General features: G+C 40.1%; 2 protein-coding genes and 2 pseudogenes across 7 annotated transcripts; 2 read left to right on the top strand and 2 right to left on the bottom strand.

Annotated features, from left to right (window-relative positions):
• The first annotated feature begins 8,097 nt into the window (after nucleotides 1-8,097).
• LOC148866175 (S-adenosyl-L-methionine-dependent methyltransferases superfamily protein) lies at nucleotides 8,098-98,236 on the top strand. 5 transcript variants are annotated; one of them, XR_016108942.1, is made up of 12 exons: nucleotides 8,098-8,791; nucleotides 9,013-9,128; nucleotides 9,468-9,612; nucleotides 17,778-17,868; nucleotides 30,053-30,253; nucleotides 30,412-30,650; nucleotides 34,474-34,605; nucleotides 54,110-54,177; nucleotides 54,275-54,336; nucleotides 67,643-67,831; nucleotides 95,968-96,106; nucleotides 97,710-98,236. XR_016108942.1 is itself a non-coding variant. In XM_088974398.1 (11 exons), exons 1-10 carry the CDS (start codon nucleotides 8,768-8,770, stop codon nucleotides 96,099-96,101), a joined length of 1,212 nt encoding a protein of 403 aa, XP_088830524.1. In that variant the 5' UTR covers nucleotides 8,098-8,767; the 3' UTR covers nucleotides 96,102-96,106; nucleotides 97,710-98,236. The 5 variants fall into 5 exon arrangements, 4 of the variants coding, with proteins under 4 accessions (XP_088830524.1, XP_088830525.1, XP_088830526.1 ...); XM_088974398.1 differs by lacking the exon at nucleotides 67,643-67,831; XM_088974399.1 differs by lacking the exon at nucleotides 67,643-67,831 and having other exon boundaries at nucleotides 8,099-8,533.
• Nucleotides 38,151-47,270, bottom strand: LOC148866176 (granule-bound starch synthase 2, chloroplastic/amyloplastic pseudogene; annotated as a pseudogene).
• A 12,503-nt stretch (nucleotides 98,237-110,739) lies between the features above and the next one.
• Nucleotides 110,740-115,002, top strand: LOC148866177 (dehydrogenase/reductase SDR family member FEY-like). 2 transcript variants are annotated; one of them, XM_088979682.1, is made up of 8 exons: nucleotides 110,962-111,316; nucleotides 111,775-111,892; nucleotides 112,004-112,121; nucleotides 112,699-112,835; nucleotides 113,898-113,999; nucleotides 114,305-114,406; nucleotides 114,490-114,538; nucleotides 114,671-115,002. In XM_088979682.1, exons 1-8 carry the CDS (start codon nucleotides 111,147-111,149, stop codon nucleotides 114,874-114,876), a joined length of 1,002 nt encoding a protein of 333 aa, XP_088835808.1. In that variant the 5' UTR covers nucleotides 110,962-111,146; the 3' UTR covers nucleotides 114,877-115,002. The 2 variants fall into 2 exon arrangements, with proteins under 2 accessions (XP_088835809.1, XP_088835808.1); XM_088979683.1 differs by lacking the exon at nucleotides 114,305-114,406 and having other exon boundaries at nucleotides 110,740-111,316.
• Nucleotides 115,003-115,810: 808 nt separating this feature from the next.
• On the bottom strand, nucleotides 115,811-119,130 carry LOC148866178 (glycerol-3-phosphate acyltransferase RAM2 pseudogene; annotated as a pseudogene).
• Nucleotides 119,131-144,179: the final 25,049 nt, after the last annotated feature.

A 144,179-nucleotide genomic window follows, 5' to 3' on the forward strand; every position in this document is an offset into this window, starting at 1 on the left:
ACCTTTGATGTCCCCGCCAAGAGGAGGGAAACTATGTACTCCGAGAGATCCACAAAGGCATCTACAGCAACCACCTCGGTGGTTGAGCCTTGGCCCATAAAGCACTAAGGCAAGGGTATTTTTGGCCAACCATTCAAAAGGATGCAGCCAAGCTAGTGCAGAAGTGGGACCAGTGCCAGACACACTCCAACATCTCCCATCAGCTAGTCACAACCCTCTCAGCCCTTAGCAGTCCATGGCCCTTCGCCAAATGGGGAATGGATTTCCTCGACCCCTTCCCTCAAGCCACTAGGAACTGGAAATACCTTGTAATTGCAATTGATTACTTTACTAAGTGGATCAAACTCGAGCCCTTGGCCACCATCACGACCAAGATGATTCATAATTTCTTTTCGAAGAACATCATTTGCCACTTCGACATTCCCACATGCTTGTCACTGACAACGACAAGCAATTCAACGATGTTGGGTTCAGAGAATGGTGCACCAGCCTCGACATCAAGCAGTAGTACACCTTGATGGGATACCCCCAAACCAATGGCCTAGCCAAGGTCACCAATAGGACAATCTTAGGTGTGCTGAAGACAAGACTTGACAGAGCCAAAGGCCTCTAGGTCGACGACCTATATAGTGTCCTGTGGGCCTATTAGATAACACCTCAGACCGCCATGGGTAAGACCATGTTCAACTTATCTTATGGCACCGAGGTTGTCCTCCCGGTAGAGATCGGCCAGCCAACACTTTGAACCGTGGCATACAATGAAGCCGAGAATGATGAAGAACTGAGAGTCAACTTGGATCTGTTGGAAGGTGTCCAAAAGCAGGCTCAACTCAGGGTTGCGGCCTATCAGCAGAGGGTAGCCCACTACTACAACTCTCGGGTGAAATAAATGCATTAAAACGAGGGAGACCTCATCCTTAGAAAAGTCATGGTGCCTGAACCCGATGTTGGAAAGCTTGGCCCCAACTGGGAAGGTCCCTACAAAATCAAGCAGGTCATCAACCCCAACACCTTTTAGCTTGAGTATTTGAATGAAAGACCGATACTTTGGACTTTGAACTCTAAAAATCTCTGGATGTATTACTAATGAGTTGTAAATTTTGAAGGCTTATCAATGAAAAAGTGCAAAGTTCCTCCCCTTCAACTTCAACTTTAGTGTATACATTTTAACTGCGTAAAACTGCCAAGACCCCTCGGTCGTGCGACTAGCCGAATCACACAACCTTCACCAAGGTTATACAGTCGAACTAGATGACGACCAAGGCATACAGTTCCTACTGAGCCATATGCCTACTTGACCTTCTCGCGAAGGTAAGAAGCTACAAGGACCTCAAACATGACATTGGACAAAGACTTCGGCCCACTGTGGACAAACACACTAAACTGACTAAGTACTTTTCTAAAATAGGAAGCATTCTGTGACCTCGGCTGCCGAAATGCTCACACCCTAAATCCCCAAGGAAAGCTAAGCCAAGCAGTATAAGGCATATGCCCCGCCCCGACCCCTCGGCAGGACAACGCGGCCTCGACCTAGCTACCTTGACAGGGATAGAGAATAGACTGAGAAAGCTAAGGCATTCGCCTCCCTTTCCTTCCTGCTAAGGAAAGGGGCCCCGAGCCCTCAACATCATAGTTTAGGCTTGTCATAGCAACCTTAATGGGGGTAGAGAACAAGCTAGGAGATGTAAGGCATTTGCCTCCCTTTCCTTCCCACTAAGGAAAGAGGCTCTGAGCCCTCGGCGGCATAGCTTGGCCTTGGTTGAACTCCCTTAACTTAGCTTCCTAAGCAAACGTCTAAGTAACAAGCTACTACCTTTTCTTCGCTACTTGTGACCTCTTGGAAGAGGGCATCAACCCTTAATAAAAAAAATAAACAAGTACAAACAAGCACATGAACAAAAAAGGCACAAGATATGCAAGAGGTCACAAGTAGCGAAGACATGGATGGAGAAGAGGTCATTTGTGTATGCTTTACAAAAAATGGCTTCGAATGGGGGAGGCCGAGCCCCTTACAAAAAATTTAACAAAAAGAAAAGGAGAAGAAAAAGCAACTCAAGACCCTCAGACATTCCCTTCAGTTGGCACAGGTTGCTCCCCAACAAACTGACCCTTGGGTAGATGCACCTCATCAGTTGGCACAGAGACCTCGACTTCTGACTTAGGAAAGAGCCCCAATTTGCTGACGTAAAAATCTGGAATTAGTGCAAGCACTTGGGCCTTGGTGTCCTCAATACCCTCTAAGTATGAAGTAATGCCATAGTTGGCTAGTGTCATATCATACTCGACTGACGCCTTCCAAGCTTCCACAACCTCTTCTACCCGCTTCTCAGCAGCTTTGCGCCTCTCTCTGACCTGGAGCCTCTGTTCCTTAGATGCCTTCATCCGATTCTCAATTGTCTTCAGCGCCTCCTTCAGATCCTGAGTCAACTCCTTCTCAGCCGAGATCTCGACCTCCAAGGCCTGCTTGAAGTCACGCTCCTCACGCATGGCCAAGACAATCGACTCTCGGTAGCTCTCTACCTCAACAACCTGAACCTCAAATTAAACCCTCTTTTCCTCAGAGGTCTTCAGTTGAGAAAGAAGAACCTCCACCTTGTCACATAGGCCAACATCATAACAAGCGGCATGCAGCAAAGTTGGTCATTAACAAAAGGAAAGCGAGAACAAGAAAAGTTTCCTAAGTGACTAAGAAAGCAACACTCACCTCAGCCATGTGGTCCACAAGGGTGTCCCGAACACCCTACATGCCCTTCCGGGCCATGGTGTGCCTATCGGTGGAAGGAATCATCCCAGTCAGCAGGGCTCGACCGACCCCTTGGGTGCTAATGGAGTCCCCATCCTTCACACTCCGCTAGGGGCAGAAAGTACGCTGCATTATCAGTTGTGCCTCATCCCACGACTCAGATGACGTACGAGGTCCCGAGTGGTGAGACCCCCCAATGACACCCTCTGCGTGTTTGCACCTTTGTCACCTTCCTCAGCTAGGTGGTCCTTAGTGGCCAGCCTCTTGCCCTTCGGGGGCTGAAGTGACTCGGCTGGCCTCTTTGGGGCATTCTCCCTCTGTTGGTCCACACCTCGACTGGTCCCTTCCCCCTCTCGGCACCAGCACCAGTCTGCATCGGCAGCTGAGGTGCTCTCTCGGCTGGCGCTCCTCCCCTCAACGCCTATTTCTTGGATTGCCCCTCGCCAGGGGCCTTCTTACCTTGGATGACAATGAAGTGGAGTACGCATTGAGATTTGACTTCTTGGACTCCAACAATGAAGCTGAGTAAGAGGCCATGCTTGTTGGATTGTAACTCGCCAAGGACCTTGGCGCCCTACACACAAGAAATTAAGTCGGTGTGTTAAGCCAATAGCATGAGCTCCCCTACCAAGCTGGGCAGGGCTGAGGCCAACCTACACCAAGGCTTCCTCCGATACCAAGGACTCAGCTCTGGTGGTTCCGTTCAATCGAACATGGGTTATCACCTCAACCTCCCCGTCCCTGTACCAAGGTGTTATTCTCTCGGCTACGAGGTCCAGCTTCCCCCAACCTAATCTGATGTGAAGAAGCACTTCTTCTTCCGGTTGTGGACGGACAATGGATTGTCAACCACTCTCCCATGGTGTGCCTGGAAGTAATAAATACCCGACCTCGGAGGGATGCTGCCTTGGGACGAATATGCATCAGAAGATCTTCGTTATCATCTCAACACCTCGGAGTCAAGCCATCACCATCATGGCGGTAATAGTTCTGACGGCGTTGGGGGTCAACTATCTCAAGGAGATGTTGTAACACCTCAACAACTTAGGGATGAGGGGAAGAAGGGGAAACCTAAGGCCAAACTCGAGGTAATGCTAGTGCATGCACACCTCGCCCTCGTCTGGCTGCCTTGACCGATCACCAATGTCAGGGATCCTAAGTCTATATCCCTTCAGGGTATGGTATTCCTTAGCAAGAGCCTTCACTTGCTCTATGCTAAGTGTGTTGTCTAGCTCGGAGCATGCAAGGTGCTCTATTATTATGCCATGGGCTACATGCTTGGCCACCAGCCTTGGGCTCGGCTCGAGGAATTCTTCACCCTCCACCACCTCGGGCGACCCCAAGGCACTATCGCCATCCCTTGGCCTTGTCGACCCGCCACTTTTACAGGGAGAATCATCACCCCTTGGCTACCCTCGGAGCCTATAGGAGCAGTCCTCTCCCTCAGCACCTGGATCTCTGCCCTTAGACAAGAGCCCTCAGATTCGTAGCCATAGCTCTCATTACTACTCATCGACGTGGTGGTACAAGGTGAGCTCGCTCCCAATAAGTTAAGGAGGTCAAAGCATTCGGGACCATAGTCGGAGTAAGACGTGGATATGGTTTAAGTTTTTACCTAACTGGAGGTCTTTATAAGGTTATGGGATTTGCAAGTTGAAGGTCGAGGTCTCTAAAGGTTCAAGCTCTTGAAGGAAATGGTGAAGACTATCTCAACTAAGTGCCCAATTTAAAGGAAAATGGATGACTCAGATCATCTCCGATCTAACGGCCAAGGAGCGACCGCCTTAATAGTCTGAACTGATGCCCAACACGTGTCGTTCACCTCGGGAAGACAAAACAGCCGCGAGTGAGCCAACCGATTCCCTCACTGATTCAGCAGTTTGCTCACCCCTTCTGAGCCAGAGTCAACTCAACCCGGTTGTGACCCGACGTCCGTCTCGTGTATGGTCCTAACCAATCGATACTGAGACCTGTCGTATGTATGGTCATTACCCGGCGCTGAGACCCGTCCTATACACGGCCACAACAAGATGATCCATTACTCGTACCACGCATGGCAGTGGCTGACACTGAGGCCTAACCTGCACATGAGATCACATCTATGAAGCACACGACTGGGGGGCACATGCATCTCGTACCCATACCATGCATGGTATCGAGCTCTTTGAAGCTGAAGCCAACGCCTTCATGTTTTTTGGCCCTCCACAACTCTCTCAAGAGGCAGAATCAGCAAAGTAGCTGCCACTAAGACAAGGGAAGCTTGTCGAAGCCGAGGCCGATGTCTCCATGCTTCTGAGCCAGGCTATCTCCAATGATGCCAAAGCCAAAGCCAAATCTGATGTCTCCGTGCCTCTACAGCAGGCTGTTTCCCTGCGAAGACGAAGCGGAAGCCGAGGTCCTTACCAAAGCAAGCCACTTAGTGCCTCCTAGCAATGATGATATACTCTCTTTGTCGAAGCAGAGGTCCTCGCCTAGACCTCCACCATGGTCTCGTAAGTGGGGGCAAATGATGTAGGAGCATATGGCAAGCCCAGGATGAGGACACATGACATAGAGCCTATTGCATCCTGGCCATCTGCTCATAACTAACATGAGGCAAGTTCAGCTATAAATAGGTGGCATCACTATAAGGTAATCCATCATGGCATTTATTGCTCTAAGCTTTCTAGCTCCCTGGTGACCTCGTCTGAGCTATTCTACTTATGCCTCGTCCAATCCCTTTGCTATGCCCTTGCTAACTTGACCATCAGAGTCTCCGCCCCTGGGAAAACACCCGGGGCCTCTGACATGCTTCTTCCTCTACAGGTTGGACTCACAGGCTCTTGGCTCTATTAGCTCTCAGACACATCAGCAAGCCCTCATCTCGGGAGTGTAATTACTTTGTTGCCCTTGGCCCATCCTTGGTAGAAACAATGGACTTCTACCTCTGGATTTTGTTTCATTGATTCTAAAAGTTTTTAAACAAATTTGAACCTTTTTCCTAAAACAAAGTTTGAGTTTTGTTTGAGATTCATAATTGCAATCTAAGAATTCACATTACTTCTCTATAATTTATATGAAGTTCATTAGCCCTTTCGAAATGATTTGCTTCTTTTAATCTCTAGTTGTTGAACTTGTAATGAATCATGATTCAGTTTTTTTGCCCCCTTTTTATTTTGATAGTTTATTAGTGTTTGAATTTTATTTCAAAAACGAAGAAGCTCTGATGGCCCACGTTGATGTTTGATCTGGTTTTTCATAATCAATTTCTACCCAACATACAACAAAAGCTGGATGACCTCTATGAGTAGCTTAATTCCATGAAAGAGAAAGAGCACATTGAAATTGGCTCTGACATGTTGTTCACAAACAACAAGGATTTCCTATTTAGTGAAGGTACATATTGATCTTGGCCACATTGGGTGTTCTGCTTGTGTTTGTCGGGTTTGCAATCAGCATCATGTTTCAGAAAATGCAAATGCTGATGGCTTGGTATATTTATTTATTTTTCTATCTTCAGTGATTGCGATTCTCTTCATGGTTGTCAATAAAAAAATATTTGTTCATTTTTATATTTCCATTGTTGATGTGAATGCTGGTTAGAGACTGGGTATTGGAGGTGGTTACTGGTTAGTAGGGGGTGCTCACGGTTCAGTTAATCGAATCATGGGGCTTTTTCTTTTAACTAAACCAATACTATTGGTTTTTGGAAAATTGGTAGCCAAAATTGAACTGAAGCAATCAGTTAACCGGTTGACCGGTTCGTTTAATCGTCGGTTCTGTTCGTTGGTTTTTTGGTTTTTTAAATTTTATAATATATATTATAAAAAAATATATAAATATTGAATAAAAACTATAAATATATATAAAATATTATATTTTAAATAATAAATAATATATCACATATTATAAATAAAATGTTATATATTATAAAATTATAAAATTATAAATGTTATATATTATAAATAAAATTATATATATATATATTATATAAAATGTTATTTTTAAATAATAAATAATATATCATATATTATAAATATATATTTATATATAATGCATATTTATTAATTTATAATATATATATATATAAATATATATATATGAAATATATAGAAATATATGTATATCGGTCGGTTTGGTTAACTATCGGTTTTCTATATTGGTTAATCGAAACCAGACAACCGGCTTGGTTAACCAATTTTTCGGTGCGGTTTCAGTCGGTTTGGTTTTCAATTTTTTTTGCTCTCTCCTACTAGTTGGAGATCAGATACCAATCATAAGGAAATTAGATGATAGGTGAATGGAATTTTTGTATATGATACTTAACGTCCATTAATGCTTTTGGACCAACTTGATACTTTTTGAAAATTTGGGTAGTGCAATGGCACGTTTTTGAAAGTTTGGATACTACCTTAATACTACCCCACAGTTCAAGGTACTAAACTGGAATTTTCTCAAAAAAAAGGGAGAATGACTGTTCAACCCACCTCAGAATTCTTAGCCTCACCTTAGAGCTGGGATGAATATCGATGTGGATCGATGCTAGACTATGGGGGCTAAGGGTGCTCACGGTTCAGGTGGGGCTTTTTTTTGAACCAAACTAGTACTATTGGTTTTTGGAAATTGGTAATTGAAACCAAACCGAAAGCAGTTGGTTAACCAGTTAACCGATTCATTTCATCAATTTTTTAATTTTTATAATATATTATAAAAAAATATATAAATATATAACAAAAAATTATAAATATATAAAAAATATTATATTTTAAATAATAAATAATAAATCATATATTATAAATATATATTTATATATAATGCACATTTATTAATTTATAATATATTAAATATATATATATATATTTATATATTTATATAATATACATAATTATATAAAATATATAGAAATATATGTATATCGGTCGGTTCGATTAACTACCGATTTTCTATATTGGTTAACCGAAACGAAATTGGTACCTTCGGTTTGTTTAAAACACCAAAGCGAGACCGAATTGATCGGTTCGATTGACCGATTTTTCGATTCATTTTGATTGGATTTTTTGATGGAGAAGTACGAAAAAATTCTGAATTCTACTAAACTCTATAAACATTCAAAAGTTTAAAAACCCACACCCTATGCACCCATATACGTCGTGAATTAGCATTAATTCCGAATTGGCACCTACCTGAATTGTACTTTAGGCCTATGAATTCTGACCCTAGTCATTCTCCTATTTTTTTGATTGGTTCAATTTTTCGATTTCTTTTGAAAGAATAATGGTTCATCCTACGGCCAAAATGTGTAGGCCTAAAGTAATCTTGGGATAAGTGCCAGGTCGGAATTGGTGAATTAGTTTTGCAGTAGAAATCAGAAATTTGCATTGGCCCTGTCCGTATTTTCCGTTTTTTTTTTCGATTTTTCTGCGGTGAAAAATCCTCACCCGTGGAATCTTGAGTTCTCAGCCCTTCTCTTAGTAAGCCAGAACCATCTCCGGACAAAGCAGGAGCCTCCCTTACAATTGAACCCACCTTTACCTGTAGAGTTTGAATGGCCTGTAAAGGAATTACCGAAGCCTTAATTTCGTTGAGCGGTTTCAGCTTCACTTCACCCTTAAGGAAATTCTGATACTACCTTCTGCCCTTTTCCAGTCCTCCGACTTTTAGTACAGAGGTAACCGGTATCGACGTCATTGATACTCCCTTCTCTTCGATGAACCTGTTGTAACATCTGAGACTTCAACTGCCGCCCTGATAGGCTCATTACTGCAGGGTCACATTATTTGTTTTGGGTTTGTAGTCTGGTGTTCAGTTAAGGTTATGAATCTTTCTTTCGTATTTGTTGATTTGTTCTCCTCTCTGCCACATACTATTTCCCATTGCAACTCTTAGCTTCCTCCATTTCGTATTTGTTTCTCGGCATTCCTCTACTTTGGTACTTAGCTTCGACCGTGAAGAATCCTCTCCACTTCCTCGCCGGCGAAAACTCTGTTGCTTCCATCCTTCAATTCTGTTTGCTTGTTTCCTTGTGTTCCATTTGTTTTACTGTAGATGGGACAGAAAGATTTTCAATTGGTAAAGTCTCAATTATATTTTTGGACCTTTTATGATCAAACTGTTGTTTTCTTCCCCTTTTACATAGATTGAAATTTTTACAAATTGAAAATACAACTGAGGTCTTTCAGATTGAAAAATTTTATGTCCCTCTTACATAGAAAGAAATGCTGCCAATGACAAGTTTTGTCTGCTTAAGTTTAAGTAGTTCTTAACTCCTAAAAGGTTCTTTTGTTCTTCAGGACATGGAAACAACTCCTAACTTGCCGTTGCCGGAAGCATTTCTTGATTTTCTAAAGGAGAATGATCTTGATCCTTCAATTTATGTTTTGGGTGATGTGACTCCACGCTATATAAGGTTGGTGGTCTGATATTGTTATTGGACTAATAAACACTAATTTTAGCTAACTAAATTTGTTTTGCTTTTTAACGAATTATAATTTGATGGACTTGAGTTAGTTCTGATGCATGTTGACATATGTGACTTTATCTGTAGTTGGAAAATCAGTGGCTAGACATCCTTCTGCACACTTTATTGTCCAAACATGGTAGCCTAGTAGAGACTGCAAACACAAAGTGGCAATATGAAATGCCACATCTACTGATGCATGTCTATGTTATAGTCTTTATATCGCCTTTTGTCCTGAATCCTGATGTTTATGGTTCTATGTGATGATGTGCTTTTTCCCTTTGTCAGGCTGAAGCCAGGTGGTGGAACTCAAGTTGAAGAGATTGAGGCTGACATAAAGTGTATGCTTGAGGAAGTGAGTTGGTTACCAGGGTTTTTTTCTATCCCTCCTCATATTCAGATTGCTAGCTCGAAGGCATACCAGGAAGGAAAGGTGAGGCTTAACACGTCTTGGCCTAAGATTTATTTGGCAATGATACTAATGTCACTTGTATTATTGCAGACCTTGCAAAATAAGTTTTCTTGTCTGAAAACATTGTTTTGAGCCTTGACTCCTTTGGTTTGAATCCTTTTAGGTTTTCATACAAGTCCACTAGAGGCTTTTCTATTTTCATTACCTGTTTGTTTGGTAATTTTGGATACAAGTGTTTCTTAGTTGTGCTAGTCATATGATGTTTTTGACATACTGTACAAGTGACAAAAATAATATGTTACAAGTTGTGGGGTCTAGAAGAACTAGTGGTAGCAAGTTCTCACTTTTGAAAAAAAAAAACAAATGAATAGGAAATGATAACAGGTGATTCAACTAAAGGAAACAAGTCCTCACAAAAAGAATGTGTGGCTCGACTACTAGAACGGAATAAGTGATGGTGCTAGGCAACTCTGATGAAGATGATGACGTGGTTGTGATGAAGGGTTGATGGTGGGATCTAGAAAACAGAGCTTTCCTCCTTTGCTGATAAAGCAAAACCACTTCATGGTCCACTGGTGATTAGGTGACTATGAGAGCTTGATCTTAGAGCATTTTCATTGTAGTTGAAGGAGAAGAAGGGCAGAATCACAAGGACTTCTTGAAGTCTTGCTTAGTCGGTACTATTGTTGCAGTTGCAAGGTAACTCCTAGTTGAGAAAATCCAACAATGGGCTATTTATAGTTGGATATTCCTTTCAGGGTATAGGTGAGGTGAATATCCACAAATAGGTTCTATTCATCTTCCTGTCCGAGGAAGAGGCCTTGAGAATTTGAAAGAGGCTTGTGGCATATGTAATTGTGTTGTGGTCTAGGTGCTGCCTGTGTGTGTGGTGGGCCTTGGACCTCAGCTGTACTTGATTTTTCTTTTGCATTTGAATAAAAATTTACCCTATCTTTAAAAAAAAAAGAATTTGGAAAAAGAGGTCGAGGAATCTGGAAGGGGAGCTGCTTCACCTCTAGCCTGTTACCAATCATGATCCACATCATCAGCATGGTTTGGAAAAATTTCCCTGAAATCTCCCCATTTTTTTTTTTTGAAAAAGGTAAGGTACATTTATTGAATGAAATCAGAACCATACAAAGAAGCCCCAAGGAAGGAGCAAAGGCTGAGAACAGACTCTCAGCTTACATTACAACTCAAACATACTAATAGACCTTAACTGAGTCCATAAAACCCTAGGATGGAAGCCTTTCACGCCTGCAGTCCAAGACACTAATTTTCCCACTGCACATGGCACAAGACAGTCCACCTCCTTTACTTTATTTTGAAAGATTCTTCTGTTTCTCTCCGCCCATATGGAGTTGATCACAGCTGCAGGGATAGCCCACCACACACTTCTAGCCAGCTTAGAAAGACCTATCATATCCTAACTCCTTAACAGATCTGATACCTGTTTTGGCATGACCCAAGAAATACCTTCAGAAGAGAGGAAATGATTCCATAATCCTGCCACGAAAGGGCAATGGATGAAGAGATGATTGTTGTCCTCCTCTGCTTGACCACACAGCTCACAAAGCATGTTCTGAATCAGAATTCCTCTTTTTGCCAAATTCTGTTTAGTTAGGTTTTTATCCAACACTATCACCCACAGCAGAGCATTCACTTTGAGAGGAGGGATCTGAGTCCAGATTATAGCAGCAGGAAAATAATCGTGTTTGTCTTCCTATTGTAAAACTTCTTTTGATGAGAAAGTGTTATTGATAAAAAAAAAAAATTCTAGCAGCAGGAAAAATTTCAATTCCTTCACCCGATAATCTTCTGGCGAAAGAATTCACAGTGAAAATTCCATCTGCATTTGACTTCCAGATCCATGAGTCTTCTTCCAAGGGGTTCAAAATCTGACTAGAAGGCAATTCCAACAGGTCCACCACTTGGTCCACTTCCCAATCTTGGAAAGGTCTTCTGAAAGTAGGACTCCAGGCAAGACTATTCCCAATCAGCTCACAACATTCTGCTACCATTACATCTTGATTCTCTACAAGTTGGAACAGGTGAGGGAACAACTCTTCAAAGGACCTATTGTAACACCACTTATCTTTCCAAAACTTCAAGCGAAGTCCTGAACCCAACTTAGGAGACAAGCCATTTTGGATCAGAGGGTAGATTTCCATAATTTTCTTCCAAAGAGAGCAACCCAAGGAAGGAAAGTTCAAGGTGGTTAACCAGTCCCCTCTATCTGTTTCATACTTGGCTGCAATTAAAGATCTCCACCAACTAGTTCTTTCTCTAGCAAATCTCTAGATCCATTTTCCCATTAAAGCTCTGTTAAAAGTTTTCAGACTTCTCACCCCCAATCCACCTCTTTCTTTTGGAGTACACTGTACACACCTGTTTGCAACTGGTTAAGTGTATTTTCTTTTTCTCCTCGCAACCCTTCCATAGGAAATCCCTTTGGAGCCTTTCTAATTTATGTGCCACTTAGTAGGTATTGGGAAGAGAGAGAGGAAGTAGGAGGGGAGGTTAGACAGAGAACTTTTCAGTAGAGTGATTCTAGCCCCCAAAGAGATATTTAGCTTTCCAGGACGCCAACTTCCTTTCCAATCTTTCCACCATTGGTTCCCAAATTAGAGAGTAAGAGCACTTAACCCCCAAGGGAAGCCCTAGATACATTGTTGGAAGATACCCGATCTGACAAGCAAGAGCTTCAAGATTCTCAACCTTCACCACTGGAATTACTCTACTCTTGGCCCAGTTAACCCTCAAACCTGTTACCACTTCAAACCAACTCAACACCCCAAGCATGACCTCCAGTTGATCTAGATCTGCATCAATAAAACACAATGTGCCATCTGCAAACTGAAGTAACTGAACCTTTTCTCCTCCTGGTGCTGATTCAAACCTCTTCCACAAGCCTTCTTCACTAACTCGGTGAACAAATAGGGACAATATCTCCATTATACAAATGAACAGCAGAGGGGAAAGGGGGTCCCCTTGTTTAAGGCCTCTAGAACTTTTAAAGAAGTCAGCCGATTCACCATTAACTAGCACTGCAAATTTGGGGGAAGAAACACAAACTTTGATCCAGTTCTTCCATTTTTGACCAAAATTAATCTTTTCCAAGACTAAATCCAAGCATTTCCAGTTAACATGGTCGTAGGCCTTTTCAATATCCAACTTACAAATCAGCCCTGTATTACCCTCCCTTCTCCTTGAGTCTATCAGTTCATTTGCCACCAGGGCACTGTCTAACATTCGTCTACTCGACACAAATGCAAATTGATTCTTTGACAGAACTCGGGACTGTTTTCAATCTTTTTGCTAGAGCCTTCGCCAGAATTTTATAGAAACCATTTAGCAGACTGATGGGCCTAAAATCTTTAATGCTTGTTGCCCCTTCCACTTTAGGAATTAAGGAGATGAAAGTGGAGTTTACTTCTTTCCAGAGCTGCATTTTGATGGAAATCTTGAAATACTTTCATTAAATCCTCTTTCACCACCTCCCAACACTTCTTATAGAAAAGACTTTTTAGACCATCTGGCCCTGGGGATTTATCAACTTCCATATTCTTGATCACATGCCATATTTCAGCCTCAGTAAAGGGGGCTTCCAACTCTCTTTGTTGAGAATCAGAAATCTTCCTAAACTCAAGATCTGTTGGAAAAGGTCTTCTTGCCCAAATTTCTTGGAACAATTCTGAGAAGTATTTGGTGGCAATTAATTTCATCTCAGCCCCATCCTCTCCCACTAGCTCCTCAAACTCCAACCTCTCGAGCTGATTGAATCTAATTCTTGCATTTGCCATTTTATGGAAAAAGCTGGAATTTCTGTCCCCCTCCTTAAGCCATTTGACCTTGGCCCTTTGCCTCCACTTAATTTCATCTCTAACAGCTAGCCTGTCAATGGACATCTTTGCTTCCATCCTTCTCTTTCTATCTTCCTCTGTTAGAGGACCAGATTCCTCAGCCACATCCAACTCTTTGATCACAAGGCACCTCTTTTTCTCTGATTCTGAGGTTCCACGGAGTTCCAATCTTCAAGACTTCAGGGTTTCCTTAACTACTTTGATATTTTTATTTTGCAAATTTGAATGAACTTGTGCCTTCTAGCTGGAGTTCAGTCAATTTAGAGCTCAACAAAGGAACCAACCCCTTCTCTTCAAACCACATATTTTCCATCTTGAAAGGGGTTTTTGAAATCTCCCCATTTTGTTAGGTGGCAATACTGAATTTTCCAAGGATCTTTTTCCTAATATCTTTGATATTTTGCTAATGTGTTGACTGTTGACTATATTTCAGATTTTTATTAAATGTGTGCATAATTGATGGATTGAAAAGGTCATTGAGTGGCTGAGGTTGATTCCTTATTCTTGAAGGAGAGTTTATGCAAATTTTCATACTCTATTATAATAAATTTTACCTTCACCTTTCAAAAATTGATAAGCTATATATTTAAGGTTTAAAATTTAAGAATATTGTTAGAAACATTCTAATACTTCATGATTCATCAGTGTTTTTGAAAAATATTTTCCTAAAAGGACAAATGGGGATTCGATGATTGGTTTACTATTTATTGATTAAAATGATTGGCTATAACCTTTTTCATGCCTGTTCAGAGATGTTTCAAGCATTGGCTAGAGAGTCAAATTTTTTTGTGGCATAGTCGGTTAGGTCATGTTTCTTTTGAAATGGTAAAGTCTTTGTTTTCGGTTTTATTTAAGTCATCTTCAGTGTCAGAGTTCTAGTGTCAAACATGTTAGCTGAGCAAATAATGTAAAACAACTTTTCATTCAAATAATAACAGTTCAAGTTTTCCTTTTCATGTTGTGTATTCTGGTGTATGGGGGTCTATTACTATAATCTCTGAGGGCGGGTGTAAGTACTTTATCACATTGATCGATGATTTCTCCCGCTATACTTCTGTATTCCCTATGCGTAATAGAGATGGAGTTCCAAAGATTGTGAAAGGCTTACAGAGGATAGTGTTTATGCAATTCCATGTTGAAATACAAATCTTTCAATCAGGTAATGCAAAAGAATATTTTCATGGTGAGTTCAATGAGTTCTTTGCCCCTCATGGATTTGTTCATAGGAGCTCATGCGCAAGAATACCATAACAAAATGGTGTTATAGAAAGAAAAAAATAGACACCTCCTTGGGGTAGCTCGAGGGATGATGTTACACATGAATGTTCCAAAAAGGTTTTGGATGGATGCTATACTTGCGGCTGCTTGTGTCATCAATCGCATGCCCTCCAGAATGCTGAACTACATGGCCCCTCATCAGTTGTTGTTCCCTCAGTCCCCTTTATTTTCCATTCCCATGAGTTTTTGGTTGTTGCGTCTTTGTCCATGATTTGTCTCCGTCTTGGGGTAAGTTAGACCCTCGGTTCATTCCTTGTATCTTTCTGGGGTATCCCTCCTCTCAAAAAGGGTACTGGTGCTTTGATCCCGTTAGTCATAAGTTTTTTGTGTCTATGGATGTGTCATTCTTTGAGTCTGAACTGTTCTTCCTTGCTTCTCCTCAGGGGGAGAGTAGTGTGGAAGAGGAGAAGTAGGTTCAGGTCCGCCAAGTCTGTCTTCCTTCTATTCCGGACCTTGCCCCCTTTCGTGTCTTCCAATGTACACGCCGTAGAGATCAACAATGTGACAGAGATGTAGAGTAGCCAAACATTGAGCAATCGACACCATCAAACTCCCAGGAGGTAAGTCCAAACCCTTTTGCACCTATTGGTACCTCGCTCCTACTATGGATGACCTTGACATTCCTATTGCTCAAAGAAAAGGAGTCAGGTCATGCACTACCAAACACCCCATTACCCAGTATGTCTCCTATAATCACATTTCCCCCTCATACCGAGTCTTCCTATCTGTAGTTGGTTGCATCCCTGTACTCAAAAATGTTGTAGAAGCCTTAATATACCCTGAATGGACAGATGCTATGAAGGAGGAGATTAATGCCCTCCATAAAGATCAAACTTGGGAATTGGTGGATCTTCCAAGGGGGAAAGACCCGATGGGGTGTAAGTGGGTGTTTACAGTTAAACACAAGGCGGACGGGACATTTGAAAGGTATAAAGCAAGATTAGTAGCCAAGGGGTACACTCAAGTATACGGGGTTGACTATGATGAGACTTTTGCTCCAGTAGCTAAGACGAACTCAATTAGAGTCCTCCTGTTAGTAGCTGCTAACCTTGATTGGGAATTGCATCAACTAGACATAAAATAATGTTTTTTTTAAATGGTGACCTAGAGGAGGAGGTCTACATGGTTCAACCCCTTGGATTCTATGCCAAGGGAAGTGAAAATAAGGTGTGCAAGTTGAGAAAGTCTCTTTATGGTTTAAAACAATCTCCTAGGGCTTGGTTCAATAAGTTTAATATGGTAGTTTAGCAGGTAGGGCTCAAGCAATGTCAGTCTGATCACACACTCTTTGTAAAGAGATGTCAGGAGCATGTTGCTGTATTGATAGTGTATGTGGATGATATCATCGTTACAAGAAATTGGAGTCCAAAAATACAAAAATGGAAACAATTCCTTGCATCTAAATTTGAAGTGAAAGATCTAGGTCCCTTAAAGCATTTTCTTGGAATTGAATCGCCCACTCAAAAAGGGGCATCTTCATTTCTCAAAGGAAGTATACCCTTGATCTGTTACAAGACACAAGCAAGTTAGGTGCAAGGCCAGCAGATACTCCCATGGATGTTGATCACAAATTGGGTGACTGTGATGGTGAACATTTGAAAGATGTGAAACAATTACAAATGTTAGTGGGAAAGTTGATTTATTTGTTCATAACCTGTCCAAACATTGCCTATTCAGTTGGGGTTCTGAGCAAATTCATTCACTCTCCTAAGAAACTACACATGGAGGCAGCAGAGAGAGTTCTTAGATACTTAAAAAAGTATCCAGGAACAGGTCTACTATTCAGTAGACATGATCATCTAAAGGTGGAAGTCTTTACAGATGCTGATTTGGGCAGGTGCTGTGGATGATAGAAAGTTCACAAGTGGGTATTGCACATTTGTGGGAGGAAACCTAGTGACTTGGAAAAGCAAGAAACAAAGTCTGGTAGCAAGGTCAAGTGCTGAAGCTGAATATAGAGCTATGGTACATGGGGTGGCTGAAGTTCTTTGGCTAAAAAATCTTCTAGGGCAGCTTGGAGTTGTTGTTCATAATCCTATGTTGCTTTATTGTGACAACAAGGCAGCCATAAACATCGCCAACAATTCTCTTACATGAGAGGACCAAGCACGTTGAAGTGGACAAACACTTCATAAGGGAAAAATTGGAAAAAAAGGGAAATTTGCATCCCTTAGTCAACTCCAAGGAACAACTTGCTGATGCCCTCACAAAAGGGCTTCCATACTCGCGGCACAATGAGTTATGTGACAAGCTGGGCATGATAGACATATTCAGCCCAACTTGAGGGGGGAGTGTTGTGAGGATTATTTAATTGTTATTTTACAGTTGCTATTTGTGTGTTGTCAGCCTAAGATGCCGTCAGCCAGTTAGTTTCTTTCTTTCTTTCTTGTTAGATTGTTACTAGGGAGTGCTGCCAGGGGCATACTTGTAATCTCTCAATCCTTTATATTAAGTTAATATAAATAACAAACTGGCTGCCGCCAGCTACCGTTTTTGGAGACCCTCAATCGTATCTTTCTCTTCTCCTCTCTCTCTCTCTCTCTCTCATCTCTCCCTCTCTCCATGAATGATTAAAACTCAATTTTGATGGAAGTTTTATAGGCAATTTGGGATTGCTTGGGATAGGGGTGTCTTCCAAGATCCAAAAGGAATAGTGGTGGCTTTGTATTCAGGACCCTTAGAGCACTGATGCACTGGCGACAGAACTGGCCAGCTTACTGCAGGGGTGAAAGTTTGCTTAACAATTTGGATTCCACAATCTAGAGGTGGAAGGGGACTCTCAGGTGGTCATTTCTAGGACAAGATGCAGCACCCAAATCCCTTGGTTTTTCAGAACAAACTTAGGGAGATTGAAAACCTAATAAGGGAGCAAAATGTTTCTTCTAATGGATGCAGCATGTACACTATTTGTTGAATTGTTTCTGTTTCTGTAGTTTGTATATGTTCACAGTTATTGATATGCTTGTTCTGATCTTTCTTTCTCTTTAAATATACTTTTCCTCCACATTAAGCCGTTTTTCTTAGTTACCTTTTACTTGGTCTCAGATTTATGGCATGGATGCAGCATCTGGAGCTGCTGTTTTAGCCTTGAATGTCTCAGCTGGAGATCATGTCCTTGATCTTTGTGCTGCTCCTGGTAATTAATTCTCACCTATATCTGTAGATGTTCTTTGTTTCAATTTGAGCAGTTCAAACAATTGTACAAAATTGGGAATGGTCCTTTGTAATGTAGTAGTTTGTTCTATACATTTAAATTGCCAAATCTTTCAACGGGCCTGCCATGGTAATGATTGCATTCAGAACGAAAATGATTTTTTTTGGCAGTCAAAAATAATTTATGGAGGTATCTGGATGAAAGATGTACTTATGTAGTAGTAGGCATTAGGCAGTGTTACCTTGGAACATGACTCGATTCCCAATCCCAAATATTCAAATCAACTTCATAATACAAATCATAGCACAAAGATGTAAGGGGTCACTTCTTGGTGCAATGATAAAATCTTGGGTTGACATGACAAACATGTGAATGCAGGTTAAAGTTTTAGAGTAGGCACTTTTTACAAGAAATACCAAAGGTGAGGTCTGTAGCTAGTCCACTCCTCCCAAGACCCTGGATAGCTAGGACCAACATTGAGGAATGACCCTAAATGGTGAGGTAGAGAACTTAACATCTGTTGAAGCTGATTTTGGGTTGGACTTTATTGAAAAACGATCTCTATTATGTAACGGTAGAGAAATGGAAGATGGAGCTTATAAAATCAAACTCCTTGGTCTCCCCTTTAACCTGTGGCAGTTGGAAACTCTTTATAAAATGGTTCATGCATTGGGTGTTCTTCTGGCAACTGATACAACTAATCTCCAAGTGGTGGTAGTTGAAGTGGCTGGAGTAAAACCAGAAGGTGTTCCTCACTCGATTGATGTATTCCATGGTGGGCTCTGGAGTAAGGTCTGGTTAGCGACAGAATGTGAAGTGTCACTTTGGATAGAGAGGTGTAAGGTTGAAGAAGGTGATGATGTGGCAGGCATGTGCTTATGTGGAAGGAGGGAGGATAAAGAAACAAAGATGTTTCAGAATATGAACAGTCAGAAGCTGGGGGTCAAAACGGGGAAAACATGGAGAAGGAAAAAATTTCAAATGAATTCAATTTGAAAAGGAGAGGTGTACGTGGCCCTTCCTATGTGGAGATTACAAGATTTGGAATGAATTCTGATCTGATACAGGGTTCAAAGCGAAGTAAAGCGTCGATGAACAAAACAGGATGCACTGAACCAACCCACTGGGATGTTGGTCGTGTTAGCAACTCGCTTGGTTATCATGATGAGTTGAGACCTACCGAGTCTTATGCAAGTAGCAAGATGTAGCAAGAAAAAGGTGTTATCGACTAGGGACAATATGTTAAGTCTATCAGCGTCCCCAGTCGATGTGCTTGTTAGAAAAGCAGCACATGTGTGCGTTCAGGTTCGTCCTTGCAATGGGTTTCAAGGCCAGTGGCAACTCAGATGAGTCAAAATGGAGCAGTTATGGACCGTCCAAATCCCAGGTATGCCAGAATCCATTAAGAAGACATTGACGAGGTGGATGATGGTCGGTGGACTTTGGTCAGTCTGATGATGAAGATTCAGGCTTTGGTTGGTAGCGCGGGGGATGAGGAACAAAACCATCTAAATACAAACTAGTTGTTTGCTGAAGTGAAGAAAAGGAAAACGTGAAGGTCTCGTCTTTGGGTCCGACGACAACCAGTTGAGATGTAAATACAGTGGAGTACAAAGAGGTGGATGGAGTGGAAAGTCTAAACCTGAGCAAAGGGACATCAGAACCAAAGTATGATGTGAGGCAGGGTGTCTGTAAGGATGTAGTGGAGGTTTACTAGAGGCTGAGCAGGGAGAATCTGGGAAGGGGTGAGCAACAGATCAGTGGATGTGGTCAGAGGATTTATGCATCTACAGAAGGCTCCCGAGTAGCACCTCCATGTGGGTTGACTGGTAAGATCCAAATCCTTGCACAAGAAGAGGCTCCAATGGTCCCTATTCTGGTTGTTCCCTTGCCCCTGACAGAGTCATGTATCTGTGTCAATTCACTAACGTCCTTTTTGTGCTTGAACCTTGTCCTCTTGGTCCACTTGAATTTTATTCATAAAACTTAGAGTTACAAGAAAGACAATTTTGTCTCTCATAGAAGATGGGACACATAACTTAAACTCAGATACAATAGACCTTTCACTTTCAAGAAGATACACCAGAATGACCAAAATACCCCTGACTCGAGCATTCTAACACTCCCCCTCAAGCTGGAGAGTATATATCATATAGTCCCAGCTTGTTACAAATGCAATCTATTCTTCCCCGAGACAATCCTTTTGTGAAGAGATCTGCCCACTGATTTCCTGAGCTCACATGAGATGTAGTTATTACCCCACTTATCGCTTCCTCTCTCACAAAGTGACAATCCACCTCAATATGTTTAGTTCTTTCATGGAAGACGGGATTGGATGAGATGTGAACAACAGCTTGGTTATCACAGTATAGTTTCATGGGTTTGTCAATTGAGAAACCCATCTCCTGTAGTAAGTTCTTCAGCCATACTAGTTCACATGTGGTATGGGCCATAGCCCTGTACTCTGCTTCTGCACTACTTCTTGCCACCACTGTTTGCTTCTTGCTCTTCCAAGTTACAAGATTGCCACCCAGGAAGGTACAATACCTTGTGGTTGACCTCCTGTCTGATATAGAGCCAGCCCAGTCAGCATCTGTGTATCCTACTATCTCAAGAGTTCCTCCCTTTTGGTATAACAAACCACGACCTGAAGCACCCTTTAGGTACCTAACAATTCTCAGAACAACTTCCCAGTGAGGAACCCGGGATGTTGCATAAACTGACTCACCACACACAACAAATGATATATCTGGTCGGGTAATGGTCAGGTAGTTCAACTTTCCCACCAACCTTCTGTATCTTCCAGGATCATCAAACTCTTCACCTGCATCTACACTTAACTTGGCATTGAGTTTCATAGGAGTCTCTGCTGGTTTAGCACCTAACAACCCTGTCTCTTCAAGTAGATCAAGAACATATTTTCTCTGACATAGGTTGATCCCCTGTTTTGACCTTGCAACCTCTATTCCTAGGAAATACTTTAGCTTCCCCAGATCTTTCGTATTGAAGTGGTCCTGTAAGAATTTTTTCAGCCCATTAATTCCATTGCTGTCACTTCCAGTTATGACAATATCATCCACATACATGACTAGCAAGATTTTCCCATCCTTTGAGTTATAGTTGAACACATAATGATCAACCTGACACTATTTCATCCCAAAGGCCTTCACCACTTTACTGAACCTGCCAAACCATGCACGTGGAGATTGTTTCAGTCCATAGATTGCCTTTTTGAGCCTGCACACCTTACCAGCCTCCCCCTGAGCAACAAACCCTGGTGGTTGCTCCATATACACCTTCTCAACATTTCAGCAATACCTAGAACATCATGGAATAATTCATCAAACTTCTTGTGCCTACACCCCGCAACAAAACGGTGTAGCTGAATGGAAAAATAGACACCTTCTTGAAATTGCTCGGTCCTTGATGATCAATATGCATGTCCCAAAGCATTTTTGGAGTGATGCTGTTCTTACATCCTGTTTTCTGATAAATCGGATGCCCATGTCAATCATTGGAAGTCAATTCCCTTTCTCCGTTTTGTTTCCCACTTTGTCTCCATTTCCTCTCACCCCAAGAGTCAGCGTTCTTCCTCTTCGGTGCTTGTTTGATTGGATGGGAAAATAGCTAATAGTTACCAATAACACTGTAATAGCTTTCCTCTTTGGTGCGACAGTGCGCTTAGTCTCCGACCTTCCGGCTGCTGGCCTACCGCTGTTCTACATTTTTGAGCAGTTGAAACTTTGTCCATTATGGGCCTGCGGCCTAGCGATTCTGCTATTCCATCACTGGTGGCATCACAGGAAACACACCATCCAAGTGCTGTCACTGCTGTGGAAACCAGCGCATCTGATATCTCCCTCTTTCGCTGCCTCTCTCACTCTCGCACTCAACCATTCAAACTCAGAAATGAGAGCCGGAAGGGTTGTTCGTTGCAACCAGTAGTTAACAATTGGATTGAATCGGATATCTGTTAAGATTAACTGATCAAATTTAAATCAGGTTTTGTAAAATCCTTCGGATTATTAATGGATTCAAATCAGTAATAAATATTATTGAATCGATCGGATATACCTCTTACTGAATTCGATTCGATCTGTTTGCAGCCCTAAATATGGATTGTGGGTCAAGAGTGGTCTAGCTTATTGGAGGACTCTAGGGATTGGGTCGAAAGATGGTTTGATTTAAGTGAAATTAAGGAGACAATGTTGGATGATTTCACTATGGCTTTTTATCAAGATTGTTGGGAAGTGTTGAAAGATGATTTGTGGAAGGTTTTGATGAGTTTTATGAAAGGACAATGATTAATCTGGGGATTAACTCAACATTTATTGTTTTGATTCCAAAATAAGTTGATGCTTTGTACGCAAAGGACTTCAGGCCAATTAGTTTGGTTAATAGTTATACAAAATCATTGTTAATGTTGTTCATTATTATCCTAGTAAAATATCTTCTTAAAAGGTAATTAAAATTATAAAATCATTTTTTTTGTGTAAAGATTAAGAATTTAAGGCCCTAACATGGACTTGTTTTGGCTTGCCTTTGAGAGGCAAAGGTGGCTTGTAGAGTCAAGAATGCAAGATATTTTAAGTCACATTAGCTATTTGAAGAAATTGAGGGTTTTGCATGCTTGAAAATGTTTAATATTATTTTTAAATTTTCATTTGAATATGCTTTACATGTTATGTTTATGTATTTTAATTTTAGATAAAAGGTTTTTTACAATATATTTTAAAATTTAAGTTTATATTTTATTAATATTATGCTTAATATATATATATATATATATTAATTCTTGATTTTTGGAATTTTTAGCATTTTTTTTTGTATTTTTGTGCCTTGCTTCGAAAAGGCATGCACCTTGCCTTGCATTTTAAAACACTGTACATATATATATATATATATATATAGTGTCCACAAAACAGTGTCCTTGCGCAATGTTCCTTCATGCCTCATTTCGGCATAGATGTCCCATAAACTGAACAGGATATCGAGATTACTGTATCTGCATGCCTACCCCTACCTTCTATAAACATCAATTTACATAAACAAACCAAAGGTATCGGCTCAAAGTAGGAACAACTCCTGCATATCCGAGCTTTTTTTTGCTGTCCTGCTATCGTGCAGTGTTCCTTCATGCCTCATTTCGGCTTAGCTGTCCACAAACTGAACAGGATATATCTATTTACATAAACAAACCAAAGGCGTCAGCTCAAAGTAGGAACCGCGCTTGCACATCCAAAGCGAGTGATTTTGCTAAACCCTTAGCTGCACCCCGTTGGTCTGTTAATTTTTAAAAGGAACAAATAGACCTTCTGAGTACCTGAAGCTCTAGTCATTGTGGATAGGATCTCAAATAGCAAAATTTCCATTAAAGAAGCAACAGAAATAGAACTAAACTCTGATCCCTAACCCTAAAATAGAATGAAGTGCGGCCAAAATAACAAAACCAACCCGCTTATATACAGACCAAAAATTGTGATTAGTGATGCTTCTGTCAAACTTCCACATGGGCTTGTTTGGGCCCATTGGTCCTCCACCTCCATGAAGGCCCCAACCTCTTAGGATCAGATTATAGATGCAAGACATCTAACACCACACTAGCTACTTGATGTAATGCAAGTAGGAGATAAACAAACATGAGCAAAGTTTTACATGCTTGAATTGTTGAGTACTTGAGTCACCTTGGTACGACACACATTTGGTTGCTTTCACTTTGATTTTGAATTTGTCTAATTTGTTTAGCTTATATTTTTTAATTTTAGCTAATGAAATGTTTTTGTTTATAATTTCTTTCAAAATTAAGGTTTTCCATTTTTTATGTACTAGTTTTATTTTTGGAACTTTTTAAAATTTGTGGTTTGCTTCTCGGGTGCTTGCCTTGCCTTCGCTAACAAATTATGTGAATATTTTAATTGAAGAAAACGTATCTGGTTACTTTCACTTTTCTTGTGCCTCTCGCATTCAAAACACTATTAAGATCATGTTAACAAACTATGTGAATATTTTAAGTGAAGAAAATTTATGCCAAAAAAACATATCTTAAAGGCTGTATGATAGAGGCCGATGGGATGTTAGAACTTTTCTTAGAGGTGTAAGACAGCAGGCATGAGCCTAAGGACAAAGAAGTAAATCCTCATCAATATGTATCATGAGGATGACGAAAAGATGAGACTGATCCAACCTTATAAAGAGGATATACCCTAATATCGTGAGTCACCTTGCAAAACGAAATCAGATGAGATTGATGAATTGCCTTGCGAGGCGATATCAAACAAGACTCATGAGTCGCCTCACCAAGCGACTAAACCTTGCCTCATGAGAAATCGTCTCATGAAACGTTGACCTCATTAGGTACCACTCATAAGTCGCCTTGCTAGGTTATAATAACCTACCTTGCGGTAGTCACCTCGCCAAGCGACTAAAGATTGCCTCACGAGAAATCGTCTCATGAAGCCTTGATCTCACGAGGTGCCTTGTAAGGTTATAATGAGTCCATCTTGTCTAAGTGAAATAGCTGGCTTCCAGGGCCATGCCCACCCTGTAGATTACAACGAAGGCCAGGCCAACAGTAGAGTACAACAAAGGCCACATTCGGAGTGTTAGACGTGCGATCGGTGTCCCAGAGAAATCACAACTGCTTGTACTTGAGCATTGCACCGACACGTGTTACTCTTTGAGGAGGCCCAAGATTGTGCTCTAATCATCTTGTGGTCCTGAGGGACATGTGTCTTGAGAGAGAAGTAAACGAGATTTGCCCCTTGTGGCCATGCCAACCAAAGAATATTCTGGAATTCTGGTTTCAGGTACATAACGTTGTTCCCTCACATTTATAAATAGAGAGACAAGGTTGACATTTATAAATGTCGCCATGCCAACATTTATAAATGTCGCCACGCCAACATATATAAAGGAGGGAATTTCCATTCCATTTTGAGACCAAGTCTTCTTTCCCACAACATCTTCCTTCTCACCATTCCTTCGGAGTTAGACCGCTCCACCACCTTACCGGAGCTGTCTGGCTTACAAGAGGCTGTTTGGTATGGAAGTACTTATAATGTTTATTAATTTGTTTTTTTAATGTAGTTTCTTTATTGAGTTATTATTATTATTAAATTATAATATTATACCTGAAATATTGAAATTGATTTATCTAAATGTCTATCTTCTCATGAGTGTAATGATTTTTTGTGTTTTGACATGAAATTTATAGTTATTTGATGAATAATGTTGCTAAATATTAGTATAGATGATTGTTGGTTACTATGCAAAATAAGAAATCAACTCAAGATTTAGGGGTTCTTTACTTGCAAAACTCTTTGCCTAGATGTTGCCTGGTTGCCTAGCTTTGCCTTGACTCATTGAAATAATCTTGGCACATCATTTGGATGGCTGAGATTAATTAATTGATTATAAGAGGTAATTTTGATGGTCCTTATGTTAAGTTTTATTTGATGTCACTTTACATGGCGTGGATTTGTAGAGAATTTTTATGCATGGTGGAGATTAATTTATTGATCTCAGGAAACAACTTGTTGACTATATTTGGGTTAATTGGTTATGCATTTAGATGTGCCAGTTTGGAATTAATTTCTGATGCTAGGATACCATTTGATGGCCCAGATTTTATTTGTTATTTGGTAAATCACTTTTGATGGCTGTGTTTTTCAGAATTTTTCTAAACTCACTTGAAGAATTGGGATTATTGGGTTAGTTGAAACCTTGGTCATTCATATGTACAAACAAGTGGGTAATTTTGTAATTGTTCACTTTTAACACTGTCAGGGCTTGGGGATGCAAAGCCTGTGGGAGGATCTGCCAAAAAAAAAAAAAAAGAATAGAGTTAGGTGCCAAACCCGCAAACTATTTGCGGGGGGGGGGGGGGGAGGCGGTCCCTAGAGTTTACCTTCAACTCCCTCTGCTCCCATGCCAAGTTTGTTCACTCACAATGTGTGGGTACTGTCACAATCCTATTATTTTTCAACCCACTTCCACCTTTGCTTCCCCTTCCACCATTTATGGTTCCTGATAAAGTTCAGATCTGTATACCTGTTGGTTTCAGATTTATCAGAGAAGAAAAGAGAGGGGAGAAAGAAGAAGAGTGAGGAGAGAAATCTGGTTCAAACAGGAGAGAAAAATCAGTCCTCTCTAGCCGGCCAGGATGTATTAATCTTTCTAATTTCCAATACAAAATGACTCTTGTGCCCCTACTTAAGTATGGGACACATCATCTAACTCAATATTACACCTCATATTAAACACAAACAAAATGACTAATCTACCCCTACATAATTGACACTAACACCCCCCTCAAGTTGGAGAGAATCCCGGCTTGTTACATATGTAGTCTACTCTCGCCCGACTCAACCCTTTGGTGAACAGATCTGCCCATTGGCTTCCTGTGTTAACATAAGTTGTACTTATTACTCCACTAAGAACCTTCTCTCTCACAAAGTGACAATCAACTTCTTTATGTTTTGTTCTCTCATGAAAGACTGGATTGGAGGAAATGTTTTGTTCTTCAACCACACCAGTTCACAAGTTGTATGGCCATGGCTCTGTATTTAGCTTCTGCACTACTTCTTGCCGCCATTGTCTGTTTCTTACTCTTCCATGTTACCAAGTTACCCCCAAGAAAGGTACAATAACCTGTAGTCGACCTCCTATCAGATACAGAACCAGCCCAATCAGCACCGGTGTACCCTTCTATTTCAAGTTTTCCTCCACTCTTGTATAGCAAACCACGGCCCAAAGCACCCTTCAAGTATCTTACAATCCTTAGAATTGCATCCCAATGAGGGACCCGAGGATTCTGCATAAACTGACTCACCACATCAACTGCAAATGAAATATCTGATCGAGTGATAGTTAGGTAGTTTAACTTACCCACTAACCTTTTGTACCTTCCCGGATCTTCAAACTCCTCACCCATATCACTACTCAACTTAATGTTCAATTCCATAGGTGTTTCAGCTGGTTTGGCACCCAACAATCATGTCTCCTTCAGTAGATCAAGGACATACTTCCTCTAGCACAAATTAATACCATGTTTGGACCTTACTACCTCTATCCCTAAGAAATATTTTAGTTTGCCAAGATCCTTTTTCTGGAAGTGATCATGCAAAAAGGTCTTCAGCCTATCAATCCCGAACCTGTCACTGCCAGTAATAACAATATCATCCACATATACCACCAACAAAATCTTCCCAGCATCAGAATCATAACCAAATTTTGAATGGTCGACTTAACAATGTTTCATGACAAACTTTTTCACTACTTCACTGAACCTTCCAAACCATGCACAAGGGGACTGTTTAAGTCCATAAATAGCTTTTTTGAGCTTACACACTTTACCATCCTCCCCCTGAGCAACAAACCCGGGTGGTTGCTCTATATATACCTCCTCAAGAAGATACCTTGCAAGAAAGCATTCTTGATATCAAGCATGAAACTTAATATTCTCGGCCATTATTTGAACGTAGGATCTTAATATGGACACCAAATTGAGTGCGGATTTCAGCATGAAACTTTTGGAAAATAGAAAATAATTCACTTCTTTCTTTCACAAGATAAAGCCATGCCATCCTTGAATAATCATCAACAAAAATAACAAAGTACCTGTATCCATTGTGTGACACTATTTTATTTGGACCCCAAATGTTCGAATGGACCAAAGAAAAAGGACTCGACAAACGATACTCGACTCTAGGAATAAAGGAAAGCCGATGATGTTTCCCATACTGACACGACTCATAATCCAAAGTAGAAAGACGACTCAATGCTGGAACAAGTTGCTTTAGAGCTTTAAGAGATGGATGGCCAAGTCTGCAATTCCACTAGAGAGGGAAGAGAGACGACTGAAGAGTTGTTGATGAACCACCACCACCACCACCATCAAGGTAATACAGTCCACCGGCTTCACGCCCTCCACCAATCTTCATCCTCGTTTTAAGATCTTGAAATACACAAGATGAAGGATAAAAGGTGATAGAGCAATTAAGAGACTTGGTTAATTTACTAATAAACATCAGATTAAAAGGAAATTTAGGAACATATAGAACTGAAGACAAAGATAGTGAACTAGTGTTAACATCACCAATACCACTTATGGGGAAAGTGGAACCATTAGCAAGGGTGATAGTGTGGGTAGTAGAGGATGAAGAAAGTGAAGATAACACACCTGGAGTCTCAGTCATATGATCGGAATCTTCAGAATCAATGATCCAATGGGAGGGTTTGGATGCCAGACAAGCCATACCTGAGTGGGCAAGCGTAGCTGTACTCGGTTGAGAAGTTGCCTAGATTAACCACTCATATTCAGTACGTGAAATACTCATCATCTCTTGTCCAGAGGCATTTGTAGGTGGAGGTGTCTGACTGGTCTGTTGACTCCCTTGTTCCATACCACCATTAGCCACTACATGATTTGCCCAAGATGAAGGTGAATCATGCAGATCATAGCAAAAATGAACAGTGTGTCCATCCATACCACAATGCGTACACCTCCTCGGACCATTATTATGTCTTCTACCACAAGCTCCCCTTGAATCTCGGCCTCCAACACGCCCACCACCACGACTGTACATGTGTCCACCTCTACTACCACGGCCTGGCTGACCCTGATGAACTACTCCTCTACCACCACGACCTCCCTCCTTGTCACTGCAAAAGCAGACCTATCTGGTATGGTAGGGTCCTCCAGATGTCCAATGGAAGTCCTCCGGAGACGGGCAAACACCTCTTCAAGAGAAGGGAGGGAAGATCCATCCAAAATTTGGTTACATCAAGCTGTTCTCTCTGCTGTTGCTGAATTTTGACATCTGATGTAAGAGGGTGATACACATTCAGCTCATTCCTTAGATTCCTCAGACTAGCATAGTACTCCTCAAGACTCCGATTACCCTGCTGCAGATTAAAATACTCTTGATAGTGTTGGTATTACCCTAGTGGTATTGTCCTGCCCTGAGTAAAGCTTTTTTGCATGATCCCAAATGTCCTTGGCTGTCTAAGAACATGAAGTTAACACTAATCTTGGGTTCCATGTTCCATAACCAAGTCATAATCTGTGCATCTTCTTGTTCCCAATCATTGTACTCTTTGGATTCAATTAGGGGTTTTTCTTCTCTCACATGTTTCACTTTCTTCTTAGCTCTGAGAAACACTTCAACAGATTTGGCCCAAGGTACGTAATTTTCTCCATTCAGTTTGATGGAGGTCATTTGCACATTCAAGTAGTCAGGAGGGATCATAACAGATTTGTGTTCACTACTGCCTCCCATGGCTGCCGAAAAAAAATATTTTTTTTTCTTATTCACACTAATATGTTACCCCAACTCACTAACAACCACCACACTACACTCCTATAGTTGAACAATCACCATTATCCCACACTTGCAGCTGACCATTGCTGAAACATCCACTATCACAGATTTCAGCAATGGTAGTTACCACTTTTCTCCTCTTTTGGCACCTCACAAGAAACCACCACACACAAGAATATCACACCAGCACTCCACATACCCTTTGACCAGCTGTCTGAACCACACGCCTGAACACAGATCACGAGTTTACTGTAGCAACCCTCGTCTGTCCATCAGAGGTTTCCCTACCAGCCACCTGAAACGACCACACCACACTCAATCAGAGGCATTAAAACCTCCAGAAGGAGAAAACGACCACTCCTTTTCAGCCTTTTTGTCAAACTCCAAAAACCCTAAGAGAAAGATAAAGTTATGATCTGTATACCTGTTGGTTTCAGATTAATCAGAGAAGAAAAGATAAAGAAGAAAGAAAGAAAAAAGAGAGGGAAGAAAGAAGAAGAGTGAGGAGAGAAATCTGGTTCGAACAGGAGAGAAAAATCAGTCTTCTCCAGTCGGCCAGGATGTATTAATCTTTCTATTTTCCTGTACAAAATGACTCTTGTGCCTCTACTTAAGTGTGGGACACATCATCTAACTCAATATTACACCTCATATTAAACATAAACAAAAGGACTAATCTACCCCTAAATAATCGACACTGACAGTTCCAAACCTCAGTGATCTACCCATCCTCAAGGGCTAAAATATATGGTGGATATTTGGTTAGAGCTTTTGGCTCTTTTTTCTTTTTAAATTAAAAACACATGGGGCATTTGATATGATTTTGCAATTCATTTTACTTTCAGGTGCTAAGCTGTGCATGCTCCTGGATCTTCTTGGGTCCTCTGGTTCTGTGACTGGTGTAGATGTTGCAAGACATCGTTTAGCAGCTTGTCGAACGATGTTACAGAAATATGGATTGGGTGACCGGTGCCGGCTGTTTGTTGCTGATGGAACAACATTTTCCCTCCGACCTCTGAGGGGTCATTTTGACTTGAAGTCATATGGTGATTAGATTACAGCACTTGTTCATAAAAAAAAAGATTAGATTACAGCACTTATAATTTCAATTGAGAAACTTGTGCACTTCTATGTCTCTGGGTAATTTGTTTTTTCATTCATCTCCCCGCTTTTTAAGTGTTACTGTTCCGTTAGAAATCTACAGGTACCTCTGCGTCTCAGGAGAACAATGGTTATTTTAAGGAGTGGACATCCAAGAGATCATGGAAAGAAAGAAAAATTGCGAGTAAGGCAAGAATTGGCACTGCTTCAGAGTTAGTTACAGGGACTCGAGAGCCAGAAATGATATTTTATGGGAAACATTCTGGTGTGGTTGGACTTACTAAAAGTGAACTATTTCAAACTGCTTGCGGCAGTGAAGCCTTGGATTCTGGCTATGACAAGGTAAAGCACTTTTTTTTTTGATTGGAAACAGTAACTTTCATTAAAATAACTGTTAGATACAAAAGTGTCAACCATTCATAGCATGATTGTTGAAGATTACTCCCACTTTGCCAAGTTATCAGCCACAGAATTGGCTGATCTCCTTACCCATTTGAAGATTACTCCCAGTAACTTTCATTAAAACAAGCTTTCCTTGAGAGTCTCCCGCTTTGCCAAGTTATCAGCCACGGAATTTGCTGATCTCCTTACCCATTTGAAGATTACTCCCACTTCTCTTGGTAGGCAAAGTATTTCCCTCATCTGTTGTCCAAGTGTCCATACTCCCAAGTTTTTTTGTCTGCAGCCATTCTATTAGAAGTTTAGAATTTCCCTCTACCTCAAGGTTTTGATATCTCCATTACTTTGCCAATCTCATACCTTGAAGTAGACATAACTTCAGCCCTTAAGGAGTCTCCCACACCTATTGGGCCAGAATAAAGTGCTTGCATTCTGCCCTCCCCATTCTGGAAACTCCCCCAACTCCAGAGGGCCCTGGGTTTCCCAATGAGCTTCCATTGAAATTCAATTTTGCTCTTTGTTGTTCTGCAGGTGTCCAAAGGGGCTGAACCACACTTTGTGCAGCTGAAAGGTTAGCCACTACTGACCATCCTCTTAGGATATCCTCAGCTGAGAAATTTTTGAACGGTTCAGTTGCTTTCAGCCAATGTATGATCCTAACAATTATGGAGTCAATGACTTGCTCCTTAGTTCTTTCCACTCCTTAGAATATCCTGTTATTCCTCTCTTCCCATAAGGACCAAGGATATCAGCTCTTGTTGCTCTCCACATTATTCTGCCCCTTTTCTTTGGTAATGTGAAAAAACTCAGATTAAAAAGTGGCCACATCCAGAGGAGTCCACTTGCAACCAAACAGAGAAGAAAACCAATTCCACACAAACGAAGCAAGAGGACAGGATAATAACAGATGTGTAATTGTCTCTCCACAGCCCAAGCAAAGGCAACAAACACGAGGGGAGAGGCAGCAATTTGGCCTTCTTCTTTGTAACTTATCCAAAGTGTTGATTTTCTGAAGTACCATTTCCCAACAAAAGGCTCTTATTTTCGGGGGTATCGGGTTACACCAAACTTCCTTTGTAGGGAAGGATGTTATTAGATGATAGGAATTGAGGAGAGCAGTGAAAAAGGAAGCACAAGTGAAATTTCCAGATGGGAATACTAGCAGTTGAAAAACAGTCCTAGAAGTAGGGACTGTGCTAGAAAACAAAGAAAAACTAACAAGAGAAGATTAGAGAAGAAGAGAGAGAGAGAGAGAACTGCGGCAAGAAGGGTTAGAGAGGATGAGGAGTTCGAACTTAACCTCCCTCTAACACTCTAATACTCTTTTATTAAGTTAATCTTTTAGTAATTACAAGAGAGGTCCTTAGTTGGACAAGAAATTACAAAAAAGGAACATAGAAGAGTATGGGCCCAGAATAAGGCCCATTACAGAGAAGGAACATAAAGATAATATACAGTAACAGCCTATGGGCCATTCGGCCCATCTTCTCTACACTAGCCAAATTCTACTATCTGAGATCACTGCTCTTTTCCTATCTTATTTTATGCGAGCCCTGATTTATGTAATCTTAACCAACTAAGATTGCTCATCAATTCTATTTAGGCTTTCTTTCAAGTGAGGTTTCACTTTGTTCTATCCCTTATTATATGATGTGTGTGAAGTTCTTTGTTGTGAACATAATTTGTCTCTGAAAGTCTTCTTTTGTACTCTCTACCCTTTTTTATCTTTAACAAATCAGGACAGCTGTTAATATTTCATGAGGAAAGAGTGATATGTGAAGTACAGTGGGAACATTACTTGCTAGCTTACCCATTAACATTTCAGTTGATTCAGTTGTCTGATTGCTCAATTTTCCTTTAATCATTAAATATGCTCTTAGCGGGGCCACTATGTAGTGTTCAACCCTACTCAGTTGAAGGGAAGCATCCACTATAGAGCTGATAGAAAAATAGGAAAAAACATCCACAAAAGAGCAAACATCTCATAGAGGATGCAAGGCCCATAACTCAGAAAAATAAAAAACTTGGGCTTCCAAGCATTAAACAGAACCAAGGGGCCAAAGGCTCCACCATATACAGACAAAATTGGTTGGGGCCTGTGTTGGCAAACCCAATAGCAGTATCTATGTTGCAAGACAAGTGTTTTATGAGCTGGAGAAGAGAGAGAGTGCGAGGAAATGGAGTTAGAAGGTATGCTTAGGACTATCAGAATTAGGTTGAGGGAGGTTAGGCATAGTTAGAAGGTATTCCTTGGTGTCCAGAAATGTAGAAAATCCATTTTAGCCATGTCCAGAAGCAATGTTGACCACAAAAATAGCATCTTAAAGTGGACCGAAGATTCTAGGATCTTTCTAAGTTAATCCCAGTGCTAATCCAATTCCATGTGGGCTCCATATCATTGTAGTGGTGCCAAATAAGCATAGGATCTGGTTCTGAAGAAGTTAGTTTTTCTTTTTTTAGTCTTCTTTTTAGCTGGCTGTTTTTGTTAGTGTAAGAAGTGTCTAAGTTAGTCTGCTCTTCTTTCAGGTGATTTATTATCACCTTCCTTCTGTATTCTCTTTTTTAATGGATTTTCTTATTTACTTTTCACAAAAAAAAAGCACAGGAATGGATTTAGTTCTCCCTAGATATGCCTTGAACTGATTCCCATCACTTCTATAGGGTTGGGAAGAATGAGAACCAACATTCAATCTCTACAGAGTCAACCAAAACCATTCCAAAGGCAATTGGTCTCTACAATGAACTATACTAACTCCAACCAAGCCCAACAGACCAATCACAGTTGGTCTAGCACTAGTTCACTACTACAGGGTTCATTTTGTGATCCTGAAATAAGGGGGATAAGGTGATCAATCTCTCCAGAAGTACCTAAATGGTAAACAATCCAGATTGATCTCAATAAAGATGCAAAGCTATCTCAGAAAGCCCTGAATGCCATACCCAGTCCATGTAATCACCCTACGTGCAGTGATTTATAGGTTTTCTGTGGTTTATTGTGACTCCTTGGCACTTCTCCAAGACTCCTGCTGGGGAACAACCTTTATCTCTTCAGGAAATCACCAAAACCAGGCCAAAAGAGTTGATTCTTCCAGCACTTTCCCGTATCTCATGCAGTCTCCTGGACTTAGACTGCATGAGAACTAATCTCTAGGTTGAAATAACTCAGCAGTAAAAAGTAATGAAGAGCTCTATAAGAAACCCAAAATAGCAATAGGTTGCAGCAGGAAGAAAGAAAAGGAGAGAAGAGAGGGAGAAAAGAGCAGAGAAGAATGTGAGAGAATCAGTCCAAGTCATGAGGTTTGAGGGAGTCCCCACAACCTTTTATATTAGTTACCAATTAAAAGGAAAATTAGATATATGCTCTTAATAGGGTGGCAGAAAATAACAAATAAGAAGATTAGTCCATGTGTCCCACTATTTTTTTTGATAGATAACAGAAAAATCTTATTAATGAATAAAACAAGTATATACAAAGATGCCAAGCATCCCATTAATCACATGCAAGAATAAAATAATATCAGGTCCACTAATAAGTAAAAAGGATATTTGTTGGCCTGTCAAAAACAAAGTTGAATACAGTTGCTTTACATTTTCAAGAAAAAGGTATTGTGTGCCCATAGCAGACTGCTTGCTGGTATTTAGGTATATGGTTGGCCTTTTTTTTGTGTTCGTTCATTGAGTTGGTTATTCAACTGTTTCAACTTTGTTCGAGTTTTATGTTATTTGCTCCTTTCATAATGGAGTGATTCTTTGAAATTTCAATCAGGTTCTTGTGGATGCAGAGTGTACACATGATGGGTCAATTAGACACATTCAAAAATTTGAACATTGGGGCTGGAAAACTCTTCAACGTCGAGTATTGGATGCACAGAGAACTGACAATTTGACCCACCTTCAGGTAACTGATTGCACACATATTCAACTTATATCTTATGCATTTGATAGTACTTAGAGGTCTAGGGAACCGAGAAAAAGAGCTACAATCAAGGATTTGATCAAGAAGGAAAGTCTGGATGTTATTTTTCTTCAAGAATCTAAGGCCATGTTTGGTTCAATTCTCATTCTTTTTCATTCTTACCCAAGATGAAATTCTAAAATGGACAAGAATGGTTAAAAATAGGCAGAATGAGAAAATATTACTATGAACCAGACACTTTTTTCCTAAGAATGAATTCTTTTCAGACTGGCAAGTGTCCCATGTTGCTTATTTTCATTCTTAAAAAAATTGTGTTGGTATTAATAAACCGCCAACCTAGGTCTCCAACAGTCAATGTTTACCAATTGGCATAGATGTATTGTAAAAGTACTTTCTTAAAAGTGCTTTTATAAAAGTATTTTTGTAAGTACTTTCATAAAAGTGCTTTCGTAAAAAGTGCTTTTATAAAAGTGCTTTAACGTAAAAGTACTTTTATAAAGGTGCTTTCGTAAAAGTACTTTTATAAAAGTGCTTTCGTAAAAGTACTTTAGTAAAAGTGCTTCCATAAAAGCATTTTACTTTTGCAAAAGTACTTTTCATAAATTTACTTTTATAAAAGTGCTTGTGTAAAGTAATTTTATAGAAGTGCTTTCGTAAAGTTCTTTCATGTAAAGTGCTTTTATAAAAGTTCTTTCGTAAAAGTGTTTTCGTAAAAGTAAACATCTATGGCAACAATTTTGTAGGCAGAGTTTCCTCAAAGAATGAAATGAGCAAGATGGAGCACAATTATTTTTCATGCTACATGCTATTCAATTTTTGGGCTATGGGGCTGGTTTTTCATTCTAAAAAGAATGTGGCCCATGGCAAGAATTTTGTAACCAAACACTTTAATGTTATTCATTCTTGCCCAAAATGAGCAAGAATTAAAAGAATGAGGCCCAGAGTAGTGAACCAAACATGGCCTAAATTGATGAATTTTGATAGGAAATGGGCTCGAAGTTTATGGATGGCCAAAGGTATTAGTTGGGCCTTTGCTCCCTCTTTGGGATATTCTAGGGGCATTGTTACCTTGTGGCAGAATGATTGCGTGGAAGGAGTGGAAGAATTTGTGGTAAATTCATAGTCTCCATGAAGTTTCTTCAGGTGAATGATGGGTTTGAATGAGTTCTAACAAATGTTTATGGTCCGAATGGTTATAGAGAAAGGAATGAATTGTGGGAGGAGTTGGGTGATATTAGAGGTTTGTGGGATGGACCTTGGTGCTCAGGGGGTGACTTCAATGTGATCAGATTTGGTGAAGAGTCCAATAATTTAAGACAGACAAGCAGCTCCAGTATGAAGAAGTTCAATCAATTTATTAATGATTTTCAGCTTAAGGAATTGCCTCTGTCATACCACAAGTTCACTTGTGGCGCAATCATTAAGCTAATCCATTATGTTCCTTGTTGGATAGATTTTTGTTTACCTTGGACTGGGAAGAATATTGGGGAAGTTTGGCTTTCAAAGCTTTACCTAGGGTGACTTCAGACCATTGGCCTATTTCCATTGCCAAGGAAGAGTTTAGAGGGAATGGCCCTACTCCGTTCGGATTTGTGAACATGTGGCTCTGTCATTGTGGCTTTTTGGAGAAAGTTAAGGAATGGTGGGAAGGAAGTCAGCTGAGAGTTAAATGGAAGGGTGCGTTATTCCATAAGGTGTGAGTGGAAAATTAGAAAAATTAGTGAGGGACTTTTTGTGGGAGCCTGGTGAGGAGAAGAAAGATCATAGGGTTAGATGGGAGGTGGTGAGTAAGTGCAAAAACTTTGGAGGTTTTGGTGTTGGAAATATTCAGAAAAGGAACATTGCTCTTATAGGGAAATGGTTATGAAGACTGTCAGTTGAAAAGGACAAATTATAAGCAAAGGTGATTATTAGCATTCATGAGCTTGCAACTAATGGATGGGATGCTGGACTGTTGAACAGGGATACAAGAGCTTTTCCATGGAAATCAATCTATGATATTCAGCTGGTTTTCCTTCCCTTTGTTACATACAACCTTTGCTCGGGTAATCTTGTCAAATTCTGGGAACATGTGTGGTTGGGTGACCTCCCATTGAAAGAACAATTTCCCTCCCTTTTTAGACTTTTTTTTTTTAATAATGAACTTGTGTCTTCCTTTTTGTTACCTTCTAGCTCAGTTTCAGGCTTTGCATGGAACCTGGGGTTTAGAAGGAGTCTCAGGGAGGCTGAATTGAGTAGTGTTTCTGTTTTACTTTCACTACTTGGATGGGGTATTCTTGAACCCTTCAGAGTCGGATGGTAGGATTTGGTGTATTGATCCTTCTGGTTTCTTTTCTCATGTTTCCTTCTTTTCGGCTTTGTTCCAACCTTCTTCTAATGATTCTATGGTGACCTTTCCGGTGAAGGAGGTCTGGAATAAGCCCATTCTTCCTAGGATAAGTGGTTTCTATTGGGAAGTTTTCTTGGGTAGAATTAATACTTGTGATCTTCTCCAAAGAAAGAGACAAAATTGGTACCTCTCCCCAAATTGGTGCATCCTTTGCAAGGCTAATGGTGAGACTAGTTACCACTTATTAATTTCCTGTCCTTTTGCTCCTTATAGTTGGGAATGGTTTCTTTCTTTGTTTGGGTGCAGGTGGAACCCCCCGCCAAATGTTCAAGGCTTGTTTGCTTCTTCCCTTGTTAACTTGAGAAAGAGGAGGAAGAACCCTTTGGAGGTGTACAAGAGTGGCAATATGTTGGGCACTATGGGAAGAAAGAAATCAAAGAATATTTTTTGACAAGGAACAAAGAAGAAATCATAGAAGCCATCACTGTCAGAATTGGGTTAAATCCTTGAGAAGCTTTGATGACATTCCCACAAATGACTTTCTTAGAAAGTGGAAGGAGGTGGGTGATTTTTCTCTTCCAAGAGCTGTTATTAGGTCGGTTTGGGTCCCACCTCCTAGTGGGTTTTTTAAACTGAATTTTGATGGTAGCAGTGTGTTATGGGCCCGGAAATAGGATCGCGTCACGGGTCGGTCCACAGGGAAAAGCTCCTGTTTTCCCTTGTTCCTCCCCTTCCTAGCTGAACCTATCTTGGCGTCCTAGAGGGTGATTTGTCCAAGAGATCACCGAACTCTCTTTTTACTCTCTTTCTTGACTAGAAATTTGATATCCTCATTCAATAATGGGGTCTCCTTAAATAGGAAATTACAAGAGTCCTAATCAAAGGGAGTCTCCTTGCTGAATAGGGAGACTTCCAGTTCTATCTTGCTAAGGATAAGATAAGCTAATCCTAATCTGATAAGCTACTAACAAGATAAGAGCAATAGAATAAGATAAGAACAATAAGATAAGATAAGAACAATAAGATAAGAACAAGCAAGATCTAATCTAATCTAGATAAGGCTGTTGTTGCCGAACTGGGTAGGATGAGAATCATTGAATCACTACTGGTGGTGGTGGTGGGTCAGGTGCCTGTTGCTGCCGGTGGCAATGGTACGTCTTCCCGAGGAATGCGTCCATAACATTACTCCCCTCCTGGACTACGAGCTTGTCCTCAAGCTCGAACTCTGGATTTGTGGTGTGGACTCTGCCAATGGATCAAACGGCTGCACACTCTCTCTTAGTCCACCAATAGCATGAACAACAGGGACTGTCCTGTAGCTCATTGCATAAAGCGGTTCAGTCCACATGGCTCAAATCTAGAAGGCATGAGTAGGATGTCTGCACCGGCAATTATTCAATGAGCCATTTTCATAGAGAAACCAACCCAACCCCTGACTTTGTCATGGTGTTGACTCTCAAAATGTCTGAGAAGCTGTTCCAGGTCAGGTCTCCTAGTGCCCAACATGACTAGTTGCACATCCTGGTCCACCATCCAAGGAATGGACTCAGCAATGAGATCAACACTTTTCTGATGGTCAAGCCTGCCAATGAACCCAATCAGAGGAACATTCTCTCGAAGAGGAAGACCAATCTCCCTTTGTAGAGCTTCTTTGCATTGGGGCTTGCTAGTCTGAAGAGTCTCCACAGAGTAATTGGTGTAGCCATCAGATGCCAGGTAAACATCCAACTGTGGGTTCCATTCTTTTGCATCACTTGAATTAACGATGCCCTTCAGCTTCCAATCACACTCATTTATTATTTGATGCAGACCCCAGCCACCTTCTTTAGTTTTCAGCTCCCAGGCGTAACCATGGCTTACAGTGACTACACGATCTGCTGCTTTCAGGCCAGTTGCAAGGATATTGAAGTGTTCCCCACCTACTGGGTCATGTAGTTTGAAATGATCTATGTAGTTTTGTGGAAGATCCACATAACGAAAATCGCTTACTGGACCACGACCCTGGTGTGCTATGTTGTGGATCACAAGAACGCACCGGGTATATTTCATTATACCATTGTCACGGTAGTATGCCTTAAGATAGACTGGTAGCAAAGCAGTGTGCCAATCATTCGCAATGACAACCAAATTTCCATCTCCATGGCAGGCCCCACCACATGGAACATGCCAAGGAACCTCAAGAGCAGCCTTACAGAAGAGAACCATGCGTTTTAAAATATCCTCTCGGCCTCCCCCATATATATTTTTCTCAATATTGCGAAACATAGGGCTGTCCGTGAACACAAAATCCACGCCATCAATATAAGCTTGAAAGAAAGTTACCTCCATATCCTGCCCATCCACCTTATATCTCTTGTGCACTCCTGTTTCTTGGACTTTTGCATAGTTACCATACCATGGTGCCAAAACCATAACTCTATGTCCACACTGAGCCAAAGCCTTCGGTAAAGCCCCAACAACATCGCCAAGTACACCTGTCTTCGACCAAGGAGCGCGTTCTGCAGATACCAATATAATGTTCATGACATTGTCCCAGGCCAAAGGAGGAGACTTTACAGTTTCATCCTCAGAAACTACACTAGCTTCCCTGTTCATTACATCATCTCCTAAACTTGCTTCTTCCAACTCAGCATTTTCATCATTTAGATTGTATCTCGATGTTTTTGCAAGAAAAGTTGGAAACATATCAGAATTAACTGTTCCAGAAATGGTGTCTTTAACATCTTTGAAATCTATATCTTATGTATCCTTTCCAAGAGATAAATTTCTTTTAGTTTGCTTCCTTTCATCACTAAGACCTCCATTAATACCAACAGATGGGGTTTCTGATTTCCTAACTTTAGTTGAACGATTGTAACTTCTGGAATTGATCTTTTTACCATACTTTCCACCAATACTGCCACTACCCACTGAAGAAAGATCTTTTGATGGAAATGAGTTACCAGTCTCATTATAAGACCCTGAATCTTGTTCTGTGTTGATATTACTATTTCTTATAGATGAAACAAATTTCCTCCTTTCTAGCGCCAACAATTGTGAGTAAATCACATAGAGTGGAGATGGTAGTAATTCTGCTAAATTATGCTGCTTTAATTTCTTTGTATGCAAAACCCCTAGTTGGTGTTGGACAGGCAAGGGTGCTTTCTTCAGAGATTTCGGGAGACTTGAAAGGAACTTCTTTCGGCGTGCAATGGTCTCCATAAGGCTTTTCTTGTGTTGCTTCAGTTTCTCATGAAGTTTGCAGAGTTCTTTTCGCCGGAAAAGCTCAAAATTAAGCCGCCTTAGCACCGGGTCATGTGCACTGTCTTTTGATAGTACAGATCCTTTAATATCTTGAGGGGCCGAATTGAAAAACTCTTCCTTAGGCACAAGTTCAATATCCGGATACTTCGACTTGAAATCTTTGCGCACCTTTATGGCTTTCACAAAATGAATTTTCTCATACATCAAATTGTGGAGCTGCAATGTAGTGAAATCTATTGGTGCTGTTTTTGCTTTAACACGATCCTCTTCTAGCAACATAGAACGATTTACCTTATCCCGGTCATCTGTCTGTTGATTCCAAAAAAATTGCTTGCAACCATACAGCCAGCCTAAGGGGTCTCCGTTGCTGTTGTACGACGGGGATTTCTGCTTGCTGTACTTGGGGATGACTGCGGCTACCGGGGCGACGTCCTGCTGTTCGTCGGACGACTCCGTCAAGTCTGGTCGGCGGCTGTTTGTGGTTACAACCCCTTCTGGATTCCTCTCCTTGTTAGAGAAATACGATTCCAGCAAGTGTCACAGCTCCCGGACATCATCTTTGACCTCACGAACCTCCACGCTGGTTTCCACGAGCCTATGCTCTAGTTTGTGGACCCTGGATGATAGCTGCTCTAGATCTCTCATGACGGTTGGCTCTGATACCAAGATGTTATGGGCCCGGAAATAGGATCGTGTCACGGGTCGGTCCATGGGGAAAAGCTCCTGTTTTCCCTTGTTCCTCCCCTTCCTAGCTGAACCTATCTTGGCGTCCTAGAGGGTGATATGTCCAAGAGATCACCGAACTCTCCTTTTACTCTCTTTCTTGACTGGAAATTTGATATCCTCATTCAATAATGGGGTCTCCTTAAATAGGAGATTACAAGAGTCCTAATCAAAGGGAGTCTCCTTGCTAAATAGGGAGACTTCCAGTTCTGATAAACTACTAACAAGATAAGATAAGAACAATAGAATAAGATAAGAACAAGCAAGATGATCTAATCTAATCTAGATAAGGCTGCTGTTGCTGAACTGGGTAGGATGAAAATCATTGAATCACTGTTGCTGCTAGTGGTGGGTCAGGTGCCTGTTGCTTCCGGTGGCAACGGTACATCTTCCCGAGGAATGCGTCCATAACACAGTGAGGGGAATCTAAGCCCTTTAGGTATTGGAGGTGTTTTTTTAGAATGAGGGAGGAGTTATTGCCGTTTTACTCATGAGTAATAGGTGTGGGAGACTCCTTGAGGGCAGAAATCCTGGCTGTAATGGAAGGGATCAGTAGAAGTTGCTGATAACAGTTTTAGATGAATTCCTTGTGAAGAAAAGTAGAAGTTGAAAGGTTTCAGCAGTAGAGAAGAAGAGAGGAGAAGAAAAGAGAGTGGAATGTTGCCCAAAACAGAATAGTTCTGGCCGCCAACCCCTCTTTGAATTATATACATAAATTAAAATAACGAGAGATTACAAGAATGCCCTTAGTAGGGCGGCTACTTAAAAAGCTGAACAGTCACAATTTAAAAACATAAACTAATGGGCCTAAAGCCCAATAACTTCCTAACTTAACAACTTAAAAATAAAAGAAATAAGTGGGCCCAATAACTTGAAATCGGCCCAACTCAACACTCTCCCTCAAGTTGGGAGTAAATGTCACACATTCCCAACTTGCGTAGATCATGCTCTAGTTTGTTCTTTGCAACGCCTTTTGTGAGAACATCAACAAGCTGCAAATCAGAAGCAATGTATGGAAGACAAACTTCCCCTGAAGTCACCCTTTCTCTTATGAAATGTCTATCCACTTCAATGTGCTTTGTCCTGTGATGTTGAACTAGGTTGTGGGCAATGTTAATTGCTGCCTGATTATCATGGTACAACATCATAGGTTCTTCTGCCTCAACACCAATCTCTCCTAACAAGGAGCGGATCTAGAAAAGTTCTGAAACTCCATGTGCCATGGCTCTGTATTCAGCTTTTGCACTTGATCTTGCCACAACTGTCTGTTTTTTACTTTTCCATGAGACTAGATTACCCCCAACAAGGGTGTAGACTCCTGAAGTAGATCTCCTGTCATCAAGGCATCCTGCCCAATCAGCATCTATACAAGCCTCTAGCTTCAATTGTCCATGGTCACCAAATAGTATGCCTCTACCTGGGTGTCCCTTCAGATAAGCAAGAATCCTATCAACAGCCTCCCAATGCTAGACTCGTGGGGCTTGCTGTTATGGGCCCGGGCGTAGGATCTCGTCACGGGGCGGTTTGTGGGGGAAACCCCTTGCCTTCCCTTGCCCTTCCCTTTGCTAGTTGACCCTATGGTGGCGAACTGAGGGGGTGATTTGTTCAAGAGACCACTCGAACTCTCCTCACTCTTTTCTTGACTGGAAAACCGAATCCTTTATTTCAATTCGTGGCTCCTTAAATAGGAGATTACAGAAGGAAATTCCTAATTAAACTCAAACTACTAATTACCTACTCCTAATGGTAACACAATTCTTACTTAGGATAGGGATAAGGATAAGATAAGATAAGGGATAAGAGATAAGGAAGGATGGAGGCGAGTTCTCTTGACGTGTCCAGATAAGGGTGGGCCCACCCCTATAAGCTGTCATGTGGGCCCCGCTCTGCTGTTGCTGCCAGGTGCGTGCGCGCGGTGCCGCTGCCGCGCAGTGCACTCGCGCGGCTCATGGTGTCGCTGCCGTGTGGTGCCGGTCGTGTGCGCGGTGCTGCCTCTGCTGCTGTCGTGTGGTGCGGGTGTTCATAACATCACTCCCCTCCTGGACTACGAGCTTGTCCTCAAGCTCGAGGTCTAGATAGGCGTTGTGGAGATCGGTCCAGGGGATCCAGGTGGCCTCTGCAGAAGGTAGTCCTTCCCATTCTACTAAAACCTCGAAGGTGCCTTGATTGATGCGTGACCGGACAAGAGCTCTAGGATGGAGGATGGGTCTGCCATCCTTGAGGGGGGGTAGAGGAGGCACTTGCATTGGGGGAGTCCCTGTAAAAGGCTTTAGTAGGGACACATGGAAGACGTCATGGATTTTGCTGTGCTCTGGCAGTTCAAGTTGATAGGAAACCTTCCGATCTGTCGAAGGACCTTGAAGGGCCCGTAAAACCTTGGGGTCAGCTTTTGGGGGGCCCGTCGCCTGAGGGAGAGCTGCCAGTAGGGCTGGAGCTTTAGCCAAACGAACTGTCCTGGCTGGAAGGTGACCTCGCGGCGGTGCTGATCGTAGGCTATCTTCATGCGTGCCTGTGCCTGCTGTAAACGTAAGGAGACTTCAGCCAGTAGGGCATCGTGGTCTTGGAGGCTGCGGTCTACTTCTTCCAACCGTGTTGATCCCGATTCGTAGGAGAGAAGATGAGGAGGGTCTCACCCATACACCATGCGGAAGGGAGTCATGCCAAGGGACGAGTGGTAGGATGTGTTATAGCAGTATTTGGCCCAAGGAAGGCAGTCCACCCAGCGTCATGGTTGGTCCCCTACGAAACAACGAAGGTACATTTCTATGGTGCGATTGACAACCTTCGTTTGCTCGTCCGTCTGTGGATGATAGGCGGAGGAAAAGGCTAGGGTCGTGCCCTGTAATTTGAATAGCTCCTTCTAGAAGGTGCTGGTGAAGACTGCATCTCTGTCACTGACGATGGACTCGGGCAGCCCATGTAGGCGGAAGATGTGTGTGAAAAAGGCATGGGCCACAGAAACTACGTTGTAGGGGTGGGACAATGGAATGAAATGAGCATATTTGGAGAAGTGGTCCACCACTACGAATAAGATGGATTTCCCACCGACTTTAGGCAAGCCTTCAACAAAGTCCATAGAGATGTCGGCCCAGATCTGCGTTGGGAGTGAAAGATGTTGTAGGAGTCCTGTTGGGTGTAAGTTCTCCCACTTTTGTTGCTGACATACGGAGCAGTTCTGGATGAATCCCTAACCGAGCTTCGCATACCATGCCAATGAAAATCTGCACGGACGCGGTGTAACGTCTTCTGAACCCCTTCATGGGTGGCGTTATGGATGCTAGCGAGGATGGCTGGAATCAAGGGACAATCTGTTGGGAGATATACCCTTCCTTTGTACAACACAATTCCCTTGTGGATGGTCCAGTTTGGTTTGGTCGTGCCAGACCGCAATTCTTGCACCAGGTCTCTCCATGTTGGTGATTGGGGCAACACACTCCTTAGGTTCTCCAGTAGGGTCATGCGGGGCTGGGAGACCGCGCAGAGGTGTGCCGTGTCCTCTTCACACCTGGATAGCGCATCAGCGGCCCGGTTAGAGGCTCCCGCCTTGTGGTCTACGCGGAAGTCAAACCCTAGCAGTTTGCTTGCCCAATGCTGTTGGGGTGGAGTAGTAAGCCGCTGCTCTAGAAGGTACTTGAGGCTGTAGTGATCTATTTTGCAACGAAGGGCCTGCCCCACAAATACGACCTCCAGTGCTGGACGGCCTTGGCCAGTCCGATCAATTCACACTCGTAGGCCGGTAGCTTGAGGTGTCGATTTGCTAGTTTGCGGCTGAAGAAGGCAATGGGGTGCTCTTGCTGTTGCAGCACTGCGCCGATGCCTATGCCTATGCCAGACGCATCACACTCCATAAATTCTTGGTCAAAGTTTGGTAGTTGCAGCACGGGGGTAGTGGAGAGTGCGTCCCTTAGGTTTGTGAAGGCGGTGTTAGCTGCTTCATCCCATTGAAATGCATTTTTCTTCAACATCTTGGTTAATGGGGCCGCCAGGAGTCCATAGTCCCTTACAAACTTGCGGTAGTATCCCATGAGCCCCAAGAACCCAAGGAGGGCCCTAATGGTCTGAGGCTTGGGCCATTCCCGAATGGCTTGAATCTTGGAATTATCTACCGAGATTCCTTCCCTGCTGACTATATGGCCTAGGTAAAGGACCCGCGGCTCTCTGAAGGAGCACTTGGTTCGTTTTAGGAAGAGCTTGTGCTGTCGTAGCAGCTCCAGAACCGTCCTTAGGTGACAAACGTGCTCCACCCATGACGTACTATAAATTAAGATGTCGTCGAAAAATACTAGGACGAGCCTGCGGAGGTGGGGCCGAAATACCTCGTTTATCAGGGACTGAAATGTAGATGGGGCATTGGTGAGACCAAAAGGCATGACCAGGAATTCAAAGTGGCCGTGATGCGTTCGGAAGGCTGTTTTCTCCACATCTTTAGGGGCCATTTGGACCTGGAAGTAGCCTGACCTGAGATCCAGCTTAGAAAAGTACTGAGATCCGTGGAGCTCATCTAGCGATTCGTCTACCACCGGAATCGGGAACTTGTCCTTGACGGTTCTATTGTTGAGCTCCCTGTAGTCCACACAATCTCCAGGTGCCGTCTTGCTTTGGCACCAACAAGACTGGTGAAGAGAATGGAGAGCGGCTGGGGCGTATGATTCCTTGTTCCAACATCTCTGTACACTACCTCTCTATCTTGTCCTTCTGTAGGTGCGGGTAGCGGTACGGCCTCTCGACAACGGGTCCTGCTCCTGGTATTAAGGGAGTCCGGTGGTCACACGACCGGCCAGGTGGAAGGCCCTTGGGCTCTGAGAAACATCTGAAAAATCGACAAGAAGCTTCTCCATCTCTGTAGTGTGCAAGGCGTCACCATGGAGAGTATGCACCTGTGGTTTTCTTGCTCTCATCTTGGTCCCTTTCTAGGTGACCTGTTTCCCATGTAAATCAAACGTCATGGTCAAGGCACTGAAATCCCATAGGATAGGGCCGAGGGTGACGAGCCACTTAATTCCCAACACTATGTCGAACTCGTCTAGGGTCAATACAAATAGATCTGCGAGGAATGGTTCAGAATCCACCTGGATTTGGACGCTTCGGCAGATCCCTGGACTGTGAACTCTCTCCCCATTTGCTACAGCCACCTGGAGCCGCTGTCTGTCTTCCATTGGTAGCTTCAGTTGGAGCATAGCCTGCTTGCTGATGAAGTTGTGGGTGCTCCCTGAGTCAACCAGAATCCGTACCTATTTTCCTGCCACCTGGGCCTGCAGCTGCATGGTTTGGGAGATTTGGATTCCAGTGATGGCATGGAGGGAGATCTCGGGTTCTAGTGCCGCCTGTTTCTCTTCTTCCTCCTCCAGCTCATCTACCAGAAGGCATAATAACCGCTTGCAACGGTGGCCAACTGAGTACAACTCGTCACAATTGAAGCATTGGCCCTTGGCTCGGCGCTCGGCTATCTCGGCCCTGGATAAGCGTATGATGGGAGGTGCTGTCGTGCTGCTACCCATGCTAGTTGCAGATCGGGTAGTGTTGCTGGTGAAAGGGCGTTGTTCCCTGTTGGCAGCCATTGACGACCCTCCTGCGGTAGACCTTGGGTTTGTCCAAGTTGTTGCGGGACGCCCCATGCTAGACGACCCTCGGCTGATCTGCAGCTTGCGCTCGAAGGCTCGGGCCAGATTCATTGCTGTGACCAAGTTGGGTGGGCTCTGCATCTCCACATCAACTCTTAGGGGTTCAGATAGGCCGGCTGTGAACATATCCACCTGTTGGTTTGGCCGAACTGAAGAGGCTCTGGCGAGAATGGTCTGAAACTGCCGCTGATACTCCGCGACGGTCCTGGTCTGCTTGAGGTTAAGGAGATCTCCCAAGGGGTTGCTTGTTAATGGGGGTCCGAACTGGAGGAGGCAATAGACTTGAACTGGTCCCAACTAAGGCCTGGTTCTTCCTTCTCCACTCGGTAGAACCAGAGCTGTGCTTCATCGGTAAAGTGGAATGCTGCCAGGCTGACCTTGTCCTTCTCTTCCGTGCGCTGATTACGGAAGAATTGCTCACAGCGGTACAGCCATCCAAGTGGGTCACCGCTGCCGCTGTATGAGGGGAACTCCAGACGACTGTATTTGGGTATGACTGCTGCTGTCGGGGTGTCGTTCTGTCGTTCACCGGAGCCCTCTGCCTGATCTGGGCAGTGGTTGTTGTTGGTGGCTGCCCCTTCAGGGCTCGTTTCTCTGGTGGAGAAGTATAACTCCAGTAGACGCCGAAGTTCCCTGACGTCTTCTTTAACTTCTCTTACCTCCGTGTGATTTTCCACGAGACGGTGTTCCAGCTCGTGAACCTTGGATGATAGCTGCTCCACGTCGCCCATGATGCTTGGCTCTGATACCAAAATGTTATGGGCCCGGGCGTAGGATCTCGTCACGGGGTGGTTTCTGGGGGAAACTCCTTGCCTTCCCTTGCCCTTCCCTTTGCGAGTTGACCCTATGGTGGCGAACTGAGGGGGTGATTTGTTCAAGAGACCACCCGAGCTCTCCTCACTCTTTTCTTGATTGGAAAAGTGAATCCTTTGTTTCAATTCGTGGCTCCTTAAATAGGAGATTACAGAAGGAAATTCCTAATTAAACTCAAACTCCAACTTGAACTCAAACTACTAATTACCTACTCCTAATGGTAACACAATTCTTACTTAGGATAGGGATAAGGATAAGATAAGATAAGGGATAAGAGATAAGGAAGGCTGGAGGTGAGTTCTCTTGACGTGTCCAGATAAGGGTGGGCCCACCCCTATGAGCTGTCCTGTGGGCCCCGCTCTACTGCTGCTGTCAGGTGCGTGTGTGCGGCTCATGGTGCCGCTGCTGCGCGGTGCATGCACGCGGTGCCGCTGCCGCGAAGTGCGTGCGCGTGGTGCCGCTGTGCGCGGTGCCGCTTCGTGCGGTGCCGCTGCCGCGCAGTGCTTGCACGCGGCTCATGGTGCCGCTGCTGTGTGGTGCTGGTCGTGTGCTCGGTGCTGCCTCTGCTGCTGTCGTGTGGTGCGGGTGCTCATAACACATGCATGTATTGACTCACCACACTCACTGCATAGGAGATATCTGGTCTTGTCATACACAAATTTAGCAGTCGCCCCACAAGTCTCTGATATCTCCCAATGCCCTTTACTAGCTCACCTTATGATGCTTTAATTCTGTGATTCTGATCAATAGGAGTACTGGCAGCCTTTGTTCCAAGCTTCCTTGTTTCTTGTAAAAGATCCAGAACATACTTCCTCTGAGAGATAAAAATTTCTTGTTTTGATCTTGCAACTTCAATGCCCAAGAAGTACCTCAGCTCCCCAAGATCCTTAATTTCAAATTCTCTGTGTAGATTCTTCTTCAAATTGTCAATCTCACTTAGGTCATTTCCTGTGACAACAATATCATCCACGTAAACAATCAGGACTAACACCAAGGATCCCCTCCGCTTCACAAACAAAGTATGGTCTGGTTGAGTCTGAGTGTTGCCAAAAGCAATCAAGGCCTTCCTGAATCTATCAAACCATGCTTTGGGAGACTGCTTTAAACCATAAAGTGACTTTTTCAGTCTGCATACCTTCCCCTTTTCAGCATCACTGTAGAAACCAACAGGAAGATCCATATAAACTTCTTGCAAATTTCCATTCAGAAAAGCATTTTTCACATCAAGTTGAAACAGGGGCCAAGAGTGTGTGGCAACAAGAGAGAGAAGGATCCGAACAGAAGTCATCTTTGCAACTGGTGCAAAGGCCTCTAAGTAATCAATGCCATAGGTTTGGGTGTATCATTTTGCAACCAGTCTGGCCTTATACCTTTCTATACTTCCATCTGCCTTATATTTAATTATATAAATCCATCTGCATCCAACAGTCACCATGCCCTCTGGTAGATCCACAATTTCCCATGTCTGATTCTTAATTAAGGCTTCCATTTCTTCCTGCATAGCTATCTTCCACTTAGGTTTGGAGAGAGCCTCACTAACACCCTTGGGTGTAGACACAGAGTCAAGAGAAGAAATGAAAGCATGATGAGGAGAAACTCCATTGTATGATAGGTACTTTGAAATACAATGAGCAGTACACTTTCTCTTCCCTTTTCTGAGAGCAATAGGAAGGTCCAGGTCATCTGTAATGGGATTAGTAGAATCAATAGGAACTGAAACATTAGAGTGATCAAGAGCAATACCTGAATCCATGTCAGCTGAATCTGGAGTCTCCAAGGAACCGATAGGAATTGATGTGAGTTCTTTAGCAATGGAATCAACCTCCTTGTGAAGTCACTGTCGTGAGTAACACTGAGAAGCAGGATGCAAGGAAGGTCGTAAGGTAGGTGACATAGGAGGATCAAACACAGGAGTGGACATAAGAACTAGAACTGGAAGAGGAATAGACTGCTCACACACTTCCCCAAAACACTCCTCTTGAGAAGGATCCTTCGAGAAAAACGATGTGGATTCAAAAAAGGTGACATCCATAGTAACATACCGACTCCCAGAGACTGGATCATAGCAACAGTATTTGGGTGTGTCTGCTTCGTCCATAATCTGGGCCCCGGGAATGACAAGTTAGATGCACAATCCCTTAAGTGCATCTTCCTTGGCTATTCTCGGACCCAGAAAGGGTATAAGTGTTACCATCCTAGTTCTCGACGTTCCTTTGTGTGTGCTGATGTTACATTCTTTGAGTCTACTCCATTTTTCTTGGGGTCCGGTGATGCTTCTTCCTCTTCATCACCTCCCCCTCTTCCACTTTCAGTTGCCGATTCTGTTCCCCTTGTTCCAGTCGTGACCAAGTCCTTGCCTCTAGTGCCACCACCTGTTGAACGCCCACCTATCCGTCAAGTGTATACACATCGCCCATGTGTGCCGGCTGCTACTCCTCCGGCTCCATCATCGTCAACAGATCCGGCAGTTGTCTCCACACCAGCCCCGAACCCAGTATTTGATCTTGATCTTCCCATTGCCTTGTGGAAAGGTAAACACACATGCATCCTTCGTCCTATTTCTAATCATGTTTCACTCACTGACCTTTTTGCCTCCCATCGCCAGTTATATCTTTGTTGTCCCTAAGGATGTCCAGGAAGCCCTTGCCTCTCCAGGGTGGTGTCGTGCAATGGAAGAAGAGCTCTTAGCTCTACTTCATAGTCATACTTGGGACCTCACCGCTCTTCCTCCTAGGAAGCAGGCTGTCGGTTGTAAGTGGGTTTATACTGTTAAGTATTTGCTTGAGAGCTCGATTGGTTGCAAAAGGGTACTCCCAAACCTATGGTATTGACTACATAGAGACCTTCTCCCCAATTGCTAACATAGGGTCGGTTCGTGTTGTGATCTCTCTTGCAGCTATGTCTGGTTGGCCCCTATATCAGCTTGATATCAAGAATGCCTTTTTGCATGGTGATTTGCTCGAGAAGGTCTACATGGAGCAACCACCAGGGTTTGTTGCTCAGGGGGAAGATGGTAAGGTATGCAAACTAAAGAAGGCTATATATGGGTTTAAACAGTTTCCTCGAGCATGGTTTGGTAGGTTCAGTGAGGTGGTAAAGAAGTTTGGTGTGAAATAGTGCCAAGTTGATCATTCCGTCTTCAGTCATGACTCTTCGGCAGGAAAAATACTATTGGTGGTGTATGTAGATGATATTTTTATTTACCGGGAATGATAAAATGGGCATTGACAGGTTGAAGACTTTTCTACAATAACATTTTCAAACAAAGGACCTTGGTAAATTGAAATATTTCTTGGGGATAGAAGTAGCAAGATCTAAGTATCGTATTAATTTATGTCAGAGGAAATATGTGCTTGATTTGCTGGAAGAAACAGGTTAGGTGCTAAACGAACTGAAACACCTATGGAAACAAATACTAGGCGGAGCAGTGATATGGGTGAAGTGTTTGAAGACCCTGGCAGATACCGACGACTTGCAGGTAAACTGAAATACCTAACCATTACTCGGCCAGATATTTCATTTGCGGTTAGTGTGGTAAATCGGTTCATGCTGAAACCTCTGGTTCCTCATTGGAATGCGGTTCTAAGAATTGTGAGGTATTTAAAAGGGGCCCCTGGTCGTGGTTTGATATACAAAAGTGGTGGAAAACTTGAAATAGAAGGGTATATTGATGTTGACTGGGCTGGTTCTATGTCTGATAGAAGGTCTACCACAAGTTATTGCACTTTTCTGGGGGGTAATCTGGTGACATGGAAAAGTAAGAAGCAGACAGTCGTGGCAAAAGCAGTGCAAAGGCAGAATATTGAGCTATGGCACATACTGCTTGTGAATTAGTGTGGCTAAGAAACCTTCTACAGGAGATAGGATACAACATTAATATTCCAATGAAGCTCTATTGTGACAATCAGGCTACAATTCATATTTCTTCTAATCTGGTGTTTCATGAAAGAACCAAGCACATAGAGGTTGACTGTCACTTTGTGAGAGAGAAGGTGCTGAACGGAGTGATAGACACTGCATACGTTAATACAAGAAACCAATGGGCAGACTTATTTACAAAAAGGTTGAGTCGGGGAAGAGTAGACTACATATCTAACAAGCTGGGATTATATGATATATACTGACCAGCTTGAGGGGGAGTGTTAGTGTAGGGGTATTTATGTCTTTATACTTATGTTGAGGTTACTGATCTATAATATTATATTAGAACTAGTGTCCCTCACTTAAATAAGGGCACATGTGTCTTTTCCATTATATTAATAATATAAAAACATGTCTGGTCGAATGGGAGAGTAACTTTTCCCTAATTCGAACCAGACTTTTCTTCTCTCCTTTTCTCCTCCATTCTCTCTCTCTTTCTTCCTCTTTCTTCTTGGCTGTTATCAGACTAACAGAACTCAAAGGCAGGCCGAATTATAACAATAATAAACACAAAGACATCTATGCCCCTGCTGCCCAACACACTCCTTAATCAATAATAACAGAAATAACAATAGGCCTAGTAAGGCCCCGAAATACTAATAAACAGAAATAATAATAGGCCCAAAAGACTAATAACAAGTAAATAATAGAAAAGACAACTGATAATGGCAGGGACTTCACTAAAATACTAGTCTATTTCTCCACAAAATCATTACAGCAAGAATTTGAAATCGAGGACCTAGGCGAGCTGAAGTATTTTTTAGGGATTGAGGTTGCAAGATCCAAACATGGGATATTCATCTCCTGTTGATTAGAACCACAAGATTAATGCTTCAAATGGTGAGTTGGTTAAGGATGTGGGGAGGTATCAAAGAATAGTGGACCAACTACTGTATTTGTGCATGACTCATCCAAATATTTCTTATGTTGTCAGTGTTGTGATCCAGTTTATGCCTGCTCATTACATTTATCAAGAAAAAAAATATCCATGCTCCTTAGGTTCAATATTGGGTGCCTATTGATAGGATTCTTGCATACTTGAAGAAACATCTTGGCAGAGGAATTTTGTTTGCTGAGCATAGGCACATGAAGTTGGAAGCCTATACAGATGCAGATTAGGCAATGTGCCTTGAGATCTACATTAGGAGTTTGTACCTTTGTGGGTGGAAATATAGTCTCATGGAAAAGTAAAAAGCAGTTAGTTGTGGCCAGGTCAAGTGCAGAAGCAGAGTACAGATATATGGCACATGATATCTCTGAACTTCTTTGGATTAAGTCTTATTAAGTGAGATTGGGATTGATGCAGAAGAATCTATGATGTTATAATCAAGTGACAATCAATATTGTCCATAATCCTGTCCAACACGACAACACAAAGCATATTGAAATTGATAGACAACACAAAGTTGGAGTCTTGCCTACCATGTCTCTTCTGATTCACCAGTTGGCCGATGTCTTTCCCTAGGGAGTTACAAATAGCAAGCTTGAACATGATCTACCCAACTTGAAGGGGAGTGCTGAGGATTTTGCTGTTAACATTTTATTTTACTTATTTTGTTTAGTTAGCATGTTGGGACCACAATCTATTAGTTAGAAGTTACTTAAGCAGTAGTTCTTTTCTTTTTGCAAGTTGTTAGCATCAGCCACCCTATTAAGGGCATATATGTCTTTGTCACTTATTTTTCTCTTAAAGTATAGAAGTTAATGGGAGAGGGCATCCGGCATAATTGGTTTCTCTTTGTTTTCTCCATTCATTCTCTTCTCTTCTCTAAAAAATTCCTCCTTTCTTTCTTCTCTTTCTACAGTCTTTTATATATTTCTGCTGATTTCTATCGACAGGGAACACAATGGTTCTATTTAATGAGGGTCAAGTGATTACATATTTTTATATGTTCTGATTTGTAGTTTGGTTTGGATTCCATTTTTATGAATGTAAAAGTTTGTTACGTTTAGAAGGCCTCTACTAGATAGAGAGGTGGAGTGTGTGCACTTGCTGGAGAAATTAGAGGAGATGATGTTATATTCACAAACAAGAGATGAACTGTGGTGGAAGTTGTGTTCAAATGGGAAGTTCTCTGTTAAATCCTTTTAACATGGCTTGTGGGGAATCCAATCCTTCCAAGGATCGAGGCTTTTGCATGGTTTGTGGCTATGGACAGTATTTTTACAGTGGATCACCTAAAGGCTAGAGTTTTTTGCATTGCCAACATGTGCTTTCTCTGCAAAGAACAGGAGGAATCTGTTACACATCTTTTTATTCATTGTAAGGTTGCTGGTTTTTTGTGGAGTTTCTTCACTTCAATGTTTGGAGTGCCGGATTTTCAGCGAGGAAGTGCTGCAGAAATTTTTTCCACCTGTCTAAAGTTAAGAGGAAGTAAAAAAAGCAAGGATCCTTTGGAGCTGCTTGCTTTTCACTATCTGCTGGAACATCTGGAAAGAGAGAAACGGAAGAGTCTTTTAAGACAAACATTGGAATATGGAAAAAAATGTGGCAGCTAACAGTAACTCGGTTGCAGACTGGATTCTGGTCTCTCCAGCTTTCAGTCAAGTCTCTTAAGAAGATTTAAGTGATAGATTAGGGGAGTTTTTGGAATATCAAATGTGTATCTAGGATGTTTTGTAGTATGATGTTCTGTTTAGCTTTTGCTTCTGTTTGTTATGAGGGTGATGTCTTATCATCTATCAGGATGTACTGTTTTTTCTTTTTTAATGAAGTTTCCCTTTTACCTTCAAATTTTTTTTTTTGACTTGTTTCATACTTGTACAGTGTTTTGTGTGCTTCCTTGTTACTACTTAGTTTGATTTACCCTAGATTGTTTGTTTTTATCCCATGCAGTTACAGCTTTTGAGTAATGGTTTCAGATTGCTAAAGGTTGGGGGGTCGCTTGTTTACAGCACTTGCAGGTCTGATGCGTATAACTTATAACTTTTTGTCATTATTGGTTCCTTGGGGATATATCCTTTTTATTGATTATTTTGTCTTCACGTTGCCCTGTATTAGTTTGACAGTAGCTCAAAATGAGGATATAGTGGAGCAGTTTCTTTCACGAAATGCTCATGCTGGTGAGATCCCTAGTATTCCAGTTTTTGCGTGTTGGAGTTTTGTTCTATTTCATGATATCTTCATTCCTTTTGTGCTTTATGGTCTATTTAAAATGTTTTTGACCACCTGCAATTTTGTATAACAAAACTTGATGATGAAATTTATGGTTGATTTGCGTAAAGACTTCATTGTAACAATTTCTTGGTGTTACACTTGGCATATCCAGATGGAAAGTGGATTTCTTTTTGAAATATAAATAAGCATTACTTAGCAAAAAATATTACAAATAAACTGGTCCAGCCAGCAAGTTGGGACAAACCCTTTGGGCTAAAGTATGGGCTGCCATAGTAGCCTGTCTATTTTTATAAACCAAACTGACTGAAGAGATATTCTTACGAAGATTCAAAATAATATCTAATTTTTCCTGGCGTGATGAAAAAAATATTGCATGATCCTCCTGAGCAACCTTCAATAGCCAATCTGGAATCCGAGACAACCACTAGATTCCTCCACCCTTGGTCTGCAGCAAAAAGGAGAGCTCTCAAAATTGCCCTCAGTTCTGCTTCAAGATGAGTTATAATAACTCCTAATCTCCCTCCTGCAGCCACCATAAATGATTTATCACTATTTAAAACACAGAAAACATAATAGCCAATCTCATCCTTTAAAACACTACCATCACATTGAATCAGTTTAGCTCCTGTTTCTAATATAGGAATCAGGTCAATCCTTTGCTCACCACTTTTTACACCAGAATCATTTAAATCTGAAATATTAAATTGCAAAGTTTTGTTCATTTGTCTAATAATCTTGCAAGGGTCAATCTCTGAAAGTTTGAATTTGCAAAAATTCTTTCATTTCTACCCTGCGAAATGTAGTACCAGGCCACCGATAGCTAACTTAGCAATTCAGATAATTGTGGTTCACTAAACAATACCAAATAAAAAAAGTTGATGCAAAGATGACAACTGTAATGAAAATCCAAATAAACAAGACCAAGCACAGGAAAACCAAATAGCTCTAGCCAGAGGACAAGCTATAGAAAGATGGAAGAGGGATTCTTGATTATCCTAGCAGATCGAACAATTCACTTCCTGGACCACACCTCGGGAAAACAAGTCATACTTTGTGAGAACAAATCCATTGAGAATTCTCTACAAAAAACTTTAAATTTTGGAGGGACTTTTAACTTCCACACTTTCCTCAATTTATGAGCTAAAACCAAGTCCTGCTCCCCCATAATCTTCCTCTCTTCAATTTGATAAAATTTTTACTCGGAAGTTTTCCATTTGCGTTAATGGTTCATATAACTTTATCAGTGCCTGTATTAAAAATGTGTGTTTCCAGAGTTTTCTCAATCTCTCCCTGTTGAAACAGATTAAAGATTAAATGGTCATTCCATTCTCCTGAAGATGTGGAAATTAAGTCTCTTACCCTTAAGTCCTTAGAATCTAATGGAGGGGGACCCAAGGACAACTAAAACCTTGATCCCATTTAACCCAGTGCTTATCTTGAATGCCCAACTCTGACTGTCCATGAATCTGTAATCCTATCGATTGAGCTAACCCTCTAAGTTCTTCTGCTATTACTTTCTAGATAGGTGAAGTAGTGGTGGGAATTCATCTAGGGACACACTCTGCTTTGCAGAGAGATTTACACTTAAACAACTGAACCCAAAGGCTGTTGTTCTTGTTAAGAAATTTCTATGCTAATTTACAAATCAGGATTTATTCATTGGACCCATTGTTTTTAGCCCTAAACCTCCAACAGCTCTAGAAAAACAAATCCTCTCCCAACTTGCCCTCTTCAATCTCCACCTGCCTTCTCCCTCATTCACCCAAAAAACCCTCTGGATTTTCCCATTTCCTCTATCATTTTCCTAGGAAACTTAATGACATCCGTACAATAAACTGGTATGACTTGCTTGACTGACTGGAGCAGCACTTTTTTCTCAGCATAGAACAAAAAATTTGCTTTCCATTTATTTAATTTAGCTTTGAGTCTCTTAAGGATAAAATCCAAGGAATCACTTTTTCCTTTCTTCCAAAGAAGAGGAACTCCCAAATTCTTAGTGCTTTTATCCAATTCAGACATTTTGAGTTGTCTCCTAATCATTTGAGCCCCTTAGTCAGGGTTCTCTTACTGAAAAGGATTCCATATTTTTGAAAGTTTACTTGAAGTTCAGATAAAGTTTGAAATTGGTCAAGTAGCTCCTTAAAGTCCCAAGCAACCTCTCTTGTATCTCTCCCAAGATCAATGACATCGTCCACAAATAAAAGATGTGAAACTGTTGGAGCTTGCCTACAGATTTTAATTCCCATTAGCTTACCCTGATCATTAGCCTTAGCCACCAATCTTGAAAAACCTTCCATTGCCAATAAAAAGAGAAATGAGGAGATAGGATCACCTTGCCATCCGTATACCCCTTGAAATCACAAGATGGCCCTCAGGAGTCTCATTTATTAAAATTGAGAAAGACACCGATGAGATGCAAAACCAGATCATCTGGCACCATTCATGACAAAATCCCAAGTATTTCAGAACCCACATTAGCTAGTCATGTTCCAATGAGTCATAAGCCTTTGTTATGCTTAATTTGATCGCCATTACACCTCCCCTAGATTTCTTAGTTTTCATGTTATGAATTAGTTCCTAGGAATAATAATATTATCCTGTAACTGCCTACTAGGAACAAAAGCACCTTGAAAAGGGGAGATGCATTTTTACAAAAAGGGTTTCAATGCCAACAATTTAGTTACAATTTTATATAACAATTACAAAGTCTTATGCTTGAACTAAGTGACCAAACTAGGTGTGAGTTTAGGAGCTGTATTCGAAGTAGTAGAGAAGAGAAGAAGACCTCTGAAATACTGTGAATGTCGAACTAAATAGCTCAGTCGACAATACTGTTATTTATATTAGAATGTAGTACAATGATACAAGGAATTACTGGAATGCCCATGATTAGTGATGGGACATCCAGACTACTTAGAACATTAAACAGGCTTAGGCCCATTAACACAGACCCAGTACAGAATAACTTAAACTTAAGTATAGGCTAATGAGAACTCTTATCATCCGAACACTCATACATAAAGAGACTTCAATCCAACACTCCCCCTCAAGCTAAGCATGGATATCAATCATGTTTAGCTTGCCAAGTATGTCCCTGAACTTTGTTACTGCCAACCCTTTAGTCAATACATCTGCAATTTGCATCTTGGATGGAGTATAAGGCACACTGAGTTCTCCCAAGACAATTCTCTCTCTAACAAAGTGTCGATCAATCTCAATATGTTTTGTCCTGTCATGCTGCACGGGATTATTGGCAATGTTGATGGCAGCTTTATTGTCACAATATAGCCTGAGAGGACCTTCAGCCTTAATGCCAAGCTCATTAAGAAGAGTTCTGAGCCATAAGAGTTCAGCAACCCCGTGGGCCATAGCTCGATATTCTGCTTCTGCACTTGATCTAGCCACTACATTCTGCTTCTTACTGTGCCATGTGACCAGGTTTCCTCCCACAAATGTACAGTAACCTGAGGTTGATTTTCTGTCTCCAACAGACCCAGCCCAATCTGCATCAGTGTAGGCTTCAATTTCAAGTTTACTGTTTTTTTCTGAATAGAATTCCCTTCCCTGGGCAAGTTTTCAAGTACCTGAGAATTCTTTCAACTTCTCTCATGTGAGGGATCTTTGGTGAGTGCATGAATTGATTGACAACATGCACTGCATAGGCAATACCTGGGCAAGTAAGGGATAAGTATATCAACTTTCCTACCAATTTTTGGTATCTCTCTCTATCACAGTAGTCCTCACCCATTGATTCTTGTAGGCCATGGTTCTGTTCTATTGGAGTGTATGTTGGCCTACATCCCATCATGCCTGTTTCCTCTAGGAGATCTAGCACATATTTTCGCTGACATATGTAAATTCCTTCTCTTGATCTAGCAACTTCAATCCCAAGAAAATATCTCAGATTTCCCAAGTCTTTGATCTCAAATTCTGAAGCTAGGAACTCCTTCAGTCTCTTTATCTCTTCCAAGTCATTCCCGATAATCACCATATCATCCACATAAACAATGAGTGCCGTAAGCTTGCTATCCTGTCTCCTTGTAAACAAGGTATGATCTGCACCACTTTGAGTGTACCCCACTTTCTTCATGGCCATACAAAGTCTCTCGAACCATGCCCGGGGAGACTGCTTCAAACCATATAATGCTTTCCTTAGTTTACACACCTTCTTGCCAACATCATAGCCTGGTGGAGGTTCCATGAATACCTCTTCATGAAGATCACCATTTAGGAAGGCATTCTTCACATCTAGCTGATGAAGTTTCCATGAGGAATTTGCTGCTAGTGACAATAGAACCCGGATTCTGTTGAGCTTTGCTACTGGGGCAAAGGTTTCTTTGTAGTCAATTCCTTCCTTTTGAATAAATCCCTTTGCCACAAGTCTGGCCTTGTACCTCTCGATTAACCCATCCTCCCTGTGCTTTACTGTAACTGGCAGATCCACTAATTCCCAAGTTCTTGCTTTCATTAGGGCTTTCATCTCTTCATTCATAGCTTCTTTCCACCTTGGATCAGATGCTGCCTCTGAGTACCTAGAAGGAACACGTACAGAGGAAAGAGCAGACGCAAAGGAGTGATAGGTAGGAGATAATTGTGAGTAAGAAACAAAATCAGCTTTGGGGTGCCGGGTGGTACAAGAACGAACAGGCTTACGAAGAGCAATAGGAAGATCCAAATCCGAAGTATGTGAGTCAGAATTACCTTGAATTGCAGAGACAGATTGATCTGAGTCCAACTGGTTGCAGTCATGAGGTTGAGAGCCCTTTTTCCTTCTGTTGTAGGTAAGTATCTCCTTTTGTTGCCTACTGGAATCTTTAGGAGCAGCTGCTGCATCAGGAGGAGTAACTGGCACATTTGGAGCCTTACTAGGTTGACCCAGAATGTCACAACTAGGAGTAGTGGAAGATGATGGAAGGCTTGAGTCAGATAGGGGAACAAAAAAGGAGGGAGAATGAGAATCCTCTTCCAATCCACTAGTCTCCCCCTGAAGAGGATTCGGAGAAGACTGGAAATAGGGTTGAGACTCAAAAAAGACTACATCTCTGGTGACATACTTTTTCTTGGAGATAGGGTCATAGCACTTGTACCCCTTTTGTGTAGGAGAGTACCCCAAAAATATTCCCTTTGTAGCCTTGGGATCCAGCTTGGTTTTCTTTGGATCCTTTACATGTATAAAACATATACAGCCAAAAACCCGTGGGGGAAGAGGAAATTCTGGAAGAGTGGGACACAAAACAGAGAAAAGGGTCTTCATATCCAATACCTTAGATGGCATCCGATTTATCAGGTATGATGCAGTGAGTACAGCTTGAGACCAGTATTGCTTGGGCACTTTGTGCTGGAATAGTAGGGCTTGAGCTGTCTCTAATAGATGTCTGTTCTTACGCTCAGCAACTCCATTTTGCTGAGGGGTAATAGCACATGATGATTGGTTTAACATGCCAACATCTTCCATGAATGAATTTAGGGATTTTTCAAAGTATTCAGTAGCATTGTTTGACCGAAATTGCTTAATCTTCTTATCAAATTGTGTTTCAATCATCTTGCAAAAAGCCATAGTTATCCGTGGTACTTCATCTCGTCCTTTTAACAGATAAATCCATGTGCACCGAGAATAATGGTCAATAAAACTGATAAAGTAACGGAAGCCATCAATGGAAACAATGGGTGAAGGTCCCGAAACATCAGAATGAACCAAATCAATAGGAGCTCGAATTTCATTACTGGAAGTTGGATACACTGTTCTACATTGTTTTGACATTTGACACACATCACAAATTAAACTCTGACTTGGAATGCCCTTAAACAATTCGAGAAACAGCATTGTTAATGAAGAGAAAGACACATGACCTAGCCTAGCATGCCATAGGTGCAACCTAGCTATTGACTCCGCACTTTCCGGACTAGTAGCAACAGAAGCTTGTAGGGCTGAGCTGATGTCTGCATCAAAATAGTAGAGGCCTCCGTACTCATGACCACTCCCAATCGTTCTCCTCGTTAATTTGTCCTGGAAGACACAATGAGTAGGGAAAAAAGTTATACTGCAGTTCAAATTTTTTGTAAGCTTTGAAACAGACAAAAGATTAGAGGTAAGACTAGGAATATGTAGGACTGGTTTAAGAGAGAGGTCCTTGCTTAGGTCAACCATCCCCTTTCCAGAGATGGTGGAGAAAGACCCATCAACCACTCTCATCTTATCCTGACTAGACAACAAATGATATGAAGAGAATAAGGAGGACATATGTGTCGTATGGTCAGTTGCTCCGGAGTCAATCACCCAAGAAGTGGAATCAATGGAGCTAGTTGCACTAAACACAAAAACTGTACTTGATCTGGCAAGAGAGGCGGAAGCAAAAGAATTGTTTTTTAGACGGGCTAATGCCCGGCTAAGAACCTCTACCACACTAGCCATGAAGCCCAAAGTACCAGCTCCAGAGGAGTCAGCAACCTGCCCTATGTAGGAAGAAGACACTGTTGGAGTACTTTGTGAGTTGTCACCACTGTTGTTGTTGGTGGCAAGATTCCCACTTGCCGTATGACCCTTTTGTTGTCTCTTGTCCTTTCTTAATGCAACTGGCTTCAGATGAGGATACAAGACCCAACATTTTTCTTTTGTATGTTTCTCACCACCACAGTGGGTGCACTTGAGGGACTTCTTGTTTGGATATCTGTTTCCCTTAGTGGAGACTAGGGCTGAATGTTCTCCAGATAGTTCAGTTGACTGTTTCTGAGAATCAACTTGCATCTCCGTTCTCTTGACTTCTTCATTTCTCACCAGGTAATAGACATGGTGTAGCTCCGGTAATTCATCTCTCCCTAGAATTTGTGACCTTTTACCCTCATACACTGGGTCTAGGCCAACCAGAAACTTGAAGGCTCTGCTCTCTTCAATTTGCTTATCATGTCTCTCCTTGTCCCTAGCATTTTCCCAATCCAATATCAAGTGATGATCAAGCTCTTCCCAAAGGCCTTTCAGAGTTGCAAAGTATGTTGCAACCGTCATATCTCCTTGCCTTAGAACTGCAATGTTCTTCTTCTGGCTGTAGGTCTTAGATACCTTTTCCCAAATCTTAGCAGCTGTAGGGAAATGATGAACAGTTCTGGCAACCCAAGGAGTCATGGAGGCCAGCAACCCAGACATGACTGTGGCATTTTCCTTGCGCTACACGGCATGCTCAGGACTGCCGACTTCAGGTTCCTTCTTGTCCCCATCTAAATAGCCTATGAGATCACGGGAAGTAATGAAAAGTCTTGCTGAGACGGACCACTCTCTGAAGTTATACTCATCCAGCAACACACTTGTAATCTGCAAGCTGTGCAGATTAGGGTTTTCCAGGTTTGAGAACCTTGCAGCAGGTCTGTTATTTCTAGAGGAAACTTCTCCGGATAGTGAGGACATCCTGACTTCTGTCTTAGAGTAGATGGCTCTGTTTATAGCTGGCCGAAGTGTTAACAGTGCTGGACAATCAGGTGCTGGTAGCTCGCTAGGTAGACTTCACTTGAGCTGAAGCAGTTCGGGTACAGCAGCAAGTGAGAGGTTCTGGGCTTATAACCAACCTGAAATTAGGGCTCTTTACCACTGTGCTGTACAAGTCTTGCTAGAGCTTCGAAGCTGCAACTGTAGAAGAAGCTCTCCCCCTTTCGGCTAGTGCTAGGACTGCTGAAATCAGTCCTCTGAAGGGATAGGAAATCCATCACATGGACGCCCAAAGATTGCGGAATAAGAGGGCGAATTTCAAAAATTTTTTCTCTCCCTTCAACTGGGAATCGAATTCCCTATTTAGAAAATCATATTTTCAAGGATCGTTCTTGAACCATAAACTGAACCTGGTCTGAACCAAAAGGAGTAGGGAGAGATAATACCTGATACAGAGAAATAATATCTCTCAATGGAGGTGTTTACGCCCAAGGTAGGATCCAAAATCTGCTCCCACTGAAGATGGTGCAGTGCAGGGTGGAGCAGAATCAACAGTGTTCTTCCAAAAGAACTTGATCCTTCTCAAGAATCACCTGGACGACTTGTGAATACAACTCCCACCAATCTTTTCTCCAAAAGATTGGAATCAAGATCCAATCTTGATTTCTCCCAAGGAATGGAGATCGAACTGCTGTAGGCAGCGGCTGCAGGAAGGAGGCGGCTAGAGAGTATTTGCAGGGAGCAGAATTCTCTCTTCTGTGATTTCAGCTCTGAAGACAAGACTATCTGTTGCTGATGATTGTGTTTGATATCTAAAGGCTGCCGCCCCCTCTTCCTTTTATAGACTTAAAGGGATCAGCTCCTAATCCCATTAGGAGTTGCTAACCCAAATCATATATGGATTAGAAGTCCCTTTAAGATAAGGGATAACCTTATCTTATCTGCAGATTAGATCAGCCATCTCCTAATCTAATTAGGAAGTTTATAGATCTAAATCTTATTTAGATCTTGGACTTTCTAAGTGGATAGGGTGTGGGCCCAATCCTATCAGCTGATCTTATCTCAGAATTCGCCCCTTAAGTGACTAATCAAATTAGCCCAGTTCGAAATGGGCTTAAGGCCCATTTAGGGTTATGTATTCATTTAGCCTTCCAAACTGCTACCCAGTTGGGCTTCCTTGTATGGCGTGGGACCCAAACATTGATCTACACATCAGCCACATGGGTTCAGCCCAGCCTTTGTTACAAGGCCTGGCCGAATACACTGTTATGGACAGTGCACCCCCTGAAACCCATCAGATGGGCTCTATTGGCCCAACACTTACCCTAAGTGGTCCCTGGGCCAAGCCACCTTGTAACACCCAAGGACTGTGGGCAGATGCAAGATTAGCCCATCAGGTATTATCCTCAATGGTCTTACACTTAACCTCTCAGCCCATAATGATCATACACTGCCCGACAAGAGAGGACCTCTCCCTCGACTGCAAGGAACAGTGTTGCACTCTCTCAAGTATGGATCCTGGTAATTAAAACCTATTTGCAAACATTTCAAAACCATAATATATATACTTTTATATCTCATATAAAATATATTTTTTAAAACAAATCTCAACGATTGAAATCGGCTGCCGGCAGTTTTGGTTTCCATCAGTGAGAGTGCATCCCCGATCATTACCTTTGTCCGACAAAGGGGCTGATCCTGTCACTATGATCACCCACTCAGATGAATTCTCAGACTGTCCCAACATACCCAGGTTTTGACACCCGCTAAGGATCTCACTGATTGGTACATCAAAGACAGCCCAATCGGACACCTAGTGCTGTATCATAATCGAGTCTAGGGGTCGGGTGTAACTTTCCTGTTCTGCCCATCAATCTCCAAGGTCCAGGGCAATACTGGAAATCTGGTCCAGTTCAAAGATTCAATTAATCCTACACTGAATGTGCTAGGGTCTCACCCCGGTAGCTGAGACAAGCCACCCCAACCGACTTGGTGGCACCACAGTGTCAGCCTTGTCAGGATAGGTCTCCCCAGACCGACCCATTAGCTGTGAACATTCTAAACTAACACGAGTCTCATTAAGTGTCCAGTTTAAGGGTATTACACAGAAACATACCAAAGGAACATGAATCAAATATGCACTTTTATTCATTTACAATAAACTCATAAAGTACATCATTTTGATTGAAGCTAAGGGCATACAAAACTGTCTAACATCCCCAACTAGGTCTGTCCTATACAGACCTCTCTTAGTAGCCAAATAGCTACTATTTGCTGGAAATAACCTAGTAGGACATCTGCTTCTTGGTCTTACTTCTCTTGAGCCCTACAACCAAGGGAAACCCTAGGTTCGAACTTGCCTTGCTCTCTTACAACCCTAGGTTTTCACTGCAGCAACCCAGAAAAGAAGAAAGAAGATGAAAAGACAGCAAGAGAAGAGAGAGTGCGCCGGCTGAAACCAGGGAGAAGCTAATGCTCTGATACCATGTGAGCTTAGGAGCTGTATTCGAAGTAGTAGAGAAGAAAAGAAGACCTCTAAAATACTGTGAATGCCCCTGATTAGTGATGGGACACCCAGACAACTTAAAACATTAAACAGGCTTAGGCCCATTAACACAGGCCCAGTACAGGATAACTTAAACTTAAGTATAGGCTAATAAGAACTCTTATCAGCCGAACACTCGTACATAAAGAGACTTCAATCCAACACTAGGGTTCTTCACCTTAGGGATAAGGGTAATAAAGGTGTGATTTAATCTCCCCACAAATTTGTTATTTTTTAAAAAATTCTAGGACAAATTCAAAATTTTCATTACCTTTGAGATCCCAAAGTTTTTGATACACAAAAGTTGGGATATCATCAGGACCAAGGGGTTTCAAGGAACCTAATGACACCACTATATCCCTAACCTCTTCTAAAGATGGCAAATCATCCAGTCAGAACTTCATTATCTAAATATGTAATTACAGTATCAAAGAGATCTGGTATACCAACAAACTCTGAATCCCTTCGAGACTGAAATTGCTTGACATAAACCCTGGCTATTTCACTATGATCTTCAAGCCACACTCCATTTTCATCTATAATCCAGGAGATTTGATTTCTCTGTTTCCTAAAATTAACAAAATTATGGAAAATTTTGGTGTTCTGGTCCCCTTCTTTAATCCAACATTGCCTAGATTTTGTCTCCAATTTAGCTCCTGTTGTGAACTAGTTTTTCTTGCAAAATTTGCTGGACCTGGATCAAAATATGGTCTTCCCAATTCTGAGGCTTGGATTCTAGTTCAACTAGTTTCTCATTTATCCAATTCAATCTGGATTCAACTTCTCATAACTTTTCTCTCCTCTAATCTTGTAGTATTTCTTGATTAAGTCCCATTTCACATGTATTCTAAAATTGGCATACCCAAGAAAGCTAGCTTCCCATCCCTCTATAATTTTCACATAATCCTCCTCCAGTAACTAGCTTTGAAAAAGTCTAAAGGTAATGGGATTTGATGTGTAAGACCCATTTATAACCAGCATTATTGATTTGTAATCAGATCCCCACCTTGGCCCCATTGAGCCTTGAACAGCTCTGAGCTTACTCAAAAACTCCATTGATACTAAAATTCTATCAAGCCTTTTACAAATTCAACCCAAGCCCTTTTGACCATTTGTCCAAGTGAAGTCACCCCCTCTGACCATGTTTAGTTTTGATAGATGCAGACAGTCAACAAACTGCCTAAAATTTATAGCTAGAGCAGAACTTTCTCCATTATCTACAATCCAACTACCATTGTCAGACTCAATACAAAAATCATAATTAAAATCCCCAAAGAAAACACATGGCATATCACAAAGGTTTAAATCTCGTAAAACAATTAAAAAATCCGACCAAAAAACAGCTTTCTTCCTTTTATCAGGTTCAGCATAAAGACACGCAAGGAACCATTCACTATTAGGAGGAAAAGATTTTACTTTCCCCAAAATGTGTGTTTTATGATTGATAAAAAAATGTGTCTTTTATGAACAACAAGAACATCTACCACTAAATTATCTTCCTAGAGTAAAAGCAATCTCCTCGAAAGACCTTCTGAAGAAACAATAGAAGCATTTTAGTATTTTAACTTGCTCTGAATCACAACAATTCTTGTATCTAATAATTTGGTCTCAGAAAGAAAAATAAAATCAAGAGAACCTTTTTAACCATATTAACCATGTTTTGAAAAAAAATCTTTCCTCCCCACACTCCTACAATTCCCAGCAAAGAAAAAATTTCCTTAATTGGCTTTTTGCGAAAAAAAGGAGTGTACCTGGGGACTTTGCACCACATCGTGGTCACCTTCTCTCTGATCTGCCTTAGATGATGATGAACTGCGACCACTACTAAACTCTCTCCTCTCTGGATCAAAACCACCTCGACCACTAGAAGAAATCATCAGCTTCTCCACAATACCCTCCCCTTAAACCATGGTAAAAAGAAATATATCAGAGGAATTTCGAGGTTATGCTCCCCCTCCTGCCCCAGACTGGGCTGCAAACTCTCCAAACCTGATGCAATCAGTCCCTGATCCTCCTCAAATTGTCTCCTTGGGCACTTAGGCCCTGGCCCCAACAACTCCACAGAACTAGATCCCAACCGCATACCCGAATCACCCAAACTCCAAACCCGGATTACTTAAACCTTCTATTCGGGTCAAATCCTGACCCAACCTTCATGTATTTTATATCGACAAGAAGGAAGTGTGTATAACCTACAGCCTAGACGTATCCGTAACCCTACGAAGTTGGCTTAAAATCTGCTCTATCTATGCAAACAGAGACTCATGATTAGTATCAATCACTGAACTTGACCTGCCATCACTTCCCTCGGACTGCCAGACACTTGCATGCGTTCCACATGACTCAACCTTGTTCCATCATTCAAACCAGTTGATCTCGACGAGCTACCCATTTCCCATTTGCCTACCTGCACCAGATCTTGACTTTGACCCTGAGGATCTACAAGAATTCACTTCTCGACGAGTCCTCATATCTTCCATATACTCTTGAAGCATTGGCAAATCCACTCCTCACACCATTGGTTGTCCACTTTCAACAATTCAACCATGGCCCAGGATAATGCATTGGTCTAGAGGCATAGTAAGCATTTGTATCTCCAGGAACTGAGATACCAAAATTAAATCTACAAAAGCTATGACCTACTCTTCCACAAACAAGCAAACACCAGGCAAATTCTCAATATCTATAACAAGCTCAAACGTTGGGCTAACAAAACAACCAATTTTTCAAAGGACTTTCTATATCAATGATAACCTTCTATATTGGATAATATCTGATTCTCTTCTAGAATTAGTAACAGTTTTTCTTTTTATTAAAGCATGCATTGAACATGGAGACACTGTCATCAAATTATTGACCAATCAAACAACTAATCAGCAGCATCTTTTCTCTTCATGGTCTTCTAAAAATTTTATTCTTTTTTTGCTTTCTTTAAAATAAAATAATCAAAAGACATTAAGAACTCAATTGTCATTAATTGCAAAAGAGTATGAATTAAATTATCGTTAATTGAGGTATCTACTTATTACCTCCTGATTTAATTTAGTGTTAATTCAAATCTCTGTTTATTATATTAAAAACTATTTAATATAACTAAGTACAAAAACTTTTATAAGATTAGATGTCTAATAATCATTTTAATTTGGATGTCTCATTCCTAACCAAAGTATTCTATATATTAGAATAGATTTTTTTGTTTGATAAACGGTAAAAAGGTATTGCATTACTATAAAGGAGGGTGAGAACGCTCAAAGATTAACAAGAGAAGTGTGACTATGGATATCGGCAGGTCATATACAAAAAGCTGAAAAATACTAGAACTCCACTGGTTCCTAAAGCATGCTATTGGGGCATCAGCAAAACACTTCAGAATCCCAACCCATTTCATTAATGATCATTGAGTTATGCTAATTAGAGCTTCCAAAGAAGAGGTCTTCAGCTTCAAACTCATTCCAAACAGTCCAGAAGATGACAAAAGGTATAAAGTTCCACCGCACTGCACCCTAACCCAAGTGTAGTGTCAAATGGGCAAGAGTTTATTAGGACGACCCCTGTAAGTGGCCCACTACAACAAAGCCCGATTGTGGTGTTAAATAGGCAAGGATTCTTGCATCCTATTGGACAGGGGTGGGTAAAGAAGTTTATCCAATAGACATGATTTCTGTAGAGATGTAGAGCAGTAGTTACTAGTGTGGTCCCTACTTGATGTTTGTCTTTGTTTTATGTTATTTATGTTAGTTGTGTTAGTTATGGCAGTTTATGTTAGTAATTAGTTGTGTTATTTATGTAGGCAGCAAGGGCATTAGTGGAACTACACTAATGTTTTAAATTGCAAACATATAAATAGTTGAGTGGGGCAGCAAGTCCAGCCTAACCACACTTTTTTTCTATTTTCTCTTCTATTCTCTGTTTTCTTCTTTTTACTTATTGAATTCAAATCAGAAGATAGACTGTTCACTGTCTTTATCATTCAAGTACTTTATTTAGCCACTTGGAATGTAGGAACATTAATAGGAAAGACTAAGGAATTCAAATCAGAAGGGTTAATGTTACATGCTTACAAGAAACTAAATGGAAGGGTAAAAAAGCTAAAAAAAGTTGATGGCTACAAATTATGGTATGCGAGAGAAGTAAATAACAGAAATGGAGTATAGCAATATTAGCAGATAATGATCTAAAAAGTGGAATCGTAAATGTTGAAAGAATTGGAGATAAAATAGTTTTAATTTGACTTGTTCTAGGTGAAGAAATGATTAACATAATTAGTGCTTATGCACCTCTAGTGGATTTAGAAGAAAACATTAAAAGACAATTTTGGGACAACTTAGAAGGATATATCCAAGAAATTCCAAATGAATAGAAGATTTTTATAGGAGACTTAAAATATGGGTAAAAGAAGTACAAGATATGATATGGTGCATGGAGGATTTGGGTTTGGGGAGAAATGAAATAGGAGATGCAGTCTTAGAATTTGAATAGTTTATGATATGGGATTTTGAACACATTTTTCTGAAAGGCGGGGGGGGGGGGTGAACATTTAATATCATTTAAAAGTGGACCAAATATAAGTCAAATAGATTTTTCCCTTAGTAGGAGAGTAGAATGAATGATTTGTAAGGATTGCAAAGTTATTCTAAGGTAAAGCTTAACCACACAACATAGATTAGTGGTAGTAGATGTACACATTAGGAAATGGAAGAGAGATGGGGAAGAAAATAGGTGTACAAGAATTTGGTGGTAAAACTTAAAAGGAGAAAACAAGCTCAATTTAGAGACATGCTGATAAAAGGAAAGTGGACTTTAGATGGAAAGGTTAATCATATATGGCTTTAAATGGCAACCTATAGAAAGAAAGTAGTAAAGGATGTCTTAGGAGAATCTAAGGGACATGGCAAAGTGCTCAAGAAACTTGGTGATGGAATAAAGTGGTTCGAATTTCACAATATAATTAGATTGGAATGAGCGTATTACAAAGAATGACTAAAGACTAAAAATGTGGAAAACATGGAAAAGTATAACCATAAAAAAAAGGAAGTGAAGTTAAACTTAATTTATAATCAGTTTCATCATGAATTAGGCACTAAAGAGGGAGAAAAAGGAATTTATAAACTAGCAAAGACAAGAGTAAAGAAGGAAGAGATTTAAACCATGTTAGGTGAATTAAAGAGGAAGATGAAAGAGTATTAGTAAAAGATATGGAAATTAAGAAAGATGGAAAAACTATTTTGAAATGTTATAGAAGAAAAACAATCTTTTGAGAAGAAAGGACTGTTTAGAAAGTTGCAAAAATTCAAAAGAAAGTAGCAGAAATCAGAATTCAAGAGGAGAGAAGAAGAAGAAGAAGGTGGTGGCAACTTGGGTTCAGAGAGATATTTTTGAACATAGTTTCTTCTCTTACTCCCTTAATTCTATTTCATTAAGTTAAACTTTAGTAGTTTACAGAGAAGTCCCTAGCTGGGCAGAAAATTAAAAAGACATAACATAAGAAAGAATAAAGCCCAGATTAAGGCCCATTACAGCAAAGAACATAAAAGATAAAAAAGGATAAACAGCCTATGGGCCATTCGGCCCATCTTCTTTACACTCCCCCTCAAGCTGAGCATAGATGTCAATCATGACAAGCTTGCCAGTATCATGCTGAAGTTTAGCCTTGGGAATTCCCTTGGTGAGGAAATCAGCTAACTGTCCTTCAGAGGTGATGAAAGGTTGACACACTTCTCCAGAAGCCACTCTTTCTTGAATGAAGTGTTTGCCAACTTCAATGTGCTTAGTTCTGTCATGTTGCACTGGGTTGTGAGCAATGTTGATGGCGGCCTGATTATCACAGTATAACATCATTGGCTTATCATGCCCAATGCCCAGTTCCTCCATCAAGGATCTAAGCCACAATAGTTCCGAAACTCCATGAGCCATGGCTTTGTATTCTGCTTCGGTTGAAGATCGAGCAACAACTGATTGTTTCTTGCTTCTCCAGGAGACAATATTACCTACCACCAAGCTACAGTACCCAGAGGTAGATCTTCTGTCATCAATGTTTTTGGCCCAATCAGCATCTGTGTAGGCTTCAAGTTTCATATGGCCATGCTTAGCAAATAGAATTCCCTCTCCAAGGGAGCCCTTCAAATAACACAGAATGTGCTCTGCTGCTGCCATGTGAGTATCCCTGGGAGCATGCATGAACTGACTGATGCAACTGACAGCATATGCAATGTCTGACCGAGTCATGCATAGATAAAGAAGTTTTCCAAGTAGTCTTTAGAAGACTTCCTTATCTTCTAACAATATTCCATCTGAAGCAGAGAGTTTATGGCTCATATCGATAGGAGTAGCAACTGGTCTAGCACCCATCTTCCTTGTTTTAGAGAGCAAATCAAGAACATACTTTCTCTGAGAGATAAGGATCCCATCCTTGGACCTAGCAACTTTGACGCTAAGAAAGTATCTCAATTCCCCCAGATGTTTGATCTCAAACTCTATATGAAGGAAAGATTTGAGATCATTAATCCCTGAGACATCATTACCAGTCACAACAATATCATCAACATACACAATTAGGTAAACGACCGAGGATCCTCTCCTCTTCACAAAGAGGGTATGATCAGGCTGTGTCCGTACATAGCCAAAACTAACAAGGGCAGCCCTAAACCTTTCAAACCATGCTCTAGGGGACTGTTTGAGTCCATAAAGAGATTTGTTCAGCATGTAGACCTTTCCTTTTATATCTGTTTCATACATCCCTGGAGGAAGAGACATATAGACCTCCTCATGTAACTCTCCATTCAGAAATGCATTCTTTACATCTAGTTGATAAAGTGGCCAGTTTGAGTGTGTAGCCAAAGATAGCAAAACTCTCACAGAAGTATCTTGGCAACAGGGGCAAAGTTCTCCAGATAATCAATCCCATATGTCTGTGTATAGCCTTTTTCAACCAATCTAGCATTGTACCTTTCAATGGTGCCATCAGCATGATATTTGATAGTAAAAACCCATTTGCAATTTATTGGATCATTCCCTTCAGGCAAATCAACCACTTCCCAAGTGTCATTCTTGTGCAGGGCATCAATTTCTGTTCTCATAGCATCCCTCCATTCTGAAATAGTAAGAGCTTCTGACACAGACTTGGGAATTGGGTTAGAAGCAACAGAAGAAAGGTAGGCAAAATATAAAGGAGAGAGCAAACTATAAGAAAGGTGTTTGGAAATGCAATGTGCAGTACACTTCCTTTTTCCTTTCCTAATAGCAATGGGGATATCAAGGTCTGGGAAGGATGGCTCTAAAGGGGCTATAACAGTACCTGTTGTCTCATCTGTAACTGGAAGTGCATGAGGCTCATGTGTTGGAGGGGAAACAATCTGCTCATTTCTGGTTCTCTGCCGTTGGTACAACCTGGGATTAAAAAGAGGGCGAAGAGGTAAAGGAGGAGGAATAGGAACACTAGAATGAGAGTGAAGTGACTGATCCTCCCTTGACTCATTAGTAGGAAGAGACTCATCAAAAGACTCAACTGGGACTGGAAGAGGAAGAGCAAACACCTGTGACAAATCCTCCCCCTTTGGACAATGTCTCTCCAGAGAAGAACCATAAAAGGAAGGAAGCTCATTAAAGGTGACATCCATTGAGACATACCGAGTGCCAGTCTTCGGATCAAAACAACAGTAACCCTTCTGTGTGGGGGAATAACCAAGGAAGATACACTTGTGGGCTTTTGGTTCAAATTTATGTCTTTGGACACTTGGAATATGTACATAACAAGTGCAGCCAAAGACACGAAGAGGAATAGGACAGGTTTTTCTCAAGGTAGGAAGATACACTTGTGGGATTTTGGTTCAAATTTACGGTTTACAAGGTAGGTAGCAGTGAGAACAACATCACCCCAAAATTTTGTAGGGAGATGTGAGGCAAATAGAATACTTGTTGCAACTTCAACAATATGTATATTTTCTCTTTCAGCAACTCCATTCTGTTCTGGGGTCTTAACACAGAAGCTTTGATGAATAACCCCTAAATCAGTGAGATAACAGGTCAGGTTTTTCTCAAAATATTCTTTTGCATTGTTGGATCTGGAAATTTTAATTCTGGTATCAAACTGGGTTAGGAAAAATTCATGGAATTGCCTAACAAGTCTGGGAACTTCATCACGGGACTTCATAAAAAATATCCAAGTGAATTGAGAAAAGTCATCAATGAATAAGATAAATATTTGTAGCCACCCATAGAAGGTAAGTGCTAAGGCCCCCACACATCAAAGTTCACAATATTAAAAGGAGATCTTTTATTACTCAGAGGATAATTGTTTCTACAATGTTATGACAGTTCACAAGACTCACAATGAAGATTGGACAAACTAATTCCCTTAAACAGTTTTGGGAATAAATGACTAAATGTAGAAAAAGAAAGATGGCCCAAACGAAAATGACATAACATGACTCGAATGATGGACTCTGTAGATGTAGACCCAAAAGCAGCTTTTTCAGGTTATTCATGGTATTGTCCAAGAGTAACCAGCAGATATATTCCATTCGCCTCACGGCCACTCCCAATCACCTTTTGAGACTTCGGATCCTGAAAAACACAGTAGGAAGGGAAGAAGGTTACACAACAGTTTAATGACTTAGTTAGGCTACTTATAGATAACAAAGTTTGTATTTAGTTTGGGTACATGAAGAGCAAAAGGAAGAACCAAGGAGTTTGTAGCCTTGATGGTTCCCTTGCCGGAGATAGGGGCAAGAGAGCCATCGGCTAGGGTGTTTTTGTCACGTCCAGGAAGTAAATCATATGAAACAAATAAAGTAGAAAGGCTGGTCATATGATCAGAAGCACCAGAATCAATAATCCAAGGGATCCTACGATTACCTGAAATGGTTGTATGATTTGCAGAAGCTCATATACCTGAATGAGCAAATGCAGAAGAGGTTGAATTTCCTGGAGGGTTAGAAGAAGAGGTCACACCCTCTAGGTGACTGCTCCCAAACTTCTCATATTCTGCCTTCATAGTTGCTAACTGCTCACTAGCCGTCATCTCTTCAGTTTGGTATCTGTCACTATCTGGACCAACAACAACATTGGCATTCCCTGCCTTTATATTATCAGACTTCTTCTGAAACCGAAGTGGTAGGAGCTCAGGATGCAATTTCTAGCACTTGTCTTTGGTGTGCTTTGGCTTTTTACAGTATTCACAGATAATTTCTTTCTTTCCTGAGCTACTTGGAGTTCATGCAACCCCCTTGGGTTTCACTCCCGTATTAGCAAAGTGATCATTTAGACCAGCCCCTTGGACCTGGACAAGTCTTCTGCTTTCTTCACTATTTACCAAGGCATATGCTGACAGTGAGACACTATCCTTGGATAAAATATTTTGCTTTGTAATGTCATACTCTGGATTTAGCCCTGTCAAGAACTCAAACACCCTGTTTCTCTCAACCAGTTTTCTGTAGGTCTCAACATCCTTAGTGGTGTCCCAGGCTACAGTTTCTATCAAATCTATTTCTTGCCATAAAGACTTCAGTGTTGAGAAGTATATAGCTAATGGTTTCTCCCCCTGTCTCAAAATTTTCACATCACTTCTCAACTTGTAAACCCTGGCCACATTTAATTTTTGGGAATATGTTTCAACAACACTATCCCAAATTTCCTTTGCTGAATTCATCCACAAATAATGCTAACTAATCTGTGGTTGCATTGAGTAGAAGATCAAGATTGTAATCAGTCTTGAATCCTAATAGGTTTTAGGTTTGCAAAACAGAAGAAAAAAAGGGAGAAAGGAGAGAGAATAGAAGAGAAACAAGAGAACACAAGTTGTTGAAAGGAGGGACAGATTCTTACAGATCTGCCGCCGCCACTCTCTTAATATTTATAGGTTATGTTTAGTACATAATGGAAAGGACACATATGCCCTTGGTACTTACATAATAAATAAAGTAAATAAAAGTTGAAATAAATAACAGCTGAATTAACAAACTGACTCAAAGTGACACTACTATAACTGAAACAAATAACTACACTGCTGTCCTACGAACACAGTGGGACCACTGTAGTGGGGCCCACATCAATGTTCTCTACACTCCCCCTCAAGTTGGGAGTAGATATCTATCATGCCCAACTTGGATAGGTCTGTCTCTAACTTATTCCTTGGTACAGCCTTGGTGAGGATATCCGCGAGCTACATATTAGATGTGATGTACGGAAGACACTTCTTGTGATGTGACCCTTTCTCGCACAAAATGTCGATCAACTTCGATATGTTTAGTTCTGTCATGCTGCACTGGGTTGTGGGCTATATTAATAGCTGCCTGATTATCACAATACAACATTAAGGGCTTTTCATAGTCAATACCCAACTCTTCAAGTAGTGACCTCAGCCATAAGATTTCAGCCACTCCATTAGCCATTGACATGTATTCCGCTTCAGCACTGGAGCGGGAAACAACACTCTGCTTCTTACTCCTCCAAGAGACAAGGTTACCTCCCACCAGGGCACAATATCTAGAGGTAGACCTTCTGTCATCAACACTCCAGCCCAATCGGCATCTGTATAGACTTCCACCCTCATGTGATTATTGTTCTTGAGCAATATACCTCTACCCGGGCATCTCTTCAAGTATGCTAATATTCTCTCTGCTGCAAGAAGATGTGAAGTTCTAGGGGAGTGCATGTACTGGCTAACAACACTAATTGCATAGCTGATATCCGACCGAGTGAGGCAGAGATATAGAAGCTTTCCAACCAACCGTTGGAACATAACTTTGTCTTCAAGAGGCTTCCCACCCTCTGCACTAATCTTGTGATTTTGTTTGATGGGTGTATCAGCCGGCTTAACACCCAACTTTCCAGTTTCCGCCAACAGATCTAGAACATATTTTCTCTGAGAGATAAAAATCCCCTGCTTGGATCTAGCAACCTCAATACCCAAAAAATACCATAGTGCACCAAGATCTTTCACCTCAAACTCTTGATGAAGGAGCTATTTGAGGGACTCAATCTCATGACTGTCATTTCCTGTCACCACAATATCATCAACATATACTGCTAGTAGTGTCAGAGAGGACTCCACCCTCTTGATGAATAGTGTATGATCTGACTGGGCCTGTACATAACCAAACCTTCCAAGGGCTAATCTGAACCTATCAAACCAGGCTCTAGGTGACTGCTTCAAACCATACAATGCCTTGTTCAGTCGGCAAACCCTCTTACCTGTCTCTGTATCATAGAATCCATGAGGCAAATGCATGTAAACCTCTTCTTGTAAGTCTCCATTCAGAAAGACATTTTTAACATCCATCTGAAACAGGGGCCAAGAATGATTTGCTGCAAGGGATAACAAAACTCGAATGGTGGTCATCTTGGCCATTGGGGCAAAGGTCTCCAAGTAGTCTATACCATAAGTCTGAGTGAACCCCTTTGCAACTAGCCGGGCTTTGTACCTTTTAATAGAGCCATCAGCATTATGCTTCACAGTGAACACCCATCTGCATCCCATCGGTTTCTTTCCTTTTGGTGGGTCAACTAGTGTCCAAGTATTATTCTTCAATAGGGCATCCATTTCGACTTGCATTGCATCTTTCCATTCTGGAACTGATAAGGCTTCTTGCACTGTTCTTGGAATAGGGACATTGGCAATGGAAGTGAGATAGGACCGGTAAGATGGTGATAGACGATCATAGGATAAGAACCGTGAGATGCTGTGAGTTGTAGAAGTGGTGCAATGTCGTTTCCCTTTGCGAATGGCAATAGGGAGATCAAGGTCATCCACAGGAGGGGAAGTGGCAACAGTGAGAGGTATCTCAGTAGGCTCTGGATCTGGAGCCGCAGAAGGAACTGGAGCTGGCCGGGACTGTCGAGGACTAGGATCAACCTGCCTGCATTGCCTGTGATAGACTCTCAACACCGGCTCCCTCTGACCACCCTCACCACTACAACCTTCGTTATCCAGTGGAATAGGTAAAGGAACAACCCCACTTCTACCAGCCCCACTTCCACTCTCACTACTCTCCCCCTGAGGAAAGAAACTCAAAACAGCCCCACTTCCACTTTCACTACTCTCCCCCTGAGGAGAAACCTAGGATAATAGGGTGTCTCCTCAAAGAAGGTGACATCCATGGAGACAAACCGTTTCCCTGAAACTGGATCATAGCAGCAATAACCCTTTTGAGTTTGTGCATAACCAAGGAAAATGCATTTGGAGGCCTTAGGTTCAAACTTGGAATGATGAGGCCCGAGAAGCTGAATGAAACAGGTACAACCAAAGGTTTTAAGAGGAACAATGAACAACTCCTCGTTTGGGTATAGAAGGGAAAAGGGGGTTCTCATATCAAGGACCCGGGAAGGAACTCGATTAATGAGATAAACTGCCATGAGGATAGCATCACCCTAGAAGAAAATAGGTACATTGGAGGTAAACATAATGCTTCTAGCTACCTCCAAGATATGCCTATTCTTCCTTTCGGCAACGCCGTTCTGTTGTGGTGTATAAGGGCAAGTGCTCTGGTGAATAACTCTATGGCTAAGAAGGTAGGAGGTCAATGGCTGAGCAAAGTATTCCTTTGCATTATCAGATCTAAGGACTTTGATTTTGGTCCCAAATTGAGTGAGAACCATCTGATGGAAGTTTTGGGTCAGAGCAGGAACCTCATCCCGAGAACGTAAAAGATAGACCCAAGAAAACCGGGTATGGTCATCAACAAACAGTAGAAAATATCTGTACCCACCCATAGAAGAGATATGATATGGCCCCCAAACATCAGTATGCACAATATCAAAACCGGGTATGGTCACAACTCTCACACCTCAACTTTGATAACTCAACAGACTCAAATAATGCAGGAAACAGACTCTTCAAAGACTTAAAAGACAAATGACCTAATCGGTTATGCCAAAGCATAACCGAACTCACAGACTGGGAAACAAAAGACTTCTTATCCACTGACTCCTCCCAACGAGAACTCTCTCCAAACAGATAGATCCCGTTCGTCTCACGGCCAGTCCTAATCACTTTCCTCGTCTCCAAATCCTGAAAAACACATCGGTCAGGGAAAAAGGTTACTGAACAGTTCATGTGTTTGGTAATACTACTAATTGAAAGCAAGTTAGTATCAAGCTTAGGAACATGCAAGACAGAAGATAAAGAGATAGTATCCGATAGCTTGATGTCCCCCTTGCCCGAAATGGGAACAAGAGAGCCATCAACAATGGTTACTCTATCTCGGCCAGAGGACAAGTGATAAGAAGTGAACAAAGATGGCAAGCTAGTCATATGGTCAGATGCACCTGAATCTATTACCTAGCAGTGATCAGTATTACCTGGAGCTGAAGCATGGTAAGCTGAGGCTCGAGTACCTGAATGTGCAAATGTAGATGTGGTAGGAGCTGATGGTGACTGAGATGGCTGAACTCCCAACTTCCTTTTCCAACTATATGAGGGCAGCCTGAACAACAGCTAAAGTCTCTAGGGATGTGCCCGATGAGGATGTTGAATCAGTGTTCACTGCCATATGAGCATTACCCTTCTTATTTCTTAGTTTTGCTGGGACCAAGTGAGGATGTAGCTTCCAACAAGTATCTTTTGTGTGCTTGAGTCACCCCCTGGCTTGGGTTTAATGGTTGTCAAGGTTGGGAAAGAGGGTTGAGGCCGCATCATGACTTTCCTCCTGATCTCTTCACTATGCACCAGGGAGTATGCTTGAGAGAGGGTCACACTATCTCTTGTCAATATCTGTTGTCGCACAATGTCATATTCTGAATTCAAACCAGCCAGAAACTCAAATACCCTATTCGTCTCGACTTGCTTTTTGTGAGTCTGTGCATCTTTGGGACTCTCCCACTCAAGGGTCTCTAGATGGTCAATTTCATGCCACAAGGATTTCAAGGTAGAGAAGTAGATAGAAATTGGCTTCTCTCCTTCGTTTAAGGCTGTTCACCTCACACTTCAGTTCATAGGCTCTAGCAACATTAAGGGGTTGGGAATAGGTTTCTTTCACAACATCCCATATCTCTTTGGCTGTCTTTGCCCACAAATAATTTCGGCTGATATGTGGCTGCATAGAATTACACAGCCATGCCATAACCAAATAGTTCTCTTGAACCCACTTGGTGTATGTTGGGTCCTCCTTGGAAGGTTCTTTCACATCTCCCAAGAGGTAACCCAGTTTTCCCCTTCTTCCAATAGCCATCATGGCTGATTGCGCCCACTCCAAATAATTTGACCCATCAAATCTCATAGTTGTAATCTGAAACCCGGTTTCAGATACACTACCATAACTGTGGTTTCCAAAACTACTTTCTCCTTGACCCTTAAACTCCATCTTTGATCAAGATTCAGTGGCTACAAACTGTTAGAGCAACTATACCAGAAAACAGAGTTAAACAAGCAAGTCTGAAATCTGATCCGAAACCAACACAAAACTGATCTGGTCTGAAACCAACCCAAATCTGATATGAAATCAATCGCTTATCACAGTATATGCAAGAAATCAACTCAAATCTGATCTGAAATCAATCGGCATGCACAATACCAGGCATGTACTGGCTAATATTCTCTACCCGGGCATCTCTTCAAGTATGCTAATATTCTCTCTGCTGCAAGAAGATGTGAAGTTCTAGGGGAGTGCATGTACTGGCTAACAACACTAATTGCATAGCTGATATCCGACCGAGTGAGGCAGAGATATAGAAGCTTTCCAACCAACCGTTGGAACATAACTTTGTCTTCAAGAGGCTTCCCACCCTCTGCACTAATCTTGTGATTTTGTTTGATGGGTGTATCAGCCGGCTTAACACCCAACTTTCCAGTTTCCGCCAACAGATCTAGAACATATTTTCTCTGAGAGATAAAAATCCCCTGCTTGGATCTAGCAACCTCAATACCCAAAAAATACCATAGTGCACCAAGATCTTTCACCTCAAACTCTTGATGAAGGAGCTATTTGAGGGACTCAATCTCATGACTGTCATTTCCTGTCACCACAATATCATCAACATATACTGCTAGTAGTGTCAGAGAGGACTCCACCCTCTTGATGAATAGTGTATGATCTGACTGGGCCTGTACATAACCAAACCTTCCAAGGGCTAATCTGAACCTATCAATCTGAGATGCTATTTTCTGAAATCACTACTGTGGGGCCCACAGCTGTGAGATCAAAATTAGGGTTTCAACTGTAGGTCTGAAGTAAGTGCTTAGCTGCACTCTCCAAGCAGTCCGCACAAGTGGGACTTGTCGTAGGGCAATATGAAACCCTAAAAACTAATCACCTTTGAAGAGGGGGGTTCGGCCCAACAGTCAAACCCTAGAAACAAACTTAAACACAGTTCGACAAGCCAAACCCTATGCCAAAGCATAGCCAAACCCAACAGTCCAACCTATCTCGACTGATTGCAGTCTCTGAAACTCAGTAAAAAAAACTTACTTATGTACTTCGGTTTACTGTCTTCTAGGGTTACCTGAACCTTGACCTTTGCTGCCTCTTCCTGATTACCAACTCTCTGCAAGCCGCGGCAAGTCTTCAACTGCTGCGAACCTCTCCTGGTAATCTCCAAGATTCAACCACCGAAAAACTTCTTCAAAGCTTCCATCCCTAGCTAGTCCTCATGTGGTCGGCTGGACTAGACACACATGAGAAGCCCTAGATAGGCTCTGATACCAAGTAGAAGATCAAGACTATAATCAATATTGAATCCTAATAGGTTTTAGGTTTGCAAAACAGAAGAAAAAAAGGGAGAAAGGAGAGAGAATAGAAGAGAAACAAGAGAACACAAGTTGTTGAAAGGAGGGGCAGATTCTTACAGATCTGCCACCGCCACTCTCTTAATATTTATAGGTTATGTTTAGTACATAATGGAAAGGACACATATGCCCTTGGTACTTACATAATAAATAAAGTAAATAAAAGCTGTAATAAATAACAACTAAATTAACAAACTGACTCAAATTGACACTACTATAACTGAAACAAATAACTACATTGCTGTCCTACGAACACAGTGGGGACCACTGTAGTGGGGCCCACATCAATGTTCTCTACACATTGAGTTCAGAAGTCATCCAATAACAGTATACTTTTCTTGCATCCACTTTTCATATGATGGATCCTCTTCCGGAGTAGCCTTTTTGCTCCCAGAGATAAAACCCCATTTGCCTCTACTACAAATATGAATTTTTAATGATTGTGACCAAGCCAGATAATTAGTTTCATCCAGCTTGACTGTGGTCACAGCTAGTAGAGAGTCTACAAAGCCTCTCGGAACTTGTCTGGATTCAGCAACATGCTTGTTTTCAAAGTCTGAGGAGTTCATCTTCTTAAATACTCCAAAAACGACTTCAAACAACTTCGAATAACAACAAAAGAAGATAGAATAGAAACTGTGTTGTGAGCCAACCTCTATGCAGCTGTACCAATAACTTGCGTCATACCCGGAAGCTGGGAGAAACAAAGAAAACTCAGCCACTCCTTGTAGACTTCACAGAATACCAATCCACTTGATTTGATCTTCAAGAAGAAGAATGAAAAGGCCTTAAGTCACTGAGCGCCCAGGTCAAACTCCTTGTGGGGCCTGCAATCAGATTTCTCCAAAAAATTAGGGTTTTGGGCAACACACTTGAATTTGTCAAGAGGATGACAAAACCAGTCTTCTTCTCTCCGGAAACCACTAATAACTAGGCTGAAATAGGTTTCTTTAACTATTCATACGATACAGTTCTCCATACACACCGTGTATGGGAAAAATGGTGAAAAAAAGGCAAAAAAACGAACCTGCTCTAATACCAAGAAGAAAAACAGCCTTTTGAGAAGAAAGGACTGTTTAGAAAGTTGCAAAAATTCAAAAGAAAGTAGTAGAAATCAGAGTTCAAGTGGAGAGAAGAAGAAGGTGGCGGCAACTTGGGTTCAGAGAGAGATTTTCGAACATAATCTCTTCTCTTACTCCCTTAATTCTATTTCATTAAGTTAAACTTTAGTAATTTACAGAGAAGTCCCTAGTTGGGCAGAAAATTAAAAAGACATAACATAAGAAAGAATAAAGCCCATATTAAGGCCCATTACAGCAAAGAACATAAAAGATAAAAAAAGGATAAACAGCCTATGGGCCATTCGGCCCATCTTCTCTACAGTTATTAAATATGAACATATAGAAGGTGTTGAGGAGAGACTAGTAATAGAAAATATAACTAGTGTTAAAAATAGCATAAACTTTTGAAAAATTTGAACTATAGAAGTGAAAGAGGCACTAAAAAAGGTGAGAGAGAATTGCTAGGATCTGATGGTATTCCAATAGAAGTATGAAAAGATATGGGAGAGATAGGCTTATAGTGGCTAACTAAGCTTTTAAATAAGATCAATGTTTTAAAAGCGCAAAGCACAAAAAAGGTGCAGATGTCAATTTGCGCTTGAGGCGTGTGATAGAACAAGAATTAGAAGAAATTGATGTCTTTCTATTGAGAAAGTAGTACATATATATACAACCTTATAGATACTAAAAAGGAAGAAAATCATACAGCCTTGCAGATACAAAAAGGAAGAAAAACATACAGCCTTACAGATACAAAAAAGGATGAAAATCATACAGCCTTATAGATACTAAAATAGGAAGAAAATCAAAGAAAGAATAATTCCTATAATCAAGTTATTCCTAATTGAGCTAATACTACATATTTACAGCCTATAATTTCGTAACACTCCCCCTCAAGATGGAACATAGATGTCAATCATGCCCAACTTGTTACAAATATAAGAAATTCGAGCTCCATTAAGAGCTTTTGTAAAGATATCTCCTAACTGCTCTCCAGTCTTCACATATGCTATAGAGATCAAGTTTTGTTGAATTTTCTCACGAACGAAATGACAGTCTATCTCGATATGTTTAGTTCGTTCATGAAAAACTGGATTCGAAGCAATATGAATCGCAACTTGATTATCGCACCATAGCTTCGCTGGAACTAAAACTTTAAGACCGGCCTCAGTTAAGAGTTGAGAAACCCACATAACCTCACACGAAGCTTGTGCCATTGCTCTATACTCAGATTCTACACTAGATCGCGACACCACATTTTGCTTCTTACTCTTCCACGAAACTAGATTACCACCAACGAAAACACAATAGCCAGTAGTGGGCCTTCGATCAATCTTGGAACTTGCCCAGTCTGCATCAGAAAAACACTCAATGTTACTGTGACCATGATTCCGATACAGTATCCCCCGTCCAGGAGCTCCTTTCAAGTAACACAAGATTTGTTCTAAGGTTGCCCAATGATGCACTGTAGGAGAGGACATAAATTGACTTACAATACTAACTGAGTAAGCAATGTCTAGACGAGTCACTGTGAGATAGTTCAACTTTCCAACTAATCTTCTATATCGTTCAGAATCATCAAAAGCATCTCCATCCTTTGTGAGTTGCTGGTTAGGAAGCATTGGAGTACTGCATGGTTTGACTCCCAGTTTCCCAGTTTCTGTTAACAGGTCCAAAACATACTTCCTCTGAGACAGGAAAATGCCTCTTTTACTCCTTGCCACCTCAATCCCCAAGAAGTATTTTAGGTGCCCCAAATCTTTAGTATTGAACTGGCTCTACAAGAAGGATTTCAAGGATGAGATTCCCTTCGTGTCACTCCCAGTGATAACAATATCGTCTACATATACAAGTAGAATGATGGCAAATGTGGACTGCTTATAGAAAGCAGTATGGTCAGATTTGCACTTCCTCGTCCCAAACCTCTCTACTACCTGACTGAATTTTCCAAACCAAGCTCGAGGACTCTGTTTTAGTCCATACAACGATTTTTGAAGACGACAAACTTTCCTAGACTCCCCTTGAGCAACAAACCCAGGTGGTTGCTCCATATAAAACCTCCTCCTGAAGAACTCTATGCAGGAAAGCATTTTTAATATCAAGCTGGTAAAGTGGCCAATCATATGTAGCTGCCAGAGAAATAAATAATCGAACTGAAGTCAATTTTGCCACAGGGGAGAAAGTATCAAAATAGTCCACTCCATATGTCTGTGCATAGCCTTTGGCCACCAGGCGAGCCTTTAGGCAAGCCACTGATCCATCAGAATTAAATTTGACTGCAAATACCCACTTGCATCCAACCGCTTTTTTACCAACAGGTAAATCGACTAGATCCCAAGTACCATTCTCAGTCAAGGCATTCATTTCCCCAAGCATGGCATCACGCCACCCAGGATGGGATAAAGCCTGGTGAACAGTTTTGGGAATCCCTACAGAATCATGAGAGGCAACAAACAAACAAGAAGTAGAGGACAAACGATCATAGGTAACATAAAAGGAAATTGGATAAGTACATTGACGTTTACCTTTCCGAAGAGCAATAGGTAGATCAATATCACTAGGCATTGGATCTGATGACGAAGAAGAGACCGGTGCTGGACTTGTCACAGGAGGATTAGGTCGTCGAGAATAGACTTGAGTAATAGGTAGTTTTGGTTGAGAAGGTGGTGGTGGGGGTATTGGAACAACACTAGCGTTTGGACCGGTGACATGATACACTAGTAGATCATCATCCTCTTGTGGACACAGGTGTGGATGGAGCAGTAAAGAAAGGAAGATGTTCATGGAATGTAACATCAGCTGACACAAGGTACCTGTTCAAGAGAGTAGAAAAACACCTGTACCCTTTTTGGAGACGAGAGTATCCCAAGAAGACACATTTTAATGACTTGGGGTCCAATTTGGAAACCTGCGGACGAACATCACGAACAAAACAAGAACATCCAAAGATACGAGGTTCAATAGGAAACACAGATTTATTAGGAAACAGAATCTTATAAGAGATCTGATCATTTAGAACAGTGGAAGGCATGCGATTAATCAAAAAACACGCTGTAGAAATAGCATCAGCCCAAAACTGTTTAGGAACATGTGTTTGAAATAAAAGAGCCCTGGCAGTTTCAAGAAGATGCCTATTTTTTCTCTCAGCCATTCCATTTTGAGATGGAGTATCAACACAACATGATTGATGGAGAATTCCATTCTGAGTCATATAAGTCTGGAAGGAATCGGAGAAATATTCTTTGGCATTATCACTTCGCAATGTTTGTACAGACACATCAAACTGGGTTTTTATTTCAGCACAAAAGGTTTTAAAATGTGAAAGCAACTCAGAACGAGATTTCATTAAATAAAGCCAAGTCATACGAGAAAAATCATCCACAAAGGTAACAAAATATCGAAATCCAGTCTTAGACATAATAGGACAAGGTCCCCAAACATCTGAATGTATTAACTCAAAAGCATGACTAGCCCTTTTATTAACTCGAGAAACAGACGATAGACGATGATGTTTTGCAAACTGACAAGACTCACAATCTAAAGAAGATACATCATGAAACTGAGGAGATAACTTCTTTAACAAAGGTAAAGATGGATGCCCCAACCGACAATGAGCTTCAAAAGGAGATAAAGTACTGGAACAGACAATTGTCTGAGGTTCCTGGGTATCCAAAATGTACAGACCTCCTGATTCTCTTCCTTTACCAATAATCCTCTTTGTCATAAGATCCTGAAACAGACAATGATCAGGAAAGAATGAGATACAACAGTTAAGAGTACGAGTGAGTTTGCTAATAGATACCAAATTAAAAGAAAATTATGGTAAACTCAATACAGATGACAAAGAAAGTGTTGGTGTGGGATTGATAGTGCTAGAACCAAGGACAGAAGAAATAGAACCATCTGCTAAGGTGACTGAAGAAGGAAAAGTGTGATTGGAAAGTGGAAAAGAGACTAGGATTACCTGTCATATGATCTGTTGCACCAGAATCAATGACCCATTGAGAGGAAGAAGAAAGAAGACATGTATTGGTTTTACCTGACTCAGCAAGGGCAGTGATGGACTGAGAGGAGTTCTTTAATGCCTTTCGTATACTCATCTGCAGAAATTGTAATGGTCTGATTTGACGATGGATGAGGAGCATCACTCGTAGTTATAACATGAGCTGACTGAGACCCAGAAGACTTCTGGTTTTTCTTTAGCAATTTCTGGCAAGTCCTTTTAGTGTGTCTTGGTTCATGACAATAGTAGCAAACTACTCCCCCTGTGGCCTGAGTTCCAACATTCCAACCACTATTACTGCCACCTCTGCTACTATTCTGAGAATGAGACTGGCCAGTTGATCCACTATTTTAACTGACAAGTGCACTAGGTTGTTGTACAGGTGAGGTATGGGAACCAGTATCTGTACGAAGGACCCTAGTAAAGACCTCTTTTAAACAGGTAACCTCAGGATTAGACAAAATCTGTGACTTAGCACCATCAAATTGAGGATTAAGGCCAGCCAGAAAACTCATAATAGCCATCTGTTCACGTTGAGTCTGCTGAACTTTGATATCAGTACTGAAAGGTAACAAGGTGTTCAATTCTTCATAAGTGCGCTTGAAATTCATGAAATAGGTCTAAAGAGACTGGTCCTGTTGTTCAGCCCGATAAAATGTCTTGCAAACATAAAAAATACGGGAAATATTTTCTTTACCAGAGAATAGAAAAGCCAAATATTCTATTAGTTCTTTTACAAACTCACAGTGAGAGACATGACCGACGTACTCATTCTCAATAGAATTGCGGATTTGCAATAACAATTGAGCATCAATCCTTAGCCATTCAGTGTGGGTCTCATCAGTAGGAGGGTCCTTAGTCAGATGGTTGTCCTTAGAGATACTCCGTAAATACAAACGAACAGTCTTACTCCAGTCTAAATAATTAGTTTCGTTTAGTTTTTGTTCAGTGATCTTAGACAGAATGGGGATAACACTAGGCATAGCCAAGTTCTTTTGTTCAACCGCCATCATAAACACAGGAAAATAAACTTTTAACAACCAGCAAAGCCAATAAAATCGAATCGGCAACAGATGTAACACCCAAACAGCAAGAAACCACAACTGGCAGCACCGAAATATCAACTGTATAAAAAGAACAGAGAAGAAAGACTTTCTTGATGGGCAAACAAACACCACAGGAGTAACACTGAGGCTGCTGTGCTACTCTCTGACCTGTTGCAGACTTGAAAGCCCTCTCCCGATCGAAGTGAAGAAGAGATGGGTGAAGGTGGATAGGCCGATCTGGGATTCCGCTTCCATTGGTAGGGGCGGTGAGATGCAGATGTCACTCGGAATGGGTGACCTAGAGATCGCAGCTGCTGCTCACTTGGGCAGCAGAGGGAAGAAAACCAGAAATTAGTTTCAGACTGGAATTGGTGTCTCCAGCTCTGATACCATGTGATAGAACAAGAATTAGAAGAAATTGATGTCTTTCTATTGAGAAAGTAGTACATATATATACAACCTTGTAGATGCTAAAAAGGAAGAAAATCAAACAGCCTTGCAGATACAAAAAAGGAAGAAAATCATACAGCCTTGTAGATACTAAAATAGGAAGAAAATCAAAGAAAGAATAATTCCTATAATCAAGCTATTCCTAATTGGGCTAATACTACATATTTACAGCCTATAATTTCGTAACAAGGCGCAAGGCGCAAGGCGAGGTGCGTGTCTTTTTGAAGCAAGGTGCAAAAATACAAAAAAAAGCTAAAAAATAAAAAAATGTCAGAAAATTCAAAAAAATGCTAAAAAAAATATTAAACGTAATATTAATATAAATGTTTTAAAAAACCTATTATCTAAAACTAAAATACATAAACATAAGATGAAAACCATATTCAAATGAGAATTGAAAAATAAAATCAAACATATAAAACATTTTCAATCATGTAAAACCTCTAATCTCTTTTTTCACTCAATTGCATTACTTCAAGTAGCTAATGTAATGTAAAACATATTACATTCTTGTTTCTATGAGCCGCCTTTGTGCTACGCCCCTCGAGGCAAGCCCAAACAAGTCCATGTTAGGTGTTAAGTTCTTAGCTCTCACACAAAAAATAATGAATTTATAATTTTAATTGCTTTTTAAGAAAATATTTTATTAGGATGAATGAATGGACAACATTAGCAAATAGGGGGTTCTCAGAGCACGCTTGGGCTGAGGTGCAAGGCATAGTATGGTGAGGTGCACCAGGCGTGCACCTTGGACCTAGGCGAGGCGCATACCCTAAAATGCGCCTCGCCTGTGCGCCTAGAGGTGCACCTTTTAAATCACTGTGTAGAGAACACTGATGTGGGCCCCATTGCAGTGGTCCCCACTGTGTTCGTAGGACAACAACAGTTATAGTAGTGTCAGTTTGAGTTAGTTTGCTAATTCAGCTGTTATTTATTTCAGTTTTATTTACTTTCTTTATTATGTAAGTACCAAGGGCAGATGTGTCCTTTCATCATGTACTAAACATAAACCTATAAATATTAAGAGAGTGGCAGCGGCAGATCTGTTAGAATCAGTCCCTCCTTTCAGCAACTTGTGTTCTCTTGCTTCTCTTCTATTCTCTCCTTTTCTCTCATCTTCTCTTCTGTTTTACAAACCTAAAACCTTTTAGGATTCAAGACTGATTACAGTCTTGATCTTCTTCATGGTATCAGAGCCTATCTAGGGCTTCTCATGTGTATCTAGTCAGCCGACCACATGAGAACTAGCTAGGGCTGGAAGTTTTGAAGAAGTTTTTCGGCGGCTGAATCTTGGAGATTACCAGGAGAGGTTCGTAGCAGTTGAAGACTAGTCACAGCCTGCAGAGAGTTGGTAATCAGGAAGAGGCAGCGAAGGTTAGGGTTCAAGTAACCCTAGAAGACAGTACACTGAAGGCAGGTAATCAGTAAGTAAGTTTGTTTCTTTACTGATTTTTAGAGATTGCAATCAGCCGAGATAGGTTGGACCTATCTAGAAAGAGGGGCCGAACTGTGTTCAAGTTTGCTCTAGGGTTTGGCTTGCCGAACTGTGATTAAGTTTGTGTCTAGGGTTTGATTGTTGGGCCGAACCCTCCTCTTCAAAGGGGATTAGTTTTTAGGGTTTCACAGTGCCCTACGACAAGTCCCACTGGTGTGGACTGCTTGGAGAGTGCAGCTGAGCACTTTAGTGATTTCAGATCACTAATTTTCCTCAAACCTACAGTTGAAACCCTATTTCAGAGAACAACATCTCAGATTGATAGGCGATTGATTTCAGATCAGTTTTGTGTTGGTATTCCTGATCGGATCAGACAAGTTTCAGATCACATCGGTTTTGTGTTGGTATTTCTGATCGGATCAGATCGGTTTCAGATCAGATCAGTTTTGGATCAGCTTTCAGCTTTCAGATCAATTCTTTTCTTGTAAGTCATTTACTTTTCTAAGAAAAGATAGGTTAAAGTGATCTTGCGGCAAGCCCTAGTGCTGGACTGAACCTTGTGATCTACCTAGAGCTGTCCTCAGGTTTATTGTTGGCATTGATCAGATTCTAGGGTTTCATATTAACCCTACTGCAAGTCTATCTATACAGTACTGACTAGATTATGCAACTGAATTGATCACTTTAAGGACTGATTAAGACCCTAATTCTGCAAAGGAATATCAGACCTCCTTCTAAGTTGTTTTTCAGAGTTTTTTGGGGTTTTCGAACTCTCTTAAAGGGGTTAGAGCTCTACGGACAGCCACTGTTGTGTTTGTTTGTTGGTTTCATATCAGAGTTATCCCAGTTGTGCACATACACTGTGAATACAAATCAGGCCTATACTGTTTTTGGTTGTGATTGGTAGTCCAAGTGCTGTTTTAAGACTTGACCGAGATGGAATTTAAAAATCAGGCAGAAGGCAGCTTTGGGAGCATCAGTTATGGTAGTGTTTCTGAGATGGGTTGTCAGCTTACAACCACAAATTCAGGTACTCTAGCTTCAGCCTACCATGCCTTTGCTCCAGGTACTACTGAACCTTGTTGGGTAATAGATTCAGGTGCATCCGACCACATGACTAGCTTGCCTTCATTGTTTACCTCTTACCATTTGTCATGTTTACCTCTTACCATTTGTCATTTGGTAGGGATAGAGTATCTATTGCAGATGGCTCCCTGATTCCTATTTTTGGGAAGGGGGACATTAAGTTATCAGATACGATCTCCTTGTCTTCTGTCTTACATGTTCCTAAGCTTAATACTAACCTCCTTTCAGTCAGTAGTATTACCAAACACATGAACTGCTCAGTAACTTTCTTCCCTGACTGGTGTGTTTTTCAGGACCTGGAGACAAAAAAGGTGATTGGGACTGGCCGTGAGACGAATGGAATCTATCTGCTCGGGGAGAGTTCTCGTCGGGAAGAGTCAGTGAGTAAGAGGTCACTTGTTTCCCAGAGTGTGAGTTCGGTTATGCTTTGGCATAACCGATTGGGTCATTTGTCTTTTCGATCCTTAAAGAGTTTGTTTCCTACTTTGTTTGAGTCTGTTGAGTTGTCCCAGTTGCAATGTGAAAGCTGTGAGTTTGTTAAACATTGTAGAAGCTCTTATTCATTGAGTGATAAAAGGAATAATCGTCCTTTTGATCTCGTGCATACGGATGTTTGGGGGCCATATCACATTCCTTCTATGGGTGGGTACAAATATTTTTTGTTATTTGTTGATGACCATACCCGGTTTTCTTGGGTTTATCTTATGCGTTCACGAGATGAGGTTCCCGCCCTGACCCAAAACTTTCACCAAATGATCCTAACCCAGTTTGATGCCAAGATTAAAGTTCTTAGATCTGATAATGCAAAGGAGTACTTTGCTAAGTCATTGGCATCTTACCTTCTTACTCATGGGGTTATCCATCAGAGCTCTTGCCCTCATACACCTCAGCAGAATGGGGTTGCAGAAAGGAAGAATAGGCACATCTTGGAGGTGGCTAGAAGTCTTATGTTTGCCTCCAATGTCCCTATTTGCTTTTGGGGTGATGCTATCGTCACGGCGGTCTATCTTATTTATCGGATTCCTTCCCGGGTTCTTGATTTGCGATCTCCTTTGTCCCTTCTATACCCACATGAGGAGCTGTTTTCTATTCCCCTTAAGACATTCGGTTGTACCTGCTTTGTTCAGCTTCTCGGACCCCATCACTCGAAGTTTGAACCCAAGGCCTCCAAATGCATTTTCCTTGGTTATGCATGAACTCAAAAGGGGTATTGCTGCTATGATCCTATCTCAGGGAGGAAGTTCATCTCCATGGATGTCACTTTCTTTGAGGAGACACCCTATTATCCTCGGGTTTCTCCTCAGGGGGAGAGCAGTGAGAGTGGGGTAGTTCCTTTACCTATTCCATTGGGTGATGGAAGCTGCAATGGTGAGGGTGGTCAGAGGGATCAGGAGTTGAGGGTCTATCACAGGCGGTGCAGGCAGGTTGATCCCGATCATCAGCAGTCCAGGCCAGCTCCAATCTCATCTACGGCTCCAGGTCCAGGCATTACAGTCCCAGGACCCACAGAGACTTCTTCTATTGTTTCCATTTCACCTCCTACAGATGACCTTGATCTTCCGATTGCAGTCCGTAAAGGGAAACGACATTGTACCACATCTACAGTTTCCCATTTTTTATCCTATGAGCGCCTATCACCTACCTACAGGTCCTACCTTAGTTCCATTTCCAATGTCCCTATTCCAAAAGAGGCTCTATCAGTCCCGGAGTGGAGAGGTGCAATGCAAGTTGAAATGGATACCCTGTTGAAAAATAACACCTGGGAGCTAGTTGACTTACCCAAAGGAAAGAAACCAGTTGGATGCAGATGGGTATTTACTGTAAAGCACAATGCAGATGGTTCCATTGAGAGGTACAAAGCTTGGCTAGTTGCAAAAGGGTTCACTCAGACTTATGGTATAGATTACTTGGAGACGTTTGCCCCGGTAGCCAAGATGACCACCATTCGGGTTTTATTATCTCTTGCAGCAAGCCACACGTGGCCTTTGTATCAAATGGATGTTAAAAATGCCTTCCTGAATGGGGACTTGCAGGAAGAGGTTTACATGCAGTTGCCTCCTGGATACTATGATACAGAGACAGGTATGAAGCAGTCACCTAGAGCCTGGTTTGATAGGTTCAGATTAGCCCTTGGAAGGTTTGGTTATGTACAGGCCCAGTCAGATCATACACTATTCATCAAGAGGGTGGAGTCCTCTCTGACACTACTAGCAGTATATGTTGATGATATTGTGGTGACAGGAAATGACAGTCATGAGATTGAGTCCCTCAAATAGCTCCTTCATCAAGAGTTTGAGGTGAAAGTTCTTGGTGCACTATGGTATTTTTTGGGTATTGAGGTTGCTAGATCTAAACAGGGGATCTTTTTCTCACAGAGGAAATATGTTTTAGATCTGTTGGCTGAAACTGGAAAGCTGGGTGTCAAACCTGCAGATACACCCATTGAACAGAACCATAGGATTAGTGCAGAGAGTGGAGAGCTGCTTGAAGACAAAGTTATGTTCCAGCGGTTAGTGGGAAAGCTCCTATATCTGTGCCTCACTCAGCCAGATATCAGTTATGCAGTTAGTGTTGTCAGTCAGTACATGCATTCTCCTAGAACCACGCACCTTCTAGCAGCAGAAAGAATACTAGCATACTTGAAGAGATGCCCGGGTAGAGGTATACTGTTCAAGAACAATAACCACATGAAGGTGGAGGCCTATACGGATGCCGATTGGGCTGGGAGTTTTGATGACAGACGGTCTACCTCAGGATATTGTGCCCTTGTGGGAGGAAACCTTGTCTCTTGGAGAAGTAAGAAGCAAAGTGTTGTCTCCCGGTCGAGTGCTGAAGCAGAATACAGGTCCATGGCCAACGGAGTGGCTGAAATCCTATGGCTAAGATCTCTACTTGAGGAGTTGGGTATTGAGTATAAGAAGCCTCTGATGCTATATTGTGATAATCAAGCAGCCATTAATATAGCACATAATCCAGTGCAGCATGACAGAACCAAACATATCGAAGTTGATCGACATTTTGTGCGAGAAAGAGTTATGTCACAAGAAGTGTCTTCCGTACATCACATCCAATATGCAGCTCGCGGATATCCTCACCAAGGCTGTACCAAGGAAGAAGTTAGAGACAGACCTATCCAAGTTGGGCATGATAGATATCTACTCCCAACTTGAGGGGGAGTGTAGAGAACACTGATGTGGGCCCCACTGCAGTGGTCCCCACTGTGTTCGTAGGACAGCAGCAGTTATAGTAGTGTCAATTTGAGTTAGTTTGCTAATTCAGCTGTTATTTATTTCAGCTTTTATTTACTTTATTTATTATGTAAGTACTAAGGGCAGATGTGTCCTTTCATCATGTACTAAACATAAACCTATAAATATTAAGAGAGTGGCGGCGGCAGATCTGTTAGAATCAGTCCCTCCTTTCAGCAACTTGTGTTCTCTTGCTTCTCTTCTATTCTCTCATTTTCTCTCATCTTCTCTTCTGTTTTACAAACCTAAAACCTTTTAGGATTCAAGACTGATTACATTCTTGATCTTCTTCACACTGAATAAGATAATGATAGAAAAGAAGATATCAGATGATTGCAGAAAGAGTAGTGTGGGTGCCTATATGTAATAACAAAGGCTACATACAAAGTTTTTATTTATTTATTGATAGAAAAGAGGAGCTAAACAAGATGGGGGTAGCTCTTCCACAAGAATCAAAAAGAAAAAAAAAATAAGGCGATATACAAAATTGTAATAAGATGGTTTTGTCATGGGCATAGAAGACCATTAACAACACCTGTAAGAACAACTGATTTGTTACAAGTTCAAGGGGGCTAAAAGGGCAAGGGGTGGACTAAAAAGAACATGGGTAGAATTAGTAAGAAATGGTTTTAGTGCCAATAATTTGACAATGGATATGACATTAAACAGAATGGACCGGCGAAACAGGATTCATGTAGCTGACCCCATATAGTTGGGATAAGGCTTGGATGATGATGAACTGAATCTAATCATATGGGGCTATGCCCCTTATCATAGATGCTATGTCCGTCCCAACCTGATCCATGATCGTCCCTATTTCTTCCAATCTGTAATTCCATATCTTGGCTTATTCAGCCTGAATTTGTATATCTTCAATAAAGAAAAATGTCTGTAAACTAAGTGTTCAACATATTTCTTTTATTGCTTTGTTGTAGTCTATCTTAACTTATTTATGATTTTGCATCAATTTCTTAAATTTAGAAGATATCTTTCTTTTCATCAACCAGTCAGCACCTCACCACATTGATAACACTGTGGAAATGCTCAGTATCATTTGTTTACATACATGTTTTTGTCGCTTATCTTTCGTAATCAAAAGCATTTCTTATTGCATGTATATGTAGAAAACATGGAATTCCCATACGTATTTCTTGTTGCATGTATTTTCTGTTAAATTTCTGACACTTGAGTTACCATGGTTGCTGTTTTTGGCAAAACTTAACTACCAAAAATTTCCATAGGAAGAAAATGCTAGATTATATATCACGACATAATATCTTTGTCAATGTCTTTTACCACCTATTATCAATAAAAAAATCTTCTTCCTAGAGGTGCAACTTGGGCGGGCCCAACCTGAACATGATTTGATTCAACTTGAATTTTTGCATGGGTTGGGCCTGAGCTTTAGGGCTGCAGTCTGGGCTTGGGCCAAAAAACTCAGGTTTGACCTAAGCTTGGAATGGGCTTGGGTTGAGGTCTCAGGTAGGCTGAGCCCGACCTGGGCCTGATCCAATTTGAGCCTGCCTGAAAACGCATATACATATATGAATTATATTTATACAAAAATATCTTTTTTTTCAATTATATATACATGTGTACATGCTCATTTGTAAATGAAATTTGTACATATTTTGAATCAATTCTACTCTTAAATTGGTCCATAAAGCCCATAAAAGATGGCTATATAAAAATAAATACATAAATTCTTTCAAACCCAACTAACCTGCCCCAGTCCAACTAATTTAGCCTGATCCAACCCAAGCTTGATCCCAAGTCAAGTTGTGTTGTGTTAAGCTTAGGTTAGAGCAGGTCCGAGTGTGAGGTTTGCACCTTTAGGTTTGGGCCTGGGTTGGTTGACCTTCAACCTGACCCAACCCGCCTGAGTTGCACCCCTACTTCCACCTTTTGTTACCTAAAATGTTAAACTCTTAAAATTCTAATGTTTCCCCCTTTTCTTTAAACATTCTATAACAAAGCAATATATCTGCTTAAGTTTTATGAGTTTACCCCATTTTGGTACATGAGATTACTCTTCTTGATACTAACTAAATTAAGAAAAAAAGCAGGTGATAACTAATTACCCAAGAAAGAAAATTTTGAAAAATCATACTAATTGTACCCCAACAACAACAAAATCCCCACAGAAAACTAGCTCAAGAACGTATTCACCAGAATGTTAGACATCCTTAACACATTTTACAATTTATAAAATATCATACATGAACAAAAACTTAAACTGTGACCCAAAACCACACCCCAAAAACAAGATCATGACTAGTTCTTTTCTAAAATGTTCAGCAGTCACTCATCATCTTCTTACACAAATGTCACCTCAGACTATCTACTAGGGCTGTTCATAAAATTTTATAAACTGACCAAACCAGACCGATTTAACCCGAGACGGTTGGTTATAAAAAATTCAGTTGGTTTTGGTTTGGAAAATAGAAGAACCAAGAATTCGGTTTGGTTGCAGTTTATAGCTTTGAAACCTGACCAACCTCTTTCTCCTCAGTCCACTGACCTCTTTCAATTCCCAAAAAATGCTAAAATGCAGAAAACATAAAAGTAAAAAAATACACTGTAGACTGTGCAAGAAACAAGACTCAACGCCCCTGTCACTCTCACAATCTAATCAAAGTACAGCGATTGTTTACCCATTCCAGTATTCTTATTAGTTTAGTTTATGTTTTGAATTTTTTTTCTTTCTTCAAACCTTTTAGTTTTATGATGCTTGATTAATATAAAAGGCAAAGTCTCTTCTCTCCTCAAACCTTTTACTTCCTCAGTTAATGTAAAAGTCTTAATCATAAACTATAGTTGTGCAAGTGTTCGATGTTTGACAGTTGTTAAGTTCATTGAAAAAAGAGATAAACAAAGGAACACATACAAAGAATATGCAAAAAATGTCAGAAAACAAAATGCCAGTTCGCCAGATTGAGGTAACAATTGAAAGTTGCAGTCGGTGTAATTCTAAAATCGAAACTGATACCAATGTAACAATACCTTACAGTTGGCTTTCACATATTACCGATTGGTTTTGGTTGGCTGCAAAGTCAACATGAAAATTTTGGTTCAGTTGACAATATAAAGTGAAACCGAACCGAACCAAAGCGCTAATATCTACCTCCCTTCTTCTACCTGAGCTCCTCCAATCCTCATTTTACAATCCTTACCCTTTAGACTAACATTCTCCAAATCTCTATCATCAAACCAAACCCTCTTGGATTAATTCAGCTTCTTACTTTCTCATGAGAATGGAATCTTAATCTACAATAAAACAGACTGATGAATCTCTGCCATTCTCTCTTTCTTCTAATTCTGAAAACATCTTTCTCAACAACAAAATTTATATACACCTTTTTATTTGCTATAGCAAATTACTAGTCTAGGAGGCTCAAGATGGTGAGGAAAATTATCTCTTAATTTTCTGACATGTGTCTCAACTTTTGAAATATATCCTGCATATATGTACCACCCAAACTGCAGACATATTGTCTCCCCTTAAGTTTTTTTTTTTTTTTTTCACTTGTTTTAGTTAGCAATTAAATATTCTTTTTGAGTGTGCAGTGTTACAGGAGATTGATGCTGCCAAAAGTTGGCCTTGTAGGAGTGGCCATATACCAAATACTCTTCGCTTTGATCCTTTGACATCCCAAACCAGTGGGCTTTTTGTTGCGAAGTTCACAAAATTGGCATCTTAGTCAAGGTTTTCTATTCTATACCAGTTGTCACATAAATATGTTTCTCCATCATCATCATTATCATCATCATCATTATTATGTTTTATTGGTGATTTCTAGTGACATGTCGTGTTGCATAAATTCTCCTAATAGATGATGTGTCAATAGTAGCGGGCATCCACAGATTCCAATACCCAATGGATTCTTGAGCGGCATTTCTAAATAATATTTATTTAGCATTCTTTCTTTTTTTATTTGACAGAAATGAACAGATAATGTACACAATAAATGCCAAAATTACTATAATATGTTATTAAGGCTCTGTTTGTTTGCAGTGCAGATCCGAGCCAGATAAAATTTTGTACCCGGTTCAGTTTTGCATCCTTGTGTTTGTAACTATCATTTGCACTCCTATCAGATGCAAAATTTGCATTTTTTGTCTCATTTGCACTCACTGGCACTGCAAATTTTGCATCTAAAAGCTGATGCAATGTTTGTACCACCTTCCTCCTACCTTAATTCTCTTTCATATAAAGTGGGGAGTGGGGGCCACATCATTTTTCTTCTTAGTTCCTCCAAAACAAATAATCTTCCTCCTGCCTCCATTCTTTTTCATATAAAGTGGGGACCACATCATTTTACTTCCTATTTTGATTCTCATACACAAATAAGACAAGCCAAATCTAAAGCAAAAGTAAACCAGAATTTACACTAGGTCTGTCAACGGGTCGGGTCTAGGTAGAACCAGTTCCTGAGCCGATTATCGGGACTAAATCACAGACCCAGAACTGTCCCAGTTAGTAGTCATTATTTAAACAATGACTTAAAATTTGATAATATAACCCTAATAAAAATACTAAATTATTTATATGTTAATAAATTAAACATTTTTAACTAATATTATCTTATTTATTATTTATCAAATTTACCATTTCAAACATAAAATATGATAAAAATTATAAGAAAATTAAGAAAATATTATATATATTTAATAAAATAATTGATTCCAGTTTGAATCGTTTTGGAACAGGCAAGAACTAGAATGACCCAATTATTAATCGGGACAAAATCATGTTACCAGAACCATTATAATTGATTGGTTCGGTCAGTTCAGGTCCGTTGAGTAGATCTGACCCATTGACAGCCCTAACTTACACCAAGCCCATTTGCACTGCTATGCATTTATGCCAGGGCAAATGAAATTCAGACAGCAAACAAACTTGGCCTAAGTAATAAAAACTTTTAAACCTTTTTCTGTAGGTATATGATGTTAGAGTCCAAAAGCATATAGACTATTCTAAAAATATATGCTTCTCTATGGTTGTGTTCTAGAGTCCTTATTTTTTGATCTTACCAAGCTAGACTCCCAAACATGTCTTAGATTAATGTTAAAATCCAAAAACATGTAGACTATTTTAAAAATTTATGCTTTTATATAGTTGTGTTCTAGAGTCATTTTTTGGTCTCACCAAGTTGGATTCCTGAACATGCGTTAAATTCTGATTCCCATGGCTCTGTCCATGCAACATAGCTATGCTCCGTGCTTATAGCTGCATGCACTCTAGCATCTTTTGTAAATGGTATCTGATTTGTTCTTTATCATAATTCTTTTCCCAAAAATATTTGTAGATCATTCATCTTTCGAAGTACAATTTCACTTGAAAACCACCAAAGAAGTACCATTGGTTTCCTACAACTTCCAGGGGTACGTAGTATCCAATATCTGGGATTAACAATGGAGTTTAAACAAAGGGAATGAAAAATGGATCTTCAGGCAGAACATGTTATCCCTATAAAGAGGCTTACAACAAGCATTACCAACTAGATGAGGGCAACAAAGAATGACTCTCCAGACTTTTATTTTATTTCTACTTTTAGACTTTTGTATCATAATATGATCATTCTTCATATTTTATATGCAAGTTAAGTTGATGCTACTTGAGGAACTTGAATGGATCCATTGAACAATGCGAGTATGTAGCTCTTTTTTTAATTTTTTTTTATTTATTTCTTTGTACACAAGTACAGTGGTAAGTAGGTCAGTGACAAGGGAGAACCTTGCTGAAGAACATTGTTACCTTGTGGCTTCACGAGTTTAGTACTGCTTACATCAGGGAAAGTAAATATTAAGAGTGCTAAAGCTTTAATAGACCCAAGTCCCATCCCATGTTAGCTTGTTGTGCTGGTATGCCACCGTAGTTGTATACCTTTCACTTAAAGGTCTACATATAAACTGCTTTCTGTAACTGAAGAAAATCCAATAATTAGATTCCCGAACTAACTATTCGACATGGTGCAGGTCTGTTTATGTAACTTGATAATGAGTAAAGGTTTTGGGAGTATTCATAAAAAAATTCCCTGCTTAAAATCTTCTTTAGGTTCAGTCTCTTCTCTCCACCTGTAACATTGTAGCATCATCTCTTGGCTGAGGTATAGGCTACAAAGCAAAACAAAATGGAGATCCAAGAAGAGAAGCCTTTTTGCAAGGGAGATTAATTCATTCTCAAGTGTGTTATCAGTGGCTTCTGTTTTTTTTTTTTTTTTAAAGATTGTAGAGCTTGTTAATGTCCTCAATTGCTGAAGGGCAAGAGAGCATGTTTAGTGGTTTTCGCAAAATTCACATGTGACAGCATCATCTTTAAATGTATAACTTTACAAATCTTGCTGGAAATAAGAGTTGTTCCCAATATTACCACTACTTCCATTTTGAGCAAGTATTAAGGGTGTGGGGATTCCCTCATCATGTGGTGGTTGCGTTTGTTACCTTGGTTGGCTTAATGGGGAGGGAAATTTGCTGGTTAAGTGTCCTTTGTGGAACTTATTGAAGAAGTCTTTCTTTTGGTTGATAAATTTAGCAGTGGATTATAGAAGTCTGTTATATCATTGCACTAGTCCTTTGTAAGGGATAGCTTGTTGGTGAATTAAACCACTGGTCAATTTCTTCAACGGTGATGAAGGAAAGTTAATTTGTGTTGATTTTTGAATGGGAGGAATAAAATGGTTGAAATTGATGAATACAACCTTAATAGGAAAATGCTTGTGGAGGTTCAGTACTCAACCAAATGGATTATGGAGACAGATTATTGAGGAGACAGTCAAATGTAATGGCTTCTATGATTGATTGATTGTTCCATTTGGAGATGCGTGCAAAAATTCCATGGTAGCTTTCTCACAGGGATTAAATTGAAAGTGTAGGTATAGGGGGCAGAATAAGCTTCTGGAGAGACATCTGGTGTGAAAACAGGCATTGATGGAAAGATTCCCACCTCTATTCATCCTAGCTGACAATAGAGAAGCACAGGTAGAAGATTTCTGTGAGACCATTGGGAATGTGGCAACTTGGTGCCCTTCTTTGAGAGGATCTAACTACTTTAAGCCGGGTGAAAGAGATGCAAGAATTTGGAGGTGTGACGGCTCAGGCAAGTGTTCAGTTGGGTCCTTTAAGAATCTTAACGGCACAACAGCATCAAAAGCGGCTTTCTTGCCCTGGACTGCTGTGCTGGAAAATGCCTTACAAGAGATGTCCTGGAAGGAAGGGGCCTAAACCTTAGCCCGGTAAGGTGTGTGTGTGTTTTTTCTGTAAAGAGAATCAGTTGACCATCTGTTTCTCAACTGCCCCATGGCTAAGTGTACGCCCACTTCTGTAGAGCTTTGAACCGCTGCTGTATCGGATGGGAATGTCCGGACAGTGTGCATAAGGTGCAAGGCGAGGCACGTGCCTTGTCGAAGCATGGTGTAAAAATGCAAAAAAAATTAAAAAATAAAAATATTAAACATAACATTGATTAAAAATATAAACTTAAAATTTTAAAATATATTATCTAAAATTAAAATACATAAATATAATATATAAAACATATTCAAATGAATATCTAAAAATAAAATCAAATATATAAAATATATTCAAGCATGTAAAAACTCTCAATCTTTTTTTCCTTTTCCCAATTGCAAATTACTAATGTCATGTAAAACATATATTCTTCTTGATTTATGAACCACCTTTGTATCAAGTGAAAGGGATGGTAGAATCCATCGAATGAACGCCAAAACTGTTGTGGAATGGTGGGCGAATTTCAAAAATTTTCTACCTACCTTTCAATTGGGAATTGCATTCATTGATTTTAGAATCAAGATTCAAGGATTTTATTTGAACCAGAATCGAACCAGATCTGAACCAGAAAAGGTGGGAGTGATTATACCTGATTCAGAGAAATAATATCTCCCAAAGTTGGTGTTCACGCCCAAAGAAGACACTAAGATCTGCTCCTACCGAAAATGACACAACTGTGGAACAGAACCAGTAGAGTGCGTCCTACACACTGAATCATTCACAAGAATCCTTTTGAAGCAACGAGCACCGAACTGAATCAGCCTTTCTACAAAGACTGATATCAAGAACTTTTCTTGATATTTCTCTGACAGAGAAATCAAATTGCAGTAGGTGGTAGTTGCAGAAGGAGAAACTAGAGAAGAAGATGGCGATCTGCTTTTCTTCTCTAGGGTTTCTGAGATCCTATCTCAAAACTACAGGGTGTGTTGTTTAGTTCCCTAGAGTTCGAATTCTTGTAATTCGAATTAGGGTTTCTTCCAATTGCTTAATGATTAAGAAAACCTCCTAATCATATCAAGAGTTGCCCTTATCCAAATTTGTATTTGGATTAGGACTTTTCTTAATCTTATCTGCAGATTAGATAAGCTTTTTGGATTCATCCTAATCTCAGATCTACCCCCTGTAGTGGGTGATCATATCAGCCCAGTAAATAAATAGTGCTCAATAAGTTTCCAAACTGCTGTCCAATTGGGTTTTTTTGTATGGCGTGGGACCCAAGCATTGATCTACACACCAGCCACATGGGTTCGGCCCAGCCTTTGTTATAAGGCTTGGTCGAATTCACTAAGGGCCTAGTGAACTCCTGAGCCCATCACATGGACCCTATGGGCCCAACACTTAGACTAAGTGGTCCTTGGGCCAAGCCATCTTATAAAAACCCAAGGACTATGGGCAGGTGCAAGATTAGTCCATCAGGTATTATTCTAAATTGTCTTACACTTAACCTCTCAGCCCATAATGATCAAGCATTGCCCAACAAGAGATGACCTCTCCCTCGATTGTAAGAAACAGTGTTGCACTCTCTACTTGAATGGATCATGGGAATTAAAACCATTTGCAAATATTTTGAAACCATACTTAGGTATATATCATATATATAAATTTTGCAAAACAAAATTTCAACGACTAAAATCAATTGTCGGCAGTTTGGTTTCCATCAGAGAGTGCATCCCCGATCATTATCTTTGTCCGACAAAGGGGTTGATCTTGTCACTATTATCACCCACTTAAATGAATTCTCAGACTGTCCCAACATATCCAGGTTTTTACCCCTACTAAGGATCTCACTAATTGGCATATCACAGATAGCCCAATCCGACACTCAGTGCAGTACCATAATCAGGTCTAGGGGTCAGGTGTAACTTTCCAGTTTTGCCCATCAATCTTCAAGGTCTAGGGCAACACTGGAAATCTGGTCTGGTTTAAGGGTTCAAGTAATCCTACACTGCGTGTGCCTTGGGTCTCACCCTGGCGGCTGAGACAGGCCACCCCAACAGTTGGCAACACACTAGTGTCAGCCTTGGCAGAATAAATATCTCTAGACTTATCCAACGGCTGTGAACATTTAAAACCAATACAAGTCTCATTAAGTGTCAAGTTTTAGGGTCTTACACAAAAGTATACCACACAACATAAATCAAACATGTAATTTATTTATTTACATTAAATATCAAAAGTACATCAGAATTGATTGAAGCTAAGGGCATACAAAAACTGTCCCATCAAGCTCTTTGAGAGAAACCCAAACAAGTCTATTAGGATCTTAAAATTCTTAATCCCTACACAAAAAAATTGATTTTATATTTCTATTTGTCTTTTATTTGGATGAGTGAATGAATAACATTAACAAATAGGGGGTTCTTGGATTTGGACCAGTCCTATTGAAGTACATGGCTATTTTTCATAAATCTTTATATCAAGGTTCAAAGTATCAATATGTATCGGCCCGTATCGTATTTGGAGCTCCCCGATATGTCCCTACAGAGGGTGTATCAAAGTTTAGATCGGTTCAAGGGGTAGACGGTCTCCATAAACTGGCCCCTCTTAACCGGATTTGAAAAAAAAAAACTACTGATACGCTTTTACCAGCGTATCAATATTTTGAAGCTTGCTGTGTATTTGAAAAAGGCAATAGGAAGTAAAATGACATGGTCCCACTATATAATCGTATAGTAGGCAGAGATAGGTCTACGAGTCTTAACCACCCTTGCCCACTTTCCTCCCAAAGGGGATTTGATTGGGCTTCACAGGACTCTCCTGATCTCCTCTAGAGATACCGCTCCTACACACCCGCTCGATGCCATCTCCCATAATTTTATTAATTTAAAAGGTAAATGAAAGTATGCACAATGATAGAGAAACTTGAAAGAAGAGAAAAAGAGCAACTTGCCCCTCCCTTCTTGATAACAGATAAAAATGTATCAATGTTTTGGCATCTGTTAAATACAAAGAAACAAGGAAAAAAGAACAGAATTGGGTTAAGAGAGAGAGAGAGAGAGATGCCTTTGTTAATTTTTAGAGGAATGTGTTAATATATTTTAATTGGAAGGCATGGGGGACAAACCAACACCGACTATAACCAGCACCAACATAGTGTTTCTTTGGGACTTTTGTTGCTTTGTCTCTCCCCACCCCATCAACGCTCTCAAAAATCCAAGAACGGATGGTCTTACGAGTGTCACTACTTTCTTTCAAAGTAAAAAGTAAATAAATAAATAAATAAAAGAAACAAAGAAAAAAGAAAAAAAAAAATTCTAAGCTCCCTTTTACTTTTACCCATTTCTTTTATATTTGCTCCCAACTTTTCAAAACCTTCAGAAATACTTGTCAGTGAATTTGTGTTATCCAAGGGTCCATTTAGTTCATGGAAATAGGAGTTTGGAATTAGAATTCAAATAGACCATTTTGATTCCAACTGTTTGGTTGGGTGGAATAGGAATCTCATTCCTATTTTTGGAGGAATGGCATTGCCCCATTTAGGGAATGGCCATTCTCTCTGTATGAAACTGACAGGAGAAATAGATGATTCCAATTCCAACTGCAAACCAAACAGATCCTAACTTACCTTCATTAGGTCACCATTCGTGACCATTAACAGAATAAGTCGAATTAGGGCATTAATTATTTTTAATGACCAAATCTGTTAAATGATCATTTAAGAAAGAAAACAAGTAAAAAATTTCTTCTGTTGTCCTCCAATTCGAATGTCCCAAACCCATTTCGATGAAGAGCCACCAAATTTCAGGAGTCTTTCCAGATGAACCCCAAAGTCAGGATAAGTTTAAGAGAAAGGGGGGAAAAGTGAAGAGGAGTTTTAATAATAATCCAACTCCCATTCTCATGCCATAATGAACAGAAAGGTACTAAAGCTCTGTTTGGAAGGTGTACAAATACAAATATGTAGATTGCAAAGCAAAATCATGTATTTTATATGTATTTGCACAGTACATATTTATATTTTGTACTACTTCCAAACTAAGCCTAAGGTTTCTGGTAGAAAATGTGTAAATCTTATTCATGCATGATGCATGTATTTACATGTATGGACTGAATTTGGTTGATGATAGTTCATTCAATCACCAAGAACGTCTTAGTTATAAATGCATATGCATTTATCCCCTCAAGGAGTCAAGGGGACATGGTACCTGAATGATTTAATGGGTGGTGCTCGAAACTTCATTTTCCCCCTTAAAGTCAAAGAAAGAGTTAAAGTATGACGTGCAATTGTGATTGTACAATTGTGCCATTCACAGGACGCATGATCCCTCAGGAAAATGGGTTGATTCCAACATACAGTCTGTTGCCAATGCCTTTAAAAAAATTAAGAAAAAAAGTTTTGGAAGCTGGTGAACTTCCAGTCGAACCCTTTTTTCTATATACCAAGGATAGAAAAAACCAGTGCAAAAATGCCCCACCCCAGAAATTCAAATGTATGGCCAGTGCTTTTAAAATCAGACCGGACTGGAAAAACCAGGAACCGGTCACCTGACCGATTCTGTTTTACCTCAAAATCATCTTTTAGCCAAAAACTATTAATTTGTTCAGCAAACTGCTGACTCAGGCAGTTGAACCATTGAACTGTCGACCCAAAGAACAATTTTTGGCCTATTTTTCTGTTAGAACAGGCCATCTGTTTGGACCGGAGGTCAGGCTGTTTACCTGGGAACCGGACCCAGAGCGGTTCCCTATCCGGTCCAATTTTAAAACCCTTGTTTATGACAAATCCCATGGGAAATTGTGACCCCAGTCTAAGGAGTTCTCCTTCCCTTTATTTGCATGTCAATCTGCTGTGCTGCCTGATTTCCCTTCTCTTCAAGTTATCCTCCCTTAAATTTCAGCATTCGTTAATCAAATCTTTACATCTCCTTTGGAGGTCTTTCGGAGCATTCAAACATTCCCAGTCCAACCTTCAAAGTCACTAGGAGGGTGTGTTTGTCGACATTTATGATTTTGATATTCAAAACAAAAACAAATGCTTCATATGCAAAACCATTTTTTTTTTCCTTTTTATCAATAAAATCATACATATTGACAAACACCTCCTAAGTTGCACCTTACGCTTTGATAGGAGTATGTGCATTAATTTCTAGGGCTGTCAATACAGTCTGAAAACCTGAGGCTTAATCCGGTGATCTTATTATCATGAATTCGGATTACCTACTTATACAGACTAAACTTCAATACTTTCAATAATCGGATTATAACGAATTAATTCATCAGTTTTACACCTATAAAAATTTATTCCATGTGCGTAATTCAAAGAGTAGTGAGGCTTTTTGGCTTTTTTTTTTCTATTTTTGTTTGTTTCAGACATGATTAATTGGACCCAATCAGATTTTGAAAATCTAGAAGTTTGTTCAGATACAAAATTGATCCAAGACCCCTTAAATCTGATTGAATCAAATCCAGTTTAAGGTTTTCAACAATTGGATCAAACTCGGATGTATGGATGCAAATGGATTGGATCAGCATATTCGAATCTGATCTGATAATACAGATAGTAGATTCAGTCTGATTCAAAGATCTGAGATCTGATTGAATCTCACAAACATCAATTTGAATCCAAATCTGTTAAGGATGTCAGATATCGAAATCTGATCCAATCCGATTTAATTTCTGAAAATTTTAATAAATTATTAAAAGGAAAATAAATATAATAATTTATATAAAGAAAAGTAAAAAAAATACAAGTATCTTTTAATTATTTTGATCATATATACATATTTTCATAAAAAATACAAAAATGTAATATAAACACACACAGAATAGAGTCATGATCCAATCCATTTGCACCCCTACTTGAATATAGATGCATCAAGTATAAAGCTGATCCTACTACAACTCTGGTTATTTGTACGGATGCAAAAAGACCACATTATGATCCTATCCGAATTCGAATCCAATCCAATTTTATAGGATTTGGATACCCCGGTCAGATTTTTCGGATTGGATCAGATCACAAAATAAGATCCATTTCAAAATTGGATTGAATTTGATCAGATCGGATCCCTATTTTGTTTTAAAATACATAAATATGATAAAATGGTTGTAATTTTATTAATAATATAGACCAAAAACTGGAAAGTGACCAAAACTCTACAATTGAGTTGAATTGAGTCCTTATCAAATATTCGATAAAATGATCCGAATTGAATTCGAATTAGGGGTTAGAGAATCCAATGAATTCAAATTCCAATTCCAATCATTTACATTTTCTATCAGATTGGATTCTGATATACATCGATTTGAATCCGATTCGATCCTTTTGCATCTTTAATTATTTGTCTTTGCTTTGTGACAGATGAGCTCAGATCAACTACCAACATAAGGTCCCAACAACATCCCAACATCCCAACCAGCCTTGTGGAGATGTTGTCAATGTGTGGCTACGATGGTCTGTTGGAAGCACTTTTGGTTGCAGATCCTATCTGTGACCGACCCCCTTTTGGTCATTTTAAATTTTGTAGTTATTTTTTTCTTTTTTTTTTTTAATTTCTTTTTTCGATAAATCCCTTACGTTTTATGAAAAGGTCTTAAAACAATGAATCCCTTAAACGTTAAACCTACCTGTTTTTTACTCATAAAATTAACAAATTTATTGATTCAAGGCATTTGATTTTCCAACACATATTGCCCTTCATTAGTTCAGTTTTTCAATGCGAGGCATCTCTCCACTATTTCTCTAGTTCAGATATGTGGCCCACAATGTCCCACAGTACATCTTCACTGTGTATTGGGAACATTTTCCCATGATGACATCATTGGTTCTGGTATTATCATTGAGAGATGTTCCCAATATACGACGGGATGTGCTGTGGGACGTTGTGGGTTACCCCTTTGTGGAGCGCAGATTTGAACTCCCATTTCACAGCACTTAAAGAATCACGAGGGAAAATGACGTTCCTGAATCCTGGTTGGTTCATATTTTTGGGTAAAAATATAAAGCCCTCTCCTAAAGTTTCTGACATTAAAACCCTCCCCTGAGGTTTCACAAAAACCTGCGGTTATCTCGCTTCCATCTTTGTTACAGCAATGAAGACTTCAGAGTTACCAAATTACCCTTACAATTTATTAGGACATCTTTCAATCTAGTTAGGGGATTTTCTTTTTAATTACCCTTACAATTTATTAGGACATCTTTCAAGCTAGATTTGCCCTTACAATCTAGTTAGGGGATTGAAAGATGTCCTAATAAATTACCCTTACAATCTAGTTAGGGGATTTTCTTTTTAATTAAAAGTGAAAATTTCTTTTGGAGTATTTTAGTAAATTTCCATATAAATTGATAGATTTAAGGGTAAAGTTGGTATATGATTTTGAAAAACTAATGCATTAGGCCAACGTTTTCCATACAGGACAATAAGAAAAGGGAGCTAACAGCAGGGTTTTTCAATGCTAACTTCAGTGGAGGTTTTCATTATTTCATATTTTACCTTTCATATGGTTTGGTAACAAAATAGATGAACTTTTGAATTGGGTTCGTTGAGGAAGCCAGAGCTCTCTTAGGAGTTCTGTCTCCAGGAATATATAGAATTAAAGGTACTGCTTATTGACAATATTTTTAATTCTTCTTCTTAGATGATGTAGTTGTTACTGATCAACATAGACCTGACCAAGCAAATTTTCCCTTCTATTTTGTAAAGCTTAAGCCCCGTTACTTCCTTTTTTTTTGGAATGCCAATATGCATAAATCTTCTTTTCTTTTCTTTTTTTTTTTAAAATCTTCAGTAGATAAGAGGAGGAAGTGATTTTTGGGAGCTTGGAAAATTACTTTGATGAGCTTAGGAAATTACATATTTAATTAGTGTTTATTTAATACCTAATTAATATAAAAATATTAAAAATTATAATTTGCAATTCCATTTATAATTAAATGATAAAATTACTAACACCATTATAATTAATAAAAATTATTAGTTATAAAATTATAATTATCAGTAGGATTAAAATATTATGATAACTACTATTATAAATAACAAAATATTTAGTTCACAAATTAATCATTAATACAAACTTTAAAATTAATAATAATTATGTTAATATTAGGACTTTATAAAATTATAGTATTATAATAATTATTGTTAATAAATAACTAATTAATTAGTAATATTATCATATTTCAAATAAATGTTTTGTTAATCTAAATAACTAACTTAATTTTAACATTTAAAATAAATTTATAATTAATAGCATCACATGTATTCATAAAAAAAATGTTATTTATTAATTAGTAATTAATATTAGGACTTGCTTACTACAATTATTAATGCACCAAGTTTTTGAAAACTGCATTAAAAGAATTTTTTTCTGCTACAACATTACAAGAAATTTAAGTGAATTAATAAATGCTAATAATTAATTAATTACAATGCATAAATAAATAATTAATTATTAGTATCGTAGTAATTACTGTAAGAGCATAAACATGCTTATTGGCACATACATAGTTTAATGGGTCATTTATTAGAACATCCCCTATAGTTTCACAGACTTACTTAAACCTACCCTATAATTTACATTTTACTTAAACACCCTTTATTGTTTACAATCTATTTACTTGATCCAACTTTCATTAAGAAATATTTGTTTTGCAATCTGAAGATAGTAATATGATCACCTAAAATAAGTGAAAAAAGTTCAAGGTCATGGACCCATGGTTGTTTATTCTAAAATTATCCCTAAACCGAGTGGAAAATGTTCAAGGATATGGATCCATGGTTGTTTATTCCAAAAGATCCCCTAACATTTTTTTTGTATAGAAAAAAATTGACCAAATAGAAAAAAATAGAGTGGTTGTCCATGATTTACTAGGGGCAAAAGTGACATTTTTGTTTTTAGTTTCTTCATTAAACTTATTTGAATGGATGCTAGGGTTAAAACTGTCATTTTCCACTTTCATTTAATGGAAGGTTGATTAAGTAAATAGATTGCAAACTAAAGGAGATGTTTTAGTAAAACACAAATTATATAGTAGGTTTTAGTAAATGACCCTAGTTTAATCCATCCTAATTCGAAATCGAGTTAGCCCAGTCCAATGACTAACCCAAATTACCAAAGCAATACTTCCGAACAGATTATAGAAGTGGGTTAAGAATAAACTAGTGACGCATGGATGATGTGTCATAGAAGGTTCTAGAAACCTTTCCACTTAAGATAGTAATTATTTTAGGATTAGTTAATAACTAAACTCAAATTAAAGTAAAATAGTAGGGCTGTAAATGGATGAACTGAACTGAAGCTGATATAGGTAGATCCAAATTTGATTCATTTATATTTTAATAAATTCATATCATATCCTTCTGATTTCTATAGGATTCGAGTCAAATTTGGATTGCAATCGGATATTGAATATTTATAAATAAATTTAACTAAAAATTATCAAAATATTATATATTATTAACGAAATGAAATAAAATTGACTTTGATATTGTAATTCATGAGCAAAATAAATTGAAAATTACTTGAATGATACTTGATACATGAACTTATTTAGTAAAAATATAACACTAATCCAATTTAGATCACCCTTAATGGGACTGAATTTGAATTAAGACAATAAAAACCATTTGTAACCCTAAAAGTAAGTAATGTTACATAACTTTAAATTAATAAAAAGTAAAATTACTTACATTAATTTCAAAATTAAGTAATGTTAGATTAGTTCAATTTCAAAAATAATTATGTGAAAGTAAAAAGTGAAAAAATACAAAACTAATAATTTTAAGTTTACTAATTTTGAAATTAAATGATAAAACTTTAAAAGTCAATTAATGGGAATAAAAAATATAATTAATTGATCAAAATGAAGGTATAAATAATTAAATGGTGTTGTAATACAATAGTTGTATTAATTTCTAAATTTAAAACTAATAAGATTTTAAGTTTTTGAAATAACAAAATTGAAATATTTATTGATTTAAGTTCCATTTAAAAATAATTACATTAAAGAATTTAAAATATAAATTAAAATATAATTTTAATTAAATTTAAATGAACTGTTAATAAAATAATTATATTAAAAACCCCATTTAATAATATCATAATATTAAAAATATTATATTGATTATAAATTGAGTAAATTGAAATCCCCTTCAATTATTTAAAATAAATTCCATTTGGAAATTAAATTATAGCTAATTATAGCCTGAGTAAATATTATTTTTATAAATTAAAATCAATCCAAACTAATTATATTAAGAAAAAAATCATTCCCAATTTAATTAATTTTAGACTTATTGAAGATTGAAAATTACAGAATTAATAAATTTATATTATAAAATTTAACTAGAATAGTATCAAATGCCTTACTGTTGAGGCTTCTTTTTCCTCCTTTGAAGATCATTTTGATACCTTCAAAGGAGGAAAAAGAAGCCTCAACAGTAAGGCATTTGATACTATTCTAGTTAAACTTGTATTCGCCAATCACATCCCAAGTGCCAATAGAAAGTTGGCTATCAAAACTCAAAAGTATAGCGTCTTCTCAAGAAATTTAGATTAAATCAAATCCTATTATATACAAAACAAATTATTAAAACACGGTTTGATGATCTGGTTAATCAACTAAATGACCTTTCAGCTTTAATTGTCACCACATTTGCACATGTGCAATGAAAACGCGACGAACATGTCGTGAATGACCCAGAGAAGCATGTTGTGCTAGCTCACTTAGCCAGATTCCAAGTTAATTTTCCCACGTAAAACAAAAATTTTTTAATGGTTGAAGCTGTGTTATAGATCTTCTAACAAGTCTGTCTATATTATAAATATATCATAGTATAAATTTTTTTATTCCCTTGAACTTATCCCAAAGTTTGTTTACAGAATTTTGTCCTTAATAAGTTCTCTGTTTCGTTAAATAACCTTTTGATAGCTTCTAGGTTGTATCTAATTAATTAGTTGTAGAATCAAATCAAGTCAAATATTCAGTCTAGTGAAAGTCTACGGGCTGGCTATGTGATATGATGCATGCATGCATGGAAACACATACATACATACATCACACATAATATATATATATATATATTTGGATATACAAACATATATAGTACTATTGAGATGGATATATAAGCTGTGATTGTGAAGTGAAACATCCAAAAGCTGCTTCTCTGACATTAATGTTCCATCACTATGGATCAGACGACTGATGTTTGAATCAAGTTCAGTGAAACATCCGTACCCATTACACAGATGGGTGGTATTTCGATTATCGGAGTCCCACAGTACAGAAACCTTAAAGCCCAATTCATATGGTAACTTGGAAAGTAACCACGCACAAAGGGGGTCATTAAATCTGGGCATATGTAGCTTTCAAAGTGGTGTTTTTTTTCTCTATATATGTTTGTTGGATCTTAGCTAGCTGTTCATATATATATGGTCTGTTCTAAGACTCTGAAGGAGGGCAACTGTAAAACAAAAGTTCTCTCTTCATCTTCAAATTGTTTGTTTAGAGAGAGAACATGGAGAGGAGGGCATGGGTAAGGGGTATGTGGGAGATGGTGAAGGAGATGTTTTGCCAAAAGCTACTCACTTGCCATCTTCCTTCTTCTCTTGTTCTACCAAACCATTTATCTGCTCTTACCATCATCGTCACCGGCGCGACGAGCGGTATTGGTCTTGAGACGGCAAGGTATTATCTCTCTCTCTCTATCACTTTAATTAATTGGTTTCTTCACTTATCTTTCCCTTTTCATGATAGTTAATTTACAGCAAATCAATAAGAATTTAAATCCCTTGCTTGAATTTTATCCCAACGCAGAGCAAGAAAACCATCTATATAGGAAATATATATAGGCTTTATGAAGACAATACCCAGAAAGATCACTCTTCAATTTGTTGTGGAATCAATAGAAGAGTGAAGGAATTGTTCTCTCTTAGTAACCTCCAAAACTAAAATCTACCAAAACTGTTAGAACGGATCGAAGAAGGAAAACCAAGAGCAACCAAAGCAAAAAGAGAGAATTTAAAGGAGAAAAGCCCAAATATATAATTTGAAGATATATATATTTATGGCGTATATATACGGCAGTATATAAATATCATAGCAAGCTGGGGGTCAGTGCTCTGATATCTCTCTCCCTACGACAGGGAACTCGCTAAGGCAGGGGCCCACGTTATCATGGCTTGCAGGAACACCAAGGCTGCAAATGATATCGCACGTCAGTGGAGGTTGGAGGTGCACAATAGCAGGGCTCTTAAGGTTGAGGTAACGTGCACCAGGGCTATAAATTTCAGCTTTAATTGGAATTATTTGCATATTTTTGTGTTATTATTGAAGCATGCAAGATGACGATGCATGTTTCTCATCATCACTCAGGTCATGGAGTTGGACCTCCTCTCGCTCGCCTCCGTCCAGCGGTTCGCCGGCGTCTGGGAGCAACGAGCAATGCCCCTGCATGTTCTGATCAACAATGCCGGAGTCTTACTCATGGGAGGTAAGAGTTCAGTCAGTCTTAGAGAAATCAAGTAACAGTATGATATATATGACATGGAACGTACTAGGGTTTGTATATATGCTTTGTAAAAGTAATTTTCACAAGGTGTGATTAATTGATTATTTTATCACTGAAATTATCAGAAAATTAAATATTTAAACCTTCAATCCATCCTCTAAAATTATCAGTCTGGGGACCAGAGTTTGGTCATTCTGATGACATAGCATATGGATTTAAAATTAGGTGTAAGATGTTGTTAGGTTCATTGAGATTATTAGTTTTTTTTTTTTTTTAATTATTTTATCCATAGATACTTGTAATATTAAATTATTTATTTTGTCCATAGATACTTTAAAAGTTGGTGTAGATTCTATATATACTAGGAGAAAATTTTATTTGACTATATTTGTCCACTTATAGTTGAAATTCTCTTTTTTATTTTTCCAAATCCAAAACAGTTTATTTTTTTTTAAGTAGTATAAGTAAATTATTTTTTGCATATACTAGTAAATATATCTTTTAGTTGAGAATTTCTTTTCAGGCACTTTATTTATCTCTATTTTTTTTTTTTTTACAGAGCCACAACGATTTTCCAATGATGGTCTTGAGCAACACATTCAAGTAAACCATGTCGCACCGGCTCTATTGACGCTTCTTCTCTTACCATCTCTACTCAGAGCTCAGGCTTCTCGGATTATTAATGTTAATTCTGTGGTAATTAATTAATTTCTTCCTATTTGTCTTTTCTATTTTAATTATTAACAAATAATAAATTATATGATGAAGTATGAAAAAAAAAATTGAAGGCCAACCCTAGGTTAATTAAAAAATTAATTAATTAGCTAATTAAATTTGCATTGGCCATGCACCTTTTTGTATTCCTATGAAAACCCTTTTATATGGTCTCCAAAGGTCAAAGGTTTGCATTACCACTACTTTAATCTGATTTGTGGTTGATCCCATCAACTTTAAATTAAAAGTTTGTCTGAAATACCATGATCAGGTGTCATCTAGGACTTCTGTTTCAGACCCAACTGACCAACCCCTCTTTATTCTTTGACATGTATGTAAAAGGGGGGTTTTAACTGGCAAACTCCTCAAGAGCCTTCATGGGGTCTGGACTCTGGAGGTCAGGGGGCATAGGCTACCACAAACTGAGCCCATGGGGCTCTCAATTTGCTTTTGGTTTCAGTCTTCACAGCTTCACCAGCTTTGTTGAGATGTTTTGAGAGACCCAAACTGACCAAGAGCCCTCATGGGTCTGGAGGGAGGGGCTGCCCTAAACTGAGCCCATGAGGCTCTCAATAATTTGCTTTAAGTTTTAGCCTTCATAGCTTCACCAGCTTTGTTTCCGAAAGTGGAAAGGTATTGAAAGGCAGCAGGCTGTAGTAAAGCTGCAATGTGCATGCCAATATATTGGTGGGGATGATGTCAGCTGGGGAATCCCTTTTTTTCTACTAGTTGCCTCCAAGCCCATCATCCATGTTTTTTGTGGGCAAGTAGAAAGAAAGGTTAATGGATTATCATGTGTGCCTTTCATTTTTCAAATGATAATCATTGTTCTTGGGAGTTGGAGTTTCTTTCTCTCTCTGTCCCCCTTTTTCATTTTTCCATGTTTGTTTCTTTCATCTACAATTACTACTTTTACAGTTTTACTATAGTTGTTTCATTGACAAGGAAAATGAGGTTGAGGATGTGATGAGTATAAAAAGCAAAAAAGGAAAGATTAGAGTACTGTTTGGTTTTATGATTAATTTCAATCTCTTTTATATGTAGGCTCATCATTGTGCAGTGGTGGAGCCCAAATACTGGAACAGCAAGATTAACGAGTGCAGGTTCAGTGGCATCAAAGCATATGGGGCCAGCAAACTTGCACATGTACACAACCAATATTCTCTTTATTCAGTTAGTTATGAATATTGTTGAATTCCCATGGTTTTTAAAACCGGACTGGATCAGAAAAATCAGGAACTGGAAAGGTGACCGGTTCCGTTTTATCCCAGAATCGTTATTTTCCCAAGAATCGTTGATGTGGTCAATAAACTGCTGAATTGTTCGGTTTAAATGATCAAACCGTTCGACCCGGGAATTGGATCCTGACTAGTTTGTTGAAATTCCCCCTCCCAACAAATTAAATAAAGAAATAAAGAGATATTAATTAATGTGTTTATTCATTGATGCAGCTCATGTTTCTAAAGATCTTAGCTAACAAACTTTTAGAACAAAAAATTAGTACTTCCATTCAATGCATAGCTGTACATCCAGGAATTGTCACTACTAACTTGGTAAGATATTAAACTTGTTTGATTCTATTATATTACAAGATTGAACTAATCTAAAGTTTTATCTAATTTAATCTTCTGATCAGGTTCCTGGTGTCAAGAAGAAATCTTTCTGGATGTTTGACCCTACTGAGGGTAATGAATTGATATCACCAAAGAATTTTAGATGAATATAATCTTTATCTCAAACACGTCAGCTCAAGTGGATCAAGTTTGAGCCTATCACAATGTAAATTTATTATTTGACAAATTTGTAAATTGTTCTAGGGGCAAGGAGTGTCCTCTTCTGCGCAACAAGCGATGACGTGGCCAGAAACCTGGAAAAGGGTTTTGCATACTACTCATGTAACTGCAAGCCAGGAAGAGTGTCACCCCATGCAGCTGATATGGATTCATGCTTAGATGTCTGGCAGAAGACACTGGACATTTTGCAATTTAATGGTGATTATCTTTCCCATGTCATCATCAATTAAGCATACAATAGACTCAACTAATTAAAATGTATATTTTCTTTAATTAGCTTAATCACCACCACAATTTATCTTTTGGTACCCTTTAACTAATTTGATTAATTTAATGCAGTTTAATTAATTTGTAGATATGGTTATTCCTAAAGCTTAATTTAATGCAGTTTAATTAATTTGTAGATATGGTTATTCCTAAAGCTTAATTTGGTTCCAGAGTTTCAAAAGTCTCTCTAATAAAGAAACTACTACTAGAAAGGGATCTTATCTACATAGCTTTGTAAAAAGAGGTTTCAAAGACAAGCTTTTGCAATGTCAAAAAGCAAATTTTATCTCATTCAAACCAGAAATCCACCAACATGATGATTAGAAATCTCATTCCCTTCAAGAGTCAAACAATCAAAATAATTTGGCATTATCAAATCAAATCTTGTTCATCCAATATGTTATATCTCTTGATACCCAATCAGCTTTTTCTGACTTTTTTTTTGTTTGCATTCAACATCATGACCATGATGAAGATTGAAGTATCTCCAATCCATTAAAAATCTTCAATTCTATTAAGAAAAGCATTCAATATGTATGGTCTTTAGTATATATCCCTTTTTGACAAAAAGAGACAAACGGTACCCAATTCCTTATCCCAGAACTGTTGACCTAAAGTCTGCTTACATTAATTAATGAAAAGGAAAAAAGAAAAATTAATTAGATCGAGCACACGTGTGGAGTATTACTCTCAACAACCTCTTTGGCCTTGCCCACTCCATCGTTGCCTGCAAGCATTCTGTAATTGTCCCTACGTGTGAAGTTTGTGCATTGAAACCCAAGAGCTCGTCCAATCATCTGTTGCACCTGATTGGCAATATCATAGCTAGATTTCCCAAGGGACTCACACGTGCGGACTCCAGCAACCTTGTCAAAGAATTGAAGGTGGTAATGGGGATTAGGGTTCATGAGGAAGAAGAAGGAATCCAACCATTTGTAACCTCTTAAAGGAATCCAACCATTTGTAACCTCTTACTGTAGTTCCATGAAACATGGTGGCATTGGCTGATACAGCAACTGGCACAATTACATCTGCAATCTCTGCAAACAATGGACTAAACCGGAGAAGATAAGGCTCCCGCCAGGTGGTGCCCTCTGGGCAGACCACCAAGTCACCCTGCATTAGTAGGCCACGCATTGTAGCCCCATCGTCGGCACGGTCACTGCGGAGCCGGACGGTTCTTATCGGCGAAAGCAGCTCGGAGACCCTGCTGACACTATAAGTGACTGCTGTGACATGCCGTTGCAAGGCCGTGGCTACAATCACTGGATCAATTAGTGTCCGATGAGAACACACGTAGAGTGTGTTACAGGTCTGGTTGTTTGGACGACTCTTAGTACTGTACCCACCAAGGAATGGTGCAGTATGGAAGCCTGGGTCGCATGAATCACAAGTGCAACGGGTGTATGGTGTATGAGTAGTTTCAGACGTCTGATCAGCTCCTACTGGAGGAGGAAGCTTTGCTCTGATCTTCAGGCCGGTGGCTGCTGCGGCCATCAAACCCAACTTGTATGGCAGCAACTTTCCGACTGAAAGGCGGGTAATGGCTAGAATGACTCCCATAGGTACCCACAGTAAAACTGCCAACGCGTTTAATGGTGTAGGCCTTACCACTGCTCGTCCGTCGTGGAAGATTAATGGCTTCAGATAATCTTTTCTCGGCAAGGATGGGGCCTTCTCCACCGGAACAAAATATACTTCCTGCAAGTGACAATGGCTCAAATGTAGGAGAGAGAGAAAACATGGCATCCATCTAAGCATGGTGAAATAACAAAATCAGGTGATCAACCATATTGGAAGTGCTCATCCAATGGTTTTTCTGAAAACCTAGAACTTCTGTATGACACATTAGGTCTACTTTCTCAGCCTAAACCCATCTCATTATATGAATCTCTCAAATTCAAGCCAGCCCAATAATTCATGTTGGGCCACAATCAAATCATTTACTAGTCAAAATCCATATCACGAATTCATTCATATAGAGAATAAATAGCCTATTCCTAAGTCCATAGCCTTTTTAAGAAAAAAAGAGTCCTAAGCCCATACATATGCAGCTTTTTTTTTGTGCCATCGATGAATTGACATCAATTCCGAACTCGCACCCATCCAAGTGCCCAACTGTACTTTGAATTTAAAAATTCTGACCCTGGGTTGACCTGTACATATATAGTTTTAAGTCCTTTGGTTTAAGAGAAAATAGGTAGGTAAATACTGATTATATTTCTGGGCCTATAAATCTGGCCCATTTTTTGTTTTTTTTTCTGTGTGTGTGAAACTGTAAAGGTATATTGCAGGAGACGGGATCTGCTCCTCACAAATGGGTGCCTCACATGCACATTCACTGTGCATTGAAACCGTCTTATATAAATAATAATTAATAAGTACAGAAGATGTTCCCAATGCATGATAGGATGTGAGTGTAAGGCGCCTCACAGGTGTGAGGAGCAGATCCAGTCTCATATTGCAGCTTTAAGTCCTTTGATTTGAGAAAAAATAGGTAAGTAAATATTAGTTCTATTTCTGGGCCTCTAAATCGAGAATGAATCTGTTCCTCAAAATGACCTCACAGGCACATTCCATCATGTATCAGCAATATCTCCCATAATGATGTGTTTATTCAGGGGAGATGCTCGCAATGCATAGTGGGGTGTGCCTGTGAGGTGGGCGTGAGGTGTGCTCCGTAAGGAACAAATCCCATTTCCTCTAAATCTGGCCCATTGAACTAATAAGGTCTTACTCTATCTAGTTTTTCATGCTTTTGCTAGCCCATTTTACAAATGGAACATTGAATACCAAATATATGATAATATCACCAAATAAAATGGCCCTGGAACCTGCTACCCACAAGAACGCTACTCACATCTATCCCACTACACACCACAGCTGCACATCGAAAACATCTCCCCCATGAAAGGTAGGGAGATGTTCTAAGTGTGGGTATGGGTAGAAGATCTGGACTGTCCAAAATGTCCAATTCTCAGACTGTAGCCTTACAGGGTCAACTTCTGCCCCAAGCAGGACTCCCTGAGGGAATCCAGATCTGTTACTCACAGAACACCCATCACACCAACAACACAGCACATTACAGGGGTGAAATGGGATTTGGGAACATCTCCCATGAATGACAACTTCCCATGTGAGGTGCAATAAGTATGAATCTAATAGGCACATAATTGTAAGCACGCTCAATGAGCAATAATCGACTTTAATAATTTCAAGGGTAGGGTAAGGGTATTTTAAGGGACAGGCACCTAGTGAAAGCTTACTTAGTGTGCTCACGGTGTGTACTACCTGATCCGGATTGGGCTGCAATGTGATGTGTGGTTAGTGTGAGGAGTGGTCTGTGAAGAGCAAATCCGGTCTATGAACCCCAGGTGCCCCATAAATACAAAGGCACTGGACCGTGGTCAGTAGCAGCTGACTAGCAGTCTTGGGTCACAGAAGGTGAGGGGGTCCCATACTCCCATCTTAACCAAAACAGGCAGCGAGTCAGTGACCCATGAATTACTGTGGAATAGTACCTCCAAAGGGTATCAACGTGTAAAAGCTTAAATGTGATGACAATGTAGCTTCGACAGTTCTGGTTAATCTATCATGCACATGAAGGTAATGGTAGTGATCATGATGATCATCCTTCAAACTTCAAACCCCACACAATCTTCATTGTAACAGATGGAATTGTTCATCCATGGAAGTGGGAGATTCCCAAAATCAAACAGATTCCATGAACATGGTGTGACCGATTGCTCATGCATGCTTCTAATTCCTGACCCAGAATACAAAAAAGAAAATGTGTTTCTGAGACTGATTAGTACCTTACATAACAGGACATATGGATGACTGGTGAGAGCAGTGTCTGCAATTCCAACGTCGATCATGTTACCGTCTCCCAGAGTTGCTCTTATAGCTTCATACTGATGGACCCTGGCCACGACGGCCGGAGCAGCTTCCAGTCCGAGGCAATATCCGGAGAGGGTCCTCAGCTCTGTGCCAAGGACAGCATCAACATCCAAGTACTCCTGGAGGAAAGTCCCCACCATGATTCTAGGAAGCGAAGTGACTACGTACTTCTTCCCTCTGCAACTAGAGAATGCTTTGTAGGCATTCTCATGGAGGTCCTCCAGATAAAACCTCGGGAGGACGGCCTTTGCAACGGCCTTCACATCTGTCACCTTAAGACCTAGAAAGGTGGTAAAGATCATAACTCGAAGAGCCATGGTCTCATCAGAGTAAATTTTGTTGAGTAGCCACAGAAGAGGAAAAGTCAAGAGCAGAAAGAGTGCTCTAACAGGCCAACCTGCTTCAAAGGCCACAAGCATGAAGTAAGGGAAAGAGTCCAGAAATGAGAAGGGCGCCTTCCAATTTTGAGGCAACGCTGTGGTCCTCTCTTCCCTCGGTGCAGAATTTTGAGACTGAAGAGAACATAATGAACAAGGTTTAGTAGTAGGGTAGTGACGGAGTCAAGGAAATAATAAAAAAAAAAAAAAAAGAAGAAAGGGTGAATGATGAAGAGAGAGCAGTTAGAGTGTGTCTTTAAATAAAGAAGGTGTAGCTGATGGTGTGAGAGAGGGGTGGTTGCCCTGCATGTGGGGGTTTCATGGATTCAACATTAACAATGAATCCCATTTTTTCTCATAAAATGTCAATTTGGCTGAGTGTGGGAAGAGTGCAAATACAAATATGTATAGTACAAAACCTTGAATACAGTACTTCTAAACCTTGTATTTGTACTATGCAAATTTTTATTTGAACTCTTCCCAATTTGCAGTGTAAATTTCGTTTGTATGAGCATAAATGTATGGGAACGAAGTGGCATGGGTTGGGGTTGGGGCAGGGATCAAACTGTTCAAATTTCTACTGTACAAGTACATACAAAATAATATAAAATACAAGGCTTTGCACTCTATATATGTGTATCTGTATTCCTTTCAAACTGAGCCTAAGGGATAAAATTTATCCGCCATCCTCATTTTCAAATTTTATATTTTTAAATTAAGTTATATATATATATATATATATATATATAAATATTTAATATATAATTGGGGTCGGGGTGGAAGGGGGGACTTCACTTCCCATCCTCGTCCTCATCACCATTTTTCTCTTTAAAATAGAGAGAAAAATAATGTTATCCCCACCTTATATTGCAAAAGAATGGAGGGTAGGAGGGTTGTTTGTTTAGGAATGAGAGAGAATTGAGGTGAGTGGAAAGTGGTGCAAATTCCGCACAAGTTTTCAAAATGCAAAATTTGCCTTGAGACCTCTTTTTTTATAGTTTTACAACATAAAATATCTACAAAATATGGACTACTTTAATAATTAATAACATTTTTACAAGTCTATTTCTTCGAAATGCCATTCAGACTCCTAACATGCATCAGATTCTGATTCTCATGTCCATTCCCATCTAAAATTGCCCATTTTTGTAAATCCAACAACCAGCTATGTGAATTTACATCTGCACCCCACAAACGCCCCAGACTATCCCAACCGTGTATTGGGAACATCTCCCACTGGCAACTTTGAGAGATGTTCCCAATGCACACTGAGATGTGCATGTAGGGTATTTGTGAGATGCCCTCTGTGGGGCGCAGATGTGATCTCCTTTCATGCTTTTGTCTTTGGGGGAAAATTAGGTTAATTTTCTATATTTTGGGACAGGAGGTTTTCTCACAAATAAAGGAAATGAGTGAAAAAACACATATAGTGTGTGGTATATGAAAAATACATGATTGGCATAATTTTTCATTTTCTATTCTCATTTTCTTTTTCTTTTGGGCTATGTCTGGTTTGACAGAAAATAATAGAAAGAGAAAGTTGTGAGGAAGTTCTTTTTTTTTTTTTTTATCAAATACAACCTTAAGGTCGGTTTTGTTTCTATGAATCATAGGCCACAATCAACAATATATTAGTGTTCGCATGACATAAGAGCAAGGTTTTTAAAATCAAATCGGACAACAAACCGTTCAAGGGTCTAGTTCTCAGGTCGAACGGTCTGATTGATCGAACTGAATGGACAGTCTGTTCTGACAAAAAATAAATAAAAAATAAAAAAAAATGGTCAAAAACCGTTGTCCAGATTGATGGTTCGAACAGTTCAATTGTCTGGGTTAGTGATTCACTGACAAAATCAATAATTTTTGGCCAAAAAACAGTTCTGGGGTAAAACTGAATTGGCCAGGTGACCATTTCCCGATTTTCCGGTCCAATCCAGTTTCAAAAACATTACTTAAGAGACTTTTTACATGACTAAGGCCAGGCTTCATGGCATCTCGGGCCTGCAAGGTTGCATGCCATAAGGGGGAATATACTTATATACAGAGGGCAGATCATTGGGCCAGTTCGGCACGAGGACCAGCACCCCTGGACTGTGTTTTTTCATCCCAACTACATCTATAAAAACTCGGGTGGGATTGGGCTCTCAACTAGGCCCAAGGCCTCGCCATATTCTTATCCAATCCTATGGTCGACTTTATTCATCCAATCTTTCAGTACTGTTTTTCACAAGAAATAGTAGTCGTTTTAATATTCCGACCTAGTCGGTTTAAATCGGGTTGGGTCGATTTGGGTTGGTTTCGGCTCTAAGTTCAACCATGCTTGACAGAAACTCAACTGCAATATATACGTGGGGACTGTGGCACCATAGTATGTGAGGTAGTGAACGCAGGAAAATCCTTGTTTTTGAAAAACAGGATATAATTCTAGTCCACAGTTTGGACTTTGAAGAGGAGAAGAAGAGCAAAATCCATATATAATAATAATGCCTATTATAGAGGTATATATGTTATATATCTTTTTAGTAACTAAGTTTTATCTCCAAAACCACCAACCTATCCCTTTGATTATATATTCATTTTGAAGTTTAATTGTCTTAATTGGGATTTGGGTAAAATGTGTAGGGAGACTTCAGGACAATTAATTACAATCATTAATCTAGCTAATGTAATAGATTTGAAGAGGGACAATTAGTTATGGGGGCTTAATTAATTTAAACTTCATAAAGGGACAATTAGTTGGTTCGGTTCGGGTCAGTTTATGATGTTTTACAACCCGAAACTGACTAGTGCTAAAGATAACCTGGCCGATTCGGGTTGGGTCGGTCTGGGTTGGTCGGTTTGGTCTGGTTGGGCCTTCTTATGAACAGCCCTAGGATAAAGAAAGAGCAAAAGCTGAGAGTGTTAAAGAGGGAAAGAAAGAGCTTGGTTTTCCATCAAGTCCGCAGCTTGATTGGCTTCACTGAAAACTGGTTGTAAGTGACTCCACATTTCAAATCTCCTGCTAGCTTCAAACACTCTTCAATGATTGCCTTCAATTTCCATGGGCTGTCCACTTTTTCTTTAAGTCTCCCTCAATGAAAATAAGGAGATCCCTATAATTAAAAGCTATGTTATAGGTCTTTCACGCAGCCCAAGCCTCCGCTACATTAATTGAGGAATTCCTGATGGAATAAGCTTTGGTCTCTAGAACATTCCCCCATTGATTTCTCGCAATGTGTACGATTGCACATTCACCTTTATCATTTCTAAATGCATCAAAATTGATTTTGTATAGGGTTGGAGTTAGAAATATTCTCTATATTGTGATTGACATATAGAGATAGAGCTCTATCTATAATGACCGAAGGATGGCAACAACGGTTATGAAAGATCTTTTGTTTCTATTCTTGTTTCTATTCTTCCAAATCTGACACAAGATAATTTTTTCGTTTTTATGTCTCACCTTGTATACTTGTATTTATGTATTTATGTTTATTTTTAATTAATATTAGCCATTTGAAGTTTTAATGAACCCAAAATTTACAAATAGAAAGGGGCTTATTTTGCATACAAGGGGTCATTTAATGACATGTACCTAAAAGTGCAAACATGGATGAAAGGGGCTTATTTTACACACAGGGGCCTGTTTTCGAAAGCACAAAGCTCTAAAGCAAAAGCTTATCCAAACAGAGTCAAAAGTGAAACATCACTGCTTTTGGATCAACCCTTTTCCTGGTGAAAGGTCACTGTTTCAACTTCAATCATGGATGAAAAGGCCAGGCTTCTGTAGCAGTTCTTGAACGGCCCTAAATAATAATAATAATAATAATAATAATAGACAAAAGAAGATGTCAAGATGATAATAATCGACCTTCCTATACACTGTTCTATCCTCCATTCCGTGAACAAGTTTGTACTTTGTACTGTCTTATATTAACATTCGTTTGACTCGACAAACCAACTTGTACTAAAAGGATGTAAAATCTAACTGTTTGTTGTAGGTTTCACCAGCTTGTTTGTTCTCCTACGACTCAAAAGTTTCAACTACTGACAAGGATTCCTCTTTTTCTTAGTTGAATCATCATCAAACATTCCCGCTGAAAATCATTTGTTTATTATTATGAAGAGATTCATCTGGATCGAACCTACCCATTTTGGAAGAAAAAGAATAGATGGGGACCTCTGCCATGACAAACCCTATCAACATCTACAGTGCTCTACATGCATGAAAATGGTTTGGTTTGAGATTTGGGTCCCCACAAGAGGCCACGAGGAGTTCCATTGGACTCTTGATCTCCTATCCACGACAATTCTGCCCACACCTACTCACAAAATACTACTCCCTGTGTATTGGTAACATCTCTCCATGCATAACGATAACATCATGTAAGGGCGTAAAATATTCTCCATGTATAATTGCGATCTCATGTGAGTAGAATTGTTGCGGGTAGGAGATCCGGACTCGTTTCATTAGCCTTTTCCCAGTATTGAAGCCATACCAAAGCCTTTGAATCTAGACTAGCTAGATCTAAGCGCCGTTTGGCGTGTTATTTGTGCGGCCTTTCGGTTGTTTACAAGTCGGAAAGACCGAAAATAGGTTTATTCCCATTTGGCGTGCAAAAGATCTAGCCGCCAAAAGACGCGCGAAATCCATTTTGGACTGATTTTGGGAAGCTCCAAATGAAGCTTCTCGTGTTTTTCACATTTTAATCTCATATGGAAAGACTCGAAACAACGCACGGAAAGATGCACATCTACCAAATGGTTTTCGGGCTGCCCAGATCTTATGCGAAAAGCTCAATGCATCTATTGACTGTCAAAGCTACGAAAAGATTTTCTCAAAAATACTTGCCAAACAAACTCTTAATTATTAATGACAATATCCATATTTGATTCATTGATATTTGGATAAAAAGAGATTTGGGTCCCATGGAGGAGGCAAAGAGGAGTTTCATTGACCTTGATCTAGTACTAAAGCCAACCAAAGTTTTTGAATATCCTTTGTTTAAATGATTGACGCCTATGGCTGCAAATGGATCAATTTGAATCTCGTATACCTAAATCGAAATTTGATTCATTGATATATGAATTCAGCGATATTTTAGGTTCCCATAGAGAGAGTTCGGATTTCTTACCCCAAAACTCATCCCACATCCCTATCTAGAGGAGGCTACAGGTGCATATTGGGAATACCTTGTAATTCATGGGGAAGTTGATGTTGCCAATATGACTCCAGATCTCCTGCCCATGAGAGTTATGCCCACATCTACCCACAACACACTACTCCCCGTGAATTGGGAACATCTCCCCTACATAATATTATCAGAGGATGAGATGTTCTCCATGTGTGGTTACAATAAACATGGGTAGAGTTTGTGTGGGCAGGAGATCCGGACTCTCCCACTACACGATGGTAGTCTCCTGTGGTTATGGGTAGGGATGTGAAAGTGTTTGTGAGCAGGAGATCTGGAATACTAGGCAATCCAGATCTCCTACCCACACCTATCTACAAGACATTACAGCTGTACATTGGGAACATCTCACCATGAATCATTCTCAAAGTGTGATGTAGTAATGTGTGAATAGGGTTCTTGTGGATAGGAGATCCAAACACCTTTTCTTATGGGGTGGACTAAACTCTAAATTTCCCTTTCTTTTGTTAGGCTTGGCGTTCATTTATAGGGCATTGGACATCATTTTTGCTTTTATTTTTGAAAATAAAAACAGCTATGTTGTCGAACACCCCTTAAATGGCTAGCACCTAGGGCTGCAAACAAGTCAGTTTGAATCTAATGTACCTAGATCCAAATTTGATCGTTGATATTCAGTTTGGAAGGTGATCTTATGGATTTATATTAGGTCTAATTATTAAACATGCAAGTGGTGGGATCCATTATTTCTCTTTGACTACGAAGGGGGTGCTCGTCTTTTGGATTTTGAGAGGGGGGAGTTGGTCGATAGGATTTTGGCTCTCATTGAACAAGAAACTCATGTTATTTTTTTAGATTTATGTGGGGAATAGGGAAAGTTTATTTTTTTGGGTATCACTTACCCAGGTTACCCATCTCACAGGTGCCTAAGGAAAATTTTCCAACACTTGGATGGGACAAAAATGATCATTTTTTTCTTATTTTCCTAGAAAACTTTCGATAGGTCAAGCTAATTACATGTAGGTTAGCTACCCAATGAAATTGATTTTTGGTGTAAGAAAATCTAACGTTAAAATGAATGTTGTGGGGTTTCAAGAGGTAAGGAACTAAGGATAGGATATATGAAATTGCGCGTGCTAGCTAAAGTATGAATTATTTAATTTTCTTTTCTTTTTCCATATTGTGGGTCTTTTGATTTTTGACTTAGCAAATGGATCAATTTTCCTTCCTGTTAGATGCTTTTCTAAAATAATTCAGATCTCCTACCCACAGAATCTACCAACACCTATAGCTGTACATTGGAACACCTACAGATGTTCTCAATGTATTAGCAATATCCTGTGGGTAGGAAATCTCTGCTCTTTTATTAATGGCTATTGCACGAACATGATACACATTATGAGTAGCGATCTTCTACCAACGAACCACGTGGTAGATTATGAGTGCGTGTGAAGTTATATTGATAGAGGGTTGGAACATATTTTATTGATAAGTAATTCAAATTCACACATTACATGGGGTTAAAGGAGTGGGAACAAAGTACGGTGCAAGCAAAGTCCATTGACTTTGAGATACCCTGTCACAAATCCAATGGATGTGTGCAGTGCAGAAAAGTGCAACAGATCTTGACCTCTGATCCCCTAAACTCCGTGGTCCGATCCAACATCCCATTCAATTATCTCATGTTTGGATGAATTATATATAATTTTGGATAAGATTCAGATGAGCGAATAGAATCTGATTGAAAATCAAGCTATACTCTCATCCGATCCCATAAAAATCTTATTCCAAATTTATAATTATATATTAATATATTATATATAGTATAAAATATTAAAGCTGGTAAATAATTGACATCTGACTTGACTCCATTATATATTATATATATATTAGCAGGGATTTGTGCAATGCACATTTTGTTAAGTGAAAAATAAATAATATAAATACATAAGAGTATATAATTGTTTTATATTTTAATTTTTAAATAATTAATAATTATTTATATTTTATATAATATTTTTAATATTTTTTTTCAAAAAAAAATAATAATTAATTTCAACTATGATGGTTCATCAAATTGATGAAACCGACTAACTCGACCTAACTTCACTTGAATTAAACCAATTTTTACTAATGGTTGGTTGGTTTCAAGTAGACTTGTACAAGGGTAGGCCCAAGTTGGGCTTTTTCTCTTTATAAATAAAAAAATGACTAGGCGTGATCCCACGCCTGTCCCAACCATTAAACCTAGATCTTGAGCCTAAGACCAAAGCCTAATCTAAAAAAACATTTTATATTATATTAATTATACATTATTAATAATATCTTATATATTTTATAATATTCTATCTATATATTATAATATACAATACCTTTTTCACTACTAATTTTATTATTATATAATATATATACATATATTATGTATTATTAATGCATATTATATATTTTACTATATATAATATTATTGGGTTGGGCTTGGGACAGATTTATTTGGGAAAGCTCGAGCTTGAGCCCTTGGGCTTAAAACATTGTCCAAGCCTGATTTTGAATGGGCCGAGACAGGCCAACCTGTTGGGCTACCCAGCCTATGAACATCTAGTTTCGGGTGACCAACTCTCCAATCCAACCAAGTTGGTTTAGTTCACCAAAAATCCTCCAACCAAACCGAAATGATCCATGAAAACTCCTAATTTTAGCTAAATTAATAGTCTAGTCTCAAATAAATAGCAATAGTTTAATCTCCAATAATTGTTAAGAATTTATAGTGAAATTATAAAACTATAGAAAATAAATTTATAATGAAAATACAATAAATAACTAATAAATATACAATGAATACAATAATTATGAAAATACAATAAATACTATAAATTTATTAAATTAGTCAATAAATAGTGTAATATTCATTAATAGTTTTAATGAAGGGTGATTTGGCCCTCTAGTGACATCACGACACGTGGCAGTCCAAAACCAACATATGACACCTCAGCGCCACTTTACCATGCAAGCAGCGACCTTAGATGCACCACAAACACCTAACACGCATTGCAAGAAAGTATTGATGCTACCTCGGCAGGGTCGATCTATAGGCACTTCGGCATAAGGGGCGACCTCTCATCGCCAACCTAACTGAGGCCTAATTGGCAACCTGCATGACATGGTGGCCGACCTCCTTCACCCATGAGCGATTGTCTCTGAATCCTCCAAGAACATGTCGCCTCATTAGCAGAGCTAACTCCCACCCCACCTACTCCAGAAGCAACCGAATAAGTCTATCGCTTTATGTATAATCTATCTTCAAGCGTGAAACCACCTCCGAACGAGGCAGACCAGTAAGCCACGTCCTCCCAAAGATCTCAGACGCGGTACATGAAGACCACAACAGCCTATGCCTATATAAAGGCGTCCCATTAATTAGAAAATCTACACGTGATTTAGCTCTCAAATTCCCTAAGCACTCTCACTTTCGAGTATTCGTACACTCTTTATTGACTTAAGCATTGGAGTGTCCACCTCGGGTAAAGCACCCCGAGTACTCTGATCTCTACTCTCTTGTAGCTCGGCCATTCGACCTTGCCACTTCGATGTCAGAGTTGTCTTCCAACAGGGAGCACCAGATAGCGCAACATCAAGTTTAATCTCTAACAAATATTAATCAATAAATTATAACAAAAATACAATAAATCCAATAAGTAAAAAAGTTAAATAATAATATTTTAATCTCCAATAATTATTGAACATTTTATGTTAAATAATAAAACAAAAATAGATTTGTGCATAATTGTTAAAAATATATTTATAGCAAACACAATAAATAATTACTGAAAAAACACTAAATATTAATTTTAGTATATACAAATATATAATAAATATAGATAAATATTTTAAAATTATTATTAATAAATATATTTTTTAAAGTTATTACATAATTTCCTTATTTAACTTATTTTATAATTAATATTCAAAGTATGATTTAGTTATTAATTTTTTTATATTTAGCATATTTAATAATTTATAAATATTATAATTTATACTATTATTATATAATGTCGTTATATTATAAATTCAAATACTATGAAATCTACTATAATTACTTTCTATTTGTTAGAAATTTTTTAAATTTGTTACATAATTTCATTATTTTAACTTTAAAATTTAGTTATGTTAAGTATTTCGTTATTTAAAATATTTAGTTATTTAAATATTTAAATAATATATAAAATTTTTAAATAATATTTTTTAGTTTTAAATTTTATTATGTAAATAACGTTTAAATAATTTTGTCATTTAAGTTTTTAAATATTATTTAGTTATTAAATTTAGTAATCCATAAAAATATTATTCTCGTGTTTATAATAAATTTTAAAATATTTAGTTATTTAATCATTTAAATAATATGTAAAATATTAAAATTTTGTTATTTAAATTTATTTATTTTATGTTATATAATTATTTATCCATTATTTATATTTTTTATTTAAAATATTTATTTATTGATATATTTAAATAATATTTTTTAGTTTTAAATATTTATTATGTGAATAAAATTGAAATAATTTTGTCATTTAAAATTTTAAATTATTATTTAGTTATTAAATTGAATAATCCATAAAAATTTTATTTTTATCTTCGTAATAAATATTTCAAAGTTATTACGTAATGAATTTTAATTCAAACTTTCTTTATATAGATATAAATCAAAAGTGGGAGAGGATAAATAGGAGTTGGAGATAATTTAGGAGAGAAACTCTCTACATAACTATAGATAATTTTAGAGATAAATAGGAATTATAGATAATAGGAATTAGAGATATTATAAAACCAAATCTCTCTTTCTTTCCTTGATAACTAACTCCCTTGGGACGTAATCACTTTACAACATAGTATAGAAATACATAATTGAACTTTGGTATATTATATAGTATAATATATGAAAGACTTTTGTTCATTTTCATTGAACTTTTAAGTCTTGTTTTCAATAAAAAGTTCATAGCCTGTTTAGTATACTAGATAATTTGAAACATATCAAGGATTTTTCTTTTTTGGCAGAGGTTAAAATATGGAGAATGCTTAAAAATCATTTCTCGATTGGGATACAGAACTTGGTGATCATTCCCAAACCCATAAAGCCTCCCCAACCTTAGTGCAAGTTGGATTTGATCCCAAGTCTCTGCTAGATACAATCAACAGGAGACCTTACCAACCAACTAATTGACACTACGACATAGGATGTTAAAACTAAATTAATAAAAATATCTATTTATAATTTATTATTGTTTGCACAATAGAAGAAAAGAAATAGAAAGAAAATTTTGAATATCTTAAAAATCCTTAGTACAAATATTGATATAAATAAATTACTTTTAAAAAACATATGCATAATTTTCTGAATTGATATGAATAAAATTTTCAAAATTTATTGATATGAATAAATTAATTTTACAAAAATTTTAAATTTATGAATAATTAATTACTGAAAATATAAAAAATTAAGTAATTTAGATTTTTAAATTAACATTCACTAAATTAAATTACCAAAAACATGAAAATATAGTTTATGGAAATCACTACATTAAAAATTCCCATTAAATACCAAAAACCAATGTAAATTACGATAACTATAGAAATTAATGATAATTACCAAATATAAATTATAAATATTAAAAATTCCCCAATAATTTTCAATTTTTTAACTACCAAAAACCAATGTAAATTACTAATAATTCATTATGGAAATGATTAAATGTTTAAAATTTAATAATTTTCAAAAATATTAAATTTTCTAAATAGTTATGGAAATTATAAATATAGTTTAAGTTTCCCAATAATTTTCCAATTTATTATTTAACAACTGCAGAAAACCAGTGTAAACGAAAATATTGATAAATACTTTTTATTACCAAAATTAAATTTCAAAATCAATAATTTTTTAAAATTATGTAAAAATTTCTGAAAATTATTTCTTTTGCAATTTTAAAAATAAATAATTATCTTTAAATTACTAAAATTTTCATGTAATAATTATGAATTTCAAATAATTCTAATATAATTCATTTCATATAATAATAGATTAATATTTAAATATTAAAATTTGATTATTCAATAATTATTGATATGCATAAATTAATTTTCAAAAAATTATGTATTTTATGAATAATTAATTACTAAAGTATCAAAATGAATTGATATTTTCATTATTTTAATTATCTTATACATTTAATGTTTGGGTAGTTTCCAACTTTGTTACAACGTTGAAATGGGAGCAGGGTGACATGGCTAAAGGCTAAGTGCCGAAAAATGTGGCCAAATGAGGGACCTAGGTAGGGTGAATGTAAACCTGTATGGAATGCAACTTGTTGTGTTTATTTTTCATTATTTTAAAATTAGATTTAAATAGTGTTGAAATCAATAATTTTTTACTTTTATGAAATTTTAATTTATTTAGTAAATTATTATTGATGCATAATTTAAATTTTGATATTATGCTAAGTTTATTACTGTTTAAAATTTTTAATCTTGTTAGAATATGTTATTATAACTATAATTAATTTTAAAAATTATTGTTGTTAAAATTTAAAAAAATGGTAATTTATTTTGAATTTTCTATTAAAAAAATGGTACTTTCATAAAAGTACTTTTATAAAAGTACTTTTGCCAAAATGGTATGTCTTTGTAATTTTCAGATTTTCTTCATTTTAATATATTTTTGTAGTTTTTTTATATGTTCTCTGTTTTTTATATAATTTTTGATATTTTCATTTGGTTTGGATTGGATCCAATCCAGTTCATTTACATTTTAATAATTGGATTGGATTTGGTCTGTATTGGATTTGGACTGAATTGGGTCTAGTCCATTTGTAAGTGAACTCACATTGGACTGAATTGGGTTGGACCAAATCCAGTCCAATAGACACCTCTACCTGTAACATGTGAGTAGCATAGATCACCTTATCCTCCTCTGGGCATTTCAACCCCTTGAAAATTTTCTCCATCTCTTACACCCATTTTCCAACCTCAATTGGATCTTTCAAAGGATGGTGGATTCATTCTCTTGAGCTCTGTAAACCCCTAGTGTTCTTTCATGTGAGATGCCACATTCGATTCTAGTTGCCGCTAAAAATATTGTAATTGTTGTTGTAATTGACTTAATAATGCAGAAAGGTTATTATTCACAGTGTTCTGTTATTGTGTCAATCCCACCATTTGCATCACCATTTGATGTATTTCAGGAACATTCTCAAAGTTAGGCGGGGTAGGATGGAAACTTCATTATCATTTTCATCCCTAGTGTTATTAGTAGAACCATCATTTCCATCTTGTTGTTGATTATTTGTACGAGGGGAAGCCATGCCAACCTAATTTTTTTTTTCAACCACAAAATCACCAAGTGTAAATCAATTGCAAATACTGTAAGCATTCAAAACTAATTATATTTAAGAACTCAAAATTCTAAGCTAGCTAATCAATTAATTTAAGCATGGTTTTTAAAACCGAATCGGTTAGGGGTCCGGTTACCGGTTAGAACGGTCCGACTGTTTGACCCGAATGACCGGCCTGTTCTGACAAAAAAAAAAAAAGTTTAAAAAATTAAAAAAATTAAAAACGGTCAAAACCGTTCGAACAGTTTGGACGGTTTGAACGTTTAACCGACCAGTTCAACGGTTTGCTGACCAAAATCAACGGTTTTAAGAAAAAAAATGGGTTTGGGGAAAATGGAAGCTGGTTCCCGGTTTTTCTGATCCGACCGTCCGGTCCAGTCTGATTTTGAAAACCATGAATTTAAGATAATAATATAAATCTAAACTTTCCAATCAATATTCTAATCTCCTAATCTCTACCCTACTCACCACAAACCTATGTGAATTCTAATTGGTTATCAACTTGACTTTGATATTAATAAATTGTCACGCCCCCAACCAAGGTTAGGCACGAGACAACGCAACACTTAGTAGCATGTAAGGCCTTTATTGTTTATTATCAAAATCTAACTTTCTGGAAATAAACCTTTAAATCAAAATAAATTATAAACTAAATGTAAAATCATATAATTTCTAAATAATTGAGTTTCATCAAATATCTAAGGCCTTATTGGAAACTCTATCTATAAAACATAATAAATCCGAAGTCACTAATAAAGTCTACTAGAAAATTCTAATGTAAGAAATCTGTACTAGTTCTCTCTCTCTCCCTCTCAAGTAATCCCATATAGTAGTTATTCTTCTTCAATATCTAAAAAGGAAGAGAAATGAGAATAATAAATACAACCCTTAATAAGTAACATTTCATCTCCCTAATTGGACTAAGCATGCGGAAGAAAAAATAATAATACTAATAACAATAAATAATTCAATAAATCTCCATTCACAAGATAAGTTTCAAACAACTCAATCCACGGAGAAGAAAAATTTACGTACTCAAAAAAATATCAAACTTTCTTATAGTTTACAAAATAATAAGAACAATCTGAATGGAACACATGTTATGGACTGGTGTCGGTATATTCAAATTCAAATTCAGAGTCACATAACAACTTCACAAGGGTAGACTATGACCATTATTGCCCTAATGATAAGGAACCACATATATGCCTTGTGGTCAGTGTCGACACAAATTTTGTGTATTAGATTAAAACAAAATATGGAGACAACTTACAAAAATAAAATTGTAACAAAAAAATACAAGGGATTTGAATTCTCTTTTATTTCTACTCAATGACGTGAGCAACCTATGGTTAATGGTCGAATTCGGTGAAGACGAGGGTCATTGGCGTGTTTCTCGTACTTCTTGAAGTACTAATGTAGATGTCATTGAATTCTGAAGAGTTGATGTAGATTTCTTCACTCCGGACTTTGTCCTTGATTGGCTTCAAAGGATGCTTATCTAAGAAGGGCCTTTGTAGTGGCTTGATCTTCTTGGGAGAGCTTGAATCCAAGTGTGGTGTAGAGAACTAAGAAGCTTTTTCCTTCTTTCTTCTCTCTTGATCTTCAAGTTGTTGGAGTTTGGAAGATCTTGTGGTTGCTTGCAATGCTCAAGTGTTGGTGTGTGAGAGCTTTTTGCAATGTGAGTGTGTAAAAAGGAAGAACTTTTTCTTCCTAGGCAAGGCTATTTATAGCCTATGATTGGGGTTGCCACCTTAGCCTACTTTACTATCCAATCCCATGTAAGTGGGGTGCTGGGTTAGGGTTAACTCCTAAACATGCTCCATTATGTAGGGGTTAATGGTTTTGCCAATAGAACCATCCTATTACAATAGGACGTGGGCCCAATTGGACTTCGTACACTTGGATTTCCACCTTCTCTAAAGTTTAAAAAGAGAAAAGAAGAAAGAGTTCTTTCATTAACCAAAGAAATTAGTTTTTCTTTTCTCTAAATATTTTCTTACTTTTGCTAAGTATGGTCCCCACCCCCCCCCCCAGACCTCCCTTGTCAATGTTATGTCAAATGGAGTCATCCAAAAGTCTCTTTTGCCCCTGTTAGTTCTTCAAATTTTCAGAATAAAGACAAAAGAAACTAGAAACCATATTCAAAAGAAACGAAAACTTGGTATGTACCAAATCCAAAACTATGTTCAAGAACAATAGCAAAAACAGAAACCCAGTATTCATGGAGTTCATTGAACAACATTTTCGCTGCTAATTAAAAATCGTATGATTCACAATCGATCATAGAAGGGAGGAAATAAAATGTTAAATAAATTGTCCTCATGCCCATGAATCAATGCCCCTCATCACACTTTTCATTTTGAACGAAGCATCAAATGTTGCTTAGAAGGGATTGATTCCATGGGTGGGCCTATGTCTTTCTGATATGTTACGGCCATGGATCAATGCCCTCGTCCCCAACCTGGAAATCCATCCCTATGAATAAATGCATAATGATGTGGGGTGACCCAACCCAACCCATTTGAGGTTGGGAGGCCCAGTCCACGAGCACCAGATCAGAGAACGAGATCCACTATAGCAGGGGTTGCCTTGCTCCCATCGTATGGAGCCAACCATGAAGCACTCACATGACCCTACCAAACCTACTGCAAACCCTCGTATGGCTCCCATCCCAGGCGTTCATCTCCACCTACCTCCAGGCAGCTCAAGTATCAATAGGGGTACCCCCCTCCACGTAAGGGGGTTACACAAACTCAAGGCCAACAACTATGGTCATAAGGGCTATTGCAATAACTACTGTTGTGACTTTACTCAGAAATTGCCTACCAGGATCCTATCCTGATACTCTCCCTTTATACCCTGTACTAACTTGACCGTTGGAGACTTTGCCTCGGGTTCTCACCCGGGGCCTCTGACAAGTTTCTGCCTTGCAGCACTTTGGCCACCTACCCTCAGCTTCTACCGTACTCGGAGTCCACCCTGCCTTGGCCTTAGTAGCGACCTCTCCGAATCCTCAAAGCCTTCAGAGCCTAGGGGAAAAATTACTTTGTTGTCCTCGGCCATTTCGAGAACCAACAATTGGCGCCGTCTGTGGGAACGACACTGATACATTCCCCAAAAGAACTTTAGCAGATTAGCAAGTCCCCAAGCTTCGACCAATCAACATGGTACAAAGAACAGGGAATGCGCAAAATCTTGTCACTAGTTAACAGTTCCAAGCCGTGCTCAACCACCTAGAATATTTGACCTAGCGAGTCTAGCAGAACTTCCCCCAGGCAGGAGGTCGCTCCCAAGGTGACCACCTTGCTGGGGAGTCAACACAGTCAAGTCGGCGTGGGTCCACCACCCAGTCGGCCCTAGCCTCGGCCACGTCGAGTGGGCCGAGCCCTTAGAGTCTAGCAGCAGTCACCTGGCCCACCCATGCTCCAACACCTTTAGACCTCCCATCTGAAGGGAGGAGGATCTAGAGCGATTGGAGGATAGTCGTCTGCCCTTCGAGCAGCATCACCGGTGTCGAAGGGCCAATCCGAGGGACAAAAGCGGGCGCCACGATCACTCCAGTGCCTGTTCCAAGGCCAAGAGCCGGCATCGAGCCTCTTCCCCTCACGTCTTCGACCTCTAGGACGTCCTTAATGACCACTGAGCTAAACGTGAAGCACGCGGTCTCAACTCCGAGCACTCTAAAGTCCGTGTCGAGCACTACCATGCTCATGAAGACCAGGATGGCATGCAGGCCATGCCTGACCCCATGTGCATCGAGATCGGAGTTGTCAAAGCCGAGCTTAAACAGGTGAAAGGGGGCTGAACCGACACCTCGACCGAACAAAGCTCCTGCCAAGGGAGAATGGATACCTTCTCCCCTGGTGTCATCGTCGAGCCTCTACCCTCGAACTTCAAGGCTCCCGCCTTGGAGATGTATGACAGGAACTCTGACCTGGATGACCACTTGGAAAGCTTCAGGGCACTCATGATCCTATATGGGTACTCCAACGCCTTGACGTGCCAAACTTTCCAGGCAACCTTCAAGGGGGCCGCTCAACGGTGGTTCTCAAGCCTCCCACCTCGGCCCATCAACTCGTGGGCGCAATTCTCTAGCATGTTCCTCGCACGCTTCATCAACAGTTGACGCCCCCAAAAGAGTGTCATCTCACTGATGACTGCCAAGTAGAAGCGAGGGGAAAGCTTGCGGTCGTACATTGACTGCTTCAAGGAAGAAGAACTTGAGGTCTGCGACCTCGACTGCTATCAATGGGCTCCTCCCCGGCTCTACCCTCAAATGCTCTGCGGCCAAAAGCCAATCGAAGACGAAGCTGGAGTTCCTAGAATGGGCTCAGAAGTATATTGTGGTTGAAGAGGCCTCAGCCACGGACGCCCATGAGAGGAGAGCGGAACATTGGGATGGAGCCCCTGAGAAGAAGAGAAAAAATGGGGACCAGAGCCGTAGCAACAACAACAACAAAAAGCCTTCAGCCCCTGCCTTGGCTTATAATCAATATACGCCACTCAACTCCACCCACACGTAGATCTTGAAGTAGATTGGGCAGGAGAAATTTATGAAGTGGCCTAAAAAGTTGAAGAACCCCTGCAAGTTTCACCGAGGTACGAGCCACGATACTGAGGACTACTACGATCTAAAAAACGAGATAGAGTCCCTCATTCGTCGGGGCCACCTCAAGCAGTACGTCGGAGGTGAGGTTGGTGCCTCGTTCTCTCAGCAACAGCAGCACCAGCACAAGCAAGCAATAGGCGTCATCGACGTCATAGTGGGAGGCATGGCCTCGGTGGAGCCTCGGCTTCGGCTCGCAAAGCCTATGCCAGAAAGCTAAACATCCAAGGGCCGGCCCCCCAAGAAGCAAAAGCAAGAACCCCTCTCCTTCACGGATAAGGACCTAAAGGGGGTAGCAGTCCCCCATGACGACACATTGGTGGTTCCGGCCGTCATTGCGAACTTCATAGTCAAAAGGATCTTTGTAGACAATGGCTCCTCAACCGACATCCTTTTCTACGAAGCTTTTGAAAAGATGAAGATAGCTCCGAAGTGTCTCCAACTAGTAGATGCCCCACTAGTTAGCTTCTCCGACAGCATCGTCAAATCAGAGGGCAAGATTTCCCTACTGGACATAGTAGGGACGGAGCCCTAGTAGGTGACAAGGATGACAGAGTTCTTGATCGTGAAGATTGGCTCACCCTATAACACCGATCATGGCGTCGGGGTCGTTCGTGGGGACTAGCATGCCGCCTGTCAGTGCTATGTGGCAGCGCTGAAGGGGAAGAACAAAGAAGCTCTACCACTAGAGGGTATCGACCTCAGGGAGGAGCCAGCAAGCTGAGGCCAGCCGTCTGAGGACCTTGTCTCGGTCCCCTAGACGAGGACGAACTTGACAAAATAGTCCACGTCGGGTCCAACCTTCCCCCCAAGAGCCTATCCAAACTGGTAAGTTTCCTCAAACTCAATGCCGACGTCTTTGCTTGGTCCGCCGTTGACATGCCCATAATTGACCCCTTGATCATTATACATAGGCTAAGTGTGGACCCAAGCTCTAGGCGAATTCGGAAAAAGAAGAGAAACTTTGCACCAGAACGTTGGAAGGCCATAGAGGAGGAAGTTGAAAAGCTAACTGGTTGTCAAACATGGTTATGGTAAAGAAAGCTAATGGGAAATGGAAAAATTGTATTGATTTCACAGACCTTAACCGAGCCTGCCCCAAGGACAGTTTTCCTTTACCGAGGATAAACCACCTCGTCGATGCCACTGCAGGGTATGAGCTGCTTAGCTTCATGGATGCCTTCTCTAGATACAATCAAATAAAGATGCACCCAGATGATGAGGAGAAAACCTCATTCATCATCGAGCATGGCACATACTACTACCGTGTGATGCCCTTCGGCCTCAAGAATGCTGGGGCCACCTACCAACGCCTTGTCAACAAGGTGTTTAAAGGGCAGATGGGGAGGAACGTCAAAGCCTATGTTGATGACATGGTAGTGAAGAGCCTGAGTGTTGAGTCCCGCATCTCAGACCTAGTCGAGACCTTTGACACCTTGGGGAAGTATAACATGAAGCTTAACCCCAACAAGTGTGCCTTCGGTGTTACATTAGGCAAATTCCTAGGTTTCATCATCACTCAGAGAGGCATTGAGGCTAATTCTAAAAAGATACAAGCCATACTAGATATGGCACCCCCGCGGATGATGAAGGAAACCCAAAAACTCACCAGCTGAATAGCAGCCCTCAATCGCTTCATGTCAAAGTCAGTTGACTGTTGCCTACCCTTCTTCTGTGCCATCAACAAGCTGAAAGAGTTCCAGTGGACAAAGGAGTGCCAACGTGCCTTTGATGAACTCAAGGCATACCTTACTTCGCCTCCCCTTCTTGCCTAGCCGACCAAGGGGGAAACCCTGTACCTATACCTCTTGGTTGGGGATGAAGCAGTTAGTTCAGTCCTCATTAAGGAAGATGGCGTGTAGAAGCTGGTGTACTATGCCAGTAAGGTCCCCTATGATGCCAAGACCAGGTACCCTGAGGTAGAAAAGTTGGCTTTCGCCCTCGTTATTTTGGCAAGGAAACTCCGGCCATATTTCTAGGCCCACACTGTAGTGGTCCTAACGAACCAGCCCTCAATAACATCCTTGCAAAACCTAAGACCTTGGGGTGCCTGACAAAGTGGGCCGTCGAGCTATCAGAGTTTGACATCCAATACCTACCGAGGCCCGCGATCAAAGTACAAGCCCTGGTAGATTTTATAGTGGAGTGCACCTTCAATCGAGCGCTTCGCCAGCCCTTAGAAAATGTTGAGGGGGATCATGTGGATGACGAGGCTCAATCTCGATGGAAGCTCTTTGTCAATGGTTCTTCTAATGCTAAAGGAAGCAGAGCAGGCCTCATCCTCCTCACACCAAATGATATTGTCCTGGAGTATGCGCTGAGGTTTGACTTTCAAGCATCGAACAACGAGGTCGAGTATGAGGTCCTCCTTGCTAGTTTCCAGGTTGCCAGGGACCTTGGCTCCTTACATGTCGAAGTCTTCAGCGACTCTCAGCTAGTGGTGAATCAGGTGAACGGCGAGTATGAGGCCAGAGAACAAAGCATGTCTAGCTACCTTGCCAAAGTCCAAGATCTAGCCCGCCAGTTTCAATGCTTCTCCCAGCAACGGGTCCCGCGAGCTGAGAATGCACGAGCCGATGCTCTCTCCAAGTTGGCGAGTACCTCGAGTAGATCCCTTAGCCAGACCATGCACGTCGAGAAGCTACTTCGGCCCTCCATTGAAGAAGTCCAAGTGCTCCCCATAGAGGCTGAACCTTCATGGATGGATCCCATCGTCAACTTCCTGTCAACAGGACGACTGCTCGAAGATAGAATTTGGGAAAAATGACTTAGATGACAGACAACCCACTATACCCTGTTGGAAGAAAAGCTGTACCGAAGATCCTTCACCTTGCCTTACCTCCGATGTCTCTATCCGGAGGAGGGGAATTATGTGTTACAAGAAATTCATGAAGGCATTTGCGGTAACCACCTCGATGGGAGAGCCCTAGCCCAAAAAGCTCTAAGGTAGGGCTACTTCTGGCCTACCCTCCATAAGGACGCAACTAGATTGGTGCAAAGATGTGACCCATGCTGGAGGCATGCCAACTTATGCCACAGGCCAACCACCACCCTCTTGGCCCTCAGCAGCCCATGGCCCTTTGCCAAATGGGGCATGGACCTCCTTGGTTCCTTTCCACCAGCCACGGGGGGTAGAATGTACCTCGTTGTCGTAGTAGACTACTTCAGCAAGCGGGTAGAAGCTGAGCCTTTGGCTGCCATCACGGTGCGAGCCATCCAAAACTTCTTTTGGAAAACATTATCTACCGCTTCGGCCTACCCTATATGTTGGTCATCGATAATGGGAAGCAATTTGATGACGCTAAGTTCTAGGAGTGGTTTGCTTCCTCAGCATCATGCAATAGTACACCTCGGTAGGCTATCCCCAAACCAATGGCCTAGTCGAGGTCACCAATAGGACAATACTGGACGAATTGAAGACCAGGTTGGACCGAGCTAAAGGCCTATGGGCTAAATAACTAAATAGTGTACTTTGGGCTTACTGTACTATGCCTCGGGTAGCCACGAGAGAAACCCCATTCCACTTAACCTACGACACAGAAGCAGTAATCCTAGCAGAGATCGGACAGCTGACACTCTGAGTTGAAGAATACATTGAAGTTGAGAACGATGAAGGCCTCAGGGCAAATTTAGACCTACTAGAAGAAGCCCGAGAGCAAGCACAGATAAGGGTAGCCGCTTACCAACAGCGGGTGGCCCGCTACTACAACTCCAGGGTAAAAGAAAGATACTATCAAGAGGGAGACCTTGTCCTCAAAAAATTCATGGTCCCCGAACCTGGAGTAGGGAAGCTGGGCCTTAACTGGGAAGGCCCCTATAGAATCAAGCGAGTCGTCGGCCCTGGCACTTTCCACCTGGAACACCTAGATGGAAGATCTGTACCTCTGACATGGAATTCGGAGAACCTCCGGATGTACTACAAATGATTGTAATATCTTTTTAAAATAGTGGAATGAACAAAGCAAATTTCCTCTTTGGCTCAATGCTCAATGTGTGTACCTACTAAGTCCTTATAACACTTCGGCCTCGTGACTGGCAGGGGTGCACGGCCTCCTCCAAGGCTATACCCCCTTGCTAGATCAACACCAAGACTTAATGAATAAGTAGTGAACACCTTGGCTATGACTTAGTGCTTCAGAATACGCCAGGATGGCCTAGGGCCCCATGTGCCTTAGCGCCTCGCCTCGGCATCGGCTAACCTCCTAAACTTTCACACTTAGTGCTACCAGCAAAGGAAGCCAGCCTCCTTAGAGCGTTGTGCTCGACCTCGTCAAAACAAGTGTGCGGGGGCATGGGAGCTTAGCGGGCCTCGGCTCTGCTTAGGCCCCATGGAGCCATATGAACCTTAGCTCTGTCTCGGCCACCCCCCAATAATGGCAACCACCTCAGCCTCGTCAAGGTTAACACGTGGGGATACGGGAGCCAGGTGAGCCCCTGCTCGGCCTAGGCCCCACGGAGCCAGATGAGCCCTAGCTCTGTCTCGGCCACTCCTTAATACGGCAGGCCACTTCGGCCCCGTAGAACCCGACACTTAGAAGATTGGGAGATAGGCGAGCCCCAACTCAGCCTCGACCCCACTCTACATCAACGGGTCATCTTGCTATCTATTAAAGTAAAGGGAAGAGAGGTAGGCGAGTTTGATGCCCCGCTTTAGCCTCTCCTCATCACAGGCCTCTTCGACCCCACCTAAGTGAACGCTTAAAAGGGTGTTAGGCTAGGCAAGCCCCGGTTCAGCCTCAGAGGCTTCGCCTCGACCACCCCTTTGCCATAATCCTGACGCACAAAAATAGAACAAAGTAAACCGAAGAGAACTATGCTTGTATGTCCCATGCTATGTTTCTTCCTTTGAAGGGACAAGGACCCTTCGGCAACAAAAGCATAAGTGCAAAAAATGGTGTGAAAGAATACAAAGGAAGATAACACAGCAAAACACAAGTGCAACAGTCGAAACAAAAGATCAAAAAATTCCTCTGATTTTCATTATGCACAAAAAATTCCTTTGGCTTTACAAATTTGTTTCATGGCCCTTCAGGCCGAAAAAAAAAAAAAAAAAAAAGAGAAAGAAGCATGGCTTAAGCCTTGCCACCATCTGGAGTTGGAAGTGCAGAGTTGGCAGCCACTTTGGGAGTATCAGGAATCACCTTTAGAAATTTAATATCAAAGTCTGGAAGCTCCACCAGGAGTGCCTTCTTGGTGTCCTTGATCCCCTCTAAATAAGCCCCGGAAGCAACATTGGCCAGCTCACTAGCTCGCTTCTCTACTTCCTGGGCCCTCTTCTCAGCACCAGTTGTCTTCTGTTCGGCCTTGACAACCTTCTTAGTTGCCTCCTTGGCCCTCTGCTCTGCATTGGCCGCCCGCCTATTCACCTCAGAGACGCCCTCCTTGGCTTGACGGAGACGCTGCTCGGCCTCAGAGATGAGGCTCTCGACCCGAGCCTCTCAATCTACTCCTTGGCAAGAAGATCTTGCGTCTTCTTCAGGTTTTGTTCGTCAACAAAGAACCACTGCATCTCGCGGCGCCTCTCCATGGCATTGGGGGCAGTATGCTGAAGCTTGTCTTTCTCAACCTCTAGCTTAATCATATTGGCCAATCAGTACCTAGCAAAAAGAACGAAAGGAAAAGAAAAGCAAAGAGGAGCAGACTGTTACCTCGGCCAGGCTCTGCAACCCTTGGTCAAATAGCTTGTCAGGGGCCATCCCCAACATTTGGAAGTGGTCCTGAGACAGTAGGGACCCGTGTGCAAGCACTGGGCCAACTCCCACGTTGCGGATCGAGTCCCCCTCGCGGACCTCCCACCAGGGGCGAAAGATCTGGTTAGACTGCTGAGCGAGCTCCTCCAACAACATGGGAGAAGAGAACAGCCCCATCCGCTCCATGTGAGATCCCCTCGAGGCATCACCGGTAGAGCTCCTGTTGTGGGCCACCTTCTGCTGCGGCTGATCCCCCCACGGCCCCCTCGGCCGGTCTCTTCCTCCCTGCCTTGACCTCATTGGCAGGTCCTCTCGACACCTCGGCCGGTTGTTGCAGCGCTTTCTCCTCGCACCCCTGCTGGCCCTCCTCAATGAGCCCCTTCCCCTTCGCGGGGACCTACAGAGTGGCTCCCTTCGGGGGAGCTATTGAAGAGGTCCCTTTGGCAGGGACCTATGCCTTCGTCCCTTTGACAAGGACCTAGCAAGAAGACCCCCCCTTTGCAGGGGAAGAAACCTTCTCGTCCTTCTCCTTCTGCCCATCAGAAGGCCTCTGAGGTGTCTTGGCCCATTCTTTCTGCATGGCGCGAGCACGTTCTAGAACAGCCTTGCGGGCATCCATTGGCACCTCTGCAAACAAAGTAAAGCCATCAGTAAGGCATCAAAAAGAAAAAAAAAAGAAAAGAAGAGAAGAGAGAAGAAAAGGGTGGGGGAAAAAGGATGTTTTAAAAGACTGTAGGGTCTCTCCTACCGAGGGGAGCAGGGCTAAGCCCCACAAAAACTAGTGGGACCTCCTCTTCCACCTAGGGTTGGGCTCGGACTATCCCCAGGTCAAGCAACTGTGCGAGTTCATCGTTCTCCTTACTCGTGACCACAAGGACACTCTTATTTGCAGCCTGGCTAACTTCTCCCCACCCCGACTTGAAGGACCAACCCTCGGGGCATAATAGGAAGAAGAATTTTTCCTTCCAGTTATGCACAAAAGAAGGGTTGTTTGTCGGCTTGGTCTTATGGGGTTGGAGTTAGTACATGCTGTCCTCGGAGGAATGCCTCCTTGGCATAAACAATGCTCGGAAGAGCCTTAGCGTCAGCTCCACCACTTGGAACCAAGCCACGACTAGCATGGCCACTATGGTCTTAACGGCATTGGGCACCAGCTGGCTGAGAGTAATCCCATACACCCTCAACAGTTTAGAAATCAGTGGATGAAGGGGAAACTGGAGACCGAACTGGAGGAAATGTTGGTAGACACAGATCTCCCCCTCCTTAGGAGTCTACGGCCATTCGCCCACTTCGGGCACCCTCACACCATAGGACAAGGGAATGAAGTACTGCCTTGGTAGAGCTTTGACTTGGTCTTCATCCAAATAGTTTTCGAAACTGAGGTGGAGGACATCAGTCTCAATTACTACCTGGGCAGCCCTCATCCCGAGAACATGGTCTATGGTTCCCTCCCCCTCGGTTGGGCAGGCCCCTTCGGCCTCCCTCGGTGTCACAAAAGCGGCACTATCACAGGGAGGGTCCTCACCTTGACGACTACATTCAGCACCCTCAGAGGCTACCCTTCCCCGAAGCACCATAACCTCCTACCGAAGGGGGGCAAGAGTAGAAGGACGCAAGGGGGAAAGGGGAGAAGGGGTACGGGAAGAGCTCTCTTCCGAATCATGCGAAAGTACATAGCACTCAGGTCCAGAATCTAAAACAGACATTGTTTAAAGTTACCTAAGAAATGTGGAGGAAGAAAGAGTGAGAGTAGAGTGTTGAAGGTTGGAGACTCTGGAAGCTGAGTTCACTCGAAGGCAAAGGCACTTAGAGGCAAACAGCGGGAATGCTGCCGCTAAGGGCCCTATTTAAAGAGGGACGAACAACCCAGATTTCTCAAGATCTAATAGCTAAGAAGCCACCGCCTCCACTATCCCATCATGGCATGCCGTGTGATGCTCAACCTCGGAAAGCGAAACGACGCGCTAGCAATGACTCGGATAATCCTTGATCCAACGGATGCGAAATACCTCTGCACCTGCAATCCAGCTGTGCCGCATAAAAATGCTATAAGGACAAACCAAGCAGAGACACAAAAGAGGACACCACCATAAGGTATACCTCGGTTGTCGGGCCCACTAGCGCTCACCATTATTACTCCCATCAACCGAAGCCAAATTTTCTTCTTCGGCCTCGGGAGTGG

The sequence above is a fragment of the Nelumbo lutea genome, chromosome 3 (assembly GCF_056320005.1).
Source record: "Nelumbo lutea isolate HS-2025 chromosome 3, American lotus-T2T, whole genome shotgun sequence".
NCBI classification, from domain to species: domain Eukaryota; kingdom Viridiplantae; phylum Streptophyta; class Magnoliopsida; order Proteales; family Nelumbonaceae; genus Nelumbo; species Nelumbo lutea.

Bases quoted from the DNA above. Each gene is read 5' to 3' on its own strand.
- LOC148866177 (XM_088979682.1), top strand. From the start codon at position 111,147: ATGGAGAGGAGGGCATGGGTAAGGGGTATGTGGGAGATGGTGAAGGAG. The intron at 114,407-114,489 runs GTAAGATATTAA...TCTTCTGATCAG, and splicing joins GAATTGTCACTACTAACTTG to GTTCCTGGTGTCAAGAAGAA. The intron at 114,539-114,670 runs GTAATGAATTGA...AAATTGTTCTAG, and splicing joins GATGTTTGACCCTACTGAGG to GGGCAAGGAGTGTCCTCTTC.
- LOC148866175 (XM_088974398.1), top strand. From the start codon at position 8,768: ATGGGACAGAAAGATTTTCAATTG. The intron at 9,129-9,467 runs GTTGGTGGTCTG...TCCCTTTGTCAG, and splicing joins GTGACTCCACGCTATATAAG to GCTGAAGCCAGGTGGTGGAA. The intron at 17,869-30,052 runs GTAATTAATTCT...TTTTACTTTCAG, and splicing joins TGATCTTTGTGCTGCTCCTG to GTGCTAAGCTGTGCATGCTC.